Source organism: Apteryx rowi, unplaced genomic scaffold (assembly GCF_003343035.1).
Source record: "Apteryx rowi isolate R43461 unplaced genomic scaffold, aptRow1 scaffold_48, whole genome shotgun sequence".
Lineage (NCBI taxonomy): Eukaryota > Metazoa > Chordata > Aves > Apterygiformes > Apterygidae > Apteryx > Apteryx rowi.
The window spans coordinates 1,634,026-1,778,204 of record NW_020450738.1 but is presented as its reverse complement, the minus strand read 5'-3'; the positions used below and the strand labels follow the sequence as shown (position 1 = coordinate 1,778,204).

Below are 144,179 nucleotides of genomic sequence, written 5' to 3'. Positions count from 1 at the left end.
GCACATTTTTGTAGTCTTTCCAGACAGGCAGCTGAGTCATCTACCAAGCTATCAGGAAGGTCAATTTTCCCACATAAGCTCTTTAACCCTTTTTTCTAGCTTAAGGCAGCTCTAAGTGCTGCAGCTAACAGCTTCAGTTAATTAATTATCTATTATATTGTATTACTGGACAGAAAAGCTGCTGTTACTGCTGTTTACATCTTTGCTCTTCATATAGCATTAGGAATAGGGGTAACCTATGCTGAGAGCTGGATTCCAAGGAACTGAGTTTATTAACTACATTCAATACACAAGACATAGCTATACATAATACTGTCCTTGTGGGGTTGTGATGGCTTCTTCAGTGGAAGATAGAACCCTCTATAAAGCTCATAGCTGTTAAAAGGGATATAATTCAAGTCACTATGAGTTTATACTAAATCCACAACTGAACTCTCCTCCAGGCACTAGGCGTGCTGTGCCTTTAACTCCAGTCAAAATGCTATAGTACCTACCATTTTGTTTAGCTATTTACACACTAATGTCTGAGTAATGTATTTGTCCACAGCAGGCTTGGGTTGATTTATTTTCTTGGTCACTTTTACTATACATCTGATATTTACAGTTCACGCTACGTTTTTTGACTGCAGCTTTTAAAGCAGACATGGTGTGGATTTTAGGTTGGTGATGTATTGAACTTCTACATATTTATGTGATAAACCTGAGGGTTTAAACCATAAATGCAACTTCATTCTTTATGTATAGCTTGGATTAGATTCTGGTATTATTTACAGCACTCTGAGAAAAAGTAATTCCATTGATTTAAATAATTTGGTTTTATACTGAATTGGATAGGATGATAATCTAATCATGATCTAGACCCTTCCCCGCTGGCAAGAAAAACTAATAAAAAAGCATAACCAAGGGCAGCCATAGCCATCCAAGAGCTTCATGTTCAATTGTCTACATCGGAAGAGCGCTCAAATTTTAATAGTCAGCAGTAATGACATAACAGTTTACAAGCAGTAGCACAGTGCTGTTAGGTAGCATGCTATAATATGATTCCAGTCAGAGAGAGAAGTATTGTTATAGCCATCTTACACAGCTGATAAGCGATATGGGTAAGATGGATCACTGACAATCACAGGTAGGGCTAGGATTTCTGATTTTCCCGCTCTAATTCCCAGGACACAGACCTTTCTGATGACTGTAGTTCAGTAACTTTCAAGCCATGATCATATGGAAGAGACAGTATTTAAAATAAGCCCATTTTCAACTTTGCATCAGCAAACTTCAAGGTACCTTAATCTTTGTGTTATTTATAATAGGTACTAAAGTTCTTTTCCTGAAACTGTTTCAAATGTTTTCTGAATATAAAAGATGGCTTACTTTTGTGCACGTTTTCTGTACAGAAAACAAACGTGTATTCAAAAGCCTTTAAATACATGAACCTACATTTTTACGAATATATATAAAGATAATAGAAGTGCTGTAGATTTTATACACTCTAAGATTCACCTGCAGACTTTACCTACAAAGTAACACAAAACTTCTGTTATATCTATTCCATTAACTGAATATTACAGATAAAAGGATTTTATCTGTAATAGAAAGGTAGGATATTCATCTCACTGTTCCCCAAAAACTTATATATGTTCTACAAGAAATAGATAGAAGCTTTCAAAACAAACTATCACTTCAATCTCTTCTCCCTGGAAGCCAGTTCCCTGTAGATACAGTTTTATGTTTGCATGAAAAACATAAGGGAAAACTTTACTTAAAAATCTCAATGCCCAATAAGGACAGAAAAACACACTGTCTTCTGGAATATATGCTCATGTCCTTCTCAGGAGAGTTTAGAATCACATTAAATGAGGTCAATTAGTAACTGAGTTATTTTAATTAAATTGAGTTATTTTAATTTAATTATTCTGTATTCTGATTCATTCATTCATTCTGGTAAGATTTGAATTACTTTCTTTGGACACCTATATTTTTCTGAGTAAATTGCCTTTGAAAAATGCTCAGCACAGTCGTCTATGAATACATTCAGTTAYAACCTCCAGTCCATCATCTGAAACGTTATCATTTAAAATCTCAGCTTTAATCCCTACAATGCATCTGCTATCAAGCTTGATTATTACCATCCCAAAACCTAATTTCTAGCTTTGATAGATTAGTGACTAAAGGCTAAATTATATTAGTGTTCAAAGGCTATTCAAAAAAATTTTTTTTTCCTCAAGCAACTATAAAGCTGTTGCTATCCAAACTCTGCAGCCTGCTACTTAGCTTTACAAGTTAAGGTTCTTTTACATTCCCACTTTGTGTTGCTCAACCTTTCTCAGGCAAACACYGTATTTGAAAAGTCAATTTTCAAACATATGTTCCCAAACGGGGAGCTCTGCTCTATGTACATTGAGTTCTACTCGACAAAATGAAACCACCTTGGCAATAGGGAAGGGAGTAGGAATAGGAAAAGCAGCAATTCAGAAGGGCTTCCAGAAAGAATGCAGCATATTATTATCCACCAAAACCACTGCTCCCTCTACCTAAGCTACCATAAGGGTTTCATAGCTATTAGTAGACCCAGCACCTTTCATTCTCCTCTGCTATGGAAGATGGTTTCAACCCTACTCCCCTCCCAAAGGGAAACACCGTAAGTCCAAAAATCAGAGTTTCCAAAGTTCTCTGAGAACAAATGAYGTAGGGAAGCCTCAAGCTACCAGTGAATGTAAAAAACAGATATGATCTGGACATTTATTTTGTCAGTATTTTCAAAGTCTCCACCCTTCTTTCTACAGTGATTCAAATACTGAAGAAAAGTCTGTGTAGGCCTGGGAAGTAAAACACTTTTCACTTATAGTAACTTTTGATTTGCAATATCATTCTAAAATGCTAAGAGAGTAGAGCAGCAGGAGCCAAGAAAGTAGAATTTTCCTACTGCAATTTATCTTACATTAATAACAAGCTTCCTTTTCTATGTAGTGTTTCTACCTGCAGCAGACATGTTATGCTGTTGTTGCTGCTTTAATTTAAAATTCGCTGCATAATAAAATCACATCAAAAAAATACAACAAAACAGACTGCCTGAAAGGGCATAGCATAAATTGTTAAGAATGAACTCTCTTTACTGCTTTATGTAGCACGTTTCGTTTATGGAAATTCAGTCTAATACTCCAGCTCTTGGCTCCCTGAAGAAACCCTAAGGAGAGCAGCAGTTTGATTTTCCCTCTTGCACAACTATTACATCATTTTAGCATTAACTTCCGCAGAGTTGCTCCTAGCTGCAAGGTATAAAAGTGTTGAGGTGTACCCTTCTGGGAGAGCTTCCTTGGGTTTTGATCTATCTGCAAGATTCCAGAAGTATTTATGTTATCTGTTTGTTTATTCCACTATGCTGAGTACCTGTTTCCAGAGTTTCTAAGGAAAGGGGATTCCTGTGGTCCTCTAATACTGTTTACTGAATAGCAAAACCCATGGAATTTTACACAGCAGTTACTGCAGTGGGTGAACTATCCTTCCCAGTAACACAAGCGATTTTTAAATTTATACTCCATGGCAATTTAAAGATTGTAGTTTTAGTCTTAAAAACTATGCATATTAAATGTCAGGCTGTAGAAAAGGAATTTATGTAGTTAAAAATTCTCTTTTCTTTCCCTTCATTACACTCTCATGCCAAGATCTCTTCAACTCACCTGAAAGAGGAGGCCTGGTAGATGAAAGGAACCCTGCAGGATGGGTCAATTTTCAGTAAATTTGACTCAGTTAGAAAATCATCAGATTGGTTCTCAAAACAAAAATCAGGAACATAATTAGGAAACAGAATTAAGCTATTACATGTAATGAAATATTTGGCAGTAAGTGTCTCTTACTAGCTTATGCACCAATTTGAAACTATTCCTGATATATGCTGATGTAAATTCTCAGAAGTATTCCTTTGGTAGTTTCAACCTGTTTCAACTGATACCATTCCAGTTTTTGCAGTCACACATCTCTGATATAATCATTATCCTGTATGCCCATCGTTAAGATTTATACAATACCTTGATATAAAAGATGACATTCTTATAGAGGCAGTTTTTTTGTTATGTCCTGGCCATCACCAAATAAAATCAAGTCATTCCATCTGCTAAAGATGCTTTCAGTTCACTCTGACAATAAAGGTTTTAATTAATTATTCTCAGAACTATTTCTGCTGAATGTCTGGCTAAAACATATCATCAATAAGTCATAAACAAAAAAGTGTTCTATGCTGACTTTTTTGTGAGAAAGTCACAAAAATTTGTCAGGAGTACTAGGAAACGCCTAAATATTTGTACAGAAAGGACAGCAAATCAAATTTCAAGTTCTCAAGTCATCAATTCACTGTATTTAGGGGAGTTGTTTGTTTTACTAATAAAATGCATTAGGATGTTATTTCACTTAAGGGCTGAATCTTGTGGACAATTGTGTGTGTATGTGTTTGCTTCTCAGGGAGCCAGATTCCCCGTCAAAAGCTATTTTACCCATGTTTTAGGCTTGAGGGACAAACTACAAAAATATTCGTCCTCTTTCATTCCCAGACTGATTTTACACTCTAAAAGCTAAAATAAGTTTTTGGATCCCTCCAACTAATATGAACTAGAACAGAGTTCTATTTACAAAGCCAAAGGAGAACAATCAGAGAGCATTTGTAATTAGTTTTATATCATCAGTTACTAAGTTTGATTCTGACAGGCATTTTCTAACACAATTTGCTGAAACATGGGCAAGACTGGATCTGACCCTTGATCAATCACTATTTACGGATGCAAAACCAATGGGATGAAAGGCTGAAAATAAAAGAACACACCAACAATTTCTTAAGCAAAASTCCCTGCTGATTTTCATGGGAAGAGACTGCTTGGAAATTATGACATTACCAGCACAGAGTAATAAGGCTAAACCACATTCTCTTGTATGCTGGTGAAATAAATTGGAACAAAAATAAAAGGAAGGTGGAGGGATTAAAGCCAGTACCAGATATATGCTACTAAAAGGAAAAGGAAAAAAAAGAAAAAAAGAAAAAAAAAAGGAAAAGCAAGAACCCAGTAAAGAACCTAAAACTGCCTATCAGGTGGCCTCCTAGCACCCATCCAAAGTCCTATTGACAGCACCCTGATCACTGTGACAGGCACTGTAGGATCAAAGTGCTACTTTGTAGTGCTGCAGGTTTTCTTTCTCCTAAGGACATGTTACCTAGTGCATTTGTTAAATGTAGTTATACTCTGATTATCTTTGAGACAGCTAATGTGTGTATGATAATTTATTCTTCAAATTTAAAATGAACTAAACCAGAAATCTTAAACAGGTTAGTTTTGAAGCTTTTCAGGAAAGCACATCACTTGTAGTTGCAAATATTACAAAACTACTGTCTGGACAAAAACGTATAAACGTCTCTTTCTTCAGTCACAATACAGACGTCATGTATAAGTGCTTCCAGAGATCCAAACTTCCACAGGTATTTTGCTCAAGTTTTACCTTAAGTTATGTTCTTCTGCCTTGTACCAAGAAATCTAGTCCAGTCTTAATATCTAGATTATAAAGGCTGATGCTGCCAAGCCACTGTGATGCACCAGCATGTTTTCTTCAATACACAGACATAAAGTAGAAAACAGAACAAAGAAGAGACACAGGGATAAGTTATTGCACTTATTTTTATTTTCTTGGCTTCTGTGTGATAGGAGTATGAGATTTCAGTGTGCATTAGTCTACATTAAGCCTGGTGTTACTGTTAGAGGTAGGCATCTAACTACTTTCCCTGGTCACCAGGACTCCGGGTAATAGTTTCATTGTTGTCCATCCCTCCCTCTCCCCCTCCCTCTCCTCCCTGAATTCACACCTGAGAAAGAACATCTGTACTCTAAGGGCCCATGGAGGCACCAAGCAGCAGCTCAGAAGTGGCTCCATTTGATGTGGAGACTAACACAGCAGGTTTCATTTTTCACCAGCAGGATTCATTTTCTAATGATAAATAGTAAGAAGCAGAGACAGCCTTTTACCAGACAGGGAGGTTGGGTTTGGTGGTTTTTTTTTTTTTTTTTTTTTTTAAGTCTGAAAGGTCATATTTAGAAGGAACTGAGATGAGCCACTTGGGACTTGTAATTCCTTACCTACTTCCCAGTCTTCCTCTTCTTTGTTCTCTGTGTGAAGAATCTTTTCCTTCAGTTATAGCAATCTTTGAAAAGATAATCTTTTTAATCTATGAACTTGAGACTCATTTCTAGATTAACAACTGTCAGAAGACTTGCTATTCATGAGCCGTTAGGCTCCATGTTTGAGCCTTTAGGTTTTGTGTTGTCTTTCAGCATATTGACTGAACTTTAATTTTGAAGCAATTTTTACATTAAGATACTTTTGAATAATGAGCTACACTGAGTTTACATTGAGTAAACTCAGTGACTTTGAAGTGTGAGCATGCTCTGTGGTAATTAAAAGGTGTGTAGACAACATGCCTTACATTTGAATCCACATGCTGGCGTAAACTCCCTTTATAACTAGAGGTTGGAGTTAATCTACTAACCTTTCCCTATATTAATAGAGACAGGTGAATTATCTTCAGAGATTAAATTTATTCTTGGTTTGAAGCATTCCTGCCCATACTACCAAGAACACTCTGCTTGCTCACTTAGACAGCAACAAAAAAAGTCACAGAGCACAACTCCATTCATAATCATTAAGCTTTGTAGAAAGCTCATATGCAAGGTGAAAACTGGTGCTGTTCCTGACTTCAGCTAAACCATTGTAGCTTCCATCAGCCTAAGATCTGCTCTAGTATCACTAGATTAAAATGCTAGAAGAACAAACAATAGTGCATAGTCACCTGTTGTGGGGGTAGGATTTGACATGACTAGATATATTCTATTTTATCAAAATGTTCTCATACATATTTACCAATAAGTAGTCCTTACGACACCAGGCTTTGTTTTCAACAGGTGCTCAAATTTCTTTATTAATCAGGAGGGTTTTTTTAGCTTCTGAGGACTGGAATAACTGGGCTGGAAACCATGGAACAATCATCATCTTTTGTGTTTCAGTGACTGCTATTTGTAGGCCTGGTAACAAACAAAAGGTCTATCCCTTCACAAGTATTTCGAACAAGGGTTAATACAGAGAAGGTGACTTCAGATCTCACCACTTGAGCTAACAAATTAAGATCTACTTACATTTGTGTATCTGTTATGAGCTCTCAAGAACAGAAGCCAAGAACAGTGGAGCATTCCTAAGTCTCTCTCAGTTAACACTTCAGCACCAGCTCTTTTTTCATCACCAGGTGGAAATTGTAGTCCTCACAGCTTCATCCGGAATGCTGCAAGAAAACAATCCTCAGGTATTTTGTAGATCCTCTGTAACATGATCAATCTGCTACTTTCATATAAGTTACCAGCAAAATAAACAGTCATACTGATACTAAAGTTGGACATGTTGATTTATAGCCTTAATGATATCTGCTATCATAAAACTATTATTCATATTATCTACAGATTGCAGGCAGAACATGTTACACCAATGACTCACATTTTGAAGATTTAGTCATAGTCACAAGGATCATAGGCTTGTTTAAGTAAAAACCTCAAATAAAATCATGAAACATCAGCTTATGCACCATAAGATGCAATACTTCATTTAGCATTAGTCATTTTGCATTTTTTTTTAATCTCCCCAAYACAATTTATATTCAAGCACATACTGTTAGGTCTTGGGCTGGAGTAGACAGTTGTTCTTAACGCACAGTGGAAGCATGTTATTTGATATATATGGCCAAGTTTTCATCCCTCCCTCAGCCCCACAAAAGAAAAGCACCTTGACAGTCATGTGAAATTTCTCCTAGGTACACAATCACTTAAGATGCCTCATCTATCGGCAATAGGAGAAAACGTTCAAAAGAGGAACAGAAAAGGAAATAATTTATGCCCACAATGTCAACAAACATGAGAAGGAAGTTTAACCTTTTGTGGGATAACTGGAACATAAAAAAAAGATTTCAGCATTCCCAATTACCTTTAAGTTCATGGCCTTTTAACCACCCCCTAAAAATAGCTGGGGGGCGGGGGGGGAACAGGACACGACACACATTTCCTCTGCTTTTTTTCAAAATAATTTGATGGTAATAATAAACGTACACTTTCAAGTTTTAACGCTGGGAGAACGTATGTGCTAAAGGTGTTTCCTCATGAAGGAAGGAGAAGGAACAAATAGATACAAACACATACAAGCCAGCAGAGAGCAATACAGTTTGGTAGACATTAATGTATCTGCACTTGGTGCCATGCTGGTGCATTTACTTATGKTTTTTTTTTCCCCACTTTAAAGTTGACACTAATAATAGTTCAGAATTAGACCAAGGTTAAGCCTTTATTCAGAACTGAGGCAAAACTGTTATTGTAAGATGTTCAGGCATAAGAAAATTCAGCATTTCTCATTTTATGTTCTTCTAGAATACCCCCCCTTTTTTTTTTTTAATAAATGGCCTACCTCAAACTGTCAGCATTACATTACAACAATAACAAAGTGACTTATTACAGACCTGGTATTACATTTTCTTGGAAATTACAGAATCAGATAGAAGAGCTAAAAAATATATATATTACTGGATGTTCTCATATCCAGTCCCCTTCTGTGAGAGTAGTTCAGACTTCTATGAGCTATCAGTTCTGTTTTTCAACTAACCAGTCATCTCACTTCTATCTATTCATTAACCAATTCATGACTCTTTCATATTATTTCACATATGTGAAGAAAAAGTCTATCAAAAGATAATAAGCAAAATCATTTTAAAGCTATATCACACAAGGCACAAAGCTGTATAGAGAATAAAGATAAGCAGGAACTGGGCAAGAATAAAAGAACAGGGATAAAAAAAATATGCAAAAGTCAGAAAACAGATTTCAACTCCAAATCAAAATGGCAAATCAGTATGTTACCTCTGTGTTGATATCAACTTTGGCTACTGAATCTTAGTATTTAAATGGAAGCGTAAAACGTTAACTTCAACTGTACATTTTTGCTGTTTAGAATAAGCACTTCCATCTAGTCAGCAGTGAAATGAACACTACAAAACTTCATTTTGCAAGTGTTTTGCTAAGTAATTAGCTAAGTTTGTCTTTTGCAAATGTAACTTTTTATAGATTACATGGAGAGTATTTGAAAAAAAGATGACACAGGTTCACAATATTTTAAAAACATAAGTTAATAGTAGGGGCAGGTCTGGACTAAAACCAGTTTATGGCTTTCATACATGCATTCATCTTACAAATTTCTCAAATGCTCATATGTAACTCAAAGAAATTCCTCTTGTGCTCAGCATCATAAAGGGCTTCAGGTCTTCACTTGTAAAAACTGTTAGTTTGCCAATTTTGCATGTGATAGCAAAGTTCCCTGTATGTCCTTAATTGCAAGAACTTTAGTTACCTCATTACCCAGCTGGACCTTTTGGATGGAGGCACTTTTCACTCTGCCCAGAGTTTTAATTACTGTGGTACTGTTAATTGAATTACTGAATAYCCAGACATTCCACAAAACCAAGTTCAATTCTCACCACTGTATTCCATTTAATCTTCAGGTAATTTTTTCTATCTGGAATATTATTTCAGTTTCAGTGTTCCCTGTGTTATCTTATTTTCCCCCTCTCATTCCAGCCATTTTCACCCTATTGTCACTACTAATATTACTACTCMCATTTACAAATATTACAGAAATAAAATATGTTCCTCATCAACCTCCCACTAAGACTGTTGCTTATTTCCCAGTACTAATTACCAATACAGTGGAAAGACATCTTGAGCAGATAGCAGTCAGGTCACTAGGCCTTACTGTGAAAATGAGTTGTCTAGAAGTCTTATCACAACTGAATGTTGAATTGTATGCAGGTATAACCACTTGAAGTGGTAATGAGTAAATCAAACACAAAAGCAGATTTTTAGCAGAGGCTAAGGGAAAAAACAAATCTCAGTTGCCTTCACAAACCATGAAGCCCAGCATTATACAGCAGCACCTTTTGACTTTCCTAGGCAGCTGGGCGCAGCTTCCTTCCTTTCCTACTTATCATCTAATTCCCATATTGGTGAAGTTCTCATCTTTCTTTTTGAATGAGCATTGGCATCCCACAGACTACARTAGTTGTTCAAGACTCAGATTAACCTTTCAGTCCAACATAAAATGAGCTAACTTAATATCTGATAAAGTAAACAATCACCTGGAAAATACTTTTTCTTCAGACTTCAGGAAGCTTGGCTCAAACAGGTAGTTTCTATATTATCTCAGAATTGCTTTTCCATAGTCCCCCTGCAAGTAGAACCAAGGATGCTAGTTTTATCAAGTTTATGTTCATCATATGTATCTCCATGAATACAAGAACACAAGGTGAATCCAGCTGTACAGTACCCACCATCCCAACTGAATTAAAATTCTCCCCTGTGACACAAAAATAAAGAAGAACAGCAGGGCTTAGCAACACAGTCCTAAGTAACTTCTTCCTCTAAAAAGAAAAAAAAATCCTGCCCTTAAGCACGAGTAATGCACAGTTTAAGTCTTCAAAGTAAGGTCTGCACAGAATGCAAGTTGCAGTGGAGTCTTGTATCAACTTTCTGCTCCAAAGCAATGTTCGTGCCGATTTTGCACGTATAAGCTGTGTTCTGTCTTTCCCATTAGAACAAAATGCAACAGATAAAACCTTCCCTACTATAATACCCTCTCTACTACATAATGTGCACTTAGCCCAAACACACTCAATGTCTTCTTCTAAAAGATTATACCAAAATATACCAGATAAATGTAAACCAAGCTTCTAAGACACATCATTGACTGAATCATTACTTCAATCATCAGCTTAGTTCACAGGTCTCATAGCTTCTGGCTAAGACTTCCTCTTCACTACAGCTCCTTGTCCATAATTTAATTTAGTCAATATTTATTGCTGTACTTCCACAAGGGAAATTACTTTAATACACTGCATCAACAAAATTTGTTGCAAGTAACTTTATTAACATGGATTGGAACTGGAGTTAGTAAATTGTCTTGGCAACCTCTCCCACAAAAAAAAAAATTCAGTGAAGAGGAGGAACATTCTTTATCTTTAGTTACTAATTCATGGGGTTTAATTGCTACCTGTTTTCCTGTTGGCCCAGTAAAGCATAAGCTTTAGAGAGAAGAAAGAAAAAAGAGAGAAAGATATCACCTTCACTCAAATGAAGTCACAGGACTAGCCTGTCGGCATCTTTGCATACTTCTATAGATTTAGAGTGCAGCAGCAGCCCACTGTGTTTCAGAGTCATTTCTCACAACAATTTGGGAAGTCTCTAAGGAAAATGAATATGTTGGCACTCCACGAACTGGTGGATTTGATGTATATAGGCTTTATACATATTGTCACTAAGGATCTGTTCCCCTCAAAATGCATGCATATATATTTATATATGCATATAAAAATAAATTTGGGGGCTTAGATACATTAATAGCAAACAGAAGAAATAGTGATTAAAGCTTTAGTGTGGAAAAACTGTAGACAGAAATAAGAATCTGGTTCCTGCCTTCACAATACTAGGTGCTGATCCTACAGTCATAACTTTAAGAAAGTAAGTAGTCACTGACTGAATTATGATTCCTATGAGTGTTTCCACAATCAACCAAAACGATATGATGACAGACAACAAGTGGATATACCAGACAGGGCAAGAAAAATACTGAATCATGTCTTAAAAAAAATCCTCTTTAAAACACTCATGATTATTTTCCAAGAGACTACAAAAGTGTTAATGCACCCAAGATTTGGAGGATTTCAAAGGATTCTGCTAGCACTTTTTCAAATGTATCACTGGATTTTTTTTTTTTTTTAAAAGCACAGTGGAAGCCAATTATCCAAAATACTGCTAATTGTGACTCTTGATTAATTATGCTACTGCTTGTCAAGAGAAGTTCTGCTTAATTCATATTTCACTGAAACTTGCCTGCACACAAGCAAAGACGGAGAAAAGAAGCCCCGTTACATGAACGAGTATGAAGGGAGAACCAGGGCACCCTCAGCTATATCCAAGACAAGCTCTGCTTTTCAGGAGATGATGCTTCAGACAGATGGTATCAACAAAGTGTCAGCAGACAATTGAGTCTTTCCATAGCTGTAACCTTTACACTCCACAACTGATATTCCTATGTCAAAGCCTGCAAAGTCAGTTTCTCTGAACAAAGAGGCTTTTCAGAGGTAAACTTTTTGTATCGCACTTTTTGGTATGTACCCTTTGAGCTACACACACACACACACACACACACACACAGAGCAACTTCTGACACTTATCATGGGGAATTGTATTAGTTGACTAGTTCTGTGCCTGATGATGCTTCAGAGAAAAAGCAAGAAATTCTATCATTGACAATTATCAGGTAACCTCCACTTACGGAAAATTCATGCTTACTCCTGTCCTACGGGTTGGTTTATTACATCAGGCAGAACGGTTTGAATTTGAGCTCATTAATCTGTTCTTCCTCCAACACTTCATCATCAACCCAATACCCCTTGCCTTCTTCATCCTTCCAAAACACAGCCTACACAAGGCCCTAACTCAAGCTATCACTTTCAGGCACTTCTTTGTTCTCCCTCCTCCAAGTCAGGATCCTCAACTGTGCGAGCTGCTTTCCTATATTTTCACCCCAAACCATTAAAAATTCCTTTTTTTGCCCCAGTGAACACACAACAGAACCACCTGGGAAATGAGACTTCCAGACTTCCATCTTCAAATGTGAAATACAGGCYAACTCAGCTTCAGTGGCAAGATGAAGTTGTTTGTGTATGAGAGTTAATTTTTGATTTTGTCTTCATGTACTATGAAGAACTGTTTCAAGATTTTATTCTTTTTTTTTTTAATACTTTTTCTGCTCTAATAGATCATTAATCTGCTACTATTATATTGTGTTCCAAATTGCCTGTTTTCAATTAAAAAGTTATAAAAGAAAGGTAAGGAATCAGGGATGCAGCATTATCATACACCAAGATATCATATCAACTTCTAATTCATCARAAATTTTATGCAGTTTACAAAACTTAACCTTTATAAATTGTTTACCTCTTCAGAGCTGCAAAGTGCCATGATAATATAGGCACACCAGCTCTTCCCCTTGCTATGTTTTATAGCTCCCTGTTTTGAAACTCTACAGACTGCTGCACAACTGCAGCAATGTGCAGCCACTGTAGTGGTGCTTAGGTCAGTAGAGAGGACCCCAGAACCATGAATTCCCTGCAGGACTCCAAGATGCTTCTGAACTCCAGGGAGCTTTGTCTCTCCTTAGGACTTCTCCTGGGTCACAATCTACAACTGGATGAATCCAGCCTATGCATTACATACAGTCGCAAAGCTTGCCTTTAGGCTGCAGTTGCCTTGGAAAGCCAGTATAACACACTGTTATGCTTATCCAAACCTTGCTGGGGACTGACAGGCTTGCTTTCTTAAATGTCTCAGAAACGAGGTAGAGTAAATACACTCTGTTTTGTAATACCGAGGGAATTAGGAAGCAGGCTCTGACTTAGGAGGCATCATGTTGAGGAATCAATTTTGCTTTTACTTCAAGGCCTGATAAGTCTGATAAGAAATTATGCAATTTCCATGTCAAACACAAAGCACAATTAGCTCTGAAAAATCAAAAGCAAAATTTTTGCATATTCTTAACTTTCTGTTCAAGCATAATATAAACTGAAGCTGACAATTCTTACCTGAYYTAACACATGTTGAGAGGAGTAGAGAAAGATAAATCAGTGTATTGCTTTTTCAAAATGTGCTATACACCTGCCGGCTCTAAATGACACCCGATAGGTGGCCGTGGAAAACAGGGCTCTACCCTATCTCTACATACCCCAGGGTACTCCATAGGAGATAACATGCAGTAMAAGATGACTAACTTTTCATAGTCCAGATCAAAGTTTAGAAAGCTTTGAAAATTGAAAGCCCTATACTTACTACCATCATTGGACATCAATTCAGTACCAACAGAGATGAGAAAGCAGCTAGTTAGAATCTAAACACCAAAACTATCTTGCAACACTGCCATGTTTCCAGGTAACCTGACCTCCCTAACACAGCTCAATAACACTTTTTAACTTGTGTGGAGTCCAAAACCACATAGCTATGGGAAAGTAGCAAGCAATGAAATAAATGTTTTTACTTAGCTGTATGTATGAATGAATAGGCATAGCAAAAGTACTAATAAACTACAAAGCTGGTTTCCTGGAAAGCAGAGAATCTAGTCCATGGACAAAAAAGACTTGTTAGGTTTACATGTGTTCTTTTAATAAATTGTATATGTAAATCTGCAGATTTGATCCAACATCGTGACAGTTTTATACAAGGTGATTTGAAAAATACAGACAACCTGAAAGCAGATAGCAGATAAAAGCACATTAGCATTATTTGGCATTTTACTACTCTACTGAGAAAGCTCATCTCGAATCTTCTTTACCTTTCACTAATATCCCACTTTATTCTGTGCCTACAAACTAACAATGACCACTAGGTCTCTCCAGGAAAGATCCTAGAAAACAAAGCATGCCTTTCACAGCATTTTTAAGTCTAAAACCAAATGAAACTGGATGATATGCATGCTTCTAAGCAAGGTTTTACAGGCCTGCCTAAGTTCCAGCCGAGAATAAACTCCAATTTGCCAGTGATAAGGAAATTGTTCAAATTATTCTTTCCCTGCCCACCCCTGCTTGCAATGCTCTGTGGCTAATTTCTCCAATTCTCCAACTAAGTGGTTATTCTCGGCTAGATAAACTGCACACACATTGTATGGATCTCAAGAGCAGTAAGGTAACCTCTCTTTCCTGCCCTATAGAAAAAGGTGAATGTGTAACGGGTAACAAGCACATCTTTTTCCCTAGAGCTTTTCCATCTCAGCATAAAAAACAACAATCAAATACTGAGCAAGATTCCTGATAACATAGGATTAGGGAACTTTATTTGTACAGGTAGACTAACAACCAGGTATTGATCACATATTTACTTCATCTGTCCTTTTGACGAATATCCATTTTCTGCAAAGAAGCTGATTTATTTACAAAGGGGAAGGAAAGACAGAATAAAACCTATGAGTAAAACAAAATAAAGTAAATTCACTGGAGAATGACTCTTAGGTCCAGTGTTATTTATGACCACTCTAATGAAATACTCGAACACTCTCCTCATAGCAGTACCCTATGCCTTCATAGCAGTATGCCACTTCAGTGGTATTATCGTTACGGTTAAATTTAAGCAAGTGAGGGAATGTCTAACTAATCTCTCACAGGCTGACAGAAGCATATTCTGTCTGCTTTCCAGGCAGCTCTGATTACATTCAGCCAATTGTAATATATGCAGCTGCAAGGGTGCAGCTTTTAGCCAAAGGCAGCAGATTCCTGAGCAAGGGTTAATGGTTCGAGCCCAGGGTCACATTCGCTGAAGCACATGGTTTTGCACAGCACAAAGTATGTGCCGAGTRAGACTGCAACTCAAGGCACAAAATGCCACAGACTATTTTATCAGATTAAGACCAGAGCATTTAGCAGCTGGCAGATCTGAACTCGAGCTTTCCTACATCTTGCTCCCTAGCCAAAACTATGCATAAACTATGCAGACCTTATAGATGCAAAGCCTTCCTTAAGAGAAGACAAGTAATCCACCTGTCACGCCCAGAGTTTGTAAATCCAGGTATACTAGGTGCTTAGGTTTCTTGCCTGGCATTCAAAAGCACTAAATCATTCCTTTGCCTTGAAAATACATTTTTACAACTGCTACCTACTGAAAAGTCTTCAGTGCTCTTCTGCACTCTTGGAAATCAAGTTAGATGATTCTGCACTGCCCCATGAGGAGCATTAAAAGTGATTAAAATCTCTTTCATATTCATGGAGAGCAGCTAGAAGGAAGAGAGGGAAGATTATGAACAAAATAAGCTGTTTAACTATAGAGTYGCCATGACCTACCACCACTAGAAGCCTGTTCACATAGTTTGGGGTAAATTTGTGCAGTGGAAATATCTACTACTATGACAGTTTTGCAAAACTAAGAGAACAACAGAATTGACAGAAAGTAAGATTTCAAGATTAGAAAGAAAAAAAAAATCAAGAGGTTTAAATTATCAAAAACCTCCAAATCAACACAACAGGTAAAAGAATGAGGAACCTGAAGTTTGCATTAGCTAATCCTGGGATAATTTAAGATGAATTGGCTTCCTTTCCATCTAAGGCCCACCAGCATTTTAACAAATCCACTGATGAAGGATGTCATGATCCATAATACCAAAAGAGCAGATCTAAGAAAAGAGCTCAGAACTAAAGGACACATTACACAGGATTTAAATTGCAAGGGGTGGGGGGGGAACAGCAGACACTTAATTCTGCTAGTGCCAATTTTTCAGTGTGATTTTCAGATTCCCTGGCCACCATGTATTACTACTCTGTACATGCAGAGAACAGAGCAAAGAGCTCACAATGTACCTTACACCAAGCCTTAATCTGGTTCCAATAACTGGACTTTTTCCTCCAAAGTCCTCCATGAAGACTGAGTAGATACCTTCACAAAATACATTTGAAACATATTGACTGAACTGGGTTCCCTGCAAAACAAAAAGAAAACGTCTGTATGCTAAAACGTGGTATCTTTTTATTCAAGAGCTTGTTATTGGGGGGGGGGGGGCCAAGCTCAGTGTCCCTTTTTGCCTAAAGACACTCCAAACCCACAACTCTCAGCTTCCTAGAACATGCTCTTTTCTGCTTTCACTGGGGGAAGCATCTGAGTTATAACACAAGAACATCTTCCTGTCTTAAGATTTCTCCTTAATATATCCAGAATACTGTCAAAAGAGAGGACTGTGGTAATCACAGAAATACCGCATTTTTATTTTTTTATAAGTATAATGTAAAACAAATATAATGACTATTTAAAAATTTAATTTGAGCCATTGTAGTTTTGGGAATGACCCTCTATATTTGTGAGCTACTAAGTTTGAACACATATTATAATTTCCTAGTACAAGAGTCACCTTACTAAGATTCATTAAACTAGCTAAAGATAYAGAACCAAAATGGTAAAGCATCAGAGTTAATTGCTTGTATACAGCATATGTATCATATGAACTTTTTTTCCTAAACAAATGAAAACCATCATACCTACAGACGATTTTCCAGCATCTCAGAATCTGTGACATTGTAATTATGTAATCCATTGACTACTTGAATTTTTACAGGTAATTTTGAATTTGCTGAGAACTATTTGAGGGCTGCTCTATTACAATGCCCAAGTCAATGCACCAGAGCAGATTAACTATCTTGTTTGTGGGTTCACAATGCTGGGGACAGGATGGGACTGTGGGGGGGGGGGAGATCATGTTTGGTTTTACCTTCCTCCCCCTTGCCCATCATCACTTGTTCAGACCCTGCCATACTAAGAGCAAATTTCATGAGCTCAGACCATTCCTCCAGAGACTATATAAATACACATAATCTTTCTTCTTACGCAACCTGGATTTTTCAGAAATATAAAAGTTGAGGTGTAACTCCAAAAAGAAGAGTTGATTTCTATGGAAATACTGGCTAGAGACATGCTAGTTTTAAACTCTACATGTTAACAAGTTGTTAACCACACCTAGYAGTTCTCATCTTCCCAATGATTTGCCAAAATTATTCATGAGAGAGAAAGAAAACCAGACTGGGTAAAGTGTGAAAGAAAAAAACCAATGTACATAAAATCAGATTTTAAAAAAACTGATAGGAAGAGCGTACATTCTTCTCCTAGACTRGTTGTCAAGTCTTCTTGTATTCTAAACTAATTTAGAATCAGAATCTGTTCTTTGCTATGCCAGAGTTGAGTATAATGGAGTTGCATTAAACTCACTGCACAAATGCATAGCCAAAGATGGGCCTGACATTCTATAAGCAAAATAAAAGTTAAGGCTCTTCAGATACACAGTTCAGAGACCCCTGCACTGTCCCTTCAAATCCCCCATCAAGAACAAAAATAGGAAACCATAGACAAACTCTTCAATATTTGACACAGACAGAAAAAGAAATTCAGGGTATGTCCCTAGCAACACATGCAAACTAACTTTGCAATGGAAACACATCCTGCATTCCAATACTCTCAGGGTAAGGAACTGCCCTCTACTCTATGGAGTACATTGATGCCAAAGAAAGAAAGATAGCTAACATACAACCAGTTCTCTCTCTCTCTTTTTTTTTTTTTTTAAATACACCAGTTTCATACTGATGTCACTCCAGTGACTCAGCTATATTCAGTAGAATTGTTCCAGATTAATGTCAGGATAGTTGAGGGCAGAACTGGACTTTAATACTATAGGATCATCACATGGCTGACAAAGCTACTCCCAACTCTGTTCCTCAGGTATATGAATATTGAGTTCCAAAATTATTTGGGTTCCCTCCCCCCACAAATTTTACATACATGCTGGACTGCATCAACCTATATTTAGCACAATTCAAAAAAAGGACATACAACTTTGAGTCAACCTCTCTGTTCCTTCAGTATAGACTGCAAGCTTCCATTCCCAGTAAAGGCAAGATGAGTTTTATCACTGGCACCAGCACAGCCAGGATTTAATGTCCAGTTTTGTAAGTCTTAGTGAAAGGCACTTTGACCTAAATAAAGGATGAACATTTCAGAATTACTTGGCTGGCTTACTGAATTCATTTAGCAGCTTTACTCTCCTTTCATGGTTTTACCTTACCTTACCTCAACTCACCAGTTTTCTCACGGTATCTTCTAACATAAGGAGAGCAGACAACTTTGCTTTACGGTAACAATGTGAAAAATCTGCCTCACAAATTGACTTTCAACCTCAACAAGATTTCTTTCCTCGCCCCTTCTCTCCTAGCCTCAGCTCCTGTGCAGAATTTCTTATGCTGAAAGACTGTAACCAACTCGTGCAAAAGAAGGGTAAAAAAACCCCAGATCATTCTAACTCAAAATCCAAACCAAATGTAAATGCTACAGGACAGTCATTATCTAACCAAAGAACAGCTGTGTGACTAAGATAGAACCATCAGATAGATTTGTTTCATAATGGTACAAATACTGGCTGTTTTTCTAAAGTGGAAATCCAAAATGACCATCCACACCTCAGGTTTTTATAAAAGGAAAAATTTTTTTTTCCAGATACTCTTCCCAAAAAGGACAGTGCTCATCTCTTGTCTAATGCTGAACACTTTCTTTTATGTACTTGGAAAGGATTCAGTATTTGTACAGATAAACCCCCGGATCCTTAATATTGGATTAAGGGATTATGTGCAGTGGGATTTGCAGCCACTCTCATTTTCTCTTTCCTATCCCTCCAGTACTTACCGAGTTGAAGCATGCTGGAGGAAAGCTCAATTTCCATCTCTACTCAGGGGAGTGATTAAATTTAGCAGATTTTGAGAGCAAGAAATTCACATGAACATAACAAGACTTCACTGCCAGGTCTATGACAAAGGATTAGTACCAGAAGCAAAGCTGGGCCACCAAAAGAAAGCATTAACACCTATAAAGAAATCTTAGAGAAAAAGAAAAAAATAGGAAGGAAATGGAAATTTAATCTCCTTTTCTAAAGAGCAAAACCAAGACACTCAGCACAGAACGTTATTGCATTAAACACAATTATATATTTCAAAACCAAAGAGCTTTCTTATAGCACAATTTTAGATTCATTAGAATAAGCCATAATTTTGAGAGAGGTTGGAACATGATTTGGGATTTGGATTTTATAGGTAGTATGCATCTTCTGCTACAGGACTGAAATGAAATCCTAAATTTAAGTTTCTCTGACATTTGGAGCTGATTCAAATTTTGCAGCATTTGCTTATCTCTAATAATAAAACAGCAAATGGCAACGCTGTTGGAAAGAACTATCAGCCTGTTCTTTTGGCCAAATAGGGTTACCGTTCCTATAAACTGAAACTTTCTTACAAACTGAAACAGTCATCTCTGCTCAAGAACTTCACTAAACGTTTCAAAATTAACTGCTGCATGTAAAGGACGTAAAATCTACTTGTATGGTAGACTGAACACTTTATTTGGAGTTGCACCCAAGTCCAGTTCTTTTTTTCTGTAACATAATGAGGTTTAACTGACAGTACTGCCTTTTCAGGACTGGGAAAGAAAAGCGTTAATTCAGCTCAATCACATTTCAAAGTTTTCTGCTTATTTGTCATTCAGAAAGCACATGGTGTCATCTGAAAGGCAATGGTATCATCCCTTTTCTAAGAACGAGGGATTAATATGTGGGTTCCAGGACTGATAGAGACAGAAGATATACAAAAGAAGCAATTTTTTTAAACCCTACTTTTTCTTCCCAAGGAGGAACTAACTCAGGAAATGTGGAAAACACAAGGATTTTTATTTGATTATAAAATAAATGAAGCAGGTCCTCTAAAAGTGAGGCTTGCTAACTGGAGTAAACCTGGGGAATAGAACAGACCAGGAATTCCAAAATCACCATTTTTTAAAAAGTGGGATAAGTGTTTCCACTTTGGAGTCAGGATTAAAAACAGAAATGAATGATCTAAGTTGAATTACTCMTAACACCTATGTCAGACCCAAGCATATCAATACAAAAAAGCTGCTCATGATATAAATTACACAGGATCGTTTATTTAAAATCATCCCAGTTTGATAAATTACCACCCACAGTATGTGCATAGCTTAATGTATAAAGAATGATTTCATGCACACAATTAATTTGCCATTAGCTCTGAGCACCTGGAAACCCTGGAACTGATACATAGAAGCTTTGGCTTTAGCAAGGCCTGATGGATAAAACTCCGTACTCCCAAGCATGTTATACACACTAGCTCCTTTCAGAAGCTTTGAATAGTGAAGGCTACTACATACACATCACTGACATCCCACATGCCTTTAAAACTTAACAGGTGAGAATCTGCCCATTTCCTGTTAGTTAGTTTAGAATTTTTTTGCCTAAAGATTATGGCCAAAATAATAAGAACGATGACCAGCCATTTACATAATAATCCAAGAGCCACAGCGATGCATGGCTTGTAGCAGAAAACCATTTCTCAATTGATACCAAGGAAACTGGCAAGCTGCCAGCAACAGCTGTTTTTCAGAGGCAGAAGTGCACTGCTAGGGGAAATCAGTGCAGTTCTTGCCTGATATTTACACAAGCTTTTCTACAGAAATGAAATCACTGTCAGCATTAGTTTTTCCTAGTAAAACCTAGTTTCCTAGTTTTCCTAGTTTCCTATTGCTTGGCTTGCCAGACTGAAGGAGTATCTATGAATCATGAAGTGTCTTTTATTTAACCATAATCACATGAGAATAAAAAAAGACAACAAAAGTAATTAGCACGGTCTAGCTGGACTAGAGACCAGTCTAGCTGCCCCTTCCAGATGCTCAGWGCTAACACTGGCATAGGAATACAAAGATCTGAGTCCTCAGAGCATTGTGGCATTTTTTTAAATTAATATCCACACAGAGTTGTTTATAAAGCCTGCATATACTTTTATCTCCTTAAACAGCATTGCTGCGTCTGTGTTTCAACATACCCAAGCAGCTTTGCATTAGCATAACTGCGCAGGTAGTTGTTTAATTGCTTATCCCATTGAGGGAAAGAATCTTCATTAATAGATATTAAAACATCTGGAGGCAGAATCCAGAAGCCTCACAAGAGGGGTGAAGTTGGCTCTGTTCTTATGCTCACTTTCTAGTACCACTGCACATTTCCTTTCCTTTTCCTTATGACTGGCCCTTTAGTGAGTGKTACTAGGGCAGACCAGCCTTTTACAGAACTCCCTCAATAGGATTTACTGTTTTACCATTGTAAATTTAATCAATAAAATGATGTCTCATTCCATCACAGCCACTATCATCACCTTAAGGTGATGAACCCCAAATAAATTTGAAATAATATTAATATGCAGAGGATATTCCCAGAAGCTGAGATAGTCAATGAAGTTTTCTGAAGGTTAAATGATTTAAAGATTCCATGTTTACTTGTGAGTTTTAAAAGGCAAAACAAGTCTTTCAAAGCTGGAAAGCAAAGACTTGACTTTTTCACTTATAAAAAAACAGAGGCGGGGAGATTTTGGTTGGGACATTGCTCRGGATATTGCTATTATATCCTCAGCAGAAAGACTAAAAACACAGAATACAATAATCAAAAGACAATTCCTTTGCTTGGGAAAGTCCAGCATGAAATCTATGCTTTTTTTTTTTTCTTTAAACCATGCAAGTCATACTCTTTCCTCCTAGCTTGAGCCCAAGCTAAAAGTGTAGCCATTGGAGCCAGTGCAACAGCATTCAATGCTATACTAATTTTTGTAATCTTTGATCAGTTCAGTGCGAGTTATCATGCTTTAAAAAAAAAACAAAAAAACAAAAAAACTTAAAACACTTCTAAACTTCAGAAGTTCAGTACAAAGATGGGTAGCAATCTAGTCTTCATGTAAGGCTACAGTAGCTCAACAGCTAGATTTGAAGATAATTGAAGCATGTTGACCATCTAACCTACAAGTTGTTTGCTGCTTTTGTGATAACATTCCACTCCCAAGATTAAAGTCATTTGAAATATCCAGACAAGTGACTGAAAAAAATATATTTCAAATATAAAATCTCTTTTAAAAAAAGAAATAGAGTTTAGCAGAGTATTTATGCTCTTTCTAGGCCACATTAAGACTGTTTCTGCCAAAATTACACCAGTGTGATGCAAGAAGCCTCCACACACTGACACAGATAMCAGTCGCAAGAGCAGCTGTTGCAAGCAAGAATTCCTGCCCTCTAAGTCATGGGCTAGTAATCCCATTTGCTTGCAAACTAGCACCCAAATATAAAACCAATATACCTGTAATTGAAAGCTGCAATTACCTAATGACAGAGGGGAAAGAGCTCCTTGACTGGCACACAGAGCCATTTGAGAAATACTGCTTGTTCTCATAAATTCCCAGAGAGCTACAGGGGTCCTAACTGCTCACTACATGAAGTTCTTAAGTACATCTTTGCACCCCACAATTCAGCTTGCTGCAAAAAAGCAAACAGTGAATTCTTTAATGACAAGCATGTTTTTCCCCCCCACCCACAGTAATCTTTCTCTCCCCTCTTTCTCACCTGTCTCTTATCAAATGCCATATAGATTACATGCCATAGATRTGTAAGTGCCAAGTTATGTGCTTAATTGGTGAGAGAATCTTATCTACTCTTTCCAGGAGGTTGATTGAACAACTGTCTGCTGATGAGGCTTTCACAGCATCAACATTTTATGACACATCCAATCAGCTCATGAGCAACTGCTCCTCGGTGTACATTATTTATAAGTGGATAAAGTACACAGCTTACATTTGTTTAGTTTTAAATTTGTTTTCAAATTAATTCATTCATCCTTAATAGAATCACTGCACACTTTAAAATGTAGGACTAGGATTAACCTTCTAGAGAACCCCACCATTTTTAGGGGATTCAAATCTTCCACATAAATAACATGAGATTTGCTGCCTTAGACAGAACTCCTTCACATAAAGCAAATGGGCATGCCTCATGTTAGATAAACAGAAAGATAAGGAATAAACACCAATGAAGTTATGCGCACAGTATAGGCAAAATTGGCAAAAAAAAAAAAAAAATCAGTTTTAATTAAAACTATACATAAAATTAAGGCTGCTATATATTCCATAACAAGCTGAAAATTCTTATACAACTCAACAATAAATACAATGGAGAATAGTATATTAAAGGAAAACTGCATACTTCAGACAGGCAAATTTGTGGTGTTTCGATTTTGGGGGTAGTATGATTTACTCATTAAACGTGTTAAATTTTTACTCTATACCCCAAAGGAGTTAGCAGAAAAACCTTTCATAGAAGTATTTAAGAGGTCTTCCTTATATATGAGAATGAAGAAGCTCCATCAGCACAAGTATCTGATAAACAGAAACAAATGAGCTAGTATTTAACACCATCACAAGTCTCAGACCTAAAATAATAATGCTCCATTAAGATGTGTGATCTGAGACCTCTCCCAGGAAACTGGTGAACACACCTGTGGTGAAACTGGTCACATACAGCACATTCTCTTCATCACCAACTATATTCAGAATTGTAAGAACAGATCTGTTAAAAATGTATGAATGGCATGAAATCTCCTGCTGTTAATTCAGATTGATTACTTGTTAAACATAATTAAATGAAGCAGGAGGGAAGTTAACTGATGTTTATAGTAGGATATATAAACAAATGGAAAATAAGCAGTTGTGGTGTTTAAAGGGAGGCTGAGTTATTGTTTGAACAGCAAAGTTCATGCATTTCAGCTGAAAAGCATGAAATACATTTAAGAATACTCATGTTCCCCTTTTACTTTTCACTGTTGTGTATCTATTGTTTTATTTCAGTGCCTGAACAATATAGAACRGATGGACCCTTTTACAACAGATAAATTATGTTTTCCCATCAAGCAAAGATTGTTTTTGAACAAGTCCTCTTCACTTCACTGCTTGTTTACAGAAACAAATACATTACTAGAAGAAATTCACACTCCTCAAAGTGTATTGCACCTAGAGAAATAGTTTCTACAAACTGTCTCCTATACATGTTGCCCTTCCTCTGAATCTCAGAGCCAGAAGAAATCTGGCCAGCTCAAAATGAAAAAGTATAAATCTGAAATGATAGAGTCAGACTAGGCCTTTTCTTTCCATTTGTTAAACTCGCTGTGTTATCTGTTAAACAACTGTGCATCCTTCTAGGCAAGACCTCAGAAGCCTACCCAGAAAACCTCAACTTTCTCGCTTGATTCTTTGCTTAACCAGAAAGCTCTGATTCAGGAAATCTGCTTTAGGAACAAAGTTATTCCTACTGCAATTCCAACCCCTTAAGAGTGGTACCTCTAGAAGTGGAATGAAACTTACCTTTAACTGYTGGATTTTAGGCCTGTAATTTCCTTTCTCCTGTCATATTATTAGCTAAATCCATTTGCCTTTTCYTAGACTTAACTTGCTCATTAACAGAACAAACTAATTGTCTAAGACCTTGTTAACAATTCCTAAATCAGTTTTACTCATCTCAAAATACATTCCTTCCCTTTGAAATTAGAACAGGTAGAGAAAGTTGGAAGGGAAAAAGATAGTAAGATAGTAGCTAGACATATCAAGAGACAGACTGACTGCAAAAGATTTTCAGCTAGCAAAAGCTTACACAGTTTCACAGACTGCAATACAACTATTTTGATTAAAACCAGTTGAGAACAGCCTTACAATTAAAGTTGTATCCATTTAGAAATTGCCAGCATATGAATATTGCTCTTCCTCTCACGATCTCTATCCAAACTAAAAAAAAAAAAAAGCCTTTATAGTAACAAAAGGGGTTCAATTAAACACAAGACCTTCAAATACTGACATCTTTAGAAGGTTTTTTTTTGCTAAAAGGTGGTATTTTCTTTATGCCATAGGTAAGGCAGTAATTTCTGTATAATTAAAAGAGAATAAAAACTGGCAAGCTACCAGAAAAATTGTTCTGTTAACACTGGAGAAGTGTTAAAAATCTCAGACTTGATTTTATGTCTCAAACCAGGGCAAAAGCTAATTCATGACCTCAGTTCACTTGTTGCAAGTTTGAGACCACATTCAGGAGAAAGAGGTAAAGAAGGGATGGTAAGCGAATGAAGTTATAAGATATGTTTAAAGGGAACAACCAGAGCAGCAGCTGCATATACAACACATGCCTGTGCCTACAAGCATCCTACGCCTCTCCAAAACTAAAAAAAAAAAAAAAAAAAGATCAGATAAGGCTTAGGAAAGAAATGCAACTTCTGGAAGAGACCAAGAAATTTAGAACCTACACTCTTTTTCAGAAAGAATTCAAACTTCTACATCTCTTGGGTACTTGCAAGCTTTACCGTTGCTATTTTTTGACTCCTAATATAYCTGGATTTTGTGTTTCATAATAGAGACTGAAGCCTTGTAAGTATTTTAAGATTAAGAGATTGAGAACTCATCAAGAATGAAGACTCCTAAGTATTTTTTCCTCATTTTTGTGGTACTTTAGCATTAAGCAAGTGAAAAGAGAGGCAGGTAAAACTTTACTGTTTAAAACTGGACCTGAATAAATATTTTACAACAGCCAGCAGGTTCATTATTGGCTTTAGTTATTCAAGGTTAAYGCTCTGATAACAAACTTATTGACTAAATAGCCAGGATTAAAGGCTGACTAAGAATACATGGCAAGGAATGTTGAGTTCATGATCATACAGAATTCATTGTACAGAAGTCAATACAAGGTCAATATATCACTTGAAGATTAATCTCTGGACTATGGGTTTGCAGAAGTTTTGAATGAAATTTATTGTAAGGGCTGAAGCTCAGGAAATGTCACTTTTTTAGTAGATACAGCATTCACAGACACAGTAGTGACACAAACCAAGYATTATTATAATCTCCATGGAAAGAAGAATGTTAACAAGATGTGTCTTAAGGCTCATGGGAGCAAATCCAAAGTCAAATGATGCATAATTAAATCTGTTAATTAGCTTGGAATTCCACAGCCATGATATTCTTTTGAATACCAATAACATTAACTAAACCTATTCACTAAAGTTTCTGCTGCTTGTTTCAAAGCAGYAGCTAAACCAGTACCTCACAGCAACACTGAGCAGTATTCAATAAATCTCTAGCTAAATTACTGATAAATCTCTAGATAAAATACTGATTACCAATGAGTTGTCAAGGAGAGTCCTTGTTCAACGCATGAACTGTCATGTCTTTTTAACTTAATTCCCAAACAATAAAATGTTTCTACATATTTTAACTCTACACAAAAACCATTCTCAGTCTCAGTCTAGGCAGCTGAAAGCAATAYTACTAGTCCGTAACTTCTAGGTACCTAAGGGCACCTTTTAAAATGCCTGMGAAGTTTCTTAATATAGAGACAGTATTTTGTCACATATTGACCAAAGAATACAAATAAACATAGTATTGACAGCTAAAGAAGAAGTTTTCATCAACACAGCAAAAAAGAGGGAAGCAAATTCAAAGGCAGGTAAGACATTGTTTGCAATGGTTATACAAGTATTTTGCAAGAAAACAYAAACTTTAACAGAACCTATTCTACTACCTGAATTCACAGTATATTTTCCATGGAAAACTCATTTCTATGTAAAATAGGATGGAAATCATTGTACCAGAAATCTACTGATATCTGCGAAGTTGCYAACATAAAATAACACTGGGAAACAAATCTCAAACACTTCTTACATACTCCTGATTTCTTCACCTAAATAGTCTTTTGATTGCTGATGTACATTTTTGCCTTGTTTTTTGCTATATTTGTCATACATAGGAGAAAAAAAAAGGATCTGAAAACAGAAACACTATCCACAAAAATAAAAAAATAAAAAAGAARGAAAAATTTGTTTTCAAGCAAACATGCTTGTTTCTAGAATAAGGTTGTTTATGGAAAGTTCTTCATCTTTGGAAAAAGAAAAAGGGACAAAATTATCCACAACAACACAAACTGAATCTAGGTGTGCAATTTACAATGAAAGGGTCTTTACCTCCACAGAAATCATTTCCAGAGAAAATGACTGATGCAAAGATATTTCATGAAATAACAGTGATAAAACCAGATTTCTCTTCACTGGAAATCATCAGAAAGTGAACTTCATAGATTTGTTTCCTCATTATGCTTTGAGTGATATTCAAATGTAGAGTACAACTGCATTACAATAGATACAAATTAAACATACTCTTTCTGAACATACTGTTATCAAATAAGTCAATTATTACATTTCACAGTCAACATAGCATAATATATGACACCTTGCTTGGACATTGCTGAGAAATATGGCATGAAAAGTTGTATTTTTGAAAAAAATTGTTATCAAAAAATGTTTCAAAACTTTTGTRCTAACACTGGGTTTGATCAAAAGCTTGCAAAGTCAGCACAACTCATTTTTTGATAGGACCACAATATAAACATGGAGTTTTAAATAAAAATTCCTATTTAATTTTTAACCTAACACTGCAAGCTCCTCCTGTAAAGAATTTAGGTATAAGCTTAATTACATCTATGAGTAAGCCTAGCAAACGTAATGAAACCTCTTCTGTTTATCCTTAATACCTCAAACCTCCTAGTCATTTCCAGAGTCCACAGTGAGGACAAAGGCATCTACACTTCTGAAGGAATTCAATTTTGGAGTATTATTTTCTAAGCATTTAGACAAACAGCAAAGAGCRTTCTCAAATAGTCCTTCTCTTAACCATTTGAAAGGACAAGGATGCCAGGCCTGGTTTTCAATTTCCTCATRTTTCATATAGTTATGTAAAACACTGTTGAATCAATGGTTGCAYTATACCGTGTTTTACATTGCTGCTACAGACTAGAGGGTTCACTGCAGCTGGGAAAAAAAATATATTCGAATCCATTCTCCCTACAATGAGAAGTGCTACAACCAAAAACAGCTGGGGGAAAGCAAAACAGGAATTGATTGATAAGCCTCTCAAAAAGCATAGAACAGAAGCTGAGCTGGCCCTACACAGATGCAGCACAGGTCTACTTGAGCTCCACGTCACAGCTGTGATGTRCTAGCAAGGACTGCCACACTGGTTGGGAGATGCTGCTTTTCATCCTGCCCTAGAAAGCATCACACCAGGTACAGCCACAAAATTTGCAGTTGTTGTGATCTAATAGACTTGTAGAAAATGAACAATTCTGCACTGGGAGGAAGTATCTACACTGACACTGAAAATACCCAGCAAATATTTAAAAGACGTAAAACTGCAAAAACTTGTTTGCCAGAAAACTAAGCTTTCTCCTTATAAATAACAGCACAGCTCTTTGGTGGTATTCAAAGGCAAGAAATGATGTAACAATATCAATGAAAATTCTAGTGAATGATAGATGCAGTACATAGAAAGCTCTAATCACGGTGTCTTCTGCCATTTTTACTCAGTCACGCAGTGACCAAAACAGGGCAATACCATTACCTTCAGTAAGAGAATTCAAAGACATTAAATTCCAGTATCTGAAAAATTATCAACTTCAGCATGTCCTGCATTTTTCATAGTAAGTCTTCACCATACCATTGTACAGCATAGTTTGAACTATGCAGTCTAGGTTTAGCACTCAGGTTATCAACTGTTATCCCCTTGAAGATGTGCCAGCCTACACCAGCATTGTCGCCACAGCACAGTTGTAGTTAAATGCATCTATCTTGAACATTTTGCTGTAATTCACAGTGCTTTTCTGAACTCTGAGGATGCAAAATACAGAATTTACAACTCTGGACACAAACTGATGCTCAGCCTTAAACACAGCAAACCTCTGCTGTAAGTCAGTACTAAAATCACTTTGTCACCAGATTCATGTGGAAAAATGCCAATGAAATGACAAAGGACCTAATCTTACTTTGACTGAAGTCAGTACAAAATTCTCACTGACTTCAGTAAGAGCAAAAGGCAGCATCAGACCTCCAAGGATGATGATTATTCCCTTCAAAGTACCAGATGCACTTCCTATCAGTGCCCTGCAGAAAGATGACAGTCTCTCAGCTTCTTCATGACATTGCCTTGTGGAAGCACATCTCTGACTGCCAGCACTAATCTAACTTCCTATGGCCACCTAAGGAATACTGGTTTTACTTGAGCATTCAAGTTACAGCTGTATAACCTGAAGAAGAGAAAAGTATCCGTACGGAATCTGTATGAAAGAAGGAACACAAGCACATCAACAGTAATGATTCAATGATACCCTTGCAACTACACATGATGTACAAAAAAAATTCTATGCTGTATGTTAAGGAGACTTTGTATGAGCACTTTCTTCTCTGCACAATATACATATAAGATTCACAGAATAATATATGCTTATAAATATATGCAAACATTTACTTAGATATTTAACAGGAAATTGCTATTAAAAATGACAGAAGARTTTCGATCAGACAGAAAATTATACTGTTAAAATAATATTAAAATGTTTTGTTTCTCTCCAGGTTATAAAGAGAGTAAAAGATAAAACTGCTAAACAATTAAAACCACCTGTTGTACATTTAGTTGAGCACAAAATTTGCATGCAGGTTTTTGGAACTACATGAGAAACAAGCATTACTGGCTTCTGAACAGAGAAAAGAGGTTAAAAATAGTTATGTAGTTGGTAGCCTTTTCAAGAGAATTAACAATAGTAGCAAGAAAGAACCTGCACTTTAAGTACCTTTCTCTTGACCATGGTATGAAATCTGAAATCTATTTCACACCAAATCCAACTGGAATCCAATAACTAGGCCTTCCTCTTGCGTGACTTGACAGAGAGCACACCTGGCAGCTGCTTGCAGGAACAAGCTGATCCCTACGGTAMAGGCTGGATTTCAGTTAAACTTGCCTTGCCCTCTACACATCAAGTACTCTTCACGTAGCTTCACTACAGCAGTTGCTGGTGCTTAGTGCATTCTTCTAGCACAACATGSATGTGGGACCCGAATCCAAGCTTTACCATTCAATTATTGTTTGCATGGAAATTGAGAGAACACAGGACTCCCTTGAAATGGAAAACTATTCAGATTGCTACAGTCATTCCCTTGCCAGTGGAAGCATGTTCAAAATTCAACAGTGAAACCATATAAAAATGCAACAGATGTCCAGCTCTAAATGTGACATTTTGTACTATCTCCAGATCTGTAACGGGAAATCAGCAACAGTTCAGTAAAAACACATTCTACTGGAAAAAACAGTTTGAACACATAGCACAGAAGAGATCATTACTACCTGATCACAGAAAAGACAATACATTCACCTATCTCCTTTGGAAATAGAAAACATTACAAAATACTTCCGCTACTATTCAGCTAATTAACATGTGCTACTGACAAACAGTGTTCATCAGAGCAAGACAATGAAGCAATATTGCAAATATCCATTTTCTACTTCTCAGTATCAACAAGAAATGATCACGTCTTGCTCAAACTCTGTATGCACTGAGGTTCTTGGCACCCTGAGTCACAGTACATCTCACATGTGCTCTAAGTAACCTATATAACTGCAAAGGCAGAAGGTAACATTATGGCAAAAACATAGGTGCCCCTAGTTTTCTCTCTCTTTGTTGAACAAGATTGAAAAGATAAAGCAATTGTCCTTTCTTGAGCAGCTGCTTCACAGAACATGTATAAAGATGGCTTAATTTCATACAATTTTTATAGAAGTGAATTACTGAACAACAAATCAAGTTTTTCTCCAACTATGAAATATGGATAAYAAATAAAAAATTGAAGTAATTTGCAAGTTGCAAGTACTGTACTGCCCTCTGCAGTKGATGTGCAAGTTCTGCAAATACATCTTCCACAAAATAATGAACTTGTACACATTCACTRCCTAGATCAATAAATCAATAATAGAACTCTGCAAGCTGAAACTCAGTTAAACAAACTAACTCTGAAAATAGTATTTAAGAAAGTGTTGAAATGCTCCAGAAAAAACTTTGCACTAACACAGCAGAATTAACATTTTAATGGTATTATGTTACTTATTGGAATAATGGAAACAAGATACAGTAAYTCTTTAATTCTTCATATAAATGCTTTGCCTATTAAAGAATGTGGAAATATTATCTTTTGTTGCTGTTATTAAGAATGGGTGTTTCCTCAATGATACTTCTGCTCTTTACTCTCTTAGAACTTGAAAAATTTTGTACTGCCTGAGGATTGTTCCTGGTTATTGCTAATAGAAAAACAAAACAAAAACTGCGTTCATTAAAAGTTACATTAACTTATCCATCAATGATAGAGTATATTTTAAAATCTGATATTTTCACTACTTTATTAATTTGACTTGTAACATTAAAACAGCATTTTGCTGAGAAGTGTGCAGCACCAATCTCTTCACATCGATACCCCTAAGACAGTACTATTTTCTACTGCTAGACTGTTAGAGAACACCRAGTTATCCAGTCAGCTCTAGGTATGTGCCAAAACATGGCTCCCTAAAAGGCCTTTTGTTGTACCTCATCTGCTCCATTTTTTTTCCAAAACTTCCTGCTGAAAATTAGGCATGTCYTTAACTTTACTAGCATACTAGAAGTTTTTCACTGAATTAATTATGAGCATTAATGAGACTATTCACATGGGCAGATTTTATGCACGAGGAGGGCTCTGGATTTTAACATAACTTGCCACAAAATTAGAGGCCTCTCTGTTTTAAAGCTCTGTATATTACTGMATGATAGTAACAATAATGTAGAAGACCGATTACCAAAAACTGATTATAGTAAAACTATCATTTAACATACAGTACATGCTTCATATACTRGGTCATGCCCTCTTCAGTAAATCACTTAAGCACAAGATTAGGTCTATTGAATTAWCTGGAAATTAGCATTTTTAAAAACTTTGCTATAAACAAAATGGAGTCCTAAGARTCTGAATTACACCTACTGAATTAAAGTTGACTACATTAAGGCCAGTCTTCCCACTCATACAAAGCACTTTAATTCACTAACACAAGCTCAAACATAGTCATGTTCGCAAGTATCCTTCCAATTTATCTATTTTTCACATTTTATAGTAGCAGAAGTGTAGAATAGCATCACTAAGTGATTCATTATTAAAATATCCTGTGTGTCACTTATTTAAATATGTTTAAAGCATTATCAACTCAATATAGTTTCTTGTTAAATGGGATTTTTAGCTCATTTTTAAAATATTTTTCATATTTGTTATTCTCTAATTATCTGGTCAAGCATATAGCACAGATGATACCTGATAGGGCTACAAAAGCATATGTCACTACATCACCATATTTCTGTGGGGAAAAAAAAATCCTGAGTAACTAGATTAGTAGAACTCAGGAGATTCTTCCAGTGTATTGTGATGTGTCCTTTGCATTTCAGTGTTTGAATCCTGCTGCAAAAAGAAATTACTCACATTAAGGCCAGCTGTCTCCTTAACACTGATAGCTTCAAACGACCAAGCCTTTTTCTACCAGAACACCTTCATTCTGAAGTARTTTAATCTGCTTTTTTTCTGGATCTGTGAATAAAATTTTTTTAAATCATTATCAGATTTAGGATATTTTTCTTCTCCTAAAAGAAAAAACTTTGTACCTAGGAGCACCAACATGACAAATCCCCAGTAAAAGGCAGAATATTAAACTGTATTTTCTACTAATTCAATTAAAGCTTCGAAGGAAAACAAATGTCTCACACTTATTAAATCAAAATTAAGCTACTGATTTATTCCTCTGCTCTCAGCAGAGGTTTGAAAGATTTCTGTACCACAACATTCAAGATTCTGAATATCAATAACACTTCGTGATTTGTGGGTCAATATGAAAGGAAATAAACAGGGTTTGAAAAAAAAAACTAGAAAAAGAAACCAAAAATAACAGCTTGAGCAGCTGGTTGGGGTTTCCCTTCTTGCAAACACACCAAACCTTTTAGGCTGCAGGATGCCAGGCAGGCAGGAGCGTCCCCCAGAGGGAGGGCCTTGGGGCTCCCCCCGGGAGACGCCATGCCGCACGCCCAGCGGTCAGGAAAGCTCGCAGAAATGGCGACACCCTCAGAAATCGCGTCGTTCACCCAGCGAACTGCTCTTTCTCAGCGTGTTGTGACGCCAACGGGACAGTCCGGAGCGTGAGGCCGGGCCACTACCTGTCCTCCGGGTAACGGCAGGCGGCGAGTGCGCACCCGCGCAGGGCTGCCACGGCGCCCTCCAGCGACTCCCCTGGCCCCGCGTCACCCTCTCACCCGGGGCACCACCAACGCCTCCAACGGTTTCAGCGGTCTCCCCCAGCCCCCCGCTCCAGCCCCGCGAGGCGCCTTCAACGGTCTCCCCCAGCCCCCCGCTCCAGCCCCGCGGGGCACCCCTAACGGTTTCAACGGCCTCCCCCGGCCCCACGGGGCGCCCCTAACGGTTTCAACGGCTTCCCCCGGCCCCACAGGGCGCCGCAGACCCCCCCGCCCCCCCGGCACCCGGCGCGGTTAGCGTGCCGAGACAAGCTGCCGCCCCCTCCCCGCGCGCAGGGCGCAAACAGGGCAGCAGCGCCGAGCACCGAGACAAAGCCGGCCCGCCTAGCAACGGCGGCGGGTTTACCGCGGCGACGCTCCTCCCTGCGGGCGGACCTCGCTGCCGGGCGACGAGCGGCGCCGGCGGCTGGGGGCCGGGGCGGCTCGGTGACCCCCGCGCGGCCCGCTGCCGCCGGGCGCGGCCATGGCGGAGCCTCCCGCGGAGCCGCCGCCGCCCGAGGCGCAGGCCGGCCCGGCAGCGGGCCGGGACCGCGGTCCGCAGGAGCAGCCGTGGCCTGAGGAGGGCCCCGAGCAGCCGCCTCATGAGGTCTTTGAACCTGACGAGGTCCATCCTCGGCCTCAGCAGCCGGAGCCGGGACGAGCTGCCCGTGCATACCAGGGGGTAGGGCACGCATCCGCTCAGCCGCGAGAGCTGCGACACAGCGCCTACCAGCCACGTGCGCCTGGCCAGGAGCCCTACCGAGCGCAAGACCAACGAGGAGGTGTCTGTCAGCCTCACGCACCGGGACGAGCACCCTCTCAGTCACGGAGCCCGGAGCAGTACCTCTGTCAGCCCCACGGAAGAGAACAAGCCCCTTATGAGCCACAGATATCAGAAATAGCTGACCGTCAGAGGTACACACTGGGACAAGACTCTTACCGGGCGCAGGAGCCAAGGCAAAGCGCATATGAGTCATATGCACCAGGATTAGACCCTTATCAAACACATGCACCAAGAAGTGCCTATGAGACGTATGCATTACAAGAAGAACCCTATCAAGCCTATGAACCTGGGCATGGCCCCTATCAGCCACATGAACCAGGTTATGGTCTCTATCAGCTGGGATACAGTCTATATGAGGATCAGATACCAGATCCTAACCCCCGATTGCTGGCAATTCAGAATGCAAAAGCCTATTTGCTGAAGAGCAGCACAGCATCTGGCCTGAACCTGTGAGTWTGAAAAGGGGACAAGGTTGAAAGGGGTAGGGAATATGAGTGGAAAGAAAAATAGTGTAGATGAAAGGGCAAAGGGTTACATTAAGAAATGGAGGGATACCAGGGGATGTAGGAAGGGAGAATACCTTATAAATGCAATGGTTCATCATTATGTGGTAACTGTGTGTGCCCAGCATCTTTCAGAATAAAAAAAAACAAGGGAATTTAGAGAGTTCAAAATTTGGTTAACAGCACGTTTAAATTCAGCTTCAGCTCCTGAGTCAAGTGTGGAATAAACCAAAAATGGAAGATGGGACTGCTCTTAAATATGTTACAATCATGCTAGTTTCAAATTTAATTTACCATAATGCTGCATGAGCTCTTTATTTCTAATTATTCCAGTGATTTCTGCAAAGCTACAGCTGATCAGCTTCTACTTTTGATGTTAAAATCATATTCCTCCAAGACTTTTATATAGTAGGTCAATAATATTTATATTTATATGACAGATATGATCATCTTGCTAACATGCTAACAAAGATCCTGGATGAACAGCCCACAAATGCAGTAGACATAATTGAGAATATCAGCAAGGATGTGAAGTGGGCCCAGTTTCACAAAAAAATGGATACTCTCCGTGATGAGCATGAGATTCTTCCAACATTTGAAGCTGCAGAAAAGCGTAAAGCTTTGTTCCTTAAGGCACATGGAGAAGGAGATGAAGAGCTAGAAGACGAGATAGTGAGTTATTATCAAAGAAAAGTAGATATCGAATATACCAGGGAGATGGGTGGGAGGATGGTGGGAAAGGAAGGGAGGAAGGGGCAAAGCTGTGGTCTCCCTAGTAATATTTCCTCTTATGGTCATATGACATAGTTGCAGCTATACTACCATACAAAGCACCCCCTTCATAGTCAACTTGGTCTCGTGTCCAGTTGTGAAGAAGAAAAACTATGTTATTTAGTTAGGATTTTTTCCTATAGTATAATCTAACATTCCGAGCCTTTAAAATCTTAAACATTCTAGAGGTGAGGAATAAAAAGTAAAGATTACAATATATCCTGTATGCCAGTGCAACCTGGAATACTGCATCTAAATTATATTCTTTATCCAAAAGTGACATTTCTCTACCTAAAGTGACCATACGGTATGGACATCGGTTTGAGAATACTGTGCACAGCAACTACTATAAAATAGAGGGTGGAGAATTTTGTGATCCTTCCCATTCCAGTTGTGGTTCCAGCTCTTCCTTGTCCAGCTAGCAAAAAATTGTGGTGATCATGAAGAACTACTAGAACTGAAAAGCCACGTCATAAAACGGAGCATTTTTCATATCCAGCTGCTTATATGTAGAATACAAATACTAAAAATAGAAGAGAGATTCTTTCATTTTGTCCATGGACTGTTACTCATTTTACAGTAACAGTAAAAAATGGTAAAAATGAAGAAAAGTAGGGTATTTCAGAAAGAAATTTTGAATTTTTCATATTCCTGTTCCTTTCTAGCTTGTTTTGATACAAGAAACCTGCAAGGGCCAGGGAAATTCCAACTGAAACTAGCACTTCTTCCTCCAAATTCCCTACCCCCCTGTTTACAACTTCTAGTATTTATTTTTGTCTATGTTATATAATCACCTACCTCCTTGAAATGATAAAATGGTGATAAAGCACATAGAATACTTTCTGAAATCCTCATTATTGACCAAATTCTGCTCCCAGTTAAGCCAGCTGGAGTCTCACTATTGACTTCAATAAGAACAGGGGCCAACATTTTATACTAGCTATAAAAGACTCCATCTTAAATAATGCAGGGAGCTCTATGCCAAGATATCCAAAAGAACAGCATTTATATTGTTGGCCTTGTGTATGAATGTATAAAATATGTATTTTGTTTTCCCCAAATGAATTTGCCACAAACACAAGGAAATGCAGCCACGTTTCTGGGCACCATGGCCTCTTACCTAGCTGACATGCCCTAGCACTGAAGTTCTCTGTAGACAGTGATCACTTATAAGAATTCTGACTTTCCTTATTTTGCAGTAATTAAAAGTGAATTGGAAATTTGAAATCTTATATTCTAAAAGCTGCAATTCATCTGTGTTCTCTTTTTTATTCTTAAAATGGCACTTTTAATTTTTGTAAATGGTTTTGGAAGATGTAGTGAATGAATGCCTATAAAGCCCTTTTAGAAGATGAATGGCACTATAGGAAAGTGAAGTATGACCTTCAGTGGATAACATGTTTAATCTTTCAAAGATATAATTGTATTATTCTTCACGTCTAACTCAGGTTTTTCTTTCCTAGGCAGAGACCCCTCTACCCAATGTGATGGAAACAGCCTTTTATTTTGAACAGGCTGGAATTGGCTTGAGCAAAGATGAAACCTATCACATATTCCTTGCCCTTAAACAGCTAATTAGTGTTCAGCCAATTCAGACCTGTCGCTTTTGGGGCAAGATTTTAGGCCTGGAGATGAACTATATTATAGCTGAAGTACAGTACCATGACAGGGCAGAGGAGGAGGAAGCAGAAGAGGAAGAAGATAATGAGGAAGGAGGGAAAGGGATGGGTGAGGACAAAGAAGATGAAGATGAAGAGAAGGAAGATGATGAACCACCACAGTCCACCTACAAGCCCCCACCTGTCATCCCAAAAGAAGATAATGGGACTGGGACTAATAAGTATATCTACTTTGTCTGTAACGAGCCAGGCAAGCCCTGGGTGAAGTTGCCTCCAGTGACTCCAGCGCAGATTGTCTGTGCCAGGAAAATCAAGAAGTTCTTCACTGGTCGGCTGGATGCTCCTGTTGTGAGCTTTCCCCCTTTCCCTGGAAATGAGGCCAATTACCTGCGTGCACAGATAGCTCGGATCTCAGCAGGAACCCAGATCGGTCCCATTGGATTTTACCAATTTGGAGAGGAGGAAGGAGATGAGGAGGAGGAGGGGGGAGGAGGAAGAGATACATATGAAGAAAACCCTGATTTTCAGCCTCTTTCCGTGGTTGAAATGGTGGATTCTCTCTCCATGTGGGTACACCATACACAGAATATTCTAAAGCAGGTACATTTTTGCGTAGCTCACGTTGATCTCAGATAGCATTTACACCGTAGTACCAGTAGTGTTTCAGAATGTAAATTAAACTCCTCACCTGCACAGATTTGAACTGTTCACCAGAAATAGTATAGGGCTGAAATAATTTTTACAGAAAACTATCACATCTGCTATGTTATATATAAATATATTAAATATATTCATACATCATGTAGAATATATAAAATATACATTTATATATGTAAATATATATGTTGTTAGGAACCTTTTAGGTTTCTGTATGGGGTTAGGCATTGATAGATACCAATTATTTCTGGTTATCTTTTATATTAGGTTTTCTCTTGTGAAGTCCTCACTTGACAAAAATATTTTTAATTCTGTTTTCCTGGATAGAGTGCTAAAATGCAGATAGCTTATGATTGTATGTTAAATGGAAATTGTTTGGTGCTTTCTTGTGGTTTAATTTTGTTGCTTACTTTCTACTGTGAAACATGCAAATGAAAAAGATAAAAACAAAACATAATAAATAAAATAGTAGCATAAAACATTTTTGATGTCAGGCTAGAAAGAGGTATTACTAATTTGATCTTCCTTGTTAGATGACTTGCTGGCTAGTCTACCAACTTGAGAAGAGTTCAAAATAACAGCAAGTAGCAGGAAATAAGAGATGAAATTATCATCAGCAAAGCAATACTTGTAAAAATGAAATCTATATTCATTTAGAATGTTAAAAACATTGCGTAATGTTCCTCTGACTGGTAGCTAAACAACAAAGCAGACTTTAAAAGGAGGCACAGATTCTGTAAGTGTTAGCTTCTCAGTTGGCAATAACCGTACCCTAGCAAGGATATGAACTGAACTGGCAAGGACTGAACTAACTTCCCACTCTTTGGAGGCAGCCCCTTCAGCCCAAATGTAAGGATACTTTGGCATAATAACATGTGATGTAGCTGTCTTTCTTGTGTTTTCTCTGTTCTGTAAGGGTTGAACTGAGATACAGAGTACAAGTCTGCACAGGGAGAATGGATAAATAAGAATTTTGCACGCACCTTTCAAGAACCTGTTTGGATTTGGGCCCAGGTGTGCAGGGACAGGATGTTCTGTGCATCTTCTGTGCATACTCACACTCTGTGCCTGACAGGGAAGAGATGGACAATGCCAGCAGAATTGCCAGCATGTTTGTGACTGATAAAGGCTAGCAACAAATTATTATCTCTTCACCAGATGAGTATTGAAATGAGTGTCTAAAGACATAACCCCAATTAATAAGTATAGGATTTTGGTCTTTTCACTGAAGTCCAGCATCTATCACCAGCATGGATTGTGCTTAAAAGAGCCAAAATCTACAAAATAACAAAAAGTTGATGACAGAGGTATGACCTTATTCTGAAATAGTAAAATAGGAATGAGGGATAAATGAAGCAGATAGGGAACGCTCTGCCAAGAGGATACAACACTGCCAACAATATACCAATTATGGAATATATATTTTTTCTTTTCTGTTTTTTTCCCCCTCAATTATGTCTGCATGTGTCTGAACCAATTGTTTTAACTGGCTTGCATTCCTTCAATGATTGTTACATATATTTATTATGCTTCCATATCGATTATAGGGTCGCTGTGTTTGGCTTAATCCTTTTCAAAAATCAGAGGAAGAAGAAGAAGGTGAAGAGGAGGAGAAAGCAGAGGAGACAGATGAAGTACACCAAGAAATAGGACCTCCTCTTCTCACTCCAGTCTCTGAAGATGAAGGTACTCTTCAGGGAATACTAAGTTTTTGATAGCCACTGGGAATGTTGGCATTTGGGTAGTAAACATTGGAAGTTATAGGCCTCAGATGCTTCATGGAACAATGAGTTTGGTGTTGTAGGGTAAGCACATTCTTTCACAAAATTGATCAAAAGTGAAATGATTAACAGTGTTGATATTAAAACAAATTGTTAGGTCTACTAGTTAACAATTTCTTTGAGAAAAAATGAAAAAAAAAAAAGCCTCAGAGTTATCAGGCTACTGCAAGTTCAGGACAGCTCACTACATGAGTTACATGCAGCTATTTTTCCATCATCTTTTTTAGACAAAAGAAGTGTTTGTGCATGTGTAAATAAATACATAAACATGTACATACACACACCTATAATATATAAATAAGAATTTAGATCCTGTAGTGTATTACCACAGCAAATCATGAGAATATGGGAACCTGAATGTTAGATTACATCAATATTAAATTAATTTCCTACTCTCCGTTCTTAGAGTGAAATATTTATATAATTTATGCATAAGTGATCAACAGTCCTTGACAAAAAAACAGCAGTGAGTACTACTGAATTTCAGGAGCATGAGCTTCTTTTCACATGGCTGTACAACGTTCCTGTGATACCTACCAATACATCCAAATCACCTGTTAGAATACAACGCCTACATTTATTGTTGCTGAATTTTGGCTCTTCTAACATGCATCTTAATATAACCATTGCTTGAATTCTGAGAAAGTCTTGTAGTTAAGTCTTAAATATTTTGTAGCCGCTCATAAGTCAGTTTCTTCATATAGTGTGTTTTTGGCTGACTGCAGGAATTCAAAACGTCCCTGCTTGGACAGCTCAGTATTCTACAAACCTGGTCCCTCAATATGCTGTTGCAATCCTTCAGTCTAACCGATGGCCTGGAGCATATGCCTTTGCATCTGGCAGGTAAGTAGCCAGTTTACATGGTTACACAGACTGTATATGCTAAACAGAAATACCTGTTTAATGAAGTCAAAGTTTGTTTATTGTTAATTCATTGACTGAAATGTAACTACACCTGGGACTGATGGAGAAGTCCACTTACCTGTGCACAGCAATAGTGAGTACATGTTTAAGATGGAAAATGAAGAATCATTGGAAATGCTAGTATAAACTAAGTCGATAGAATGTAAATGTCCAGCCAGTATTTGGCCACAATCCCTGATTTAAAATCCATATTCCTGAGTCTGTGATGCTTTTTACAAAAGTAGCTACTTCTGTGGTTCTAATTTACGTATGGTACAGTCACTATGTGCTTTTAAACGGCCACTGGATTTCATATCAGAAATGGCTCCAGGTTAGTAATGTGAAGTTGCAGCCATAATTCAATATAATATAATGTCAGAGTTTAGCATTCATAAATATGATATTTGGAGATTTTAAGTAGAAGGTGTATTCATCAATACTTACCTTAGTTAAAAAAGATGCCATCTTTTAAACACATCAGTTATAGGTAACCTGAACCATAAAGGTTTTTTGCTCAGCGGATTGAGGAAGTCTGAGAATATTTCCACTGGTGTTTTTCTTGGGGAGATTGTGTGATCTTTTGCTTTTCTTTCTCAGGAGATTTGATAATATCTACTTAGGCTGGGGTCACAAATATAGTCCAGAAAACCATACACCCTCACTGCCTCCACCAGTGCAAACGGAATATCCTAGTGGGCCAGAAATCACTGAGACAAATGACCCTACTGTGGAAGAGGAACAAGCTCTCAAGGCTGCACAGGAAGAAGCCTTAGCTGCAGTTGAGGAAGAAGAAGAGGAGGAAGAAGAAGAGGATGAGGATGAGGAGGAGGATGATTGAAATACAAGAGGAATCTTTAATTTTGAAAGTTTAAACATTAATAGTATTTTAAGAAATTAATCATAAATTAGTTGATTTTAGAAGAAATGTAAGTGGAAGAAGCTTAGATGCTTTGATTTTGTTTCTGTAGGCTGCTCTTTGCAGACTACCTCCCTTTCCTTCCTTTTTCCCCAAGTCCACCTGCACTGGCAGGAAGACTGAATTGCTTTCACTGGAAGACAACATACAAAAGTAGCCTTTTTTAGAACACTTGACAAATACATTCTGCCTCTGTTTCCTAAAATAATATCCCTTTGAATTAAATAACACTACTATCCACTTAATTTTCATGGTGTTTTTCAAACCTGCACTTCCATACCAATATATGTAATATTTTAACAAAAAAATTATAGATGTAAACACCAATAACTCAATTACATAGCAATGTAACTTTTATATAACATCTGCTTGCCTTTAGCATGTACTTTCTCTCATCTGTATTTCCTGTAAATTAGCTGTCAAACAACAGATATTTGATATTTGTGCATGTGTGAAAGCATACACACATATTATTTAAATTCCGTAGTTGGCGTAGCCTTAGAGGGGAAACCACAATATTTACTGGATATGTCAAACTCTTTTTGAGACACTCAGAAACCCACATTTCCCAGATTGTGAAACAGATCCTATGCAGCGATAATTTCGCTGCTGTATCATTTTCTTTCTCATCCCATTTTTATTAAGAACACCTTTTTGGAAAGCGCCTCTCCGTTCGCCGTGCTGTCATGTTGCTAATTCCTCCGTTGAATGGGAACGCTGTGGGTCTGAATATTTACCGCTGGCTAGGCTGCAAGGACACATTTCCCGTGCCTGTGTGAGGCAGGTCTAGCGCAGGCTTTTGCCCGCGGCGCGGCGCCGCCGGTAACCTAGGCCCCTTCCCGGCGCGGCGCACGGGCACCACAGCGCCGCGCCACGGCCCGGTTCCCGCCAGCACCTCCAGCTGGCCGCTACCATCCCAGGGCTACCGCAAAGCCGGGGGTGAGCCGCGGCGCTGCCCCTGTAACGGGGATCTGCTCCGCCGTTTCCCCGGCGCTCTGCTTTCCCTCCTCCCCCGCCAGCTCTTGGCGAGTGGTACGCTCCGCAGCGGCGTCTCCCCCGCGCGGGCCAATAGGAAGCGGCCTCGGGAGAAGTTCAAACTGTGGTGGCGGTTGGGCCGGTGCGTCGTGCTGCTGGCCGGGGTGCGGGCGGCTTCACTGTGGCAGGCGGCGGCGCGTGTCCAGCGGCCGCGGGGATGGCGGACGAGGGAGCCGTAACGGTCTGCGTGCGCGTGCGGCCGCTCATCGCCAGGTGAGGCCTCCGCCCGAGCCCGCGGGGCGGGCGGGGAGGCTGTTGTGGCGGCCGGGGCGGCCGGCCTCGGGGCTCCTCGGCTTCCCCGGATGCTGCCGTGCCCCTCCGCCTTCAGCCGGGCCTCCGGGAGCGCCGCTGCCGCCCTGCGAGGGGGGAGGCTGGGGGTAACGGCGGCCTCCGCCCCCGGGGAGCGAGGGAGGAGAGAGCCGGAACGGGCAGGGCTGCGAGGCCCGCAGGGAGGGGAAGGAAGATGCTGGCGGCAAAGAGGGACCCCGCGTTACAGCGGCGCAGTCCCTGTCCTGGGGCGGGCAGGCAGCCCGGAGCACGCTGCTCTGGGCTCCTTCGAACTACCTTTGGGGCTGGACGCTCTTCCTGGCTAGTAGTTGGGTTTTGGTTTTTTTCTTTCTCTTTTTCTTTTTTTCCTTAGCCTGAGAAATGATGAGTATTAGCTCTGAGTTCTGGTCAGTTATGTGCGTTTTGTTTTTTCGGTCCTTGAATAAGAAGGTTGGTCTCAAACCTGGTGCATCCTCACTTTTGATTTCCCTGTCCTTGGCTGAATGGGCTAAAGAGGCAGACACTGCAGCCTGTATCGGTGCCTTTATTAATAAGCTGAATATCCTTAGTTAATATGAGGCAAAGTTTCTTTTCTAAAAAAGAAAATATAAGTGTATAAAATAAATGGAGTAATGGTAGTAGTTGTCTGATAAGATTAAGAGAACAAATTTCTCTCCTTTTAGAGAAAATGCTCTAGAAGATAAATTGTCACTCTATTGGAAAAGTGAAAATAATACTATTGCAGAAGTGAATGGTACAAAAGTCTTCAGTTATGGTAAGAATGTGAGTTTGTTTGGTTTTTTTCTTTTAGTGCTTGCAGGGACCTTCATCACTGTGCTATGTGAATATATGCTGACAACAATTAATTTAGCATTTACAACATCTTTATGTCTTTTTTTTTTCCAACTTAATAATTTTTAAGGAGTGCCACTCGACAGACAGGATTAAATGTTTTAGTTTGAATCAGGAGTGTGCTTTTGAAGTCTATCTCCTGATTGTCCTTGCTTTCTGTGTTCTGGTCCACAGTGTAGAATGGTCTCGGAGCACCTGAGTTCAGCTCACTTTTACATGAAAGTAAACTTGGGAGATGCTCTTTGAGGTGTGCTAATACATTTTTAGCTACAAATGCGCCAGACCAGGGCTTGCCCAGAGCATTGGGGGTGGGGTTCGATGGCCCTTGTCTCCCAGAACTGATAAGTGCTTAGAGCAGATGTTAGATCATCATAACAATTCCACTCTATGGGTTCCTTCCTACTGATCCACTCTACTTGTTACTATAAATGGAGCTATCATAAAGTTGTCCCCCCCCCCCAAAAAAAAAAAAAAACAAAAAAACCCACAATAGATCCAATAAACACAGGTCTTAAGCTAGGGATTTAACAAGTAGCCTGTATTTTCTGGCTTGCAATCCTAAAAGATAAATTTGCCATAGCAATTTTTAGGACTACATGGAATGACCATTTAACTGCTTAGATCATATTCTTAGGGGTTTAACTAGTCTGTTGTCTGTTTGTCATACTTCTTTTGGTTTGGGTTTTAACTTTTGGGGGGGTGGGGGAGAGTACTGCTTAGTAGTATCACAAAAACATTTTATGTTTGAATAATCCTGCAAAAGATCTGATTTTTATTATATTGGATTTGAAGTCACCAGTACTTAGTAAGATGACAGCTTATTTTTGACTGTCCATAAAACTGACTTGCATGCTTTACTTTTTCTTGAGATCGTGTCTTTCACTCAAGTGACAACACTCAACAGTTGTATGAAGGTGTAGCTGTTCCAATTATACAATCAGCAGTGCAGGGATACAATGGTAAGCTTCAAAACTGTTTTTAAATCCTTTTTGTAGTGTATCTCATAAATCATCAGTAATGTTTAATCATCTTTCCAGGCACAATTTTTGCTTATGGACAGACTGCCTCAGGGAAGACATATACAATGATGGGAAATGATGATTCTGTGGGCATTATCCCTAAGGCAATTCAACATGTTTTCAAAATTATTTGTGAGGTGAGTAATTCCATTAAATTGATTTGAAGTGACTGAAAGTGTTACCAATGTTTACAAATATCAGAGGAAAAACTAGTTTCCTTCATAAATTCCATTCTACAGAAACAAACTATATGTGAGGATATGTGAGGATATGCTGCAGTTGCTTTGCTAGCCTTGCAGAGATGTCAGTAGTAACTATGATAATGGGGCTCTAACAGTCTAAGTCAGATCAATATAAACCTCAGGTTTTTTTGTTTAAAAACCTTTTGCCTATATACTTAACTTTGATTATAAGCGTAAATAGATGCTCACTTAATGTGTGGTAGGTAAAGTAATAGAGCTTTGTGTTCTGTATTGTTATTTAAAACTTACCTTTAAAGAAATTAACTATATTTAAAAGACAGGGTTTTTTTAAAGTGGGAAGAGTATGAAACTAAACTTACTCTAGGCTTTCAAAAGAATCAGTCTGATCGTTCGCTGCTAATGGTTCCTACCGTGCACAGATGTAGGTATAATGTGGGCCCCAGTTGTGCTGGAAAAGAGTCCTTGGAGCTTTACCACCTGAACATAGGACACTGGAGTCCTATTTGCTGGGGAATGGAATAGTAGCCTGTGATTTGAGGATGCTGGGGAGAGTGGGTGAAGAACACAAAGTGCTGCTATGTTTTATTGATATTCAGTCTAGTAGAAATAGCTATGATTAACCCTGGCCCTGAAATGTGCAAACTTGTTGGTTCTTCCTAGAAAAGGAAAAGAAGTACCTTCAGTTTATCCATCTTTTGTGCTGCTTTAGAATAGCTGTCTTCTGTGCAGACATACAAGAGATCCAGCTGTTTTTTATATTACGTAGCATATCATCAGATTACCAGATCTATATAATGTCTTTTTTCTTTTTTTCTTTTTTTTTTTTTAATTGGGAAATACTTCTATACAACTAATGTGGGATTTGGGCCCTCAGCATGATACCATGTTATGGGAAGCAAGGAGAAGGTTAGAATTAAATTAAAAAATTAGAATTAATTAAATTAGAATTAATTAAAATTAGAATTAATTAAAGAATTAAAGCAGTAATTTACAAAATGTGGTCTGCAGAGCACTTGCTCCTGCCTTGAGGATATCAGGCTATTGATAACAGTTGTGTGAAATACCTCACTGCTCCTTTGAGGTGCAGAGAGCCTTGGGGTCTATAAGAAAGAGCAACTGAAGCCAAGAAAACTTTCTGTGGTGCTATTGTCCTTTTGCAGAAGCAGCAGCAAAGTAAATCCAAGCAAGCAAAAGAGAAGACTAGGTACCTAGAGAGAAAAGAACCTAAGGATGAGGAAATTAGATATGGAAAGAACAGTTAAATGGGAAATCCATTGTCACACTTTTGTAGAGAAGTTACCTTACTCTTACAATCCACTAAAAGTGATACACCGCTAGTAGAGCAAGAGGGAGAGGAAAAAATAGAAGAAAAAGGTGTTCTGGTGATGATATCCTAATTCTTGGTAGATGCTAAAGTACAAAGAGGATGGGGGAGAATCTGTGGAACAGTATCCGTGCATGTAGTTTTGAGTTCAGAATACTTGCAATAAATGTTTGGCTTTAGTCTTATTTTTGGACTTTTTTTTTTGATCTTTAGATTCCAGACAGGGAATTCTTGCTGAGAGTTTCTTACATGGAAATCTACAATGAAACCATTACAGATCTGCTTTGTGATATCAGGAAAAAGAAACCTCTAGGAATTCGTGAGGATGTTAATGTAAGTGTCATAAGCTATGCCAAGGTGGGCTTTATTGCATCGGCTTGGGGTAAAAAAATGCCTTGAGGCATCTAGTCTAAAATTCTTCCTGTTGAAATACATAATAATAATCTTCAAAAAGCCAAAGGATACTTAACATAGTAGGACACCAACGGTGAAGTTGGGTTTACTATTACTGATTCATGTTTGTGTGGAGATGCTCTTAAAAGATATCATCTTGGACAATGTAATAACTTTGGCACCAAATGCCTTACGGTTGTTTAGCTTACAGAACTTCTATAAACATGATGTTAATCCCATAGCTCAATGCTTTGGAAGTCTCTTCAACAGATGTACAAAGGAGTTGCTTTAATACCATTTCATCTTTGTATCATCTACAAAATGGATACGCTTTTCTTCCACTATATTCATTGCATAACCATAAAACTAGAATTCCATTCGGTATATAATCAATAGGGAAAAAGAAATTGTATTAATGCTATCTTCAATTTCTTTATATTAAGTTTTGTAGCTAATAATACAAATTGGAACGTTTTTCTTTCAACAACCTATTTCATAAATGCTTCTGGAACTTGAGAAGAAGGGTGACTAGTTCTGTGATTATGATGTTAAAATGTATTTCCCTGTAAATGTTATGGATTCCCTCAGAAAAGGTCCAGAAGGATAGTTCCCTTATCAGTTTTATATTTGGGAAATTTTCCAGATCTCTTGATTCTGTTGCCTTCAGGTTACAGTTCTGATGTAGATGTAGACTTTCCTAAAGGAAAATACTTGCAAAAAGACATTCCAGTAGTGTTGCTTCCTTTTAAGAAGGAAGTAAACTGTAATAAATGTGTGCAATAATACTTTCTAGTAATGTTAACTTCAGGCATTCAAGTGAATTTTAGAGTTCAGTAAAACAAATATTACTGTTGTTCTTTCTTATTTTAAGAGGAATACATATGTAGAAGATCTGATTGAAGAGGTGGTAGTTGCCCCAGAGCAAGTTATGGAATGGATCAGAAAAGGAGAAAGTAAGTTATTTAGCCAATATCAGCTGATACTTTAAAGAGCATTAAATCAGTCATCTCTAAAATCATGGCTGTCACTTTGAGATTATATTCAGAAATCAATGCATTTCCGGTAGTTTTAAAAACTACTTTTGTCTATTATCTCCAGTTTGTCAGAATGTAAACAGAAGTATTCTAATACTGCTTTTTGACAGAGAACCGACATTACGGAGAAACAAAAATGAATGAACACAGCAGCCGTTCTCACACTATCTTCAGAATGGTAAAACTGTGTTTCATTATGAGAGGTTTTTTTTATTTTCTAGCCCATCACAAAAACTTCATGGCACGCTTTTCTTCTAGATCATTGAAAGCAGAGAAAGAAGTGACCCTGCAAATGCAAACTGTGACGGAGCAGTAATGGTATCTCATTTGGTAAGCTGTACTTCAAAAAGTTGCTGGATATGCATTTAAGCAGAGAATTTACTACTTCAGCTTCTTTCAAACAAGAATGCCATTTTATAACTACATTACAAATATGTTTTGTTGCTGACTTCTATCAGATACTACTTGGCCAGAAGTCATATTTCTCATCATCTGTATGAGACATTCCTGAGGTGTTGTTTAGAGGATATTCTCCCACTGAAGGAAATTCAGATGTGGCTGTAGTTCTTATACAATCCATGCTGGACTGGGGAGTGCTATGCCCTGACAGAAAGTAAGGGTCTACTGTCAGGGTGCTCTTGCGTTTTTGTTAAGCACGGTTTCTCTTATGATTGTTCCTGACCCACTGGCAAGTCAAGTGAACTAACCTTCTAAAGCAGATAACTTAATGCTTCTCTGAGCTGTTCCCAGATTAAGCTGTTAATGACTATGTTTACTGTTAGATGGTGTCACTACCAGAAGTGGCCTACAGCTGCAATGGCCAGAAGATTTATTTTCCAAAAGTAATCACAGCTAGCATCTCTTTAGTAGTTTACTAGTATATGAATTATCCTAGGCTGGGGGGAAATATATCACTTATCTCCAGGGGAGTGTATCCTGGGTGCTCAGAAAAGAATCCAAATCAACTGGAGGAGTGAAATCAATATGAAAGCATTGAAACTTGCTGAAGTCTGCATGAACACTCTTATTCTAGTATCAGTAATAGCATTAAGTCAATCACACACTAGTGAAGAGAACTCCTTCTGTTCTGGCTTGATGTGAAGAAGCCTGAGATCTGAATGTAAACTCTGCTCATGTAATAGATGAGCAAAGTATTGCCCACTCTTCACTTTTGTTTTTATTTTTTATGGCTGGTCATGCCTATTCTTCCACCTTTCTCTCCTGCCTGCCTGCGCATAGTAATATCTAGTGATAAGAGAGAGTCTCTTTGGCCCTGGTAGGAGGACCCACTCTGCTGCTCCTTGGTGGAGTTAAGGGAGGATTTTACCCTCCTGAAATAGAAAAGCAAAATCCTTCTGGGATGCTGTAAAGTTCTAGTTGACTTACTGGAATTCGGAGCTAATTTTTCCCCTGATACTTAATTCCTTCCTTCTACTGTCCTCACAAGGACACTGTCCTCCTAATGTCCTCACAATGGCAGGGAAGGAGACATATAGCTGAAATAAATTCAAGCCATAGAAAGCTAAACTTAACATTTCCATATTGAGAAACAATTTTTGCCTTTTTTGTTATTAAGGATAAGAGTGAATTGTGCTGCAAGTTTAAAATACCATTTGGGATAGTATTAATAGAGTTCCACATTCTTATGCACCTTGAAAATATTTCCTGATGTGTTGTGTAGGTATAGATTACTTCCAAAAATGACACAGCTCTTGGGTGACTCTTGTTTGTTTTATAATTCAAGCATTCCGGAACTTTTGAAATTCTTGGCACAGAGAATTTAGCATTAAGAGAATTGAAAACTAAATTGCCTTGAAACTAACCAGTGAAATATTTAATGAATTTGCAGAATTTGGTAGATCTGGCAGGGAGTGAAAGAGCTAGTCAAACAGGATCTGAAGGTGAGTGAATGTCATCTTATGTGAAATGAGGCTTTGCTAGGGAACACTTCTGTAAATTGTCTTATGAAATTCTATGATATGGAGGAAATTACTTGATCTATGTGCTGTTGGGTTACATATTAATTGTGTAATATAGAATCCAGAATAGAAACTTCTGTGGAATAATCGCCTCTAAACTGTTGGAGGGAAGTGTATGTAATTATTTTTTTAAAAAATCTTTTCTCTTTGGTAGAAGAGGATCTGCTTAGGGAAATGCTGAAAATGTTGCAAAGTGCAAACTACTAGGTAGTAATATGGCTTTCTAGAGTAGTAGGTTCAATAACAGTCGTGCAATGGACTAATAAAATGGAATAGTWTCAGCTGTAGTTAAGAAATCATTAGAAGCATGTACAGACCTTTTTTTATATATAAAGGTGAGAAGTACATAGATTCACTCTCCTCTGGCCAGGAGGAAACTTGATAGTCAACAATGACAACTTGAAGCTGCACAAAAATGCCTGTATGATTAAAAAAATAATAATTATCTGAGAAGAACATAAAATATACTCTCTTAAAGGAATAGCAAATCTGTAAGTTGTATCTAAGGCCAATTTGGTACTTTCAGACATATAGATAACATAGGCATTTGCAAAAAGATTTGACAGAATCCAATATGCATATTTAAAAAAAAAAAAAAATGAAGTTCATATGACCCCAACTATCTACTGAGTAAAGTTTATTAGTGCTTATTCATAACAGATGACTTTATGCACTATGATGCATTTGCCTGTTCTTTTGACACTGGTGGCTGGTGATCATGGTGCATCATGGCAGTTAAGACCTGACTCTTTCTTGGACAATGCCTCTGGGAATAATGTAGCACAAAAATATGATTGGCTGAAAATGTCTTTTGTTGTGTTCAAAAAAAAAAAAAAAAATCTCGTATGTAGGTCTCCGATTGAAAGAAGGCTGCAATATAAACCGAAGCTTGTTCATTCTGGGTCAAGTAATCAAAAAACTTTGTGATGACCCTTCTGGGTAAGCACTTGCATTAGCATTCCTGTTTTAATTTCTTACTTCATTAATTACTTGTCTTAAAAATCCTTTACCATATTTTTTTATAAATAACTACTTCGGGTGACCTTTGCTAGGTCAGTTTGTTACCTTTAAGAAAGCTATTTACCATATTTTGCATACAAGAATATGAATCCTTTCTTCATTGTTTCTTCTCCCCACTTTCCCATCAGTTTCATAAATTACAGAGACAGCAAGCTGACTCGAATTCTGCAGAACTCCCTGGGAGGAAATGCCAAGACAGTTATTATTTGTACAATTACTCCTGTTTCTTTTGATGAAACACTCAGTACTCTTCAGGTAAAATTTCTCACTTGTTCTCAAGAATTACTCTGTCCTAAGGCCTTAATGTAGGCAGGTTGGAAAAAGCAATAAAACGGACAGGGGATTTTTGTTCTGCAGCCATTTAAGTGTTCTAAAGGTCCTCTGTGGACTTGGGACTTGAAATATGTTTGTTTTATACCCTATGTCTCTTCCCAGACCTCTTGTTGTACTAGGCTGTATAGCTAAAGCTTTGTGCCCCTCTTTTCTCACCTTGCACACAGTAGATAACTTCCTTTCCTCCTTTTTTTTTTCCTTTTCCCTCTCACTTACCTTTTCCAAACATGGTTAGGACTACAAGTCTTTACAGTTTGTTAGACAGCTCCTACAGGAAAGCAATTCAATGGAACTATTGCTGTTTTCTTTAGGTAGGATTGTCTTCCTTTTGGTGTGCTCTCATGCTTTTATTTATTTAATTAAAATATAACTCAGTATACTTTGCTTAAATGTTAGGCTTCACTTTTTGTGTTGATATGAAGCAATGAAAACTTTCCTCCTCAATTAAGAATATATGAAAAATAGGCAGACATAAATATCTGTCCTTCATTAAATATTGATCTTTATCTAAAACTGTCCTTTTAATTCTACTGGGAAATATGAGAGAGGAGAAATCTTTTGATGTATTTATTCTTTAACTTTTACCTCTGAGAGTGTGTGATCATTCTTCCAGTTTGCCAATACAGCCAAAAGAATGAAAAATACTCCAAAAGTCAATGAAGTACTTGATGATGATGCCCTCTTGAAGAGATATCGCAAAGAAATTCTGGATTTGAAAAAGCAGCTGGAGGAAGTATGTCAAAATATATTAAAGTAAACTTTAGTATGTAGTGATGATAGTTATCTGGAACCATTCTATTTCAAAACCAGTCCAGTCTAGAGGGGCAAGGAAATTGTGTTTAAAGTGATTTGTCATGAGTCTCAAAAGTTGAAAGGTGATGCTAAGTTTAGAACAACTGCTCAGGATGATCAGTGTATCTGTGTGAAAGCTAATGCTGAATGGGAGCCACTGACTGAAGTGATTCCCCCCTCCCCCGGCGGGTGAAGGAATTCAGCTAAGAAATAGAAAGTTGTCATGCGTCTTAGGATACTTAAAATACGCGCCTTTCACTTGTGGCAATATTGAAATGACGTTCAGTAACTTATATTGTATTCAACAATTCCAACTTAATTCATGCTTTTTCCTCTCACTGTCTGTCTTGAGTTGTGATAAGTTGTAACTGTGAAAGATCAGTGCCAAAACTTATGGCAAGTGTAAGTAGAAGATAAGCCTAGAAAATGGACAATAAGAACTCCCCCTCCCCCAGTCCCAGCAGTGTAGTCTCTCATGTTTATCTTTCTCCAAAAATATATGGTGTTAAGGAACAATCTTGGAAGTCTTTTAAAGAATATATTGTAAAAGATGAAGCACAAGAAAATACACAATTCTGGGCATACTGTTTTGAAGGCTTAAATCTTTTTTTTTTTTTTTTTTTTTTGCAAGTACTATGTAGAAGTAATGGGGGTAAGCTTTCTTAAGGAAAAACTAATTAAAAACTAATTCTTTCTTTAAAGTGGATTAAATTACAGTATAAACTTGCATGTGACCCTGTGCCTGCCATCTTCTGATACAGTAGATGGTCAGGAAAGTATTTGTTATGTTGATTATAGAAAAGTGTGTTGGAATATCCCATGCAAACTCTGAGTTTATTTCCAGATTTTAAATTATTGCAAGCTTGTGATTAAGTTGCCAAATAACAATTAGCTACTGAAATGCAGTTGGTCTACAACAGATTAAATTTTCAGTACTTCAAACTTCAAGAGAGCATATGCATTACAGCAGCTTGAGTTATTTGACAATTGAATCATAGCTCTCTAACAGCTTCAGGCTTTCAGCACTGTGAGGCATTCATCTTGAGCTATGTTACGCTTAGAAAGCTATTTCTGAAATCCTTAGACAAGTCTTGAGCTTGCAGTATTTTTAAAAAGGGTTCAATATCCATAAATACTTATACTCTTAACCCCTTGTATAGTAAGTCTACAGGTAACTTGTAGACTAAATGTCAGTTTCTTTGCTAGGATAAAGTTCAGAGAAGGTTCTTCCAGACTTAAGAATATATATTCTTATTTGTGTGTGTGTGGTGGTTGTGTTTTAAAAATTAATGTTTATGTATCTTCTTCAGTGGTAGTTTGTACTCCTAAAAATGCCAGTATGCCTTGTCTTTTTATGGTAGGTTTCTTCAAAGACTCAAATTCATGCAATGGAAAAAGATCAACTGGCACAGCTGTTGGAAGAAAAAAATTCTCTTCAAAAAGTACAGGAGGATAGGATACGAAACTTAACTGAAATGCTGGTGACTTCTGCCTCATTTTCGTCAAAGCAGAATGTTAAAGTAAGAGCACCTGTTCTAGATCTTGTGTGTTAACTCTGAAATACTTAGCAAAAGCTGATCTCAATGTGTATGGTTATATTGATAATGGAGAATGAGTTTGACATAAGGAATCTTTATTATGGTCTGGCAATTCTCATACACTTTTCCTTATTTTTAAGGGGTTATTTTAAATACTCTCTGAGTAGGAATCAATTCATTGATGCCTTGCAGTGAATAGACTGTAAAGACTTTTGCTTTCAAAATGTTGTGTTTTAGTTCCATTCTGAACAAATAGCAAAGCATCAGCTAGTTGATGCTATACCAGTACCAGCAGTGAGTCTGCTGCAACATCTATTCCCTATTTAGTGTTTTGATTATATCATATCTTTCATCATGTCTTTTTGTAAACATTAACTTCTTTTATAAGGCCAAAAGAAGAAGAAGAGTTACCTGGGCTCCTGGTAAAATAAACCAGGAGAATGTGAGCTATTTTGAAGACTTTGAAAAACTAAAGCCAACTGAAACAAAAAAAATGAAAATGTCTCTGTCGGCATTACCGGACATGGAGGATTGTAAGTACCTGCAGGGTAAAAAAAAATAAGGAAACTCTGCGAAATATCTTTTGAAATTAAGACTTCAAAATGAGAATTAATCCATTTCTTGTAAGAGTCTAAATTAAAAAGTGAATGAATTTGCCCCAATATGAAAACTACATACTATTGGCAACATGTAGTAAACTACATACAATATAGTATGGAGTTGGCACTTCAGTACTCAAACTATACTGCGTGTAGTCAGTCTTGAAAGCATTACCACTAGCCAACACAGAAATTGCATTTGTCTGCCAACAAATAATGCTCCTGTAAGGCAGGTTAGTGAAGTGGTTTTAGCACAATAATACTGGTAGTTCTTGTCCTAAAAATAAGGTTCACTTTATTTAAGAAGTGGAAGCATGAGTCTTGCCATCCCAGGTGAAATAATCTGTAGCATGTTCCTATTGGATAACTTTGCAAGCTTTACTTAATTTCCGAAAGGGAATAAAAAGACAGTTCTCCAACAGCATAAGTAAAAGCAAATTCAATCAAATGTTCCTGTACTTGCTTCTTGAGGAAACTTTTGTTTTTTAGATAATGAGCTATTAATTAGTTAAAACCAAAGACGAGAAACATGAGGTAAAAGGGCAAGGTCTATAAGCTTTCATCCTGGTGCTCCCTTCCTACCCTCCATTTTTCATAAAACTAGCAAAAGTTATTCTTTGACAGGATATTCATCCAGTGTCTGTGTGGTGTGTTCCCTTCCCCCCTGCACCTCTGCAAAAAAAAAAGGGGGGGAAGGAAGGTAATTGAAACTCAAATTCTAGGCAAGAATAGAGGAGTCAAAACTGAAAGATCAGATTAAGATATAAAAATTCAAGGACTTATCAGAAGGCCAAAGGACAAAAGAAGTCTAACTGAAGATGAGAATAATTGGGCTGTAGTGTTGCTGAGTTCTATTTTTGTACAGTATATTACCTCTGTGAAGTGTGTGGGGTTGTGGGTTTTTGGGGGGGGGGGGGGGGAGGGCAGGGAGGAGGTAACAAATGTTTTATTCAGTGTGCATTTTTCCTTGACACTTAAACATATCCTCTTCCTAGTTTGTAATTAAACATATATTATGGATTTATATTGATTTATATTAATTTATATAGTGACTTGAGATAGGGTGATCAGCCTAAAGATAGGGACTGGACTTCAGTGTTGTTGCTTTTCATAAGGGAAGATCATATGAGATTCAAGTCCTACTTGTGCTCAATCTGTGTTGTTGAATGATTATTTCCAATGTAATGAAATTGTCTTTAAAAAAAGAGTCCATTTTAAACTTTTCCATTACAGTGTACTTATTTTTAAACTCACCTTTTTTAGCTATGTTTTCAGAGAATTTTGAACATGACAACCAGTGTCTAACTGTTCCTGATCAAACTTCTGAAGTAGAATGGACTGCTGGACCCAACATGAATTGGGTAATTTCATAATTGCATTAGATTGTCCAATACAGTACCTGTACATTAGACTTCTCAGTAAGGCCAACCTTACTGTTTTGTAAGACACCAATATTCTTGTGCATCTCCTAAGAATTACTCTAACTAGTTAGAAAGTGAGCTTCTTAGTCATCTCTGAAGTTGTGGGATGTTTTGTGGGAAATGCTCTGCTGACCTTTGGTATTTAAGCAAGACTAACTGTTAAAAAACAAGCAACAAGAAATGTAAACCTGTTAAATTTGCCTGATCTTGTAGATCAGCTAACTAAAAGCATTTCTTTTTCTAGACTCATAGAGACTTTGAAGAATCTGTACAACTCTGTGAAGCATTAGCACTAGAAAAGGTAAGTCTGCTCAGTATTGTCTAGAGAAAAGATTGAAATTCAAATAACCGCTTCTAAAGTTTGTCATTCTTCCTTTTCAGGATATTGCTATAAATGAGGTGAATGTCCTCCAAGCTAACTTTAATAACCTAGTGTTGGAAAATGAACAGCTGAAATCAGAAGTAAATGAATTGAAGGAAAAACTGAAGGAAAAGATAGAAATGGATGAATTTGAAGCACTGGAAAAACAAACACAAAAAGATCATGAGGTAAGGTGTATTGAAATAAATACGAATAGGTGAGAATTATCTATGCTCAAAAGTGGGTTTTTTCTTTTGTTTGGTTTTTTTCTGGAGTTTACTCAGTGTATACATATAATTGGATGTTGATTCACAAGCAGAAGGCATTACAAGCTGCATTCAACTATGAATGAATCCAGGATTTTGAGTCCAGACTTTTTCAGTGGAAAAACTCAGACTTAAATTTTGGAGAGTCCCATAATGAAGTCTGCTTAAACATTATAAACATGCACATGTGTATATGTGTTTATACATGTATGTGCAAAGTGTGCATGTGTGTGTATTTATATACGATCAGGGTTTCTCTCTAAATAGATTTCTGCAAGTGACTCAGTTTTGATACATAAATGTAATCTGGAATTGTTTTGAAGTTAGAGTGAACTTACTAAAAACATATTTCATATGCTTCTTGGATAGTAAACCAAGGTGTTTTGTACAAGATGCTTCAGTGAATTACTAAAAGCCAGAGCTGTGTGAGCATTAACTTTTAACATTATTTAACATTACTGCTTTTAAATACTTTACTACTGAGTGAAACAATACAACCAGTAATGTCTGTGGAACATTGAAACATGGTGTTTGGTGACAAGAAGTAGGAAAAGGTAACTTAAGTTTATAAATATGCGTGACTTGTACTGGGTTTTAGCTGCCTGAGGGCCAGACTGTGAAATAAATCCAGGCAAAAATATAACTTTAGGTGTTGAGACTCTGATGGATTTTATTCCATTTCTCTCCTAATACCATTTTATAGAAAGAAATGGTGCTGCTACACCATTGTTGTTGTATTGGCTACAAACTATTTGTATGTTCTAGGCTCTTTAATATCTTCCCACCATGAAACTAAGATTGTAAAGCCAAAGCCTTTCACTTTGTTGTTTCGGGATACAATTTAACAAGGTCACCTCTTCTTTATTCCATGTTCTGTACAAAGATTTATGCATCTTGCACAAAAAAGATACAGGCTAAATCATAATAGATTATGTATTAGAGAGTCTACGTAGAGGTTCCTTCTTATGTTAGACTACTTGTTTTAGTTTCCTATTCAGTTAACAAACGTATTTTGAAGCCAATAATTAACAAATCCTTACAGTTGTCCCTGAATAACTTCTGTGTACCTAATGACAGGTATAGAAATGTTCTAAAGTAGTTTCTATTACAAGAATTGTCTTTTGAGCTCTTCATGCTTTCAGATATATATCTGAAGATGTTTGATAAAACAAGCATTCTGTTGATACCCATGTAGCAGATTAATCACAGCATAACTAGCAGGTTACATACTTCACTAAATTGGTTGAAATCCATCATCTTCAACCACTACAAATATATATAAGGGTAAGCTCTGTTAACCTGACTCATGAGACTAAATGACTTCGGACAGTAGTCTTAAAATTACAGTTTTTTTTTTTTCCTCCTCACCTATAGCTGTTATCATACAGATACATATGTGTAACCACACATATTCACAGAAGAGTATTTATTGTAAAGCTTTTACGACAAAGACGAAAAGAAAAGGGTTCTTCTATTTTAGAAGTGCTTTTCTATGTAGTGTTCCACTTGTGCATCCTTTCAGAGGGTGCCACTGAATGTGTTCACAGCTTGCATACTTCACCTCGACACATTCTCACTCTTGTTAGCAACTAGATTATATCAAAAATGTCAGCACAGTCATTGAAAGAGCTGCTTAACGTGACTAGAGTTTTACATTTCATATCTTTGATTTCTGCCTGAATTACTTCGACCACATTGATCCTGCCTCTTGAGCTGTTGCCAGTTAAAGTGTACTTGAATCTTTTCTAATTACTGGGAAGCTGAAACAGAGGTTTGTATCTCATCTCTCCATTCCAAAGAATGTGTAGCAGCTTGCTTTGTAGCTGTTTAAATTTATACGTATGTATAGTCTGCCAACTAATATATAGGTAGATCTTGCCTATTTTCATGGTGATGGCAACTAAAATTGTTGGTGTGGGTGCTTTCTAACATCTTCTGCAATTTTGCTTCAATTGCTCCACAGATACAACTAATGCATGAAATTACCAACTTAAAGAATATAGTTTCAAATGCTGAAGTGTACAATGAGGAACTTGAGGTGAGCTTGTCTTGTGGACTTACATGCAATAAGATTGGATACTTATATGAAATGTAATGCTTGGTATGTCTGTCTTGGAGTATTCCATCTGCTATGGAAAATCTAGATTTCATTTGGCTCTGGTTAGTCTTACCAGCCCTGAAGAGGATAGTGTGTCTGAACTGAGCAATGCTGATCATGTATAAAGCATGTTTTTGTTAGATTCTTAACTGTAAAACCAAAGTGGACACATGAATCTTTCTACTTTTTTTTTTTAAACTTTTAGGCAGAAATAAAATCTAAACTGGAACAGCTGAAAGAGAAAGAGAACAAAATAAAGATGTTACAGAATCGTGTGGAAGAATTGCAGAAAGCAGGAGTGGAAAAAAAGGATGCATCTTTTTCAGCGGTAAACAACTTCTCTGAGGTTAAGAGGTGGTTGTTTTGAGGTTTGGGTAGTGGGAGGTGGGGGGGGGGGACTACTTTAAACTTTAGCCTTGCTATACAATCAAAATTTAACCCCTCCCCGGCAGATATGAGGAAAACTATTGTGCAAAGCTTTTACACAAACTACTTTTTTTATCACTTCTGTCCTGCAAAATTTTAATCTATACAGCAGTACTTTGTCAAGGTAAAGCTATGGGAAACACTGTTCTTTTGTATCCCAGTTCTCAAAGTTTCCTGATACTGTTCCTTTTGGATGGAGTAAACATACAAGTTTTCTTGAGTGTTTTTTACATTTAGCCTTTTTATAATGAACATATTTGCTTTATTTTGGCTATATTTTTTTTTCTGGGAGGAGTTAATACTTGTTCGTCTCTTTCAGAGAGATTCTGATAAACTAACTGAGGAAATTCAACAGCTGAATAAATCCCTCCTTGATAGCGAAGCTATAGCCTTAGATGCAAAGAAAGAATCTGCCTTTCTCAGAACTGAAAATCTGGAGCTGAAAGAGAAGATGGTAAATACTTATTAAATAGTGCTTTTACAGCTGTAAAAGCACTAAGTGACTGCTTGCTCCCAGACTAGTGAAGGAGGCAATCAGTAAAGACAAAATTTGACAGGAGTTGGGGCAAGCTAGTGACTTAAGCTCTGAGTAATATTTTTTATTATGGGACTCGTTGAAAAAAGGTCTTTAGGAGAAAAATGAACACAAAATAGAGGCTTGTCCCAAAGGAGTGGGTGATTGGTTTTATGTCTACCTGCAGAGAAAAAATAAATGAACAGTCTTTGGGGTTTTTAGGACAGAAGGTTCTAAGTCTGGTTTTATCAGGGAACAAAAGAACAGGAAAGATAGTGGGATGGAGTTTATTTACTCAGATGTGAAGGAATAAAGATAAAACAGGAAAACCAGTTATAGTCCTAACCTGAAAGGTACATTTTGTTATAATATGTGAATAATATGTGAATTTCATGGAAATATGTGAATTTCATGTTTTGTTTTCCTGAAGAATGAACTCCTAGATACTTATAAGCAAATGCAAAGGGATGTTCAACTCTATCAAAGCCAAATAGAAGCAGGAAAAGCCAGTTACAGAAAAATGCAAGCTGACTTGCAGAAAGAATTGCAGTCTGTCTTTCAAGAAAACACAAGGCTGACTTCACTGATGGAGGGTAAAGTTCCAAAAGGTACTGTTCACTTTGAGCTGATGCTGCTTCTTTTCTGTTGGGGTGGGGGGAGAGGGAAGACTTCAACTCTTGTTTCCTCAAATACTTGGAGGACTTTTAAAAGTAAAATCTTGGAATCTCTGGTACTGCTGGCATATAACTTCTGTAACACTTTCTTAAAGTACTTGGAAAACTGCGATTTATGTAATATTTCTTATTTCATACCAAGATGGTAAAGTTGTCAGAGAGAAACTAAAATCAGCTGGATTTCAACCAAACAAGTGATGACCAAATTCAAACTGGCAGTTTCAGCTTTTAATTGTTGGCCACTATAAAATATACTATTCTGGACTTATAATACACTCTGAATGTCGTATTAATATACATAATCTACTTAATTTAAAATCTGCTTTCCTTCTCTCTCACAGTTTCTTATTAATCTAAACTTGCTGATTCTCTAGATTTGTTCTCTCTTGTGGAGCTGGAAAAAAATGCAGGTGACTTAAAAACAGAACTAGAAAAAGTACTGGAAGAGAACACACGTCTACAAAAACAAGTAAATGAGTTGTCAGAATTGCAATCTTTGCCAAATACAGTTGAGTTGCAGCAAAAAGAGGTAAACAAAAAAAAAAACTTATTGTGGTATTTTCCTGTGCGCTTTCTGATGCGTGAACCTTAATTATCCAGGGCAAGTAGTCTTTATAGAAAATTGATTGTAAATGCTTAGCAAAAGAAGTTCCAGTCTTTCAGTGGCTGCTTTTTTCCCCCAATAAATAACTAAACCTTATTGTTAACAAGTTAGATGTTAACAATTTAATGCTTTGATTATGATACAGATTTTATAGATGTGTCTAAATATTTAATCAGGTTAAGAGTTTTATCTAGTGGTGTCAGTTCAGTCTTGGCTCAAACATATGAAAAAGAGATATCTAAAGAGTTCTGAACATCTAAGAGATTTGAAGGTTTTGGATCCTTTGGGGTTTGTCTCCTACCCTTTTTTTTGAAGGGTTGTTCTGGTGTTTGTGGTGTTGGAGGGTCTACAATGTATTGAGCAATGTACTCTTCTGACGGACTTGTTATTTCCCTGTACTTTGTCTCCTATGTCTGCACATGAACACATTATCATACAGCTATGATTAATTGTAATAGACTTAGAAAATGCTGTTAATATTGCTCTTCTATTGGCAGATTCTTGAAAAATCAGAGGAGCTATGCTTATTAAAATTGGAAAGAGAAAAGCTGCTTTCTGAAGTAGCTGATAAGGAAGTTAAATTCAAACATATGACTGAAGAAATTGAAAAATCAAAAGAAGATCTAGCAGGTGCACAACTCAAGTATGTTAAATCTGATCAGGAATATGTAGCACTTAAACAGCTCCATGAAGAACTAGAGCAAAAACATGTAGCTGCATCAGAAGACAATGAACAAATGAAGCTCCAAATAGAAATTCTATGTAAGGAAGCACGGAAGTCTAAAACAGCTTTGGATGATGTGAAATTAGAGGTGAGTTCCGTCATCTTTCTCCTTCATATGTATAAGACACAGGTCAATTTATTCATAGTGAAAGATCATTTGGAGACATGAGCTTAAAGATATAAATAGCTTGGTCACCAGAATTCCTCTATTGGTGGCTATTACTTAACCTGTGCCAGAAGTATAAAGTCACAGGATTGTGCAGTTTAACAGTCTGTCTTCAAAGACAAACCAATTTATACGTTACTCTAGGTTATGTGTTCTTTTCTATACCCAGTCTTAATTCTTTAATTCTTAACTTCTCTTTAGTACGCAAATAAATACGCTGCTGTTCTGCTCTCACTGAAGTCATAGAGACAAAGCTTTCTCATGGGAGAACTAGCGTCTAACTGTTGAGAATTTTTTCCTCTGGGCTTTAAAAGAAACAAGATAGAACAGATGATCTTTCAAACTAAGGAGAATCACTGCATAAACTGGCAATTAAAAAGGAGAGGGTAAAAAAAGGACTTGAAGAAAAGAGAACTAAAATGCATAAACTTGACAAGCCTTTTGGCAGTGACAAGGCTATCATATTTCAGCTATAGATTTGATAGATTCCTAAACTGAACTGCTGTTTCATGTGCACTGTTGGATGTTTTAGTAAGGCTTTTGCTGCTAAAGAAAAACCACTAAAAGATTCCACAAATAAATGCTTAATTGATGTAGGCAAGAATATAAATGGAGACTTAAAGGCGGGGGGAGGAGGGAGATAAAATTTCTGTTGTGTTGTTGAAAGCTAACATCCTTTCACTCTCTCTAAGCAAATACAACATTCTGCAAGAACAGTATGTAATTATGTGTCTTCCACTATTATAATGAAAGTGTTTTGGGGTTTTCCCTTTTCAAACTAAAGCTTTCCAGCAAAATGAAAGAATTGGAAGAAAAGACAGCAGAACACAAGCAACTTCTTGGAGTAAGAGAAGATCTTATTTGGACTCAGCAGAGGTTAAACGAAATGGAGCAATTGAAAGAGCAAGGGAAGATTACAGAGTCTAGATTGGAAGCTAACAATTTGGAAATTCAGGCAGTTCTTCAGCAGCTCAGTGGATGTCAGGAAGAAATAAAGAGCCTCACCCAGGAGAGGGATTACCTGAAGCAAAAAGAGGAGATTCTCCAAGCTGAGACAGACCAACTCAGAGAAGATATAAAGGAGACTGTTTCAATGGTAGGGTTTCTACCTTAATCAAAATGGACCATACACTTTAAGGGGAAATATTATAAGAACACTTGTAAATCATACTGAAAGATATAGGGAGGGGAGGTTTTTTAAATTCAAGGATTATTTACTAATGTGGTGAAACTTGTGCTTTTTCGTGTCTGTGTTGTATTCTTTCTTACTCTAAAGAACATTCTGGCACATGAAGAACTGAGAAATACACAGAGCGCTCTCAAGCAATCTCAGGACATTATTAAGAAGTTAGAGAAAAGTATTTCTGAGAAAGAATCTCAGATTCTGAATATTGAAGAGGCACTAGGGAAAACTATTAATGAACTTGAAATACAGGTAAGATGTTATAACTTTTTAAAAGTTGAAACAGTCCTGTTTTTCAATGCCTTGAAATTCTTTGAAGGAGTCAGCAAACATGTAGATAGGAGTGATTTAGTATTAACGTGTTTCACACCTAGCTGATCACCTTGCCATCTCTTCAGCTTGTCCTTAGGAAATTTCTAGATATTTGGTAGAAAGTGGACAAGGCAGAAGTACTGTCTGACCCAAGTCTTTACCAGTTGGTGATTTGGCCCTCTCTGTAGAGCTGTAAGCTGTCACATATGCTCTAATGAACCTCTGCTTAACTAGTGTGTTCCATGGCTGACTATTTGAGTGGTGGTATTGAACAGCAAATAGAAGAAGAGGTGAGGTTTGCTAATGACTTTTAACTCTCAGTCCTGGTGAGAAGCCTAGCACACACAGCTGTGAATAGCAGCGGAATTCCCATCATACAGCAGAAAGCTGATTCAGTGTCTTTGTGCCTGTGTCCAACAGTTGGCAGGGATTGCTGAGAATGTTGTGTGTCACACAATTGCTTCAGTGGCTGGAGCTCCTCTTAAAGGAGAAACCATAGCATGTGAGATGGTATTTTTGCTTAAAGTATATCAGCTGCCAGAGCCAGTAAGTCAGTGTGGTACGTTCAGCATTTGTGTTTTGAAGTGGATATATAAAAATAACCAGAGATATGTTTCTTAATTTGAGAAGAACAAGTTGGAATGTTTTTCTAGATATAAATCTAGACAGCATTGCAGAAGAGACTGCTAAAAGATTAAAGGAAAATGGATGGTAAACCAAAGACTGTTTAGGAGTCTCTTAATTTGGGAGTGAGGGGGGTGATATTAAAAAAAAAAAAAAAAAAGTGAGTCAAATGAAACTTTTGCATTTTAATTTTGGATTTGAATTGATGAAAATRCTATTTTTGCATATTTTGTCTTTGTAGTTATCACAGAAGACTGAAGAAATAAAAAACATCACATTAGAGAGAGACCAGCTTGCTGAAGGAAAATCAGAAAATGCTAAAAACCATGAGGAATGTGATCAGCTTCAGGTGCTAAAGGAACAAATCTTTCTCCTTACACAAGAAAACAATTCATTGCAGAATAAACTGGACAGCTTGCATATGAGAAAGGAGGAGTACGAGGAGGGCACTTTGGTAATTATTATACTAAGGCTGTAATGGAAAAGATACTTACTTAATCTTTCACTTGAAGAATGAAAACAATTTGCAAAACTAACTGGCAAAAAGGGTCCTACTACCTGATTAAAGACAGTTAAATAACTAAATTATTCACCTGAAAGGTATTCCACCATTATGTTAGTTGTATATGGACAACTAATAGTAGGATATGGTGCACGCTTTTACTGTAGATGGAATTTTACCTTCATACAGGGTAACAGTGTTCTGAGTTGATCTGCATAGAGACAGTTCTCTTAACACAATAGTTAATGGAAGTTTGGGGTGGGGGGAACTGCTTTTCAAGGCATATAACTGATTTTATTTTTTTAACTGAAAGCATATGTTAGGGGACTCCACAGCCAAGACTTCCCATAACTGAAGATGCTGATTAGGGGTGTGTGTATGTATATGTACTGTATATCAAGGCCTCACCCCCACGCCTTAAACTGTGGCCATAGAGTTCTATTTCTGGTCACTTGTTTGAGAAAGGATCACTTTGAATTTTGTTTTTATGTCTTGTAGTTCAAGAAGCTCTAGTTATATATTGGATTCAGGTGGATCTTGTTACTCTGAATAAAAATGCAAATCTCTTTAAAACATGGCATCTGTCTGTCTTACACAGTCAATCTATTTAAAAGGTCTCCCTAAATGTGTTGGTTACTATTCTTGTCTAAAATTCCCCAGCTTCAAGAAAAAACTGTTGATCAAGAATTACTCGGCTTGAGAGAAGAGCTGAGCCAGGCGCAACGGAAGTTGCGTGCAATGGAGGAAATGAAGACTAGTGAATCCCCAAGGGAATCTAAAAAGATGGGAGGAATAGATTTTATTCCAAAACCGCATGACTGTCAGGACATGAGCACTGCAACAGAAGGAGATGATAATCTCAAAATGCAACTGGAGAATCTCCAAAATGAGAGAGAGCAGCTCAGGGAAACCATACAGGAGACAATTGGCATGGTAAGAAAAATAGCATGATTCCTTTAGGACAACATCCTTTAGAAAACTTCTCTCCTAATATTTAAGTGTTATGTAAACTTAATGTACTTTAACTGTTTTGTGTCCAAAGAATTCAGAGCTGCAGGAGGAGTTGAGATGTGCTCATAACTCTCTCAAGCAACATCAAGAGACTATTGTGGAGCTAAAAGGAAGTATTTCAGAGAAAGAAAGTCAACTCCTAATAGTGCAAGAGGCATTGAGGAAAACAACTGATGAACTGAAGCAGCAGGTTGGATGTGGTTTTTGTTTGTTTTTTGTTTATTTTCTTTTTTCAAGCAAAACAGAAGTTCCATCAAGACTGGCAATGCATGTCCTGGGCAGATTTCAACTTAAAGGGTTCAGTAAAAATGTAATAATTAAAAGCTTTTCCCTTCTTTTTTTCCTGGACTGCTTCCCAGAAGAATGCCATAAAAATATAAAGGCAGTGGAAAGATGGTCAAACTGCAATTTGAATCACAATCACAAGCTATAAGCCTTATTCATAACTAAATATGCCTTAGTGCTGGAAGTTGAAATATTATTTGACATCACTGCCTCAACATATTTTCCAAGTCTTAAACTCTTAAAATCTTACATGATTCTAATAGTGTGTTGTCTTTCAGCTATGTAACTCTGAAAATATTCTAGCAACTAAAAGACAACTTGGCTCATTCTTTAATTTATTGCACTATTGTAAGTTATAAATTTGTCTGTGACTACTTTTTATTATTTAGATGTGTGAAACTATTGTGACGTTTAGAACATTAATACTTGTTAGAATGAAGCCTGTCTGCCCATTTCTATGGGTTTATGATGAGCTGTAGGTTTTTACGTAAATGAATGGGTATATCAACAAGATAGAAGCATTGGAATTTGATTAAGCTTTAGCAGATTTGTCACATCCTTCTTGGCTTATGACAGTAAATGAACGGAGATGTTTTCTGTTAATATAATGATGAAACTATAACAGTCTATAGGTATAGATAGTGCTTGTGAAATATCCAATAACTCTTTCTCAAATCAAAACTTAATTTGCAGAAAACAGTAAAAATCTAATTTATTATGTTTCATTGTCCCCATAATTATGAAATTACTTCTACCTATGCTATAGATGATTCATGAGATTAATGCCAATCCTTATTTGTTCTTTCAGCTCACAGAAATAACTGAAAACCTGACTCGTGTCTCTTCTGAATATGACAAGCTACTGGCAGAAAAAGAGCAAATTGAACAAACAATGAATGAGCATATTTGTCAGCAGCTTGGGGAAATCACTTTACTTAATCAAGAGAGAGATGAGCTTCAGCAAATGGTAGAGAGCTTTAAAGTAGAAAAAGATCAGTTAGAGGCCAACTTTCGTGAAAGCAAAGAGAGAGTATGTATCAAACCTCTTAACCTGCTTTTAAAGCACGAACATTTATATTATTCTGAAATACTCATGTTTCAGCCATGAAGCCTTCTGTTGTTCAGTATCTTCCTGTCCCCTGTTCTTAGCTGGTTTAGGATCTTGGAATCTTTGGTTCTCTCTCTGCTGCTCTGGGTTTAGACAGTTGTCTGCCACCTACTGGACAAACACTCTCCAAGTTCGTTTTTCCATCTACAGTGACTTTGCTTTTAGCACTGAATGGTAGAGATAACTTAAGGTTATTGATATCTAGAGGCTCAAGTCTCCTACCACTTCAATCCACAATGAGCTGATGAGGAGAAAGCTAACCCAGAAAGGAGACAGATACACTATCACATTTCTGCTATGTGATGTTTTATTTTCAGGGCAAAGTTACAACTTCATTATTCCAAATATTTGCGTGAAAAGTGTGCTCATGTTGACCCAGTATTTCAGACAAACTTGACCTGATATGCAGTTAACAGAAATCAAGCTGTTTCCAGAGTTAAAAAGAAGCTCTGCAAATTCTTGTAAGAAATAAAAGCTGTCATGCAAAATTAGTTAATCTTGGATGGAACCACTAGTCTCTTATGAGTGTGTGTATAGAACAATTATATAAAAAGTAGGATTGGCAAACCCAAGATTATCAAATCTTTATCATCAAGCTAATCTTTCATTTTAGATGTGGACCTCCCTTATAAACAATTAATTTAAATTATTCTTGTACTTCATGACAGTTGCCACAAGAGTAAGGATATCTTGTAGGGTTTTTTGCAAATATAGCCATCCACATTATCTGTTCCTCTCATGTCTCTCCTCCTGCAATTTTTGCCTTCAGTGTGAGTATGCATGGCTAGTTTTATTTCCCCCCCTCCGTGGTTTTGCTTGCTGTTGTGTGGGTTTCTTTTTTAACAGGTAAAGACTAAAACCTCTGAAGACTAATCTCCTTTGGAGTTCTTAAACTTGGTACAGGGAAATGACAAGTGAGAATTTTTTTCAAGTAAAAGACTGATTATCCTGATAATTCTCTCCTAGAAGCTTAAATGTCTTTGCTTAACGTAATACTGAACTCCTGATAAGCAAAACTTAGTCATACTGATTAATCATCCATGTATCACCTTGTTTCGCAGTCCATGCGAACTCTGACAGAAATGGAAAACCTGCAGGAAGAACTAAAGCATCAGAAAGAGCAAACTGATCTCCAGAAGAACATGCTAGCAGAAAGAGAAGAAAAACTGCAAAACACTGAAGAAAAACTAACTAAAGAAATAGATGAGCTGAAAGAAAAGGCAAGTACAGTAAAACAACTACTCTTAGAACTAACTTAGGTAGCCCGTGATAATTTGCACTGTTTCTACTGTTCAAATAGATGATGTCATGGTGATACAAGTTAGCAACTGATTTCTTCTGAATGAAGAGGAATTCTTGCTAATAGTTGTGTTCATTTTTGTCCTATAGATGGACAAGCTGAATCAAGAACTAAACTTGGTAACTAAGGAAAGACACCAGCTGCTGGATGAAATGAAAGAAAAGACTGAGAGTGAAAGTAGTAAATTTCAAGAGCTGGAGAAACAGAGTTATGTGTTAGCACAGGAGAGAGACCAGCTCCAGAAAATGCTGGAAGATATTCGGGCAGAGAAGGATGAACTGGAGGTCAACCTACATGAGAGTGTTGAGAAGGTGCTTTAATCTGTAATAAAAGTATAATAGCTGTGAATGAGAGGTAGAGGAAGGTGCTTAATTCTTGAAGCTGTTTTTAATAGTATCTTTCTGGGTGTAAAACACTAATTGTTTGAAGAATATCAATATATTTTATTTATTGTCTTGTGGAACTGTATATAAAGCTGTACGTAAATTGTCTTTCATAAATCTTATCCGAGGATGCTTTATTTAGGTTTTTTGGGGGGTTTTTTGTTTTTTAAATGAGGAACAGGAGAGCACACAGGTTTAATTACCAAAAAACTTAACAGGTATTTTCTTATGAACTTGATGAAATGGCATGTTTTGCAGTTGAGCTCCAAGGCTGAAACTGAAACAGGCAAGCTCTCTAGGCATTTTTAATTTTCCTTCTGGACAAGGCATCTCTTAACAGGTAGCTCAGTTTAATGACTGCTTACTGAAATGGTCTGGTAGCGTCTATTGAACAGCAGCTCCTATTCAGGCATTTGGTAATCGTTTCAACAATCTGTAGTTGATTTTAAAATCTATGACAGGAGGAGAATCTTACTCTTGCTACCAGCATCTTCTGAATGGTCCAATCCACCTATTCTTGAGTGTTGGTTTTCTTGCTGTGAAACTTCAGCTTCACCTAAAACTCAGTGTTTAATTTAAATTATTATAGGGCTGGTATTCCTTTGTCAAAGACATTTTTTCAAAGTACTCTGACAACAATTCAAATGATAAATTGTTTCAGATTGACAAGCATCTAGAAATTACTTACTGTGAAACCACACTCAAATCACTTCTCTGCCCTGTTACTCATCCATGTAATAGGGACTGCAGAAAACAAGTCCAAGTGTGTTTGTAGAACACTGTGTAATTATTTACATTGACAAATACTAAGGATTTATGAATATTCTAGTTGACAGGTTTTGCTTTCACTAAGCAAAACCTTCTCAAAGACAAAATGTTAATACAGTTTCTGGAACTAAAGCAGCTTGTTAGTGCTAAGTATTTTGACTCCTACATATATTGAGTGGCCTAGTTTGTGCAAAATAAATTCACATGCTAGCTCAGAACTTAATTTTATTTCCTTTGCACTGTGTTTTACTCCAGATCCTTGAAACTGAAAAGGAATTGAAGCGACAACAAGAACTCTTCAACAATGAGAAGAGCAAATCTGAAGACAGGGAAGAACAATTGTTAAAGATTCAGAGGCGGTCAGAAATCCTAGAGGACAGCCTAACAAACAAGGTAATATATTTATTTTTTGGCTTCCTAATCTGCATTTCTGTTTTCTGATGTTTTATCACTAATGTGCTAAACTTTTGCTTAAGATGAGTCCTACTAAAATCTCAGAGCATCATTTTTATAGGTGCTATAACAAGCAGAAACATGGACAAAGGCTTTTGTACAAGTTTCTCTGGTGTTACTATTTCTAAGCATCACTAATTTGTCTTGGCCTGATAACTAACTGGGTTATCCGGTCTATTAGAGTGGACATATGGATGCAAGCTCAATAAACAGTAACTTTATATGTGCTTTAAAAGGTACGCTATAGACAGTATGAACCTAAATGGGTTTGGAATTTTTCATGTTTTGGACACTTTCAAACTGTTGTTCAGAACATACTGTGTTTAGCTATTCCCAACTCAGTTTACTTGCAGTTTTCACCTCTTTGCTTTTGACCTGCCAAGCTTTTTATTTGTGTCCAGAACAAGCAATATAATTACAGATTGCTTCAGGTTAGCAGATGCATTATTGTTCTATTCATTAGAGCAGATGGAAAGAAAATTACATTGTCCATCTCTTATGCGAACCTTCAATTTTTTTTTTGCTTTTGATGTGGACATGGGATGACTACTCTTTTGTTCCTTTTTTCTTGCTTTAGTGAAGACCAAAACTGACTGAAGCAGAGCTCTACAGGTGTAATGCTGTTCCTTTCTTTTAATTTCTTTTCACAGGTGATTAGAACTTTTTTAAAACTCTTCTTGAATTTTTTTTCTTTAACTGTAGATCCACCAGTTAACTGAGACACTAAATAGTGTATCATCTGAAAAAGACCAGTTATTGGCTGAAAGAACTAGTCATGCTTTCCAACTTCAAGAACAGATCTCATCAATTAATCAAGAAAAAGATGAGCTACAGAAACTTCTCCAGGATGTCAGGTCTGAGCGGGACCAGCTCAAGATAGAATTGCAAAAAAATTCTGAGATGGTTGGTGTTGCAAGTTGCATACCTAACTTATGAATGACTTCTTATCTTTTTGAGTGGTACCTAAATATTTATGCGTTTATTTTAGTGCATTGAAACAAATGCAAAACTGGAATGTGCTCTGGACCAACTGAAATGGAAAAACCTGAATGACCTGTCAGTTCAAGTGAACACACTTGATAATGCAGAACAGAGGTATGATGACAGCCTGAAGGAAAAAACCTTGAAAATTAAGGTAAACTACTTCTCTGCTTATGTAAGTGTAGATGTTAAACCTCTTATGTGGAGCATAAACCTTGCTTCTGTGTATAATGTGTAAAATTGCTAGTACATCTTGCATACATCTTGCTATGATGCTACAAGCCATGGGGCAGATTGGTGTGTTACTGTTCAGTGACGGTGCATCCCGTTCTGAGAACTTGAATTGCGATTCTGCATTTAGACATCTCACTTGATTTCGTTATTGTCCAGCTGAAAATAACTGGTAATGTAAAAGTGCCTCACCATTTTTTTTTTTTGCAAAATTACAAAAATACTTTCCCTTCCTCCCTCCCCCGCCCCCTTCCACCCCCAATAAATTTGGCTTCACTAAGTAGCACCTTCTCTTCTCAAAATAGAGAAGTCCTGTAATTCCTCAGTGTTAATTAGCTGTCCTGAGTACATCCCACTACGGATGTGAGTACCACTAACTTATCAAGAATATAAACCAAGATTTTGGGATATGTATGAAATAACATGAAGCTCACCATTGTACTGCAGTCTGCACAAATGTGCAGCAGAATCAGGGACCATTTAATACCTGCTAGAAAAGCCTAATGGCTTCTTCAGTTGACACCAAAAGTTATAAAGAAAGAGCTGAAACTGTTCTGCAGTTTTGTCTTCTCCATTCACACCAGTTATGCTACGTCAGCAGCAGGGAGCTAATAATGAGGTGCAGACAACATCATTTAGGACCCTCAGTTGCAGCGTTCCCTTCTGAGTCATAGCTGGGAGCTTTCCAAGTGATTGCTGGTGTATGCACACAATAAAAAGGATCCTATATTTATGGGAATAAATAATAAGTATTACTAATATGTGGAAGTTTCTTCTGCAAAATATTACTGATGTCATCATCACATTAGTATTCAAAAGACTATCTGCTCATATGGATGTTGAAAATAGACCAGATTGCCATATGAATGTTACCTTTTCTTTTAATGTTCAAAAAGGATATTTATCACTCCAGGGCACAAGCTAATCTAGAAAAAAACTATCATAATAAGCAAGCTGATCTTATCTGCTGCAATGTTTCTTGTGTCATTTCTTAGATATCTTGTGTTAGTGCCTGTTGGATGACAGGCAGTTACTATGTCAGCCCCAATGTTTTCATGGGTGTGGGAGAATTAGTAAATCCTGTTTTTTGTTTTTGACTGACAACCAAAGATGGAGGCGGTACTGGCTAATAAACTTCGACTGACTTTCTTGCTCCAGAACGTCTAATGTAGCTTCAAATAAGCAATACTTGAAGTGCAGTTTACTGAGTGCCTTGGCATCTGTTCCATTTCTCAGCCTTCTCACTGCCTGGTCACATCTGCCTTTATGGAAGGTGAGGAGAGCTTTCCTAGAAAAGATTTTGACAAATGTTAGTTAAAGGAAGAGAAGGGGCGGAGTGCTAGGAACAATCTGCCTGGCAGATGAATACACTATGAAGCCCAAAACCAAGAGACATGATCTTTTTCCTTCACCGAAGGACTGACAGAGCAGGTCACCTGGGAGCCTGTCATGACAGCAGTCCAGCAGGCAAACTCTGGATGGGCAGCAAATTTGGTGTCTCTCTTCATATAGGTCTTGATGTGGCCAGAAAATCTAGATCATGAAAATAATTTGAGCTTGTAAAATGTGCTTTTCTGGAGAACTAAGAAATCCTCTGCTTTTGGTCTGGCTCAATGTTTTTGTCATATTTCTACAGTGTGTCAAAACTGAAATCTTAGTCTTGCATCTTTTCTGTTGTAAAACCAATACATGCTCTAGGGGGTTGTCCTGGAATCTGATGATTTGTTTTAAGTTTCTGTTTAAAGCTAATCACTTTATTTCTCTTTTCTTTATTATGACTGACTGAATTTGTTTACCTTGCACTTAGGAGCTTCTTGAGAAATTTCCAAACATGGGGAAGAGATATGAATGTCTCTCTACAATGTCTCTTAATCTAAAGAATGAACTGAATAGTCAGAAAGCACTGATAGCTGTGATAYTGGCTCAGCTTTCATCGGAGCAGACTAAACAAGTCAAAAGGCTTCAAACTGAAAACGAGAAAATAAATGGTCATCTACAGAGTTTACTAAACAAACTGAAGGTACCAACTTAATGCCAAATGTGTAGATAGCTTTATATTACTTTGTTTTATACTTTTGCTTAATAAGCTCTTTAATATTAAGGCTAGGATTCTTTATGCTCTAGCATAGATTTTACTGAATGCATGCCTCATGGAAACTTGAGCTGATAGTAAACCCTTTACAATCCTGGAAAAGTGAATTTCTTAATCAACCTTAATTTCTGACCGTAGCTGAGCTTCTTTGCAGAGTATTATTTCATTGACATTAGTTAGTGAGAAGGTAAGTTCTGTTTCTGTGCTCCCCAAATAAAACTATGGACCCCTGAGTGCACATATCACTGCAGGGAACAAAAGGGAGGCATAAGACCTTAGAGATGTTTGTTTATTCTGTGAACCCATTTAGTAGTCCAATACATGTGTGGCCTTGCAGACCTTTCCTAAGGTGCAGTACAGTGGAGAAACTGATTCAAATAATAATTAAAAAAAACCCTAAGAGAAATTAAGAAAAAATTCCTGTGAACTTGTGCAGAAGCAATGTTTGTTTTTTGTTTTTTTTTCCCCTGTTCCTTTATCTACCATGAAAGGTGGGGTTTAGCTTGTTAGCTTGTTTTCTTGGTAATAAAAATACTGGGCATAGTCTTGAGAGGATAAGTCAGTCATCTTCATAAATATCCATTGGCTTAAAAAGTTTAACAAGCTTTCCGAAAAACCTGATCTCATCATTTCAGATAGGCTGTAGTTTGTTATCTTTTATCTGTAGATGCCTTTCAACTTTTATGGCAGAAATGTTTGGGATTGAAGTAGTGAGCTCAGTCAGAATAAAGCTTTAAATCAGCATGGTGGTGATATTCTTGCAAATAATCTATACCTTTCACAACTGCAGAATAGAATAAGAATAGCAAAGAATACTTCATTTTGCCTTTTGAAGTCTAGGTGCATGGAAGGCTCTCCATGCATAGAGCCTTTTAGGCTTTTTGGCTTTTTTAGAAGTCAACAGAAAAAAACTGCATACTCTGGAAATGCTGACCCAGCTGAATATCTTATGTGCTGTATATCAATGTCACATATGAACTTAATTTTCTTAGTCACACCTCAGTCATCTTGGGAATCTGTGGACTGGGAGAGTGAGTAAACTGCTGAACTACAGAATCTGGAGTTTTAGCTGAGTACAAGGTACTATTTTGAAGCATGCTCACTGATACATCCCTGTGCTCTTGTAACAGTTTCTTTTCAGTCGTGTTTGCTGGAAGAAGGGAGATTATCATACTACTGTTAACAAGTATGAAATGGAATTGCTTCAGGAGAAGAGAAAACAAGATCAGCTACAAACTCAAATTCAGTGTCTCAAGAAGGCTTGTTTGAACCAGAGAGAAATATCTTCTCAAGATTTGAACATCAATGAATTGCCACAGAATTTGCGCTTGGATGCAGAGGTAACATTTGTAACAAATTCCAGACAAAAGCAGATCTATAGACCCGCATATTGTGGGGCGTGGGGTAGTGTGAATGTGCTAGTCCAGTGGGCATTGCTTTTATCTGTGCAAACCTCACCTGGGGGGGGGGGGAAAGCACCAAATTCATATCTTTTTGTGCTACTAACTCAATAGAAGTGAAGGCTATGTTTTTATAAAGTGACCCAAAGTGAAATTATTATAAAATAATGGGAGTGATATTTACTTGCTGTGTAAAAGTCATTTTAAAATGAGGTAGTATTTTAAAACATGAGGTAATCTTTTACTAACATGCTTTCTCCCTGTCTGCGCCCCCAGCACAAACCCACACCCACCCATCTCTGCTGCCAGTATAGATTGTCTTTTCATTTTCCCAACAGGATGTAATTCAAATACAGTGAACTTTCTTGTAACCTAGCAAACATGGAGTAACTAGAAGCTAAAAGTCTTCCTGTAAATCTTAATAGTTAAGAGGCCAAAATGTATGTTTCAGTGGGTCTTTTATTTACCAAAGCAATGTTTAAACCTGGCCCTTTCTTGCTTCATTTTCAAACTGCTTTTTTATTTTTTTATAAAGAATATTCTCAAAGATGTATCAGAAATGGAAAGCGAACTTCTCAGCATAGAGGCAGAGTTACAGCATGAAGAAAGCACTAGAAAAGAAACGATGCAATTTTGGGAGGCTTGTTCAGGAACTCACTGTGATGCAGAAGAACTTAAAGATGGGTTAAAGAAAGACAATGAAAGGCTTTTACAAGTTATTAATTTCTGGACTCCTAAAGTAAAGGTAAAAAGTTCATCATTTCCTTCATCAGAAATGTAGTTTGTGTAAGCCATCTAAAAATCTCCACTATCTGGTTAAAAAACAAACATTAAAAAACCTCAAAGGATCTTTAAGTTTACTCTTCAAGTATTATCAGCACTTAATATCTTTGTACTTAATTGTAAAAGGTAGAGATATTTAGAAAGTTTTAAAGGCTTTTTTTCCCCTTTCTCCTCCATGCATCCCAACTTGGAAATTTGCTTTTAAAAACCTTTCTGGGAAACAACTGATGGCTTTGTCTTTTTCTTAATAGAATGAATCCTGGAAACTGTGTTGGAAATTGTTACATAGCTTTGCTTATAGAACTTTGCAGCCTGATGCAATCACTTCTTTTTCTTAAGATTTTTTGCCCACAAGGCTGTCTATTCTCCCAGTCAACTTCAGAAATGGCTAAAATAGTTTCTATAAAACTTAATTGTAGTCAATATTCTTGCCCCTCTTCTACTTTCAAAAGATAAGTTATTCTAGAGGTGGTTCTGCCTTCATTACCCTCTTTTTTTTCCCTCCTCTTACCCTGCTGCCCCTCACTTTATTTTCTCTGGGGAAAAAAGACTAGGAAGTTGTTCTATTTGGTTAGAAAGTACATTATGATAACTTTGTATAATTTCATATGCCTTTAAACTTAAACCCTGCTTAAGAACATATTATGGGAGGGAATCCAGTACCTACTGGTTAGTTGTTGGGAACAGTCTTCCTAATTCCCAGCATAAACTTGGTCCTGGTCTGTTCAGTGTTAGTTCTTGTACTTGCATTGGCCTGAAGTATGAAGAGCTCATCTCCTTCCTTCCATGTTCTGATTCGGTGCTATCCCACTAAGTTCAGCCCATTTCAAAAAAAGCTGTGCTGCTTGTATAAGAGTAATAGCCAGCTTTGACTTTGGGGGTTCCCCAAAGTTGGCAGGCTTTTCAAAAGAATTCCTTGATGCATGTATTTTATAGTTCAAAGCCTTTAAATAAAGGAAAAAAAAAAATCCAGTATAATTCTGCCATTTGCTGACAAGTGTGGAGTTTTGTGGAGTTTTTTCTTTATCTGACATGCAAGGCATAGGGGTCACTAGAATAGTCCAATGTTGTTTCTCAAATACTTTCGCTTATTGTAGTCAATTAATATACTCTAGTAAAAACTTCGTCAAGCTATTGTTCTTTCTATGCTACTTGCATTCAAAAGTCTCTCCGCTATAGTTCCTTTATTTCTGTAATGTTAGAATTTGAGTTAATGCAGAAAGATTGGCAAGTTTGTATTTCCTGCCCCACCCCCACCCCCCCTTTAGAAATAAAACCTAGCTTTCATTTCATTCCAGTGATTCTATTTCTGGTAATAAGCACTTTCAGTTGTGATGCTGAAACAAGAACGTGACACTAACGCAAGCCAAGTTGCTTCATTTCTTTACTTATCTTATTTCTAGCTGGTTCAAAAATGATTTCAAAGTTAGTTATGTGATGTTACTTAATTTCAGGTACTCCTTCAGCTTTCTTCAGAACTGGATGCCAAAACTGCTGATTATTGTAAAAGAGCTGATGTTGAATGGAAACTAAGAAAAGAGAAAACTGAAGAGTTGCTTCAGGAGCTGAACAATATTAAAGAACAACTGGCACCTGGTGCCTCTGCCAGTCTTGTTTTAGAAGAAGAAAACTATAGACTTCATAACAAACTGAAGGCTGCAGAACAAGATATAAAGGTACAAAACTTGTTTCTAAAGAAAACTGTTCTGATGCTTGACTTCCAAGTAAGGGTACTTCAAACTGAGAAGAAAATAAATTGGGATTTGATGGTAACTGTAAATCTGTGCCTCAACACTGGCCCAGAGCACACTTGAGTTCTTGTAGCTGCTTCTTATACTCAAAGTAGAATTTCAAGCTCTATTGCCTATAACATGAGTTACTTAAATTGACTGTGTTCTATATACAGATAGATGTCAGTCTAGAAACCCCCATGAAATGCTCCCAGTTGTTTCTGAAGTATTAATTCTAATATAATATTGTGATAGTGGTGATGTTTCCTTTAGGTATATGGTACTTACTATGTCGGACTGGGAACTGGAGTAGGGTTTTTTCTCCCCCTTTTCTGCTCCCCAATTCTAGGAATCGGACATCCCTTTTAAGAGGGGGTGGGGGGATTAGAAATAACTAGATTAGAACTCAAGCTGGCAACTAGATACCAGAAACTTTTCCCTGTACCACTTTCTTAAATATCACAGTTACCCTTGCTCAAAGCAGTTTGTTTAAAAATAAATGACATTCAGTGTTCCAGAGTACTAGATGTCAAAGTCAGGTGGACAGCACTAGACTGTGTATGGCAAGTGTTGGTTTTTAAAATTAAAAGATAACCATATGCTGTTACACTGATATAACTCTTGACATAACTTCTCATAACTGGCTGATATTCCTCAAAAGGCTATGGAATTAAAAATCCAAAAGCTGGAAAATGTAATAAATGAAGTAGGAAAAAATGTCCAAGAGAAGGATGACAGGATAAACAAGTTACAAGAACAGATAAGAATGAAAACAGCTGCAAGTGAGCTCACTCAACTTCAGGCCAAACTAAACGAGACTGAGAAGTGCCTCAGAAGAACCTTAACAGAGAACCAGAGTCTCCAGGTATGAGCAAAATACTTTACTCCTCATATTCTCCACTGATGTGTCTGGGAGGGAGCATGCCTGAAGAAAAAGGCTGTAGAAGAAATGTAGCACTTGAGAGTTAATTTACTGTGCTGTAGAGTGCTTTTAGAGGTGAGTGCATTACTCTAGTACAGATTTTCACAGCTGACCAATGCAGCTCTCAGACAAAATTTGGAGCCTGTGTTACCACATTAGAAGTTAAAGCTATCGCTTGTACAAAATGATGCATTTCTAAAACACTAAGCAGCAAATATTTTAAATTTTGAAACTAAAGCATGGATTGTTTTTCTACATAATCTATTTGCATATTAGTTCAAAATTCCCAGACTTATATGTGCAAGCAAGTCAACAAAAACTGCAAAAATATGGTTGCACTCAAAACACCAGAGTCTGGATGTCAGTGTCATTGCATTGCCAACTAATATTATGGTGCTACCTGGTAATGCAGGTGGGCTCTTACTCAAAATAACTTTCTGCTTCTAATCTTGTACAGCAAAATCTGGTAGGCCATAATAATGGTACAAACCAAGCAGCCCCCAAATTCATTACTAATAAGTAACAATCCTTTCTTCATACTAGATCTCTTCTTTTCTATTTAGGCAAAATTAGATAAAGGTGCTGAGTTGTACAAAGAAGAAATTGATCATCTCAAAATGCAGCTGGTAAAATATGATATGGAAAGAATGAAACAATCCAACTCTTTTGACAAGAAGTAAGTTAAACTTTAACAAGGTAAAACTTGAACTGCTTAGTTCTCTTATGTTGTGGAAAAAATCAGAAGCTATGTTCATTTTTAGATATCCTTGGTTTTAATTCTAGCTGAATTCCAAAGAAAGATTAAAAACTGTATACATCTGAGTCAGGTTGATTGCCCAACTCCTTCCCAACACATCCACAAATAAATTTCAACCAACACATGTTCAGCCATAAACCAAATAACTGTTCTGACTAGAAGTGAGGAGAAAGCAGTTAATAAGCATTCTGCATCCTTCCCCTCTGGTGAACTACACAGAGAATAATTCTAGTCCAGTTTTGTTTTTCTGCGCTTCACCTAAAATCTAACTGACAACCAGATGAGGTGTTTATCTCCTTTTACCTGTATAACTTGGATTTGTTCCTATTTAACAGCTCATTTGGAAATCGAACTAGCTCTCTGGCAACTTTAATAACTATTAAGCTGTACAAAATAGTGGTTTCTTTTCTCCCCTTTCCCCAATATAGACTTGCTAATTATAAAGCTCTTGCGGAACACCAAGAAGAACAGTTGAGAAAACTAAAAGAAGAACTTAGAAGAGCACAGCAAGAGCAAGATGTTACAGGTAAATTCAAGATAAATATAAGGGACTCTTTCATGTTACACATTCGATTTTAAGGTTACATAATTGAAATCCAGATCAAGATGTAGGCTTTTTATCCCAAACTGGTATGAGGAGGATTGAATGCTTTGGAAGAAGAGACGTAAGATAAAATGGGATAGCTGCTTTTACACTGTATTAGAATCACTGCAGTTTGAGGGTGTTTTGTTGGGGGTTTTTTGGTTCTGTATGTTGTTTGTTGGTTTTTAATTTCTCTAGCTGAGTTTGCAGGTGCAGCGTGATAAGAAATTACAAGATCCTTCTTTTTTTTGCAACTTCAGATTTTGCTTATGCAGTTTTGTCTAAGAGCCCTGATGAGTTCTGTGGCTTGTGTTGCCATTTCTTCCTTGATTGATTTCACAAATAAATAGCTAGTTCTACCCCTAATCATGACATAATTGAAGCTGCAACTATTTTGACTCTAAATGACCCGATGGAGAGTCTTTTAAGCTGCTTAATATCTCCCTGGCAGTGCAAATACTAGTGTGCAGGTGTATAATAGTGTATAATATATATTAGTGGTATAGTATATAATATATTGTATATAATAGTATATAATAGCTGTTGTAATGGCACTTGTAATCTAGTCAAGTTTTACAAGACGATAGGAAGGAATCTTTTATAGTCATGGCTTAAAATATATTGATTTGATTTTTAAGTACTGTCCACATAACACATTTGTATAAACTATTCTCTAGTGGTGTCAGAAAAAGAAGCTCCTCAGCAATCACAAATACCCCTTACTTGTGGTGGTGGCAGTGGGATTGTGCAGAGCACACAAATGCTTGTTTTAAAATCTGAACAAGCTAAACTACAGAAAGAAAACTTGCAGTTGAAGAAACAAAATGATCTTCTGCTAAGGTAAGTATAAAGCTGATCAGCAACATGTCAAATATTTTGTTGCTATTTAACTATGCATGCTGTAACTGTTTCTTTTGGGGAAATCTATAGAAGAGTAACTAAATTAAATCTAAATGTAAGACCTAAAAGAATCTAGCAAATCTAAATCTTTAAAGTTAGTGAATTATTGCTTATATTTATCAATCTAGCCTTGAGCTTTAAACTGCTTTCTTTTGTAACAGCTTTTTTAAAAATGGGTTTATCAAAAGCCAGAAAAAGTACTTTGTTTAAAAGTTATATGAAAAAATTGTGGCATGGATACTTAACCATTAAAAAGAAAAAAAAAAACAAAAAAACACCCTTATGCCTTCTAGATAACACTGATATTGCTATACTAGGAGGCTTGCATTGCTATGCATGCAGTAGGTCATCTGAAGGTACAGGATCTGTCCTGTCTGGATTTTTTTCTTTACCTAAAGAAATTAGTTTAGATTTTTCTCTTCGTTATGTGTTCTTCCTTTTTTCCTGTTCAGTAATGAGCTTCAACTGAAAGAGGAACTTAGAAAATGGAAAGAAAGAGCACTAAAACTGAAAGAACGATCTTCAAGAGAAACTACTCGGGAGACAATACCAAGGTCTCCAAGGAAAACAGTTCCATACTCTCTTAAAGAGCAAATGCCTTCTCCCTCTGAGAAACCTATTTCTCAGGAAACTGTGACTCAGGACACATCAAAGCCTCTGCCACTGACTTGTCCAACGAATTTCTTTGATAATTCCAACTTAGGTACACTAACAGGTACATAACGCAGTATTGTCCTCTTATTAAGATTAGTAGAGACAAAACATAAAGGGTGGTCTGTGAACAAGAGCAAGTGACCTGTACTTTCTCTATTCAAACCTGAAATTTGCACAGTAACACAATTTTTTTGAATGCCTAGTCATTTGATTGTTGAAGGGTTGACCAGCTGAAGCCGTGAAGGTTATGCATGCACTACAGATCCTGAATACCTGCATTGATCTTCAGGGTCTGAATGTCCAAGACATTTTTTTCCCCTTTTGCTGCAGTGGAAGTGTTGATAATTGCTGTAACAGGTGAATAAGTAGGATATCCTATTACTGGATAGATAATCTGGAATGTTTTGTTGCTTAGCTTTATGTTAAGCACAGACTCCTGGCAAAATTGAGTCTCATGGACCACTCTGTCATTTATGCAGTGTTAACTGCTAGTTAACTGATTTCTAAACTTCTTTATCAAGATGGTAGATTTTGGTCTTTGACATTGAATCTGCCAGTCTGCCTTCCTCCAGCTGCAATAACAGTAGTTTTGGTATTTTCCTCTCCCTCAGCCTTACTCATGATTTATTTCTGCCCTAGTGACTTCTGGGGAAGTCTTCTAGTGGTCTGTACTAGCATATTAAAACTACTGCCTTCATTGTTACGCTTTGTTTTAAAGACTTAGACTCCAGCAGCTATGCTGAAGACTTTATCAGTTTGAGGTATTAATGACAGACTGCCAGAAAGAATATGATTCAACTTGTTGCTATCTCTTGTGGTGGCCAACCAGCTAATAGTACAGGCTTCTTCAGAATGTCATGTTCCCATCTTTGAGATCAGAGGCAAGCTTTGATAGGTGACATCTAAAACACTAGTCAGGATTAAATTGCTGTATTCTTACTGCTTGTACAACTGGGAAAGTTTGTGTTACTTTAATGTTCTTGTTTTCTACATAGATACACGACCTGCAGGAATAGAGCCTACAGAGGAACACCTTAAGCATTGGTTTGGAACTTCAGAAAGAGATAAAGCCCCCGATTGTACCACCCAATAAAGGTGTTGTCTGTAAGCTGTCTCTACAGCCAGAGTCTGCATACACAGAAGATAATTGCTTCAGGTGAAAAGCCATCATCCTCTTCTACAAATTGTAGAAAGAGCTCTGGTAGCATATAAATCCCTTGCTTATTGGAGCTGCTGCTTCCTGTGGTTGGAAAAGCTGAAATAGCACATACATGGAAAAGCAGGAATGCTGCCTGCAACCTGCCAATGCTGCAGTTTTACCTTGGTCTTTTTTCTTTTTTTTTTTTTGAATGGCAAAGATAGCAAAGCCTATGTACTGAAAAGAAGATGGAACAGGGATGGATCAAAAATAATCTACTGTGAAACTTCTCAATCTTAAACTTTTCATTCTGTCATTCGTAAAACAGCCCTTCTCCAGGCTGATTTTTGTATCTGGATGATATTGAAGTGGAAAGAACTGTTCTCATTAGTTTTTGTTCCTCGGGATCTGTTTTTGTATCATGTTTTCATAAGCCCATGGGAGTGGTGTTTTCACCACAATTTTAACCCTTGTATCTGGACACTGTAACTGAAATTATTAGTTTTCTGTTTATAGGGCACACAATCAAGGTTTCACGTTTAAAATCCTTTACAATACTTCAGCAGCTCTGTCACTTATGATGCCAAAAATAACTGCATCTTTAAATATACTTCCAGTTCCTGTGCAGAGTTGGACATCTGAATTTTTTTAACAACTCATGGAGCTAACTGTTGGCAGGTTTTTCTGTTCACTAGAGGAGCAGAAACACTGTGGACAACTTGAGCTGCAAGAAAGACTCTTTATATTTTACCGTCCTATTTATCTGCATTGTGAGGCCTATTTCTCTTTGTATTTTCTGTGTAAGAAGGTTTGTTTGATAATAAACTTGAACATGTTAAGTATTTAAAAATATTTTTGTGTTACTTCAATTTTGTGGAGACAGGATGATTAAGAATCTTAATTTCATCACTTCCATCATAATTATGTTTCTTGTCCATCTCCTCTATAGCTTCTCTACAATAATCACTTTCTGCAGCAGTATGTATTGTTTGATTAATGTGTGTGTGCGTATATATATATATATTTTTTTTTTCCCTGACACAATCTTTCCTCTGTCAGGAAATGTTTCAAGTTTGAAAGACTAAATTCCCACCTCCCAGCTAAATAGGAATTTTGTGCTCAAAACCTGAGCTTCACTCCTTGAAGAATGGAATCATTGTGAGATGACATAGTCACGGCTAACAAAAACGCTTGCATCAAAAGCATGCATACTTAAATAAAAATATGGAAATAAATAATAATGGAAATAAAGATCTAAGTGGTGCTAGATCTCTCCTTAAGTATTCCATTATGGGCTAGCCATAATTGTGAGCAAATAATAATACTGATGTGTTCCTGAGCATGCAGCAATTAAATATTTACTGAAATAGCTCAGGGTTTTTTAAGCTGCTGCTTTCTTGGAACAGTTGCACAAGAATTACTTAGCTGACAGATCTTTACCAAAGACCCAGCTGTCTATTTACCTTGAACTGCTGGTAACTGCTGATTGCCAGGACTGCAAAGAAGTTGCAGGTGTTTGTAGCTCTAAACCTTTGGAGGGTGTTTTGGAAAGCTTTTAAAGAAATTGCTAGCCAAAAATACACAAGTTCTGGATCCCATTATGGAGTCTGGCATTACGGTATGTTGTTTCACACCACAGCCGTAGATATGCTGGAGAAATTATTTCCCTGGCAGAGTGATAAACACAAAGCATTGCTTAGAATTTCCTTTGGCTACTAGCTTCTCTTTTCATTCCCTTCACTCTAATATTATAATAAATGACTAAAATTAAAACTGACTTTTTCCCTCCAGAAGGAAAATGAGGTATAGAGCTGCCTTGTTCTTAACACAGTTCAAAATTATTTTCTTAACTCTTGCTTGCTGGAACACTTCTAGAATTAGAGATTTTCTGGTGACCTGAGCTGAAGAACAGAAACCTATTACAATAGGTCCATGCCTGGATTCGGTAGGTAAAAGGTTAGGGACAGGAAGAGAAATGCTTTTAGAAACCTAGTCATTAACTGCTTCTCAGTTACTGGGGAGATGACTTAGAAGCTAACAGTTCAGCAGCAATACAAAATAAGTTCAATGCTACTGAGCTGTATTTTGTGTATGTGGGGGGGGCTTTTGTTTCTTTTTTCTTCTAAGCTTACCTACAGCAATGACTCTTCTGAGGGAAATGTGCTTAACTGAAATTCAGCAGGATTCCAAATTTAAGAATACTATTGGAGTGCTTTGGGTCTGGCGTGAACTCATAATTCAATTACTTTGTCCTAGAATTTTCCATTATGTTAATTCTTCTTTAACAGATACAAACTAAAGAGTCAGATACAAATTTGAAAAAATAAGTTGGTAAATAACCAAGTAAGAAAATTAAACAAAACTTCTCATGCAAGGATTGTCCTAGTTTGAATTTTGGTGACTGGCATAGTTGAAAACTGCTTTGGAAAAAACACATTCTTTTTTTGTGGGACTTCTGCTGACTTGTTGAATTCCTTAGAGGGAGCTGACATAATGCTGGTAATCTTTCCTTTTTTTCTCCCCCCACCTGCCATGCAGGAGAAAAATCCCCCTTTTAAAATCTTGAGTGTCGCTAGATGGCAGCATCTTCAATGTTTCTAAAGGAAATTACGCGGGTATAGAGAAATGTATCAGCTGAACTACAAATCCCAACAAGCACAGCAAAAAAGAATAAAACTTCCTTTGGTACAAAGGTCGGTAAGCATAGCAAGTTGTTTGAGGTCTGCTGGTGAGTGATTATATTGTTGTTTTTTAAATGCTTAATTCTGTTAGAAACACCATGATGTGTGTTCAGAAAACCTGCTAGTTTGAGAAATGTATTGCTAGCATATTTCGCTTCCCAAGTGCGTGAAGATGGCTTGAGGAAGTGCTTTGGCTGATCAGGATTTTTCCACTGAAAAGACATATGTGAGAGCAAAGGGTAATGAAGAACTTCCTGCATCTTGAGTGAGCACTTTGAGGTGATTTTTCTGATACTTGGAACTTTTGCTAAAAGTCAGTAGAACTTCTCCCAAAATTTGGTTTTAGAGCAGATGCATTCTGCAAAACTTAGTATGTTAAACAGTGCCATCCAGTCATGTGTGCAGTCTGATTTTGCTTGGTTAGCTGACTAGGTACTTTTCACTTCTAGTGACCCAAAGGATATATTAAGACAGGCCTAACCTCATATAGCCTACCCTCAGAGACATCCTAAGAGATGTCTTTTTACTAGCCAACCTAAAAAAAGGATTTTAACGTATTGTGGTCTTTCCCCTAATTATAAAGGTGTGTAGTGATCTGTTTCCCCATGCACATGCTCAGCTATGGCAAAAAGCCTGCAATGAGGTGTTTCACAGTATATACACAGTAAACACAGTATATAGCTTAGTCTGACTTTAAATCAAATGGGATAATGGTTTTCTTATATTGGAGTAGAAAGAATTTTAAATTTAAAAATAAAAAGCCTGATAGGTTGAATCTCAAACCTTTAGGGGAACATACCAGTTTTTCTGCAACTTTTGTCTGGAAAGGCTTCTGAGAAAGCAGACAGAATTTCTGTTCAAGATCAAACTGAATAATTTGCTTTCAGATGTGGGACCCTAAATTCAAGTCATTAATCTAAGTCACAGCATAGATTTGAGCATCTCTAGAAGACAGGGTTAACTGCTAACCCAGAGGATATTCTGGCATCTGTGTCTAACTTCTCAATGAAATACTCAATGTGTTGGATTCATGCATTTATTTAAAAACTGCATATTCATGAGAAACCTTTCTGCACTCATAGCTATGTAAAGAAACTTTGCTTTGCAGATTTTGAAAGTGTGGAAAAGGTTGCTTATCATGTACTCAGTTAACAAACACCAGAGATTGCACTCTGACTGGAATACAGTAATCTTACTTTTTAGGTAATGGTTTGAAACATCTTGCTCAGTAATTTACTCCTTAAACAAGCAATAAGCCTACTGAAACCTTCTTTGAATCTGTGGGAGTGAAATGATGGCATTTGCTTATACTTTCCATGCAGTATTTCTTTAAACATAACAAAGCCCTTGAAAGGGTGTGCCTCAGCAACAGAGATGACTGCGCTTTGCCTTCTGACTACTACTGGTTCAGTAAGGTGGAACTTCCTAGAGGAGGAAAATTAAGTTCTCCTTTCCCCTCTACCCCTTGCTCCAAGCGCGCTCAGTAGTTCCCAGAAAACAAAGTGGGAGAGACAAGACAGAGCTTCATTCCCCCTCACGCCCCTTGCCCTATGGAGCAGGGAATCTGCAGTGCTGGGAGATTCCCAAGACGAGTCAGAGCAGACACAAAGGCCAGGCCACAGAAGCAACAGAAAGAAAAATGTTTTATGGAGCCCAGGAGGGTATTTTCCAGAGTTTGTTGCAATCTAGGAAGTCAGTGTTTAGTCTGAGAGGAGAAAAAGAAAGGCCTGCTTTGTAAGAACACAATGTGCAATGAAGAGTAGTTTACAAGCTATTTTATATTTCTCTTCTGCTTCATCTCAAATTTTCCTCTGTTCATGAAAAAATAAATTCTAGTTTCTGTTATAATATAGCTTGGCTTTTGAGTTCAAACACCTTTTTGTCCTTTTTGGGTCCTTACTGATACATGCAAGGTTGAGGCAGTCCCACCTTAGAACACCGACTGACTCAGAGGCACATCATAACAGAACAGGGCTCCGATTTGAGAGTAGAAATGCTTGGATCATCTGGTTTTCAGGATCCACTTGCATGTGTTTCCCCGGGAGTGATGATGTTCATTCTTTTAAAGTTTCTGTGACATCTTCTGCCTGCACAGGTCGGCAATATGGGTCGACTTGATGGGAAGATAATACTACTGTCTGCAGCAGCACAGGGGATTGGACGAGCAGCTGCTATTGTAAGTTGAGAAAACTTTGTTCTTTAGTTAGGTTCCTGTACCCTATCTAGCTCTCTTATGCTGGCTTGTCTAATGATACCTGCACCAAGCAAGCTCTTAAATTAATAAACTAGGGGTGAAGCCAAAGACAACCTCAGAAATACTCATTGAAAAATTTAAGGAAGAACATAGTCACTATACAGTATTATTTGTTCTTTGTGCTGTCTGAACTTCTGGGAGTCTTCAAAGCTGGATAGTGGTATTAAGTAACACGGGCAGCACTGGAAAACAGCTGCAACCACTTTTCTAGGAGTATGTGGTCATGCTATCTGTACCTCTAATCAAAAATCTCTGCTTCTTTGTTCTGGGAGAAGATGATTAGGATAGTAGGTGAGTTCCCTGTTATAAGGGTCCTTGATTTCCTGTTATAAGGCTGGATACTGCAAAGATCCCCTGTAGCAGAACCAGATGTTTTATGTACACTGATAGTTGATGTAACTAAGCCTAGGTGATAAAGAACACAGCTACAAGGTTGTTCACATGAGCAGCTGTGAGAAACACTTTAAACATTATAGTTATTTATTGTTAAACAGAAACTTCTGGTTAGTTTATAATTCCTTTTGGCCAGTTCTGTGCCTGCCATTTGTTTCCTCCGTAGCAGATAGATAGAGAAACTAGCAGAATTATTTCAGTAACTCCACAATGTAATAAACAAACCATGAAAAACTTCTATAAACAGGAATTTTGCCAAACTAGTTTCTTGTGCAACCTTTTCTGCACTTAGATTAAAACACTTGGTTCAGGAAGTAGGTCATTTTCCTGATGATTTCACTTTGTAAATACCCAGCAAGCTATGGAGAGGGGTAGCACGTTTAATGCCACTATCCTCTTAAGCAGTCCTAAAGACAATTATTTTGAGGATAAGGGGCTACAGTATTTTTCTGCTGGTCTGAGACTTCAGAACACTTTTTGAAATATAGGTTACTCTGTTTTGCGTAGTTGTCATTTCATCAGTAAGTACAATGCAGAGGAAGCAGGTTTTGAGGGGTATATCAGCAATGAAGGAATATCTCAGGTTGAGTATTAAAGAAAAGTCATGCTTTTGAATTTTGCTCTATTCAGTGATTTGGATGTGAAGGACTCGATTCAAGTTTATATACCATTGTTTCTTTTCTTAGATGGCATGTAAAAATATAACTTCATTTACAAATGGTGTAACTTCATTTAAATCCAGTAGTACAAACTTAGTTCTAGCCCTACGCATTTGGAACATCCTTGCTAGCACACATGCAGCTAGTAAGGGCAATAATAATAATGGCTGTATTAGTCTGGTTACTGTTTCTGATGCTTTATTTATGGGTTTGTTATTCTGAGGAAAAGATTGTAAATCTCTCTAATATCTCTTAGAGTTACTCAGTTGTCCCCAGGACATTTGTCCATTGATACTCATCGCTTCCTCACATGCCCAGAATGAAAAGGGGAAGAATAGTTGCCTTCAGCCAACTTTTATTTCAATCCAAAAAAGATATGAGAAGAAAACAGTCTTTATTCCTGTTAAAATCTGTAATATCCAAGTGTAAATTGTTTATTTTGCTTATGTTTTTCAGGCTTTTGCTAAAGAAGGAGCCAAAGTCATTGCTACAGACATCAATGAGTCCAAGCTGCAAGAACTGGAGAAATATCCAGGTAAATAATCTACAGTAGATATTAGTTCAATTCTTGCAAGTTTTTTTGTAGGCAGGCTGAAATATAATTAGAGGTTATGGCTAACTTTAAAAGGCAGGGGAAAAAAGAAAATATTCAGAGTAATTCTTTAAATATTGGCATTGCTTTATTCTGTGCTGTAGAGTGGCAGGGACTTCGTATGTAAAATGCTGGCATTCAACTGCAACATCAGCATTTCAGACAGAATATTCCAGGTATGTGGAATACCTTTGTGGCTTTTGTGTGTCACAGAAGCAGTTGATTTCTGCTTTCCAGAATGGCACCTATTTTGATTAGCTGTTTAGACTGCTGGGCTGATTGTCAAACATTCCGCTAAAGGCATGGAATGCTTTTCCTTGAACATAAGAGCTAATCATCAGCTATACAAAAAGTGGATTTAGTGTCTTGCATTTCCATCAGCCATACTTGGTAAGGAACTCATTAAAAACATAGCTGCCTAATAGGAATTGATATGTCTTTAGAAACTAATTCCACCATTACCAGATAAGCCTATTTTGTTAGCAGAAGTGCTTGGGACTGAAGATTGTTTTCTTGCTGATATCACAAGAAGAAACTTCAAAGAGCAGGTTTTGCATAGCTGTTTTCTTTCCACTTAAAGTGACACAAGTGAGAGGACATCATTTAAAATAAAAAATTTATCAGTCTTAAAATAAAAAATAAGACAGGTATATATCATAACAGAAAATACTTCTAAATTTGATGCAAGGAAGTGAATGCTGGACTTCATGATTTCCTATTATCTCAAAAAAGTTTAACATCAGTCTTGGACTGTAGGCAGATACTTTCAGCCAATGCAACTGAATCTGAAATAGTATCACCTTTACACAGCTAAGTGCTAAGCTAACCTGAGCTACCCTTACAATTCTGCTAGTATAGCAGCTCTGCTAAAGGTATCAGTAGTTCAGGTAACTCAAACATCTGTTTAAACTGTGGAGGCTGACCTGGCAGATGTTGCCTGAAGCGGGTTGGGGAGTGTTTGCCCCAACTGCTCTGCAGAAAGTTGCCTGTTTCTGCAACAGGCATGGGTTGGACAGTAAGCATATGCAAAAATACTTTTCCGTGGCACCACTCAGAGTGAACATCTGTCTCCTCTCTCATTGGAGTTCCCTACAAGCAATCTCATTGTAATTCTTTAGGAACTTTGGGACTTTCCAGCTTCGTTCTCAGGGTGTTTAGGAAAGCATTACGTTTTTAACTGCACATTGCTTCCCCTCAGCTAGTATGTTCAGAAGGAAACAGAATTTTCCATGTACTCTCAGCCATTTCTGTTCTTTTGACCTATTAGTTAAAGCCTAATTCATCAAGGCTTGGTGCATCATGGTCTTTGAATTTAATCCAGGTGAGGTGACTCCACTGCTGATGTTAGTCACCAGCCTGTAGTCTTACCAATTGCATCATCATATGCAAATCTCTTCAGAAGCATATGTATCGTTTAACAAAGGCATATAAAGCATGTTCATGGACTTATCAGTTTGGCTTCAAAAGATGCAGATTTTTCTCCATTTGAAACCAAATTCTCCCATCACTTGGACATCACTCAGATGCTTTACAGCTAGCTTTACGGCATTTCATAGAATCATGTAGGTTGGGTGTGATCTCCAGAGACTGTCTAGTCCTATCTCCTGCTCAAAGCAGGTTGTTGGACCAGGCTGCTCAGGACCATGTTCAGTCAAGTTCTGAATATCTCCAAAGATGAGAATTCCATGACCTCTCTGGGCCCCTGTTCCAGTGTGACCACTGTCATGGCAAAAACGAACAAAAAATCCTTGCATTGAGTCGAACTTTTCCGTGTTCCAACTTCTTTCTGTTGCCTTTCATGCTTTTATGCTATGGGCCTCTGAGAAGAATCTAGATCCATAGTCTGTACGCCTTCCCAATAGGTAGACATGTATTGACTGCGTGTCACTACTTACACATGATGAAACTGTGGTTTGGGGCACGGGTATTCTGCACTGGATGTCCCTTAGTCCTAGATGCAGCCTATGCCATGTCCAGGCTGTGGCAAAGGGGTAATTGCAGCAAGCCTTAGTGCCATGAAAACCTGATTGCACCCACTGAGGGAACTGTTGGAGTACTTCCACACATCGAGGTTTCCTTTCAGGATAAAAGCTGGTGCATTTGAGAAGGGTGCGCAGCCCGATGTTTACTGTCAGCATGGAGTTAGGGTGCAGGCAGGGTGTATCATGAGGTACACTTATTCCATAGTGAGGTCTCAGTCTTGACATCAGTGAGAGAAGTTAGTTGTGTTAGATTACTGGAAGCTTCTTATTTAAAATGATATGTAGATTTTATCATATATTGCAGCTCATCTGGAAGTGTAGTTTGCTTTGCTCTTTTCATTTCTGGATAGCACTGCTCTGGCTGGCCCCTTAAAACATTTCTGTTGAAGAGGGGTTGGTTCTATGGAAAAGTGTTTGGAAGAGAGCTGCACCTCTCCCTGTTTTGAGGTCATTACATTTCTCAATCTCTCAGTGAACTTCTCTGAACAAAATAGAAGGATGATGATGATTATGTTTTTAGTATCAATGGTTTTCTTGAAGGTATAGCTACAGACACAACCAGTGCTATAAGCACTGACAGTGACAGCTATCAGGGGCTCAAATAAGTAGAGCCTTATAGCAAAGAGTAACAAATTTCCAAGTGTTCTTTGGTTGGTTGGGTTTTTTGTCAAACAATAAATAATTGCAAAAACATGAACATCATGGTTTTTAAACTACATTTATTATAGAGGCAATCAAACTGTTACAATTCCTCTTCATTTCTATTATAGCTATGATGTAATACCAGGTTATGTAAAGTTAATAATGGCTTATGCAAAAACACTTTTCCTGATTAAATGTTATAAAGCTGGTACATATGGATAGATGTCATGTAATGTGATCGTGACAGTACGTCACACCTGTAATTAGTTCCAAGGAATTATTATTCTATAATGGTGGGTATGAAAGCTTGTTAGGATTATACAGACTCTGTAATTCTTTAGTCTGGAAGTACAGCAGAACTCAAATGCATTGGAAATGGCTTTTATGGTAAAGGACACTAACTCATCTGCTTGTGTGATGCTATGTGACAGTCTTTTAAAGACCCTTCTGAAGGTTTAAATAGCATGCCATGCTGTCTATTGCTGTCCTGATTTAACCGTTACATTACATTAATGATCAAGCGTAGCTGTCAGCCAGTCTCCATGTCTTGGTGCACTACTGAGAGGGGACCATTCCTGGCAAATCACTGAGTTGAACAGGAGCTGTAGTCCTCAGCACTTCTGAAAATCAAACTGCTGCTCTTTAACCAAAAAAGTGAAATAAATACCATGTTTTTATAGGAATTCAAATACAGGTTCTGGATGTCACCAAGAGGGAACAGATAGAAAATCTGGCCAAGGAGATTGAAAGGATTGATGTCCTTTGTAACATTGCAGGGTAATCAGCTTCTATTTCATCCTCCTCCTTTTTCCTTTTTTCCCTGTCCTCCAAAAGTACTTCCTTTTACGTGAATGCATGTTATTCCTTTAATTTTAATGAGTTTTATACCTTAATGTAAATTTTCATGTATTTTCATCAAAACTGATCTCTTTGTGTGCAGCCATGTTACCCAGGCCAAGATAAAAATGGTTCTGGAAATTGAGCTATAAGTTCCCCCCGGCTCTGTGGGTACCTTGTACTGATTGCTTTGGTCCCCCTGGCACCACAGCAAGTGAAGCTGGTGGTCTGCCTGTGTTGTATCTATTTTTTGGAATTTCCCTATTACCAAACACYTCTCTGCACATATGGGGTCTGTCTCATGTCTCTGATGCTCATCATAAGAAATATACTGTTGCATTGCTTTCTTGAGAAGAGCTATTGTGCCTACTTTATAAGGTTGGAAGGGTTGGCTATTACAAAAAAGCAATAGAAAAATGTGCATACAAAGCCATAGATTTGTAAACCACAGACAGTAATCCATTTTATGTGCTTATTCCAGGTTTGTTCATCATGGAACCATTCTGGAGTGTGAGGAACAAGACTGGAATTTTGCTATGAACCTCAATGTTTGCAGCATGTATCTAATGATCAAGACATTTCTTCCTAAGGTAAGTCTCTGTTGCATTGTGTTTAAAGTGGGGCAGGTCTAAGTCATTGCCACTGTGACAGCATGGGATTTGGAATAAAAATGTGAGTATGAAGCTTTGGATAGGGAAGGCCCTTAAATTATAATGATCCCACTCTAAAGCATTCTCGGCATTGTCTAAACCTTCAAGTAGACAATATATCTAAAGGAAATTATAGAGATGATTAATTTAGGGGTTTTGCCCTGTGTAATTTGTAAGTAAAATCCTCCAAATACAGAGCAGCAAGGGAGCTAGTGTAATACAATAAAGCACAGCACACAGCTACACATTATGTAGCAAAACCACTGCTACAAAGTATTTAAAAATATACATTAATATGAATTTTTTTCTGCAACTGGGGAAACTACCCTATGAAGCAGTTCTGTAGCACTGATGGCAACATGCTGGTTATATGGAAACAATAATCCAATTAAATAAACAATCTAGCAGCTTGAGGACTCTTGCTTTTGTGAATAACTAGCTTCTGGACTACAAAAGCTTGTGAACTGAATAGTGTTTGTTTCCTGTGAATGCAAAGGCCACAGTTGGTAGCTGTCACCAGGGTGACTGGATGATTTCTCCCCTCCTTCCCCCCCTCCCACTCCCAAAATTTTGCTCTGGTCCTGGCTTTTTTCATCTGATCTTCACTTTCAAAGGCTCTCATAACTGTTTTAGGCACCTCAGGTTTTGGGATGCCTAAAAAGTTTATAAGTTTCACAAACTTAGCTACAATTCAAAGACATCAGAGAGCTGCGACTTATCCTTCTCCAAAGCAAGAAGGATTTGAACAGAATCACTAGAAGAATTACACTGGTAAATGGCACGAGACTGATGTCCGTGTAGTGTACCGGACAAGATGGCAATGATTCAGAGGTCACTAAAAACGTTATGAACAACTATCTACAGAACAGCTCACAGCAGTGGGTATTTGTCAGTAAAAACATTCAGCTTCGAATCACGGAAGCCTCATTGTCAGAACGTGATTGAGTGGGAAGTTTCATGTGAAGAGCACATGCCCTGTTGCACGTGTGGATTCACGTCATGCTTTACCGATCAATAACATTTTACAAAGATAAGACACCATCTTAGATTTCCCTGGAAAGGTAACTTCACCCTAATTAACTAAATAGCTACATTGGGATCATACAGAAGAACCTGTAGTCTTTTTGTTTGTTTTTTAATTTCCTGTGTCATTCTTTCTTATCGTGCAGCTTGGAACACGAAAGACTGCAGTAATTTTGTTTTAATACTCATTCCTGTCAGTAGGGAAGGAGATAAACCTTGGGGCAGGCAAGCAGCAGGAACTTTATACCTTGTTCTCAGCCTGGTTCCTCTTCATTTTATTTTAAATGCACAAATTTCTTGGTGGTCCAGAGTGAAGCTGATGTCAGTGCTCCATATTTTCGTGGTTCTGTCTAGATATATGGAGAAGGAACAAAACACTTTTCTTGTCTTCTACATCACTTTTGAAATGATTTAGGAGAACTTAGTGAGATTCTCACTATCTGCTTTACTTCAGATCACTTCAAATCACTTCTGCTTTACTTCAATAGATCAAAAAGCGATAAGCACTTATCCATGCTGACAAAGCTGTTATCCTGGATATCAGCTGCATTTAGGGTTGTTCTAGTGGTTGTTATGGGCCTGCTGGTGACAGAATAGTTCACATTTGAATGATACAAGTATTCTTTTGCAGATGATTAAGCAGAAATCTGGAAATATTATAAATATGTCTTCTGTGGCATCCAGCATTAAAGGTCAGTAGCTTTCTAGAGAGTTGCTTTTATAAATTTTTCATAGTCCTAAAATATCCTGTTGACACTCTGGGTCTGTAGAAATTTGCATATCCAATTTGGAGAAAATTTTGATCCTTGGTGCGTGTGCTTGATGAAGCATGTTGCAGTTACGTTGTTACGTAGCAACTGCTCATTCAGCGCACGGAATGAGCTGCTCTCAAGGACCAAATTGAAGCTTTGCAGTGAAAAGAGGCAGCCTGTAGACATCTTGTTCATTTGTTGTAGGTAAGGTTTTGTGACAGAGGATTACAGAAACAGAGTGCATCCCAGGAAAGGAAACCGCTACAGAGTTGGGCCTGCTGCTTGGTGCTGACTTCTTTTTAGGTTGCCCAGGTGGTCACTGTGGTCCTCTTTTTCTGATTACCCAGTGGAGAGCCCCTATGGCCTGCTTTTTATAACTATGCAGGTCTCATATGTCAAGGGGAGAGACGTGATAATGCCACTGCACAGTGATATTATGAGAAGAAATTCTTCAGTTGTCTTTAAAAAAAAATAATAATAAAATTAATTTTAGACGACAAGTGTAAGACCTTAGAAAAGCCAAAAAGTTAGAGCAATCTGCAGGGTGTGAAACAAAATTATATGAATAAAAAAATAAATATTCCTCAGCTTTGCATTTAGAAGGCACTGTCCATCCTATGGAGGGATGCAGCATTTAAAAAAGAAAGGGGGGGGGAGGGGGATACATAGACTACATACAAATGCACAGATGTAAAGTTGCATAAGCACTGAAGTCCTGGTCTTTGAGTTTTTGAATCGGTGCTCTGAATGTTTTATATTATCCTTTTATCAGTTTGCATTAAATAAAAGGGAACTACTCTTTTAGTGATAACTTGCTATATATGTACTTCAGAGAAACCATAAATAACTAACAATTACGTAAGCCCTATAGCTGTGTTTCCCAAAGAAAACTGAGGTTAATAAACAGATGGGCCTCTWCACTTGCCAAATTTTTGTTTGCTCATTCTGTTGTTTTTTCTAGATTACTTGCCAGATTTATAGTTTTGAAAAATGCTGTGTTTTATTCTCGTCTATGCCTGAGGAGAATTTTAGCTAGCCTACCCTTGTGGAAAGACTGTGTGCTACAGGAAATGCTTGAGTCAGAAGCAAATGCATATAGAACAAACTTGTCTGTCTTTTTTTCTTAATACGTTTCCATGCTGTCTTCACACCAACCTCCTGTTAGGAGTTGTGAACAGATGTGTTTATAGTACTTCTAAGGCAGCAGTTATTGGTCTAACAAAGTCTGTGGCTGCTGACTTCATTGAGCAAGGCATCAGATGCAACTGCGTATGCCCTGGTAAGTATTCTTACAGTATTTCGGAAACTTGGAGCAGATGCTAAAAAACATATGGCTCAATTTAGTTTGACTTTATTAACGAACAGTAGACTTGCAAATGGCAATTAAAGTTACCAGGAGTCAAAAAGAATAAGACACATTTCAAACCTCTCTGAGATGTAAAATAGAAAATCGTTACTTTTATAATTAGACTGAGCTGTACCCAGCCCAGCACTTTTAACCCAGCACTGAGACATCTAAGCATATGCACATTATGTAAGCGTTACATAGTATTTACATGTTTATTTGCCTGGAAGTTAAAAGCAGTCTAGGGCTAGCTAGCAGGCTAGCTATTGTTTAACAATCTGCAAAGTATTGAATCTCATTCTCAAAGCATTCTGTCTTTTATTGAAATTTAGGTTCCTATGCTAAGTTGATAGTTTTGCAGTCTTTCTCCTGCATCATATTACGACATTACCTGTAGGTGTTATACCATACAACTAAAATCAGTGAAAATGCATTCTTTATCATAATTGTTGATACACTTGAGTTTTAATTATTGAATTTCAAACTTTTGCTTAGGAACTGTTGACACACCATCTCTACAGGAAAGAATTAAAGCCAGGCCTAACCCAGAACAGGTTAGAAAGCAATTTGTTTGATCATGTATATACATGCTAAACACCTTTAAAAACAAACAAAACACACCCACTTCTGTCCAGACTCCAGAATATCCCATATTTCAGAGTATGAATGGTAACATAACAATAGTGTGTCCTTCGATAATCTGGTCAGTTTGTGCTCAAACTGGGGTCTTAAAATGCATCATAAGGCATTTGCTTAGTGAATGCAGAGGGTCTGTCATCTGTGGAAGAATTTGCAGCCATTGCTTACAATATCTAGTGCGAAAAGAGAGTATGTTCACTTCTTTGGCATGTATCAGTCACAAACTAGTGCACAACCATTATAGAAAGGGCATTCTGGCATATGCTTTTAAAAATGACTTAGGATCTTCCATCATACTAAGTGGATAACTGTGAATCCTCGTTTGAAGGGCCTGGGAATAYCTACCAACAAAGGAAGAAGGGCTTCTGTCGGCTTTACTCTGGAACCAGAGGTTTAAGTCTGCTCTCTTAATATTTTTCCAAACTGAAATTCATACCATTAAGTTACCCTTCTAGTTTCTTTTTCTAGCATAGATTCCCTACCCAGTGTATTAAAGTTTTGACCTCATGGCTTGTTTCCAGTATTGCTTTGCATGTGTCACACAATAATCAGATTAAAATATTTGTTTTGTTTTTTTGATACACCCAATGCTGTTATATCTAGGCATTGAAAGACTTTCTAGCCAGACAGAAGATTGGTAGGATTGCTACTGCTGAAGAAGTGGCCCATCTGTTTGTGTACTTGGCTTCTGATGAAGTAAGTACCAGACAATAAAATTCTGTCACAGAATCCCATGCTACCTTGCAGCTTCACAATAGAGAGAATCTGTTTTAGGAGGATTGATATTGTCTTTGAGCTGAATTATTACAAAAAAAGAAAACTGGCCATCCTTTACTGAGTTCAACCTGTAATACACAAAATGCCCTGAATGCTGACAATGATTGTTAAGGTGTTACATACTTGGAACCGTAGCTTGGATGTTTCATGCCCGAATCATTCTGAACAATAGCAGAAATGATCATCTCTGCTGTTCCAGGTGGCTTTATTTCCACCACAGCTGGAGCATGTTTTAAGGAGGTAGAATTAGTGCAGTGGTCACCTACCTGTGCTGTGCAAGGGCAAATGTTTGTGTAGAACCGCTAGAGATCTTAGCAGAAATTCCAGCACTCAGAATGAACGTTCCCTTCTGGCATAACCAATAAACCCATTGAGGTTGTTATGGACCAAACTCATGATGACTACTGCAAATAACAATGAAAACGCATCAAGCTTGTTTCGTATACTGTGCTACAAATTTACTGTGGATCTAAAATTGAACTGGATTCCACTGGACTTGTCCAGCAGTCCTAGTGAGCATAACGAAATACTTTAATGGAATTAGTTTGGTCTTAGTTTTTCCCTCTATCACTAATCTGTTTCTCACTTTCATCTTGGATTACTGTTTCTGTAAAGCTACTAATTTAATGCTTCAGTACTGACCTAGAGAGAAGAATGTCACCCTCTCAGTTGCTTACCTCACTTTCTGCATCATCTAAATTTTAAGTCCCCTTATAATTATTGGCTGACCTGGTCAGATTCTGCTCAGCTGAACAGAGCTAATAACATCACAGTGTAAGGTATTATTGCCGCAGGTGAGCTCTCTGAAATCCACCTTATGTGAATTCTTATATTCAGGATGTATTATCGTCTTAATGCCTTTAATAATAATTTTGCTACACTCCACTAAGTTAGGTGAAAGGCTTCCATTTTTAAGTTTTTTATAGTCTGTGCATTCGGATCTACTGTTGGTTTTGTTTAAAAAAAAAAAAAAAGTTTTTATGAAAAGAAATCAGTTTCTGATAAAGTTAAATTAGTGTTTTCCTGTAGTTAATAGCCATGAACTATTAGTAAAATTCATTGCTACTTTTTATATAATTTCAGTCTGCCTACATGACTGGCAATGAACTAATCATCGATGGAGGGTGGAGCTTGTGATTGAGCCTATCTGCAAATGGAAATTCATACTATGAAAGGCAAAAAATGGAGAGGATCATGTTTCTCAGTTAAGATAGTTTGCAAAAATTTAAGTCACTAACATGATGTCTTTCAAAACAAATTTAGTGTATTTTTACCACTCTGTAATCTTTCTAAATTGTTCTTACTGATATGCTTTTCCCTAAATAGTGAAACATTGGAGTAAAATGTACTTAATGTGACTTCTTTCATAAGAATAAGAGTTTAACCTTTAAGATATCAGTGTTGCAAGAATATTATTTAATGTACAAAATCTGAGTCTTGTTTTAAGCAAATCTAAATGAAAGGAATTGAATACTACCTTTATTCCCAGCCTCCGAAGTATATGCAAGTTAAACATTCACAATTAGATTTCCTAGTAGTGTTGACAGACTATCCAGGGGAAGCAGAAAGAGACTACTTTTAAATCAGCTGAACTGATCTTGAACTAAGTGCAGTTTAAACAACAGAAGAAAGAAATAATAGCAAATTTGAAAACTTCAAAGTTTGAATCATTTTGTTGGAGGTAATAGCTGTCCTGTGTTAGAAAACATACTAGTTCTTGCAAATTGCACTTGAAAGCATGTCATGATTTCCAAATTATGAGGTATGTTCTTTCTCCTCTCTATTATTATTAGCAAAATGTTCTAGAATTGTAATAACTGTAGAAAAAGTCTGTGTTTTGAATTGTGGGAAAGAATATCTGTCCCAAATCTGAAAACGCTCACATCCTAAGTGGAAGGTGCTGGACAGTCAGACGTGCTGTGGCCATAGTGTATGGGCACGTCAGACTTCCTGCACATACAGTATAAAGTCAGTCTGTACATGCTCAGCTGTGCTGTCCATCTGCAGTATCTGTTTTCCAGATACCCAGTGAGTTACATTGCTGGAATCTGGAAAGACAGTAGATCGTAACCCAAAAGGTAGGGCAACAGGTTACCATTAGGAGCCGTAGGATTGGCTGTTTTTTGTCTAAGCACCCAAAAGCTTATAGACACTGTCTTCATGAACCAGAAATAATGGAGGTGAGCCTGCTCTAGTGGTTGTTAAGACTAAAGTTTACAGCATGTGTCAAGCATAGAGAAGCTCATGTAGTTTTGCAGTCAGCTTGAAAAAATGAGTACTTTTACTAGTACCAAAGAGATTCTCCTGGGAAAGATGGAGGCCAGAACTGTTTCATTAATGGTATAGACCACTCCTAAAATGGTCTTGAAAGTATCACTACTATGTCTTTTTCCATGTACAGAAGAGTACTATGCAAGGACATCGCTGAAGTAGGCATGTGGGGTGGAGTATATGTGGGAGAAAGTATTACATTTACAGGGTGGATCTTCAGGAATGCATTCCAGTTCCAGCATACAAGCAAAAAGAGTAGATTTTAAAGCTCTAGATAGAGCAAAGATATTCCTCATCGGAAGGATGTACTGATAATTGTGCTAATACTGAACAAATATTGTCAAATCTGTAGGCTAGGTGCCAGGATTAGGCCTTCTGTTGCTTTGTTCTTAAATACCAATACAGGTCATGCTAAAACACAAGGCTAAGTTTCTCAGAAGATGACTGTTTCTGCAATAGTTTATGGGAAAGGAGTGGATTGATATCATTTTTGTGGTAGCACATTGGAGTGTCAATTTTGAATCAGAAACCTGTTGTGGTAAAGGCTCATTCTCTGAACAAAACATGGTTCCTGACCCAAAGGTCTTAAGGCAATGAACAAGCTGAATTCCAACACCCTTTATTATGCTGATAGACTGTTAAAATTGACATGAATGGTATGGGCTGACTGCCTATAAATATGGTTCCATTAAAAAATTGCACCTAGCTCTATTCATCTATTTTGTGAATGAAGTTGTAGACAATTGCATATATATGAAATTGTGGGAGGTGGAGGGGAGGAATTATAGGATAAATGCTGCTGAATATACTTGATCAGTAATCAGAAAACCCACAGTGTATACACAAATACATGCTAGTTTTGTGCATGTTTCTGTAACAACACCAACTGCTATGTTTTTAAATGATTGCTTAAACTCTTTGATATTTATAGAGGCATTAATATAAATTATTTGATTTCCAAAGATATGAAACATGTCTGGTCAAAATCCGACTTATTGTTTGTAAATGTCAGATTTACTTATTCATAATTTTTAAATGAAAAAATATTGCGGAGGTTGGATTCCTCAAACTCATCATGGCTTTAACTTTTACCTTTAATCATGGCTGGAGCATTCTGATCTTGTGTAGTTTGTTTATGGGGGCTTGAGTATTTTCTCTATTTCAAAAGAGTGACCCCAGCAGCAAAGCAGGATAAAGCTGAAGCAGAAATCCAAAGTTAACCAAAAAGCCCCCCACAAGTTCACTGAGGTAAATTAAAATGTTAAAAGTTCAGGCTGGCGGGATACTGTTTCAATGTTTTCAGAGTTTAATATGAGGGCCGAAGTGCTCCTTCTGTGGAAGGCTTACCTTGAAAAGAGTCTCCCCGCTGCAGCGACACTGGGAACTTGCATTGTCTATTTTGAAAATATAATGCAGAATTTCAGAGAAATTTCAGTAGATTTGTTACGTGCTGAACTCTAATAAACACTTCAAAGCTCACTGATGATTGTAATATACAAACTACTTAAGGGTTTTTTGGGTTTTTTTGTTAAAGCACTTTTGCCAGAAAAGATGATACCATCTGCATTTTACACGCAGAGCACTAAAGCACAGAAGTGAATTTATCAGAAATAGTCTGAGAAGTTGGTGGTCAAAAGAACTCCAAGGATTTCAACAGAGATTCTTGTCCCTTGCCTTATTAGCAGTGCTTTTCACAGATGTGTTAAGAGCTAAAAATGTGAAGTGTGTTCTAAGGTCTAGGGTTTTCCAGCAGATTTACTAGAATTATTAAATGAGATCACTCTGTAATGCTCTTGTGACCTCTTAAATCCCTGGTCTGTTTTTATGGAACTGTCTGATTCCCTTTCTTCTCCCTCCACCCCAGTGATAATACAAAAGGGAGTTTTTTGACTTTTCAGATTTTAAGTCAATCTTCTCTTTTTTGGGGAGGGGAGGGTGAGGAACTTCCCTGATTCATGGTCCTTCTGGAAAATTTTGCCTGATCAAAAAGCAGCTTTAATTTTTTTAATAGATTTCTAGTCAGCCCTAATTCTGTGTAGTGCTACTAGGAACAAAGGAGCAACATGTTGCATTTGAATCTACTTCCACATACACCCTGTATGGCTTGCTGCATGAGGCTGAGACACAAGCTCTGTCCCATTCCCTCACACGTACTTACGGATGAGGAGAATGCCCTTAGTTCGTTTTTGAGAAGTAGAAAYGTCTTGATGGAAGCACCACAAACATGCAAATATTTTTATTCAGATCATAGTGCCTCCCCCACCCCACTGCCTGTACTGCTGTCTGCCAGGGAGGGACTCTTCTTCACAGTGCAAAGGGAGAAGATGGCATCCGGGAAGCCTTTCAAATCCTCCCAAGCTCCAGCCTGAGGCTTCTGATGCCTGGTCCAGTGAAGCGGTGCCTTTGGAGGAGGGACTGTGGCKGCAGCGGCAGCAACAGCAGGGGAGGAGGAGCCGGAGCTGGCACAGAGCTGTTCCTGCTTATGGCCAGCGGATTATCATCTCTTCACCTCCGCGCCAAGGCACTAGCCGTGTTGGAGAGGCTGCACAGGGACCTGCTCTCTCTGCGTGACCCCTGCCATTCGCCAGGTAGGTTTTTTGCATCTCCCCCTCCGTCTTGTTGCATCTCCATCCCCTGTGGCTGCAGGCAGCAGGAGGGGTAACAAGGGGGACTATTTGTTGGCCTGGCAGGCAGGAAGCTAGCAGGGCGGGGGAAGGAGGTTGCATCAGGGCTAACGTCTTTTTGTGGATGATGCCTGTTTTCGTTTTTTTTTTTCCCTTTTACCTAGTCACCTGCAACATCTACTGTCATGTTTTTGTTCTATTCTGAATGCTTGTTGTTCTGGTGGTGGTTGTGGTATTTTATTTATATTCCTTTCTGTGCTATCTGTGTGGGCAGAGCAGAAGTGTTGGCAGTCACCAGGGCAATAGAGCTAATAATACAGGCACGCACATGCTGCACCTGTCCGTCGTCCTGGAGTTCTACGCTGCCTCGCTTTTCTCCTCCCCAATTAAAGCCAAGTAAAATGAGAGGATCTAGCTAAAAAAAACTGTAATAAAAACCTTTCTAGTTTCAAAATAAGGAAAGTGTATTTTACAGGGTTCTGTTAAAATAAGTCTGTTATTGGTTGGTTTCTAAGACACAGGTCTTAACCCTGTGGTATGRATTTTGCTTCATGATTTCTCAATCTCTTTTGTTTGCAGATGGGACTGAAGTAAAAAACAAAACAAAACAAAACATCCTTGCCTGAGTTTGTGCTTGTGAACTAAGTACTCGCTTTGGTCTCGTTAATMCAACTAGCTGTTACTGAGAAGTAACAGCATGGAGAACCTGGCAGGGTCGAGGCCTCTGTACAGAACAGAGAAGGGCAGCACACACAGTAGCAGACTCCTTCCCTCCCACCTTGAAACCATTCCCACTGAGCTGAAGCAGGAAATCAAATCTCCTTGCTCAATCAATCTTTTCTTCCTTTTATACCACTACTAGCAGTACATGCAGGAGCTGGAGTTGTTGTGTGATGGACTCTGGTTCCTCAGAAGTATTAACCTATTCATGTCAACGAAGACATGGCCCCAAGAGTTGGGACATCCATCATGCAAAGCTGGATGGAGAGTGTTGTCATGTTTTTGGTCTTCTCCACGTCTAGAATTACAAAATTAAGTGCTAATACCCTGGTGTAAAAGTGAACAGTAAAAGGATCAGTGAACAGGAGGAGGGAGAAACTGGTAGGTAACTCTCTAACCCAGAATGCTGATACCTACAATTCTGGTTGGTAGACTGGCATTCATGGATTCCTGGCCTCCATGAAAACTGTCCTGGCAAAATCTTGAACAATCCTATAAGAAAAACAAAGGTATCAATTATTTCACTGAAGAACTTTGAGACCACAACTATTTGGTTCTACAAATAGTAATTAAAAGATGTAGAGAAGTAATGGAATTTGAATAAATTAACATTTTAAACTTAAAAGAGAGCAAAACTATTGTATTAGAACATGTTGAAACTATTTGCCTGTAGCTCTGTATTCTTTTTCTATGCCTTAACCTTGTCTCAAACCAGTTTCATATCAGAACAACTCAAAAACACCCAGATGCTACAATAAACCCTGTCTTTGTTCATGGGATCAATCCATCCTAGGTATCAAGTATATTTTTATAAACTGAAAGGCTGGTATTTGTGAGAACTGGCTCTCTGACTTGCTTCCAGCAATTTAAGAAGGAATGAGCTTTTTGGTTCAGAACTTCTGGCTCAGATTGAGTGGTGTTTTTTATGGCCAGAGTAATATAGTAGACTTCAAAAAAAAAAAAAAAACCCAAAAAACTCAAAACAACAAAAAAACTGTTCGTTTCCAAATTGCTGAGGTGCAGAGAGCACAGAAGCGTTGTTGATAGAAAATGTATGCACACCTTTGATGTGATAAAGATGAACACTAGCAAGCCTTGTCTTCAGATATGTGTATGCAACTCTTATTGACTCAACCTTGTGAAAATACAGTAAATATTCTCTCACTCAGACACTCTTCATTTAGTGCACTGATATATCTCGTTAGCCTYGTGTGACCAGAAAAGAACCTATCTGATTGAGGAATAAGTACAATGACAATTACCCACATGAACTTGGAGCTTTCTTTCCCACTCCTCAAGAGGTTTCTCCACAGGACAGAAGCAGCAAAGAAGAGCCATCAGCCTCAGCCTTACCTGAATACAGAGTGCAAATTGTACAAATTAAATGGAATGCAATGTTTGACTTATCCGGCGGGGATCAAAGGCATCCCAGCCAAGGAAATTCAGCATCTGAAAAAAAGACARCATATTGCTTCTGTGATATGTGACTCAAATGATAAAACACTGGACTGCAAGGAAATAGCCCAGTAAACACTGGACTCTTATCAGTGGTACCTCTCCCTGATGAACTTCAGCTGAGAAGTTTAAAAAAAAAAAAAGTTTTGGACCAAAAGCACCAGGGTTCGTCTCAATGGTCAGTGTGCTTTAAAAGCATGGAGAGAATTTTCTTGGGCTCGTGAAAGCTCCTAGAATTATGATCTCTGTAATTCTTGTCTGAAAAAGAATATTCTAGGGGCAAGTTCTACTTGAGCAAAYGTGAGCAACACGGCTGATGGTTGCCTATTCTGTGTGCTGGCAGGGACGTGCTGGAGAGTGAAATCTGAACCAAAGAAATCCTGCAGGCTGATTTGAAGGCAATTTAGTAATTAAGTAAAGCGTGCAGATCTGATTGGCGCAGTAAACCAGCTGACACTGCAAATCTTGATTCAAACAAACATCTTTTATTTCTTAGGTATTCAGTCGATGTGTCTGTGAATAGTGACGTCTAACAGAACTGCGTTCTTGAAAAAAATTCCTTGAAAATCAAGGTGGATCTGGTCAGGTTTGAGACTAGGAAAAATGTCTCCCTTTGTGTGTATGCTTTAGAAATGGTACTTGTTGTTCTTGGATATTTGTACTGCCCTGTTCACAGGCCCTGTGATACTTCTAGGACTAATGGTCCTGGCAAGAGGTGTTGACAACAAATGACCTTTCTTCTGTCCTGGTAGAAGGCATAAAGTGTGTGTGTGTGTGTAGTACAGCTATACTCTCTCTTGCACAGACCACTATGATTCTAAAGCCTTTAGGGTTTATTGTACTCTACAAGCTTAATAAAGTTTTTCTAACACTTTTTGTCCTTTGTTCTTATGTGCAGCATACACAGACATGCAAAAAACATTACATTAAATTTCAAATTGGGCTGTGAGAGTTTTTTCATCTGATCTATGGGGAAGGAAGTAATATCACTGGAAAGTCTTGCATCTGGAAAATTGTATTATTTGCTTCTCTTTAACCTTTTTATTGTTTATTGCTTTCCATAGGATTGCCACACTGGTAAAAGAGGATGTTGGAAATGAGAATGAAGATTCTGAGCTGTCAGCACATCTGAAAAATGGCATGATTCCCATGCACGAGAAAAGTAAGGTAATTAGGATCTCAAAGTACAGGTTTAGTCAGAGGAGAACTCTCCTTTTACTTTTCTTCCTACATCTGTTAAAATGCTGAAGGTAAGGTAAAGGGGAAGGTAAAAAGAATTCTGAAGGGTAAAAAGAGGGTAAAAAGAATTCTTCTCAATTAACAGATGTTCAGTCAAAAGAAGTCTGTAGTGTGTTAGGCAGTTGGAAATCAGTGGTTGCAATTTCAGCTTGAACTAGAAAATTAATCAGTGTAAGTTTTACAACCAACTATGAAAAAAAAATAAATGAACTTAAGTTTCCTTCTCTGCTTTAAATTGTGCTTCTCAGTGTATTTAAAAGTTGTTCATGCATCTCTCCCTTTCTTTTTTTTCCGTCTATTAAAATTCACAAAACAGTTTTAAACTTCCATTATGGATATTTCTGGAGTTGACTTCCATGGCTTTGAAAAAGATTAGTGGTAAATGCAAGTAAGAATAAAATTCTTAATATAAAACATACTTCAGAGCAAATATATGATATTGACTATAGAGATAAGTGCTGTGTTGCATATCTTTATAAGCGTGGGTAGCTGGTGGCTGCTAATCACAGGGTAGATAACCAAGTAACTCCGCACTGAAAGCTCACAAGATTTGGTGTTCTGTCTGTGACGATGAGTAAGGGGTACACATGCACAAGACAGAGAAATATTGGGAAATGTGGAACTGCTACTGGATGAAGGCCAAACCACAGTATAAGCAAGAATTCCATAGCCATGCTATGACAACCAGCTGACATGAAGGTGAATAATTATAAGGGAAGGTAGATGATTAACTTGTCAAAAATAAAGACCCTAAAATGAAGCAAGATACATGCCCAAAAATGGTCAAAAAAAAAAAAAAAAAAAAAGCTTTGGCTATGAATATGGAGAAGTAGATGAATCAGTATAAGAGAGCAGTTTCAAGAGACCATTCTTTGAGGAAAAAACTCCAGACGGGTATTTCTCCATCTCTTGACTAAACCAGTTTGAGCCTTCCAGCAATGGATCATGTGAGTAATGCTTTGGCTGGCCATCTGTGCTGTTTCTTTCTTCTTTGCCTAATCAATAGTAGGTTATGTTATTTTGGTTCAAAGTGTTGTAACAGAAGCTAATTAGGAGTTATACTAAAGATTATTTTCTCACTGGAATGATGCTAGTACTAATTGTTAACTTTATTGTGGAATCCAACACAATATTCTGGACCAAACCCCTATCAAACTGTAGAAAATATTGACAATTACTTAGTTCATACAAAAGACAAGCTGAACCCAGCCTGTTAATACTGTTTTTTTCATCAAATATATTGATATCGTTGCTGAACGGGTGCTTATGTGTATTGAGAAAGATAGGAGGTCTCTTGGTCACAGATAAAAAGGCAAAGGCAAGTGTCCTGCAGTCTTTCATATGCAGATACTGTTTACACACACACACACACACACACACACACACACAAAAAAAATAAAAAAGAATGGACTTGGCCTGCAGTATAGCAATTATTTAATTAATGTAGTCATCAGTAGACAGTATTGACCTAGTGCGTCACATCTGATTGCAGGTGTCTTGTACACCACTACAAATGTATACAGTGCCACTTCTGAGAGAATCTCTCTGTTTTAATTCAGAAAGGGCCAACAGTGGATGCCAAAGCTACTGATCAGAATATACAAACAGAAGAAACTGCTCTCTTGAATCATTGTGCTCAGCAACCTCAGGAACCGATAGCAGAGTCTTCAACACCTACAGGAACACTGAGGCAAATATTTGCCTGTCCTCCTCAAGGTTTACTGGCCCAAATAGTGACAAATGGTATGTAAGAAAGACGCAGCACAAAATGTTTAGCTGAACTGAGAAATGGCAAATGAAGTACTTGATTTTCTGGGTATGATGGCTGACTATTCTTCTGGAAAATAATGAAGGGAAATGGCTGTTTTACATAGCCCGCTGTCTTTCAACTTATTAGTAGAAGAAATATTGAGGTAGAACAAAGATTTGAACGTATAGTTTTTGTTCCTCCATCCTGTCTTCCATGTTAAATGTGGTAGGTTTGTCYTTACATTGTGAATTGTTTTGATCAGAAGTAAGAGCTCCTAATTCTTGATTGCTCATTTTGGGGGTGAGAGCATTATGATTATAAACACAGTGCATTTTTGGCACACTGGATAGTTTGTTATGGAATTGAGGCTACAAATAGGAGGCTTTGCAATGATACCTTACCTTCTTTTGTTTCTTAATGCTATACACCTCAAGCTTGCAAAGCCAAGGATCCCATCTCCAAGGCACACTGACCCTTCTGCTTAAATCCGCCCTGTGCTGAAGGTTCACACAAAAGAATGCCTGACTAACCTGTTATTTCTGACTTTTCCAAACAACAGATATTTCCTATGGGTTTGACTGCTTCCACAGCCTCTGCTCTCTCTCACTTGGGGTTCTTAGGCTTCTAAATTTGAGAATCAGCTAATCTTTCCTTTACCATCCATTACCGTCAAATAAGATTAAGAAAAACCCAGCCTGAAAGTGCAATACACTTTCATGTGGTTATGAAAAACGGAATTTATTCGGCAGGTTTTTTATTCTCTTTCACTCTTATGCTTGTATATCTATGCATGCCTGTTTCCTTGTATAACTGCAGGAACATGTTTGGAAATCTAGAAAGAGCATAATATTTTCACATTAAGAACTTTTTTTCTCTGTATTGTACCTGTTTGACTGCTGCATCAAGAGAAATGTGTGTACTACCTTAGGCTGCCTAGAGACAGGACCTGCTTCAGAATTTTTTTTCCCCCATAGATAGCAGTGTGTTGCATGAACCCACGAGTGATACTTAAATACTTTTAACAATGAGACTGGAGCCACAGTCAGTAGTTTGAAGTTACACCAGGTTGTACAGCAGCAGGTTCTTGCTGCAGTTCTTTAGAAGAAGAAAGCAGTTACCTGAATGCAAGGTAAGCGTTAGTGAAAGTCTTGGCTGTAAGTTCGGGGCCTGATAACTGCTTTCCACAGTGGGCCAAGGCTCACTCAGTCCTTTTTGTTCCCTAATGATGCTCCTGTTTTCATTTTCTGAAGCATTTTAGTACATATAAATTCAGAAGATCAGTTTAGGGAGCATCAAAGCCTAAATACATTGTTATGATTAAACTCATTTTTAAGATAAGTGGTTTTATTTCTGAGATTAATGGTAGCTTTTTCCTTAGTAGAAAAACAGGTGTGACCTAATAGTGAACAGTCATCCCTGAGAGATTATTAAATATGGATATTTCTTGTCTTGTTCCAGTTGTGATCGTGGTCCTGGTTTGGGCTGTGGCTTGGTCCATCACCGGGACTGAATGTCTCCCAGGTGGAAACCTGTTTGGAATTCTGTTTCTTTATTTTTTTGCTGTCATTGGAGGTAAAATTTTTGGACTCATTAAAATACGAACACTGCCTCCTCTCCCTGCTCTTCTTGGTAAGATATTCTTCCTTCTTTTTTTCCTGTGTAGTTTTGTTGTTCAAACAGTCAGGTAATATCTGCGTATTAGGTATATTAAGATTGGGAACATGCAAACTGCATCAGGCTCAAAATCTGTAGCTTTTCCAAGTGATTTGTGTCTAGTCCTCTTGGAGAAGATGCAAAATCTCCCAAATTGGCCCAGGTGAAATAGTGTGTATGTTACTGAGGCTCTTTGAATTCTTTGAGGACCAGAGAATTGTATACCCAGGCATTCAAAATTTACTGTCCTTTCAATCCCCTTTACTTAAAATCTCTTTATAATATCACTAAACAGCAGTTTTAATCTGGACCTTCTGTTAGAATGGAATAATCAATTCATAAAGAAATTATTGCTGAGCTGTTTTGCATGCATCTCATGCAGACTATGAAAGTGTTTTCCAAAGAAAACACTGACAGAATTCCTTTCTACTAGTAATCCRAAGCAATTTTTCTTCTCCTATCTTTATGTCAAGTAACTGAAACCTGAAAAATTAAATTCACAAGGAATACTTCTTTTTGAAATTGATCTGAATCGATCATAAGTGTTTCATATCAACATCTTATTTTATTTTACATAAAAATGTAAAAAGGTTCTGAGGATGTCAAAAAATAATGCCTTTTTTATCTCCCATTTTATTTTACATAAAATTATAARATAAAATAGGAGATAAAAAAGGCATTATTTGTTGACATCCTCAGAACCTTTTCAGACTTATTTCCCAGGGGAGATTTTGGTTAGATCAGTACAGTACTGTGAAGTACTGTAATGCCAGTGGAGCTGAAAAAGGCTGTGATGACTTCTCACCAGCTATACACTGCCCCCTTATTATGTTTAATGTATAAATGAGTAGAGCAGTAAAACAATATGGCAGAGCAGGCTACAAATATCCACCTGTGGTGCACAGATGTGACTTGTAACCTGCATGTCTGAGGTGTAGTGCCTCACACAGTTACACTGGTTACCGAAGAAGGGCTAGATAGCTTTTATGCACTACTATTCTGGCAGCATGTGTGTTCTAGCACTGCTTAGTTTCACAAATAAGAACAAATTCAAAGGGGAGGGAGGATTTGCATATAGTCCGTGTGCCTGCAATAACATGAACACAGACTTCAGCAAGCAGGAAGCTTGTCTTTTCTAAGTAAAAACTCTCCCTTAACAAAGAAAAATTATGGTTTCTGACCATTTGGATTCTGCTTTTGTTAACTACATCTGTATCTGAAAGTTATGAGTTGAGCATGAAGCTGCTTGTCAGACAGATAATATTGAACAACAGAAACTTGATCATGACGGCACATGTCAGTCGAATTGCTCAGGACAGAGTTAATTGTTCAGATTCCCAGTCTTTGAGGCAAATTGGAGAAATCTATGAGTCAGAAGAAAAAAAGAAAATGTGTTTGAATATTCTTTTTAACATTAAGAATACAAATCTTGTACTCTCACATAGGAATTCTTGCCTTTGATCAGTCTGTACCATGTGCAGGAGTTTAATGTGGCTCTCAGCACTATGTACCTAATGGTGAGCCTCTGTCTTTGAGGAAAAAGGGAATGAAATTCCTACTGAAAGAATCGGATAGGCATAGTACACTTCAGGTATATATTGCAGACAGATTTCTGCAGCAGACAACAGGGAGCAGAACAGTAAAGATATCCTTTTAAGGTGGGCTTTGGGCTTTGTTAAGTAGACTTCTAGATYTGGGCAGCTCTAGCGGCCTGGACCTCACGCAAACATTGAATAGGGCACGTGATCGTTATGTTAGCCCACAGGCTGACATAATTATCATGAGGCACTGCAGACTAATTATACCACTGTTTTTCCAGGAGGGTGTAGGAAGATCAATGTCCAAAAGTTTAGAGTGCTCCAGGACAAATCAAGTTCACAGCCAAAGCTTACAGGCTCGTACCAGGCTGTGAGCAACCTAAGCACAGTGTGTGTTTACGTTTGGTCTTTCTCATTTCTTAATGTGGCTAATAATAAGTTATGCCACAAAAATGCATCTTTGAATCATCAGGCCTTATAGTGGTGAATCTTTGCGGATTATATTTAAAGTTATCCTTTTCCATACTTTTCTGCATCTTTCCAGGACTACGGTTCAGATAGCAAAACTGTCTAACCAGAGACCTCCTGCAAAGCTAATATTTGCAAAAGGCTGGATCTTGGAAGGAGATCAAATAGAAAATAAAAGCAGGTTCCTGACTGTGTGTTTTTCCCTTTTTTCCCCCGTTACATAAGTGTTGTACTGCCAAAGCATTTTAAAATCTGTTAGTTCATGCTTAGCCTTTTCAGATTAGATTTCCCAAGGAACTCAGCATTATGGTTCCTGTGATACCTGCATTTCTTACACCTGGGAGGGTTCTTAACAATTTCCAGCTTCTGAAATAAATGTCCAATTTTAGATCAATTTTTTTTCTTTTTGCGTTAAAACAAGCTAACAGGAAAAATACCTTTTAAGGATGCATAGGTGTGTCTGTTCATGGTACGTATGACCTGCACTTGATGGACAAAGCTGAATTCTGTTAACTCTCACTAGAGCTATGTTTTAGCATCCTGCAGATTTCTTCATTGATAATCTGGTGTGTCCTAAGCCTCTTTCATTGCTTTAAACACATCTCTCCTTGCCTCAGTCCCCATCCTTAAAATGATGCTAATGATACAGAGCACAAATTGTTTCTTTTCTATCATAAATACATACATAATACAGTAAATCTGTTTTTTTTAAGAATTGTAGGTAAGCCTGTAATGCAGTAAAAAAAMCTCATTTGACAGCAGCTTGTTTGTTTTTCTTTAAGGGATGCTACTTGCTGGTTTTTTCATCCGAAATACTCCAGTCATCAGTGACATCATCCAGATAAACCTTCGCTGGTCTGTAGCACTGAGGAATATTGCTCTTTCCATTATCTTGACCCGAGCTGGACTTGGCCTGGATCCAAAGGTATGGGACCAGCTATTTGTGAAGCAAATCCTATAATAGTCCTCAAAAATATTGAATAATTGGTTCTGCGAAAAGTGTTGAAATGTTCAGTCTTAAAGAATTTACAAATTAGAGCATTACAGAAAGCATAGTTTCTATTGTATAGTCATATGTTAATCACAATTAGCAGTTAGATTTGTAGAGTAGATGAGCAATCAAAAAAAAAAAGAACACCTGAAGAAGTCTGATATGTCTGCTTTCCTCCTTGTCTTTAAAAAAAAAAAAAAAAAAAAAAGGTAAAAAAGGTCCTGAGCTTTGTGAACAGGATGTCTTGAGGACATGCAGTCCTTCATGACCAGTCAGGAAGAGTTCACACTCCCTGACAAACTCCTTGTCAGTTTACACGCTGATAAATCAAAACAAGTAATGAAGGGAGCCCCAGTGAGTGAGTCAGTTGTGTTAGAGGTGCTCTTTTCAAATGGATCCCAGCTAGTTCAGCCTCTGACATTTAGTTTGCTCTGGACAAGAAACCAAAAAGAGTTCTCTGCCCCTGCTTACTGAGACATGCGGGAACCTTATCAAACACAGATCCAGTGGGTTTCACTGCCACACTTGCGATTTTAAATCCAAATCCAGTTGTGCTTGAGCATATTTCTGGCTTAGGTCTCGTAAAAACTATCATAACCTGTACTGCCACTCAAAGGGGGTTCTTTAACAAACCATATCAGATCTTAAATATTTTTTCCTCTCCATGATGCTGAGGGTACAGATACTAATGTCTGAATGTGCTTATATTACAGGCTCTTAAGAAGCTGAAAGCAGTGTGTTTACGGCTTTCTTTTGGACCATGCATCTCAGAGACATGCACAGCTGCTGTTCTTGCCTACTTGTTCATGCATTTGCCATGGCAATGGGGATTTATATTAGGGTAACATACACTCTTTTCTCCTATATAACAAAGGTGACTGTTTTCCTGCTACAGCTAAGTGATCCAAACACAGTTTTAGTTCTCTGCCAAACAGAGACCTCAGTTTAATGCCAGTTAATAGTGGCCTGCCCTGTGGTGAAATATGATGGAAGATGTGCTTAGCCCCTGTGGTTTTTTGCTTACCATCCCTGTCTGGCTCTGTGGCTAATTTAAAGGTCATGTTTCCAGGCTGTGGAGGAGTACTTGCATCATTGCTCTTCTTTGTTTGTGATCTGGGCACTTAAAGAAGGAAGAAGGATGGTGCAATCCCTGGGTCTTTAGCCACAACACAGAGGGCCTTTAGGGACTGAAAATAATACCACAGTTGGGAGAATCTTTGTGCTGGAATTCAAAATTTCCACTTGGAGATGCACACAGGACAGTCTYCCTGTCACAGTCAAGAGTAAGGATATGGCATCTTACATTCTGGAATAATGTCCTCARAGAGGAAACCTTTTCCATCTAGGTTCTGTCTAAACTGGTAGACTCAGTCCAGACCTGTATATTGAAGGAAGATGGGTGACATTCTCCTTCTCTGCCACACACTGATTTTCGTGAAAAGGAACTGGGCTCCTGCATCATAAGCATGCCTAGACTGGGTCCCTAAATTGGACAATCAGGGGATATATCAGGGAACACACCTGGCTTGCAGTGTAGACCCAAGTGTAGATTTAGTCCATGGAGCTCTTTATTTTCAATACTATTGAGCTGGCAGGAAGTAAAAGCTGATTATGAATCTGCATAGAAATATCCTTGTAATTAAAAGGGAAAGATAAAGAAAATATCTCAAAGGTCTGTGTATTTATGCTTTAAAAGAAGCAGGGTCAATGTTTTGAGGGCGGGTTGTTTTTTTTTTTCCAGTTCTTTCTTTTTAAGAGAGAATGAAACCATGTGTTTTCAGTTTTGTTCTAGGTGCTGTTTCCCCTGCTGTCGTGGTGCCCTCCATGCTGATATTACAAGCAGGGGGATATGGCGTGGGGAAAGGTGTCCCAACTCTGCTAATGGCTGCTGGCAGCATTGATGACATCCTGGCCATTACAGGTTTCAACACCTGCCTTGGGATGGCTTTCTCTTCCGGTATGCTTGTTACTCTGTAGCTGGTGAAAGCCAGAACAAGCAGTCATATTTTGAGGAGTGTGTGTTCTGTTATGATTGAATGGTTTATATCTTAACAATATTCCCATATAAAGTCCATGTATGATCAAAAGTCTTGGTGTAACTTTGTCCGCTCTCGGAAGTTGTGGGYCACAAAAACTCTGGGAGATCTTTTTTCCTGCTCCCTGGGCTGCCAGGTCTGGTCCCTGCAGGCCCAACATAAGTGCTTTCAGACTCCCCTGGGCCTGGCTGCGCTCTAGCAGCGGCTCTTTCTCYGGCTTCTCTGGCACACTTTCTTGGCATGAGCTTGCAGAGAGAGAAAAACGCACCATCCGGTTCTTTCAGACCCATAAATTCTCTCCTGAACCCCTTCACTCCCAAATAATTTAAACACCCTCGTAGGTCTAACAGCATTTGTGACTGAAGGGTCTGCATAAGAGTTACTGAACCTGTTCTGCTCTTGCCAATAGGTTCTACTCTGTACAACGTGCTCCGCGGAGTGCTGGAGGTTGCTGTTGGCATAGCAKCTGGGGGGATTCTGGGAATGTTTCTTCGGTATTTCCCAAGCCATGATCAGGTAAAAACTAAGAATAAATTTTTTTTTTTTTTAAGGTTCTCTATAAAGGGATGCTATTCTTAAATTAGTAATTTCCAAGCTTTGAATAAAGCTGTTTTGGGGGAAAGCTGTGTACAGTGCTAACAGCTTCCAGATTGTAAATCCCATGAAGCTCTGATGTGTTTTATAGTAGATTACTTGCTTACTACAATAATAACAATACGTGATCTCAGAGTCCTTCACAGTGCAGAGAGTTTGGAACCCCAGCTCACCATCCTGGTCCCGTTGAAGCAGGTGGAAACGTTCACATGTGAAGGGAGGAGTCTGATTCCGATTTCACACAGTAAAATAATCAATAGGATTGATATGCTTCACATTTGCTTCTATAAGACATTTCCAGTAGGTACAAGAGCAAAAAGGAGCAGAACAGAACATGGATTTTAAGTAATTTGACATATCATTAACACTGATTAAATGTGTTGCCTTCAATAAAAAATTAAGTTTATTGATAGATGAATTTGATATCAAGTGGCAATTAACTGAACAGAAATTTGTATAAGAAAGTAGATGCATTCTGGGCTACTGAGGTCAATTTGCAAAGCATCTAATGCCCTCAGTGGAACCAGATTTTCTTCTTACTAAAWAATATGAAAAATGTGGTACAGGAGCCCACCTGATAAATAGAAATGGTGGAGCAGAACTGCAGTTCATATGATATAACTGTCTGCTGTGAGACTAGATCAAATAAACCCAGGCTATTCCTGACAGATGTTTGTTCAACTTGTCCTTAAAAACATCTAGTGGCAAGGATTCCACCCCTCCTTGGATAAACTGTTCTAGTATTTGACTGTACAGTTATCACAGAGTTGAAGTAGGGATGTTAGAACAGAACATTATGTTCCTTGTGATACAAAAAGCTGTTTGTGCACTAAGCTTTCAGATGGGCAGAGGAAAAGAAATATTAAACTTCCAGAATGTTAGTTTCCCAGGAATTAGAAACCCTCAACCCAAATGAGTAGTTCAAGTCTTACTTGAAAGCTTTGATTCCTTCATTATGGTATCCTTTGTTATTGTCAAAATGAAAAGGAGTAACATTTTTTTTCCTCCATTTCTAAAATGGGTTTTTTATTCATTTCTTTCCTTTGCTGCAGACATCTCTGGCATGGAAGAGATCATATTTTGTTCTGGGTCTGTCCATGTTTGCTGTTTTTGGAAGCATTCACTTTGGTTTCCCTGGATCAGGAGGGCTCTGCACGTTAGTCTTAGCTTTCGTTGCTGGTGTGGGATGGTCTGATGACAAGGTGAATATTTCCATAAATAAGCATGCCACAGCAAAACTCACTGAATGCGCAGCCTAACAGGAGTTTGGACTTCTGGCAGGAGCAGTAATGGTGCACTTAGAAAGCTTTAAGGGATGTACAGATTTAAGCACTATTCTGTCCCAATTTTGGAAGTCTAACTTTTAGCATAACAAAGTTACTGTCTGTGTCTGTATGCGTCAATACAGAGTGTAATATATACTGACAGAGAAAAGCTCACTTTTGAGCTTATTTTAGACACCAGCACGTTACCTCTTAAGCCCTGTTAAGGTTTAATTTTCAAGTCACTTGACTAGGAGTCCAAAGCCTTATGTCCCAGCCCTGTGACAGGCTCCCTAACATTACACAGCTGCTTAAGGTCAGACTTGCAAATAGGTGCCCAGATACCATAGTGTACCTGGTCTGATTCCCTGAGCTTTTTTTTCCCCTGTGTTTTTGGGGGATGAAGAGGGAAAACAATTAAACCATCATTTCATGTTTCCCAAATCCTGGCCAGAGCCCACATTAAATGGTGATGTAAAGCCATACAAACTTTCATACAAACATATACACAAAAAACATACCAAAGACTGCTTTTTAGCTGCTTGWTCTTAGCAACCAAACCTGCTTTCTCTTACTGTTACTGCCCCACTGCAATTTTGTATCTTGGTGCATCTCACTGCCTCTTTTGCATGATGCCATCTACACTTAATGTTTTGAGGGGATCTTCTTCTCCACAGCTGCAGCCTTGGGATGTGTAGTGGGAGAAGGGAAAGGAAGGGGGGATCAGACATAGCAAAGTCCACATTTGCATGAATGACTGCTCCCATTTTACCATATCACGTGGTCCCCATCCAGACCTTGTCTTCAKTAAGATCTCAAGATTTGAAAAATAACAAACAAGAAATCATAGTTTCTATATAAAATACTACATTACTGTCCGATCCTAAAAGAAGGGAAACTCAGCTTGGGACTTAACTACTTAAGTACATTGCAGCTTATAAAGCTCACTGTTGAARGAGGTCTGCTTGTAAACCRCTTCAGAAGGAAGGTCCCTAAAAGACTGTGTGCAGTCTATAAATGCTCGGTTTAAATTCTTTCGATCAGTAGATTGGGCTTCTTGGTCTTAAGAAYGTTGATTTCAGATGCCTTAGCTCTCTTATCAGATACAGCCGGAGAGGTCTGCTTACCGTACCCTCAGTATATTACTGAGATTTTCCTGCTGAGCTTCTCTAAGGCTATGACACTGTCTTGTACCATCCCTGGTGGAAGTGACTTAGCAAGTACTGTCCACTGAAAACAAGGAACATTGTTCCCATTGTTACATGGGCAGGAAGCAGAGTGAAATGTTGCTAACATCTGTAAGGAAGATAATTTTTCCTCTAAAAAAAAGAAAAGGGTAAGATAATAGGGAAAAATGAGAAAAATAAGCAAAGTGTTTAGAGGTCCATATTTTCACACTCTCAGGCCTGGACACCATTTGCTATTGTAGAATCCACTTAATTAAAAAAATGGTATTAAATACACAAATGCACCTCTTCACATAAGCGAGTGTGAAGTTCAAACAAAAAGAGAAAGCATGGTTTTGTACTTGCATAGCACATCACATTGAAAATTCAATACTCTTCACTAATATGGGATTTCAGACTTCCTTAGCCTAACTTTGCTCTTGTTCACTCAGAGCGAGGCCTCCAACTGAGTGCAATAGGAGCAGAGTTAGGTCATTACTGAAACTTTTGAAGATTTGACCCTGTTAAGATATAAATGGAGGGACAAGTTTAATCACACAGTTCCTGATGGCTCAGCAGCTTCGTGGCAAAACTGCTCAAAACACATCATCCTAAATACTGAAAATCAGCTATGCTTTAATTATTTTCTCCTCTAGTTTGAAAACTGCTTTGTTACTATTCACACATCACAGTGATTTTTTTTCTCTTCCTGAGAGAACAAATATTCATTTACTAACAGAACTAGATACTCTCTGATCTCTGAAAGGTCTACATCTCACCTTGAATCTTTTAGTATTAGGTCAAAGAAAAAGTTCATCATAAACAGAGTCTGAGGAACAATTCTGACCAGTCTTTATGATACGTTTTCACCTTGTCCTTTGATTAATTGAATGTTGTGTGCACTTGGCCATTTTTTTGTGAATTTACAGGTTATTTCTGTTTTTGTTGCAGAGGGCAGTAGAAAAATTTGTTGCAGTTGCATGGAATGTCTTTCAGCCTTTTCTTTTTGGTTTAATTGGAGCAGAAGTATCTGTTATGTCTCTTAGGCCTGAAACTGTTGGTAAGATCATTCACTAGTTATTCAGCTTTCATTACTAGCTTCCAAAGAATCTCCATAAAGAAATCTAAAGCAAAGCAGTCTAGGGCTGATGGAAAAAAAAAAAAAAATCACTGTAAAGCTACAGTTTTAGAAAGCTTGTTCCACTCAGGCACCTATGTGCAATAATGCTGAGAAGTCTGTCTTTTTTGTAGGGCTCTGTATTGCTACATTAGGCATTGCCCTCGTTGTACGAATCCTAGCAACGTTCCTGATGGTGTGTTTCGCTGGGTTTAATTTCAAGGAGAAGGTATTTGTCTCGTTGGCATGGATCCCCAAAGCCACTGTCCAGGTAAAACAATCCATCACTTTCATTACAAGCTGTATTTATTGCCTTTACTAGAACTCTTTCTGGCTAGCATGGAAGTAAATTGGGGGAAGAACAGGCCTATTAACAGCCGAGTATAGTATCTGTACTATTCATATTCTGAGCAGCTCAGCTCTAAGTCTGCKAGGGAAGTGCAGGGGCCTTCCTCTCTATAGCATAAGGGTGTTTTGCTTGTATCCGAGGTCATACTCTTGTCAATGACAGTGAATTGTACATACAAATACTTTATTGTAGAATAATTATCCTTCAGATATTGCGGATTATTTTGCCTTTACATACAGATTTTTGAGGGTTTCCATCTTGCAGCACGTGAATTGTCTGCTGGGACAGTCACTGCAGAGGCTCAGAAGGGGTTTTAAGTTGTGGTAATTTTAAGAAGGGGTGGTTCTGACAGTCTTATTGCTAGAGAAGCCTCAGGCAGGTTGCGTTCTTTTTCCTTTATTTCAGTGATMTGAGGTCATTTAGGACTTTGTCTCGGTAGCATGATTATTTGTAAACAGAAGTTAATAATCAAAGCAGGCAAGGAATATTGCAAGCTGCATAAGCTAAACTTTCAGAAATTGCTACTAGCTGACTGCTATCAGGACACATTCTCAAGGTATGGCATTTTGACAGCTGCAATATGAGAAATACAGGTAATTTTCATTAATTATACCTCCTCCAGAAATGGGATAACATGGCAGCTCAGAAGTGTTTTTCAGAGGGGGCAACCAACTCATTAGCTTAGGAAATTCAAAGTGTAGTCAAGTGAAAATCATTACCACAGATGTAATATAACCCTTACTTTTCTACATAACTGCCTAGAAGCTAAGTGGATGAATGAATTAAAGAAATGTAGGACACATACTAAACATGAACTGAATGATTAGCCTTTTTTTTCCCTCTCTCAATACTAACAGTTACTTACTTCATCTCAGCAATGCTTTCTTTCCTGCAGGCTGCAATAGGCTCCCTTGCCCTGGATACTGCAAGAAGTCATCAGGATGAGCAACTAGAAAAGTATGGARTGGATGTACTGACAGTAGCTTTCCTGGCGATCTTGATCACTGCTCCAATTGGAGCCCTGGTTATTGGCTTGGCAGGGCCCAGACTTTTGCAGAAGGCTCAAACAAATAAGAAAGAAGATGAGGAAGGTGCTGAGGCTGGAGAAGAGCCAGAGACCTGTGAGCGTTCGTAAGAAAGATGCGTATGGGAATACAGTCCTTCAGCCTCTGCTACGTTTGTTGAGTAAACACCATGTGTCTTTAATCTTTCTGGAGGAAACCAAAACAAGTATCAGTTGTATCTGCTATTTTAAAAGCAGCTGTGGTGGAGTTTTTCTAAAATATTTTTAACTGTTGATGATGCCTTAAGAGATGAATGAGCTAACCATACAGTGAATAGGCTGGCCAGGCAATGAGTCACTGGAGAAGTTAGCAGTCAACAGTTATTTGAAATGTGTGGGTGTGAGGCCAGGAAGAGGATCTGAATTGTTCAGGCATGGAGTGGAGTCATGAGATGGAATATAAACAGAAGAAAATGCAGACTAACATGATTAACTTTTGGTGGTTGGAGCTGGGCTGTGAGATGACAAGTTCAAAGGCTCARGAAATGTGACTTCTGAATTGGACAGGACTGTTCACACGCAGTGAACAAGTCCTGCCACTGGGATTGGTGATTCCCTCTCCCTCCTCATTTGGGTTCCAAAACTTGCCTTTTCCTGTCGCTGTTCCKCCCCAGAACTCATGCGCTCCTTTGCGCCTTCAAGGGACTGCCAGCTCTATCATAGCAAGAAACAGCAAGCAGTATCTAGGTGCTGAAGGAGACAGCTGGCTCTGCCAGGGACTATGGTAATAGAGGGGTTGCTAGTGCTGGCAAAAGGGCTGAGCTTGAAAATGAAGTGGGGGTTGCAGAGAGGKTATAAGGACTGGGGAGGGGGTTGTATAGGACTGGGATGGCTGCTTCTTCACCTGTGTAACCCAGCCTTAGCACAACATTATGTAAAGGGAGGGAAAGCCGGCTCATCAGCCCCTGAAGTGCCCTTTCCCATGTTCTGGTGCTGATCACTGTAGAACAGAGGGACAAACTGCCTTAGGATGGGGTTTGTGGGCAGAGCAAGGCCGAGGTAGCAGTGAGTCGCCCCTTTCTTCCTCAGCTCCTTTTGGGGAACTCAGCAATGGGTTGAGAAGAGGTCTGCTGCTCAGATGTACGGGCCAACAGGCATCTCCTGTTGCTCTATCYGAACCTGACTTAAGACAGAGCAGCATGTGATCTGGCCCTTCTCACATCTGTATTTGGATAACTGCAGCAAGGTAAAACAGGTATTTGCTTAAAAATAGAGCCAGTTAGTGCTCATTTTCCCGAGAGGTAGCTGGCTGGCTTGCCTGTGGAGAATGGAGGCCTCTCAGATGCTGCAGAGCATTTTTACCTCTTATTGATGCAGAAAAATGACAGAATTTGAAATGAACAGCCTTGAAAATGCAGTGCTGAGAGGAACAGTACAAACCAAACAGGGGCTCACCCCACCTTACTTCARAAAGGCTACTGGGTGAAGGCAGGCATCCCGAGGAATCAGTATTAGGGATACAGTATGAGCGCTCTCGGGATCTCCCCACAGGTGATGTGGCTCTTTCTAGACATGCAAGTTCCATGCTGCTGTGGATCACAATAATGACTGGCAACACTCATCTTGAATCTCTTGCCAAAATGTTTCACCAGGGGGAGCAAAAAGCTCAAATGTGATTTTTTTTTCTTCATTTTACTTAATATAGATGCTTCCTGCACAGTCAGTGCAATATTGTTCACATTTGATTTTCCTGTATAACCTGTTACAGCTTTCTTCCTTCTTTTCTTGACTGTCCTAAGCCCAGAAGTAAACTCTTTCATTGATCAAAATCCTGCTCTTGCCTTTAGCTTTGGTACCAGTCAGGGTTTAGTACTGTCTGTTACAGGTAACAGCAAATCTTTCTTATTCTGCTGCATTTTGTACCACTGAATATCAAACTAACTAGCTCTGAGTGGGTCATTCCCTGCTCCACTCTGAGGCATGGAGTCAATATAGCATCCTTCAGAAACAGGGATTTTTATTTACTTTTTTTTTTTTAAATGAGGAGATGTTAAATTATGCCTGAAATCTAGGTGGACAATAGCTGCCTGCTGAGTTCCATACTACAATATATTGAACTGGTTTTACAAGATACTGTATAGAATGATGTATCCAGAGATTTTTTCAGTACCTGTAAATAATCACTTTTATTTTAGCTCTTATTTTTAACAAGTAATGTAAAAAAGTAAGAAAATGCTCTTAAAAGAGAACAACCACACATTTCTGAAACTGTATTGTTTGCAGAGCATATGTGTATACTTGTGTATACAGAATAATTGTAGCGCAGTATGCATGCCTTTGTATATGCCTTTCTTTCCAAGCCAAAAAGAAAGCTTCCTGAAAAATAGTTAAGGTTCATAGCCTGTACCTCTGGCACAGTGATTAAAAATACCAGGAAGTTCTATGGTAAGTTTTTTTCCTAACATTTGTAAAGAACATGTATTATTTTCACCAAGTTTCCTTACCGTACGTATTGCTGTTCTCTCTGCTCCCATAGGGAACACACAATCTTTAGTTAGTTCAGTTTGTCCTCATCCCCTGACCAGAAAGGAGGACGCTTTCAAACTGTGCAGACTGGTGAACAGTCGCCCTGCTGCACTTGATGGTTACCGTATCAACCACTGACTTCTGTGCACGTTCCATGTCCTTTGAATAGCTAATGGACGCACTCAGTTACTTAAATAGGGGTTGTTTTAATAGGARCTTCATGTATCTGGAAATTGTAACAGCTGTGGAGTTGTTACCTAATTGATGAAATGAGGGAATGTGGTGCTCAGTTCATCTGTGGCTGTTTATAAAACAATACATTTTACATGGAGATAAATGGTAGTAGAAGCTGTATGCGATTTATATTTTAAAGTTTTATAGAGAGTAGAATCTTCCTGCAGGGAAGGATCACTATGCCAGATCTGGAGTCTGCTCAACAACAGAAGTGTGGAGCGTAAGGATTATAGCCCTTTAACTTTGAACACAATCTCAAGTATGCAAGGAAAACTCTAAGAACCAGCCCTTGTTCATGGGGGCCTCTAACGCTTGCTCACCATCATAGAAACATCTCATAAATTGTATTTACTGTGTTCCCTTAACCTGTTTCAATGCACTCTCCCAGTTTATTCATTAGAATCACTCCCACCATTCTGAATGCTTGAATAGCTATACTGAAAGCATCTTGTTTTCTCATCTAAACTCCATCAAATCCATTTTCCTTTCCTCTCTGCCATATGTGGATGTTTCTTCCCAGACCCCCACCCCCAACCTGTATTAAATCTTGAACAAGAATTAGCTTGAAGCTATTGCATAGTCCTGCAGCTCTAAAATGAAAAGCATTAATGCTTTATAATGCTTCTCTCCTTTGCTTTCCAGTAGGGAACAAAACACTTGTTTCTTGCCCTGAAAAGAGAAATGGTATTGGTGCCAAGAGAACCCATGAACCTTTTTTTTTTTTAATAAGTATCACGACTATTTCAGCTGATCTTAAACAGCAGTTAATTTTGAGATACGATTTCACTTTTCATCTGAGTTTGAGCCGATGGAGTCATGACAATTAAGGGCACCTCCCTTTTAACAAAATGCCATGAAATCATTCATGAATAATGCATAAATTTAAGCCAATAAAATCTTTATGCCATACCAAAGAGTCTCTCATTTGCAGCAAATGCGCTCTAATTTCAATGTGCAGTAAACTACAACAGGAGTCCTGCTGTGGTGCAGACATAATCACACGCGTACAGTGGCGGAGCACGGAGCGCTTCATGCACGAGGAGTTCCAGAAGGTTCACAGCAGCCTCTGCAGCAGGAGGCTCTGACAGCACCACGCGCTCCTGCTGGCATGCGGCGGGCAGTTACAGCAGGCAGCATATGGAAAAAGATGGAAATTGGCCATCTGGAAGCAGGAATTTGCACAGGCCAGGGGATGCAGTGATAATGTAAACATGCATAATCACAGTTTTCTCTTTTTCAGCCGTGCTGAGCACTGAAGTCTAAAATTAATTGCAAAACACATGGGATAATATGGCCATGACACAGTGAATGATATAGTTATATTTTGCTCTTGTGCCAGTCGCACTTTAAATACATTTAATATTTGACACAAATTGGACACCTTTCTCTATTTGTTTTACAAGTTTATTTGTAGGTTCATTACAACCATTGTTCAGATTCATAATCAAAAGTAAGCAGTACTGTTCTAGTAGAGTAAAAAGGCGTGTTATGTCAAGCAAAGTCTTACTTTCCTTGACTTTGCATCAGGACTGTGAAGATCTGATCCACTGCTTTTGTCCTGGTCTTTTTTAGAATTACGGGCAAATTTATCCCTTTGTGTAGCGCTTCCAAATTAGGGTGGAAAAGTCATTCAGTGCCAAGACATATCCTGGTGAATAACTGGTTAAACCCATTCTTAAATAACAGTGAGATACAGGGCTCCATTGACACTTTAGTTCTTATCTATCCCCACCAAGTTTAGAAATATAATATGAACAGCTTTGTAATTCTTTGAGATGGATTTTTAAAACAGGATAGAAAATTTGCTGATTACTTGTACTTGCTATGCAATTAAAATAGGAGCATTTCAGTGTAACATTTTGAGCATAAAGTGTCTGTTAAAGGAGTCAGCAATGTGTTTGTTTTCTTCCTTCAGCCCCATGTTCTAACTTGATAGTGAAACGTCCTGTGTGTGGCTTGCAGGTGAAGAATCCAAACTGCCTGCAGCRCAGGACCAGACAAACCAATCCTATGCACTGCTGCAAAGTCAGTGGTCCAAGCAAGTTTTGTTTACTTGGCAAAAGCTGTTGGTACAGATGCCTAACTTCCAAAGACAARGGAAGCACAGTGGACCGGAGTGACTCCTGTAGCTGTTGGTGGCGTATTCTCCTCCATCCTGGGGTACATTTTGCTGCCCTCCTCAGCACTGCTGTGATACTAGCGTACTGCATGCCCCTTTTCAGCTGGCAGGTAGGCTGAAAGAGAAATCTGACTTTGGTAACCAAAAACAGCAGCATTCTTGGTTTGAGTTTTCTGCAGGGAAAATATTACAACCAGCCTTGTTAAACTTTTGTTTACTTTGGTTTTATAACTGCACAGTTGCAAGTGGCATTTACAGAAGATTTAATGATTTGTTCTGCCAAGGGTATTAAAATAAACCTATGAGCGTGTATAAACCAGATACATAGGGATCTTTTCTGCACCTAACATAGGCCTGTTCCAGCACCCTCTGAGGTAAGAAAGATGGGAGTCTCTGACTCTAACTAGAGTCATGAGAGGCCATATTACCTTCATAGATTTTGAAATGCAAGGAAATGGTCATTTATCTTGCCTGTGATCTTTATTTTATTATTATCTTGTGGAAATGACTAAAATGTCCTTTCCAAAAAGGAACTGTGACTGAGTACTGCTACTGCAGGCACATACTGTATACATGTTCCATTCACCTATAGACAAAAACCAACCAAAAAATACTCATGTTTGTTTGTTTCATAGCCAGAGTTGTAGATGGTTTAGCAGCCATCTCATCTAACAGTAGCAGGGAGAAAAAAATTAGTTGCATAATCAAGCCATGTCAGAGATGGAGTCAAGAAGTAAATCTGTCATTCCCCTTTTAGAGGAGCTTTGTGGGGAAAAACAAAATCAATTTTACTGTGCTGCTTTAGCAGAGTTGTCTGAGTACGGCAAAGGAATTGAATATAGAAGATGGATTCAATTTACTTCTCAAAGTTAGGAGGAAATCAAATTATTTGAATGCAAACATAGTCTGATAAAAGCTGGAAATGCATACAGACTTGTATATATTAACAGCCTATTGCAGTAGGCTGTGGATTGCAAAGCTGGAAAACACTATCTAAACAGGCTTTTATATTTCATCTAGCAATCCCTTCACCAAACCCAAGAATTTGGGCTTGGACTCAACACTGTTAGAGATTATGATTAGAAAACTTGCTTTGGAGCCTTAACAGGGGTTCACTCAGTATTGCTTATATGTAGTGTTCAATATAATGCACCTATAAGTAGTAGTTGAGTACAAAACATTTAGTAACATTATGGATTTTTCTCTAAGTGTTCTAATATGACAGTGTTTATGGTGTGCTCTCATCCATTAGGATAAGGCCAACACAAAGCATTAAAAGATTGAAGATTGTACCATGGTACAATTAAATCACATCCTAATCTGCCATCTTTTGCTGCAAGGGAAGACCTTTAGGTAGCTACAAACACAACCGTTACAAATGCAGGCATGATCTCTGTTAGTTCTACTGCTGTAAAAGAAAGCAAGTCAGTAAGCAGTTCTCACATTATGGCTGTTTCAGCGCTGTGTTAATAAGCTTTGGAGAATGGCAATGGCAGACTGCTCTGGGGCTTCCCACCTACCTAACACCAGTTCAAATGAACTGGTGTTAAAGAACAGCTGAGACCTCCCTTAGTACAATTGTCTAAAATCATTGTACACATCAAACTACTTTTTATTTTTAAACTGACTGGTACAGTCTTTCATTGAAGAATAAAGCACTTTAGAAGAACTAATTAAAAGTCTAGCTGTTAGATAGGTAACAATTATTGACCCACATTTTAAGTTCAGCTGTAATACAGCAAAGCTCTGCCTTGCCTAAAGTCATTCTGAACCAGTAACAAGCCAAGAATACAGCTCACCTCCACTCTTTTGGTTCTGTCATTTAACCAGTTCCTCCCATAAAAGTCTGCTACAAAAAGCCATGTCTACAGTGTAAGTGAATTGCAAGGAGCAAATCTCTGTCCATTCACAAGAGCTGATTAACAATCTATGTAGGGGCTTGAAATAAAGGGACAGTGTTGGTGGTTGACCTGTGTAGTAATTTAGCTTATACAGTCTGGAGCTGTAACATTATCCTACACTTAAAATTGTTCCCGAAAACCAGAATATAAAGTGGCTTACCAGCAGAACAAAATCAACAAAAAGGTACACTTATCACTTCGAAATAGTGACATTTTTATAACTGCATGTTCATACAAAAAAAGCTTAATTGTGGGAAGTCACTTTATTGTTGAAATAAACTTATTTACAGAGATAGTTACTTTACAGTTTTACACAGCAGACATAATTCTTCTCAGAATAAAGTAACAAAACAGTGAGATTTAGCACTGTCTAAATGAAGTTTATCCCAAAAAGAAATCTACAGCAATCATTAGACTAAATCAATCTAATCACATAATAAAATGTCATCGCCTGCAACTACAACTGTATAAAAGACTTAGCCATAATCTAATGGATTAGGTATCTGCTATACTTCCTTCTTCTTGAGTATTAGTGGACCTACATTATCTCCCGTTAATTCATTGTGCTTGTTGTGAGAGCCATCACAGACAGGGAACTGGAAGAAAAAAATACATGAGAAATTAGTACATCTCTGTACAGCAATTGCATAGTGCTTTTTTTATAGTTCTTCCTATGCCAAGAATATTTTGATAAAGTTTCTTGTTCCTCCTCCTTAGTCCCTTTCCATCATCTAAATCCCTGTCTCCTATCAAGCACCTGGCACGTGTTGCTAAGAAAAAACACATTGCTACCAGGTAACTAAGTTTGTGAGATCTTAAAACAGCTGTTCTTGGACTCAAAGTTAAGGACAAAGCCTTCTGCATGAAAGAACAGTCAGCAAAGCAGCAGCCAAGGCTGTGGCCACAAATGGCTTAAGGTTTATTGTGGAACTAGTGAAAGTGTTCCAAATTGGTTTAATCATTTTTCACCAGAAAGTACAGTTTCAAGCAAAACTGAAATATTTTGCTAAAGTGATTATTCTGAAGGGAGAATACTTGTGAGAGTTTCTTAGGTCCAAGGCAGAATTTTTTGTTAAAACAAGAAAACATTCAGTCCACAGAGGCCAAAAACAGAGCGCAGTGAGGCACTCGCAAGAAATTGGGGGTAGAGGAAAAATACCTGTGTATAACTTACACAGCTAGTTGAGCTGGTGGATATGTGATATCCAAAGTCAGCTGTGACTCGACTATCTGTTGATTGCTCTGGACCAGACAAGGATATTCTCTCCATCCTCAATGCAAGTCCAGGCTTACTTTCATTCTAATATGTATTTCTAAACATTGGTTTTGCAAAGTAGAGTGCTTACTTTCTAGCCAGTTAGAAAGTATTTTCAAGTATTAAACAAGGCTTGCTTGGTTTTAATCTACTCAAAGTGTGGTCTCTCTGCAAGTGTTTCCAGAAAACACTTCTGTGTCTCTTACAAGYTTCTACGGTCTCTCTGCATGTAGATATGTTTAGAGTGGAGAAAGGGAAGAGCTGTACAATTCTCAGAAACCAGGAACATGTTCCACCTCCAGAGAAAAGTAAGGTGTTCCAATTCACAGTGACAGAACTGATAAAAATATGCAAGTTCAGCCTAATCCTAGTATAGTACAAAGTATCTTACCGTCTTAGAACGCCAACACCTGCAGTAAGCTTTAGTGAGGCACAGATCTTCAATGTTTATTTCATTCACTACTTTTGGATTTTCCTTCTGGATCTTGAGATTAATCAAGCTATCCTTTTGCTGCTTCTTCTTGGGGAGGAATGGACGAACAGCGAGATAACCAAGCAAAGCCAGCACACCCAGGAAAGGCAATAACCGCAGCCATTCTGAAACTAAGGACACATGGAATTTAGATTGGCTATTGGCACCACTTTAGCATGGTTCAGCGTCAGCTGTTCTTAAATGATGTAGGTTTAGGACAGGGAATGAGGCTGCTCAGTTGGCAAGGCTCTGAGGGCAGGCAAGGGTCTAAGGCTAAGTCAGTAAGAAGTAAAACTGGGACACAGACAGCAGTTGTGCAGAAACCCCAGATTAAAACGTGGGTTTTACTGTAGTTAAGGTACAAATTGGACTCCAGAATTTCATCTCAAATTTAATTTTAATGCTCTAGAAGATGACTCAATAGAAGAAAATACATCCCAAACAAATACAAGATGTACCGTAATGAGGAACCCTAAAATTACAGGCCATTTGCTCCCCCGCAGTAAATCAACACTATATGCTAGCAAACTGCGCATGATTACATTTGGGAAGTTAGTAAAAGGTCACTACAGAATATTAAGTGTCCGTGTTTTACATTCTGTATAAGAGGAACTATTCAGTATGCTTTATAATTCTATTTTTAATTGCTTATTTCAGATTTTTAACTTCTTGAGTTTTCCTCATTTCATTAGTTCTGTTTTGTTTTTTGCTTTTTTTTAGGAAATTGTTGGCAGAAATGATGCAGATATTAGATAAGCATTAGCAAAGTGACAAGCTTTCACCATTTTTTTCCTGATTTTATTCTTCAGAACTCTGTTTGCTTGAGGATCTGCAACTAGTTTCTACAATAAGTTTATAGAAAGAAAGAGACTTGAGATCAGGTAGGTCCTGCCAGGTAGGTCAAGCCACAGAAAACTGCTCTTTTATCTTGCTGAAGAACTTCTTTTAGGTACAGGTAAAAGATTCAAGTATCCTCTCCAGACATACCTGCCTTGCTGCATCATTATAAAGCTTATAGACATACTAATAACAGAAGGACTTACTGAACTTTTTAAGAAGTTGATCAGCACCTGGTATAAAATGTAACAGAGCAGTAAGTATATTCATGGTGGATCTGCTCTCCCAACAAAAGAAGCTATGGCAATGCTCCAGTGTAATTTAAGTACAATGTAGCAATAGAGGAGAAAGCATTTTTCTAACATGGTGGAGAATATATTAAATCTTAAGCCATACAGAAGTGGAAGGGATTTTAAAGATATTTCTAAACTAGAAACAAAGAACTGTAATGAGCTGAAGCATAAATAGCTACACAAGCACTATGTAAGAGAAGACACTTTAAACAAGTTCCTCTTTAAATGGTTTAGGGTCAGAAGCAAGAGTTTGTTCCACAGTTTGTTTTTCAATATTAAGACACACAAGAAAGGAAATGCAATATAGCAGGCAAAGGATGCTAGGTAGTTTGTGAGGTCCAAAAAAATCATATTACTTTGTGTAGATTATTATTATTTTTTTGTAATAATAAAGCACATGTTCATGGTAATATTTTCCCAGTTAGAATGCAATGGCCTTTTCTCAACAATTTGAATGTTCTGAAAGTATACCATATAATGAAAATATTTCATGGGAATAGTTTTATGCTCTTTAAGCCTTCTATAGCCTTTGAAGTGAAACCCTACTTATTGCATTTATCTGGGAATGCTCCACAACTGCATGCATGAAAAAGGCACCACAAGAATTTTCAGTAGTCTTTCCATCCCTCCACTTGCAGTGGTCCCTATGCACAACATATTTTTTACAGAATTTGCTAAGTGTTGCTGCAATATAGTAGTCTCTATTGCTCTTTTCTCAGTTCCCCCAATAAGATATAAATTCTTAAAAATAACTGAAAATAAGTATCTCAGTGTTGCACAAAATGTTAGGTTTCCTGGACAACAGTGCTTGTTTGTCTTTTCTAACATTACTGTAAGTAACAGTAAGGCAAAATCTTATACAATTTTGTTTTACCAGACAAGGTTGGTGAAAATGCYCATTAAAAACTAAAATTGCCTAATAATCCAATAAGGAAACACATTCAGTCTTAGGCCACAACAGAAGGACTAATCCTACCAGATGCTCAGCATTCAGTTCTCACATATACGGTCTGGAAGGACAGAATACTCCAAGCGGAGCTTTTAAAGCAAACCTCACAAGACTATCTCAAGAAAAGAGACCAGGAGAACCAACTRATCAGGCACCTCTTTGACCTCACACCATACATGACCAAACCAATGCAACTACCTTTTAAGAATCGCCTAGCATAGCTTCACTTCCTCATTTAATAATCAGTATCAGAAAGGGTTCATAAACATTTCAGAAACTTCACAAGACACTGATGATTCTGTGATAAGGCCTTGAAGCTAAAAATTAAATTGCATCAGCTATGGACATACAGTACAAACTATGCCATGTTCCAGCCTCATTGCTCATACAGCAGGAATGGTATCATATAAGAAACGTTGATTGAGATGAGTTGTTCCAGAACACCCCACCAACAGGAATCTGAATGCACTTTCTGACCTTCTGTGAAGGGCTGACTTGGAACATGTTTTAGAACATAAAAAACTTTGGTAATTGTGAAAACTTCCAAATCAAGTATTTGACCTGACTGCTGGCACAAAGGTGGACCTCTACAAAACCACTCTGAACTCCAAAACAGAACAGACATCCCAATAGTGCACCACAAACAGAAGTGTGTTATTTTTTTTTCAGATTGATGAATGCAACTGGACTGAGATTAACACACAAAAAGGAAGAGTCTGGCATCAGAATTATACATCATTAAAAGAGACCAGCAACTAAACAGTAAGTGGTATCTCAATACATCATGAAACTCCTTGATATGACATCTAAGTCAGAACACTCACTAGGCCAGTAGTTGTGACTAAGGGAGAATCTTAACCAGTTAGGTTCACCCATGTGAAAGAGGAACATGATAGCTGTAACCTCAAAGAAAGGAAACCAGAAAAAAATGGGAGTATGAAGTACAGCAATATTATTTATCATGTTGTTATTTAGTATTTGTACCATGATAACCGCTGCTAAAGAGTTCTGTCCTCACTAGCTACAGGTTTTATTAACATGTATCTATGCTGGGAGTTTCTGCAAAGCCTCCAATTACACCAGCTGTACACTAATTGCAAACTGACCTGGTATTGTCACAAGGCTGCCACAGGCTGATGCTTTCAGACTGAAAAATCAGCATGACCATGCCTCTAGGGTGCAACAGACAAGATACTGTCATAAAAAGTTTATAGCCCTTTGGATTAGGAGGGAAGAAAACCTTCACCCAAACTAATGCAATGATCTCTTCCTGCATCTGCAAGCTGCTCTGTGTTTTTGAAGCCATGCATACCTTTCTGAAGCAGATGTAAGTCAGTTCACAAGATTCTGTTCACTTTCACAGCTGATACTCAGAATTCAGCAATTACATTGATTCTGAAGATTCTTTAGTTTATCAGTTCTGTTGCATGGGAATAGGCAGTCTTTGGAGCCAGAAATGGAGAGTAGAGTATCGAAGAGGTTAGTCTTCAAACTTGACTCGTGTTAGACAGAGACCAATCCAGAAGATAGCTCCTGGAAAGCATCAGGAACATCACTGAAACAAGAGTGTTCAAGAATTCCATGGAGCTGAGGCCATGGACCTCAGTCCACTGTGGTAGGTCTACGAGAAGACGATGCCTTAACTTTTATTCTAACAGTAACAAATATTCAGTGTGAAAAGAAAGGGACTAGCCAGTCATTTAGAGTCAAATCAAAGTGAGTGGCCAGTGCTTATAAGCCTCTCACCAACTAATCCTTTGTTCTCTTTCAGTTTGATTTTATGTCTTAGCTAATTTAGATAGAAATGACACTATACAGACCCAAAAGCAGTTCTTTAAACTAACAGCTCACCTGCAAGCAGAAACTTTAACAAATATTAACTACAAGTAAAAATGAAGAATGGAACTGTGGTCACATATTCTCTAAACTGATGAATTTCTTCAGGCAAATTCAAATTATTCACTCAGTTAGTTTCTCTTCAGAACTAACAAGCAGTTCTGTCACTGTTCTCTGTTGCTTATTTGGATCTGTAAGGATGTTCTCCTTGATACACATACTAAACACAAAGGACTCCACACAACACTTTAATATTCCTATTAGCTTATTCAGCAGATATGAAAGTGGAGAGGCGACAGTCCTTTTAGGGATGTAGCACACAGATAATAAATTAAAAAGTCCAAAGACATGGACAGGTTAGCAAGCTGCTCTTCAAATGACAAATCCATTTTTCAAATGGGCTCTGAAGACTTATCATAGTCTCCCCTTCCTCCTTTCCCTCAATACTGTAAAGGATGATCCACAAAACTGTCCTCTTAACATGTAGGCCAGGTGTGAGACAGCCCACACAGTACTATGTCATGTTYACAGAAAGGGGACTGTAATTAGCACCTAGATTCTTAGACTTTTGACGACGTTATTTTGAGGTTAAGGCCTATGCTGGTTTAATGAAACGTACCTGCATAAAAAGCAAAGTCAGCATGAGACAACTCCATTCATTTCAGCAAACTTGAGAAGGGTAAAGTAGCCATGACAACAAACTGAAACAGGCTTCTGAGCAGCAGCAGTGCGATGATTTAGATATCTGGTATCAAACCCAAGGTCAAACATATCATTTCCTTCCTCCCTGACTGCTTTTACCTTCAGGCATTTAGCACTGAATATTAAGTGTCCATCTTTCTCCAAGCAAGCAGTTTTCCATTATGGTTCGGTGATATCACAACAGACAATAGGCATCTCAAGATTTTTATTTTTTTTTAGCACAATACAATATCACATACAAAAGGTTCTTCCCTGTAGTTTCTTTAGTCTGTCATTTCTACAACTGATGGATTAAGGGAACTGAGGTTGCCTCTACCTGGAAGCTAATGAAGGTTTATAGAAGCAATAGTAGTGCTAACAACCAAAGCACTATACTGTTCTAGATTTGGGTCCTGGCCTGCCTTTGCATACAAGGTCAACGCCAGCAAGTGTTTTATAGAGCTGGTCCTTGTCTGAAGTTCAATAGCTGCCACGAAAGGACAAATAACACTGTGGCATTTTAAGATCAATATTACTTCTCATCTTCCCAAAAGAAGCAAAGGAAAATGCATTACATGTTTGATATGTTGTTTGCCAAAGAATATGATGTTCTGTAATTCGTAGTAGTAGTAAACACAAAAGGGAATATTAATCTTCTCTTATCCTCGTTTGTCTAATAGCATTTCATTAACTGTAACTCAGTTGATACAATCTCCATAATTACCTTTTTCCTCCCGTTTTAAAATACAAACTTTTGCACTGTATCCATTTATAAGACAGTGAGTTACTATTCAACAATGTATAGTACAACTACTCATAGTATGGTCATTAACCTGTTATCTAAAGTACCTATAAGTTGCAACTGTGACATAATTCCCAGAACTGGGAATTCCCTGCTCTTAGAGGCTCACGACCTTAGGAAAAGGCAGGCTAAGACCACAGCAACAATATGAAAGAGGTAGAACAGACAGGGATACCAAAATGATGATAAACTGTGAACATTTGTTCTTTTTTTAATAAAGAAAATCATACCGAGAAATATCTACCATGTCCTGCAATCTGTGATAAATTCTTAGTTCTTAATCAGTGTCTTATTTAGTTACACGTGTCAGAGTATCAGGTACTTAGTGAAGCAATCCAGTTTTCTTAGACAAAACCTTAGACTGATGCAGGTCTTTGTATAGACGAGTACAAAAATATTTAAATGGGTATGAGGTTTCAATGACTTTTAAACATTAAGAGAGGATCATGTTTAATTTAGATGCCTAGGCTGTGGTAGTGTAAAACATTTTTATTCCCTTTATATCACACTGTGAATGTGGAGGTCTATATGATTGCGCATACTGGACTTTTGCATGTCTTACCACCAAAGCTGTTTTACCGTCCTCTAACTTTCCAAAACTCATTCCAACATGTTAAAAGGCCCTCCTTCCAAATCAGACAGGTCCAGGCATACTACCTGCCATAATCAGAAACCCACTATGCTAGTCTGTGAAGTGCCCGATCTTTATTGTAAAGCACAAAGCAACTGCATCTTTTGAATATCTACAGTAGCTGGAGTCCAGCTGTGATTGGGGTGACAAAAAATGTCATTCTCATTACCATGTAATTCTCTTTACTACCCCAGGCTGCAAGGCTTAAAAGGAAACAGCTACAAGCCAAGAGTATTCCTTTAGCAAGGGAGAATCCTTTTGAAAAGTCTCACTGTGATGCATTTACAGTATTCCATAATATTCAGCAACCTTGCAGGATTTTGCTTTTTTTTTTTTTCCTCCATTTTCCATTTTTTCCCCCCTTTTAGAGAAAGATATCTAAGTATAACATTGGATATCAGTCTAACTGATTGCTGAAAAAATGGAAAAAAGTGTCAAAGCTCAGAATGTTGTCTCTGTAGCTATATATTTTTAATTACACTTTATTCCTTTTTTTCAGAGTGGTTTAACACATGAGCAGTCAAAGAAAACACTAAGAATTAAAGACAGTGGATTTTTTCACATACATTCAGTAAATTCCTACCAGGTATCAAAGCAATTTCTGCTTTAGTTCCTTCTTTTACCTATGCTTATTATTTTTGGAACTGAAACTTCACATGTTTGGTCTTGGTTGAAGGTTTTGTTGGTTTGCTTCTGCTCCTCCCTCCCTTCAAATTCAAGCTAGTATCCGTCAGTGGGGTGAACAACATGAAGGCAAAGCAGTTCTCCCCTACAGATCATTCTATTAAAAAAAAAAAAAAAAAAAGTTCTGACCAGAGGTTTTCAGAATAAGTTCTATTACTAAAGCTGAAGTTTTCACAAGACCAGTTAGCATAAACCTTCAGTCAGACTATACCTTTAAGCTTTGAAAAGCTTTTGTTTATTATATGTAAGAGGCAGGCTTAAGCTTTAACAATAAAACACCCTATGATGCTATCACCTGTACCCTAAAGATGGATGCAATGTGCACAAATACACAGATGGACTGGACAATAATCCTGTTACAGAAGTGTATGTGTCCAGGTAAGTGAAGTAAGAAGAGACTGAAGTCAAGCAGTATTAAGAAATTTTAAGTACAGTTGTGTTTAAAAGGGCAATAATGTAAGTAGGAAACTGCCAAATGCCTGGGATATGAGAAGCTCATTTGTTTGCTGTAGCTTATTGTATCCCTTCCCAACTTTCTGGCAGCTGAATCTCTATTGGATAAATATGATTAACAGCATTTGTTCAGATGATAGAGTAGTTAGGGGGAGAGAAGAACAGTTCATTAAAATGTGTTTCCTTGTCTTGGGAAACATAACAAGATATCTCATGGAACTCTTAAGTATACAAGCAACATAAACATGCTGGAAAAAGAGTACTCAGACCTGGTTCTAAGTAAGTTGTGCCTGGTTCTAGATGAAACTCTTTTCCAGCACTACTAAAGCTGTATAGCTTAGTGGTGTCATGTAGACATATGGGATTGATTCTACGCTCTGAAGAACTTCCAAAGAGTTTCTGTCACAGTYTCTCTCTCTCATTTTTTTATTGCCAAACTAATTGTGTCATTTGATACTGTATAACCACAGCTGAACCTGGGCTCAGATGGTTCCAGTACGCAAAGTATCCTGGGAACTCCACTGAAGTGCACTGAACACCTAAAGAGCCTGCTAGTATTTAGCATTTTCTTTTCTTTTTTTCGCTGGTTTACTTTGTGCATAGGGCTATGTCTGACAGACAGGTAATTTCCCTCCCTCGCCCAGAAAATCCTTATAAAAACGACTGAATAGGAAAAAAAATTAAAAACCCCCTAACTTTATGTATGCAGCGACCTCCCAGAAACAGCTCTTTCTAGTTTTGTTTGTTAATTCAATATAGACTGTCTTTAACTTCTTGTTTAAACGAAGAGGCAGGGTTTAAGCCCTACAGTTAAAATGTCATTTTCTTTACGTGCGTGGCCTCTGACTTGCTGGTACCTGTACAGAGAGAAATTTTTAGCAGAGGGCAAAATGAGCTGGGGCCAAGAAGTCTGCTACGTTTTACGCTGCCGCTCTACGACTATTACTCATCTACCTAACAAAGCACCTTAAGACGTTTCCTCAGGTAACCTGACTTCTAAAACAGCTCAACAGCGATTTAAAATTTGCTTATTTGTTTTCCTCCCCCTCCCCCCCCGGTCACCGCTAACTTCTTCAGCTCGGCCGCGGGGAAAAGGAGCGAGCGCCGGAGCGAGAAGCGGACGCCGCAGCCCGGCGCCGCCCCGGGGGGGCAAAAGCGGCTGCGCCGGAGCTCAGCGGGGCGGGCGCCCCCCGCCGCCCCCGCCTACCTGTGAGGCGGACGAAGCCGCTGACGCTCTCGGGCACAGGCAGGCGCTTGAGGTACGCGGGCAGCTGCACCTTGACGATGCGGGCCAGGCTCTCCAGCACCATGGCGGCGGCGGCGGCGGCCGTTGGAGGAGGAGAGGGAGAGGGGGAGGGTGAACGGCCGCCAACGGCCCCCACYGTCTCGCGCCGCGCCGCTGCGCGCGCTTCCTCGCGCTGCTCCCGCCGCGCCTGCGCCGGCGGCCTCCGGAGCCGCGGCGACGCCGCCTGCGCTTGCGCGGACCCGGCCCCCGCCCCTGCGCTCCGCTCCGCTCTGCTCCGCTGGGGCCGCGCTGCCGGCGGGCGCCGCGGGGGGGCGCTACCGCGGAGGCGGCGGCGTAGCGGTAAGACACGGGCAGCGGCGGTTGGGCCGTTGGAGGCCGTTGGCGGCGGCTCAGGCAACGCAGCGCGCGCGTCCTGGGGCAGCCGCTCCCCTCAGCTGCCGTTACGGGAGCAACGGCCGGGGCCGCCGCCGCGCCGCGCCGCTGGTGAGCGCTGCGCGGTCGCCCGCACCTCGCCGCTGAAACAGGTCGCGCTTGGAGATCGAGCAAGGTGCGTGAGGAGGGGCGCGGGGGAGGAGAGGCAACTTTAAACACCTGTCTTATGGTTTATAGGATCTGTATTGCTTATCGTCGTCCCGCTCCATTAAAACTGCACTTCGTGTCAACAGTCTTAAAATTATTGAAGTGAAAGACCAAAAATTTTTCCTCCTGTGAATGGTGTTTTTCATATAATACTGTAACTCTTCCAAGGTGGGACAGTGTGAGTGGTGAGAGGTTTAATATTACAGAGAGGGGCCCATCCACCTCATGTTTGGCAGTGGTTTGCGTAGAGCAAGCTGTATCTCTAAACATATTCCATTTTATGTCAAGCAGATCATTTTGGCATTAAAGAATTGCCCCTGGATAACCCATGAAAAAATGCGAAGTATATAGCCATTCAGGGTTAGTTCAGACAATCCTGTTAGAGCTGGAAACTCTGCGTTACTCCCTTGGTTGAGAGTCCAACACCATTTGCGTCAAGATGCTTTGCTACTGCGAGTGAATAATCCTCAAGTGCTAATACTATATAGCACAGAGCACAAGCATCTTCAGGAAAGCTGGAATAGTGTGGTTCCTGCAGAAGACACATATCACCTCCCTTACGTGATCTTGACTGGAGCACGGTTCTCTCTCCTCCTACCTCAGTGTACACAACCACACCAGTTCTGCGTGTATCAGCTGTGCCCTTTTCCTCCCACGGGAGGAATATAGAAGTTTTGGGGTAAGTGAAGAGGGTTGAGGAAAGCAATGAAAGATTAATTATGCTTTTCTCTTGAATCGGTGGGTTCATATGTGGCTAAAATAGTAATTATGCTTCTGTCTTGAATCACTGGGTCTGTATTTGGCCAAATCTACTCAGCAGTCATGTTTACCTTGTTTTGTCTAGGATATACAAGCCCGGTGCTACATCAATTTCACTAATTTGATTTAATGATCCATTCAGGACAATTTTAACCAATAGTTGAAAGAACCATAGAGAATTAAGGCAAAAAACAAACACTGGAAGCCAGATTTAAGACAAACAAATCCAGCTTGTTTGTGCTTCTGGCCTGAATATTACTTTCCTATCTGTGACCCTGTATTAACATTTCCTGATGAATCATCTTTAGCTAGTGAGAATACTCCTGTGATCTCTGAGTATCTTAGACTTTCCTGCCTTGCTTAAGTTTATCCTTGTAATGACTATGTCTGATGTCCTAAGATGATTCCTTCTTGTGTAGGCAAATGCCTGCTATTAGACAAGATAATGAAAGAACAAAATGCTTGATTATTCTGCAAAGATTACGCGTCAGATCTGTCATGATGTAACCTTGTTTGTGAATTTACTGAGGGAAGAATACATAAGGCTGAAGATACATAAGGTAAAACCTTCAGCTCTGAATCAAACAAGTTCACATTGAAATTGAGAGTCTCTGTCCTTCCCTCCTCCCTTTCTTCCACTCATTCAGGCCCCTCTGGATGCTGTGATACTGAGAGCACAGCTGACATTTCACTGAAGCTCCCGAGCCTTGCTGTGCTGCCTTTGATCTGCACTCCACTCAGCACACTGCTAGACAATCTGCACATGTTGCATAGAGGAACCGTTCTCATTGTGTCTTAGGTATCAGTTGACATGAGTCATGACTGTTTTTCATATGTGAAAGGGCAAAGTCATAGATTATGGAAAAATGATAAAGAAAATAAAGTCTGAATGAGATTTGCAACTGAAGGGGAGGCAAAAAACAGTTTTCAGAAGACCTGTTTGAACTGGAGCTCAGGAGATTAATGTTTGCTCTCCAGCTCTGCTGCAGACTTTGTGTTTGACTTAAGGGGAAAAATAGAAGCTGCAGGCTTGCTCGATCCTGCAAAAGTGAGTAGGGTTTTATTTGGTAGTCCATCTTCAAGTACCACATTACAGGATAAGAGTGTTAAGATCAGTCAACATCAGGACATTTACCAGCCAGATGCAACATCTTTCTTCTGGTACACGTTTAATACCCTGTGTGAACATTCCTATTCCAAAGGCAGATTGCTTCTTTTGGATTTTACCGATATCCGCTTCAATCTATCTGTGTTGACAAGTCTTTGAGTCTCAGTCCTCTTAGGAATCTTGAAAATCTTCTGGCTTTTTTTTTTTTTTTGGGGGGGGGGAAGCACTCGTTGTTGCATATTTAACTTGGATTTGTGACCTTTTAAAAGTAGAGTTTAGTCTGCCTATGTGTTTCATATAAATCTCAGACACTGATACTCTGGTGTTGGCTAGGATATACAGGTGCCACTATAATAAAAATAACATTGCAAAGAGCCCAAGCATGGATACTTGAACAGAACCTAGGTCACCAAAACTGAAATATGAATATTGCTTTCAGCGRTAGGTATCCTCTATTGCTGGTATTTTTCAGCTAGTGAGGACATTAAAAATAAGATGCGGCATGGAACCCATATGAAGAGATCTACATAACTATTGCTGACTCGGTTATTTTACATGGAATTCCTAAAATACAGCCCAAAAGAGAACCAGCCCAGTTAGGTTACTACTGAATACATTTTGATGAGAATGGTAGAAAAGTTAATGGTGCAAATGCAGATCTTGTTTGGCACAGTTTATTCTGCCAAGTGCAATGTCGCTAAAATGTAGCTGTATTGGTCCAGCTCAGAGACCCTGACTAGAAATAAGAGCTGTTGTCAGCATCCAAAAACTGGTCAGTCCTGATCTGACGCACTGAGCATAGGTAAAGAGAAGCTGATTGTATTCCTCCTGTGTTACCCTTCATAAATTGCATTTACTTCAGTTGTAAAATGAGATAACACTTACTGGTCTGTCTAGAGCACATTAAGATTTGCAAAGGAAAAAAAAACCTTTTATAAATGATATTTCTCATTTATTTAATTTTACCGAGTACATACCAGCAAAGATAAAAGATGAAAGAATCTGAGTTAGCAGACATAAAATCCTCCTGTCTATCTAACATAGGCCTAAGTAGCATAATAATTTGCTCAGCGCTCTTTCATGGTTATGAGTTTTTCTAGCAACAGGATGTCTCATGTTTTAAAACCACTTTCTTGGGATTGGCATTGCCATTTTCAAAATGAGCAGCTAGAATAGTCTTTACAGCAGGCAAAATGACTGTTGTCATCTAAAAGCTATCCTGTCACCAATGGGCTGGATTCAGTGATCAGCAAACACAAGCCTCTATCTAGGAGGAAGCRAGATCTCTCCCTTTGTATTCGAATCATTTCACGGTGTAGTTTGATTAGGCTGCTGTTCCTGCTGCATGCAAAGATCCCTCACTCTTCCACTTCCCCAAAACAAGCAAAATCATTACACCCCAAAAGTGCCATAGGAACTGTGATTCATTTTAGGCTATGTCTCCATCAGTTAGTTATGCAGCGTGCTCAACATTCAGAGTCTCAAAAAATAGTGAGGAGACTGGCTTAAAAAGCATAAACCTTATTATAAGACTATATATATGAGGTTATTTTCCTCTACTTTATGCTTATGACATACTGATTGCATGCAAGTTAGGTTTTGATTTTTTTATTTTTACATCCAGAAGCTCAACTGCCTTTAAAAGAAAGCTGATATTCTCATGCTTTCACTTGACTCTGAGAACTGGCTCTTTAAGTAGGTTCTGCTGATGTTTATTGAAAATATTTACTATTCTGTGGTGAGCACTGTGTTTGTATTGTTGCTATACTGTTGGGGGGGGTGTAGTGGTTTAATTTATTAAAAGAGTGACAACATGAACATAAAAAAATGGCAAGATTTCTAAGATTTAGATCAAATTTCAACATGGCAACTTTGCTCAGGAGAGAACAGAGCAGTAGACCCTATTTTTATTTGTTCATGGAAAGTACCACACCTTTATCTCTCTTTCAGCTGCAGTTTTAACATTTTAATTTCCTCTTCCCACAATTAATGCTGGGGAGTATCTTGGGGAAATGTTGCCCATAAGTTATGGATTGGGGATATGAAATAAAGTTGAAAAGAAACCCAACCCAAGAAAGAATATGTGTATTCAGTGTTGATTTCCTAGATATTCCCAAATAATGTGCATTTATATTGTACTTACATTGTAAGTTTTTTCCAAGCTGGGACTGTCTTTTTATGCAGTGGTTAGCATTGATCCACAATAATGGTTTCTATTGCTACTATAGTATTTGCAAAAATAACACAAGGTGAAACTATGACTGTCTAAGCAGTTATGCTGTTACTAATTCCAATCTCCTTTATTTAAAGCATTTAAAGTAACTGAAGTTGCATGATATGAAACTATTGCAAGTAACATTAATCATGTAGCACTAATGATGTACAAGAAAGTACATGGTAAATATACTGTTGCAATAAGTTTTAAACTTTGACCCATTAAATGAATCATCTACTTTTCCCAGTTGCATTAGGTACTTGATCCAAAATGTACTGCTCATGAGGATCTGGACTGATCAGGGATTGCATACAGACTTGTGCAGATTGGGAACTTTATTGGCTTCCAGGGAGTTGCTAATTCACAACAGTTTTACTAAGATTGGAACAAATATGTTTATGATTCACTAATATGTTCATAGAAGGCCAGATACATTACTGATTTGTGACAGGTTCTGCTTGGTTTGTTGCAATAACCAGGTTGCAAAATCTCCAGATTGTCCCCTGGGAGGAAGCTGCAGTGATGGAAAACAGATACATCCTCTCCTACACTAAAGGACCTATAGAGGACAAAGCCAGCATAGTCAGGGAAGTGCACACTGCTAAATGGGCAGATGTGATAGGTGCTGGGATGCAGCAGTTCAGATCAGTCTTTCAGCCTCTACTTCTAGTAAAGCTGCTATCAAAAACTAGGAGCTGCTCTCTTATGATGGGAATTCCAGGGGAAAGAAGCTATATATGTCAATATGTTCTCAGCAGGGGACCATTCCCTTTTAAACTGCATTGATATTTGCTATTAGGGAAGAATATATATCCTTGACTAGACAACTAAGGTTATATTTGTTTCCTTAGTACTTTACTCCCTCAATATAATAGCTATCAGTGAAAGATATTTCCTTCATTTTGAAAGGCAAAGGTGAGAATGCCACAAGACTAATTCCTGTGACGCAATGTGCATTGGTTGGCAGTGACTAATTATAGCACAGAAAAACTACCAGCTTCCCCTGCTGAGGACAGAGTATGTGATCTCTGCGGAATGACTGCACTGTGTTCAAAGTTCTTCCTGTGTCAGGATGCCCACTGACATTGCAGTAAAGCAGTAGTTTATCATTCCTTCTCAGACTGCTGTGTAACGGCCGTGCTGTGGAGATTTCTGAGCCCATCTCCCCTCTTCAAGATTAGCCAGCTCTGGCATTGAGAGTAACCCATATTCCTTCTCTGTGATCTCAAAAGAATAAAAAGGAGGAAAAATAATAAGTTCCATGGAAGATACTGTGTATCTTGGGTGGAAATGCATGGCTTCAACATCAGGCATCAAATATATATTTGTCTATAATATATGTATTATAGATGGAGGTGGAAGCAGGGAAAAAGTGACTATCTCGATTCCATCAGAGGTTACCAGAGAAYGATATGGAATAGTACCATGGCAGGTAAATAAGATGAATGTAAGTTCTTTTCAGCCCATCCTGTTAATGTTTTTTTTTTTTCTTTTCTATTCTATCCACGCACTCTCCGGCCTCTGAACTGCAAGTCAGCTGTAGCATAGTGCATTTCCAACTCTATGTAATTGGCTATTCCCTAGAAGATTTGTAAGTTACTTCCTTGCTTACCCTTTAAGATATTGCCATAATTCTATATAAATTGTGCCGTAATTCTATATAAATTGTGCATTTCACTGGTACAGGAAGCTGTAAGCTCTAAAGTAAATACATTAAAAAAAATCAGCTTCTTTTTCCTTTCTAATCAGCAGCGAAAACAACCAACACAAAAAGTAGGAAATGAACCTACCACCTCAAAGTTTACTTACTTTATAAGAATTTTAAGCATAATGACTGTGAAAGGTAAAAATATAAAAGATAAATACATGATAATTAAGAAGCATTCATCTTGAACAACGTGCTAGGAGAGTGCTTTTAGCAACTAGGAAAAGATTCAGTGCCCTTGTTTCTAGAGCAGAGAAAGTCTTTTATTGAAAATTAGTCCTGTCATAGGTGTCTGTAGTCAATTTATTAAGATGCTTGAAAACGTTTTAAACTGCTTCCCCAGGAGGAATTAAATGATTCTTCTTCAGGTTTTTTTACACTTTTATGTAAGTTTGCCGCTTGAACGAGATTTTTTTTGTCAGCTTCAGAGACAGAAATGTTCTAATCATTCAGAAAACAGGTACAGTGGAAATGGATGCCACATGTACTCCCTCAAATTGCCTGTCAATATGATTTGATCCTGTCAAATATCCTGAGCTATCCTAAGTGAGAATATCACTTAGTCTCCATAACCCTGTCCTTTTTGCCTAACTGCAGCAGTGTTTGTTTTTCTAGTATGGATGCTAAACTTAGATCATAAAATAATTTAATGTAGACCACCAAATAGTCATGAAGGGTTAGCAAAATTATCCTTTTTCCTGTTGACTTGAACTTAAATCAGTATGACCTGGAATAATATCTCTAGATCCCACTACTAAATCCTTAAGCCAGTATTCTCCTTTTTTTTCCCCCCATTATCCAAAGCAAAAAAAAAAAAAAAAAAAAATTGCAGCACTTATTGTCTTTATAAAAATGAATGAGCATTTGTTGGTGTAAAAGTGAGAAATCTGTGTGATTTAATTTAAGAGGCTGAAAAGCATGCTTGACCTTGAAGAGTAAAAGTTGTGAGGAGGGCAGAACCTCAGTTGCTTTGTATTTTACAAAATTTTCAACAACTTGCCAACACCTGACTGTTTGATGACTACTGTGTGTGTCACAACCCACCCACTCAGAAATACTGCCCTGATCCATTCCCATAACCACGATGATGAATAGTTTAATAACTGGTTAATGTCAGTACTGCTGATTTAGAGTCATCAGCAATATTTCCCAAATTACAGTATGACAGCAAACAAGAATAATATTCATTCCTTCTAAAAGATATATTTGGCTGTAATTACCCAGATATTCAAGGACCAAGCAAGCCCTTGGACATCTTACTGTTAATTGGAACACACCAAAAACTGCAAAGATCAGCCAAATGAGGGTGCTCAAATGGAAAAAAAAATGTAAGGACCCCCACTAACACACAATACTTGAATAGCTAAATCCCTTGTCAAAATACAGGGCAGATACTCCTGTCAGTTCAAAGACAAACAAACAAACAAACAAAAAACCCTAAAGCAGTTGTGTGGACTTTCTTATTTACCTAAATCAATACTTTAAATTAAGCCAATATRGTATCAAACAATTAAAATAGTGCAATCTACAACACTATGGAAGAATTTCCCCAGGGAAACAGAACATTATTTGTATAGAATCAAACAAACAAACAAACAAAAGCAAATGAGAATGTTCTACAAGGAAAAAAAGCTTCCAAATGAAGAGTGATGGAAAGTTAACCTGCTACCTCTACTGAAGTATAGCATTTATTTAGCTACAAATATGTGAACTATTCACCTAGCAGGACTGCCTCAGAAGAAGTGAGAATGGGTAAAAAAGGTAGTTTGCTCCAAGCCATTTGTGAAGTTAATGATAATTCGGCTCTAATACTATAATCTAATACTAATACTAATAATCCCTGTCGTCACCCCCTCCTCCCCCTCCCCATCTTCTGGAACTTCTGGTTGATCCCTGTGGCTAAGCCTTTTGTCTTGACTAAGATAAAAGGCTTTTTATGCTTTTATTTTTTTTAAGTGTGCTGCTCAGGGCATGCTAACTAATACCTTGTAACTCTAATCAAACAATGAAAATGATACTTAGCATGCAGTAAGCTAGTTGAATTGGAGCCTGCACTTCAAATCAACCAACCCAGTGTGTGTGCTGTGAAGTCTGAATAGCCTT

The 144,179-nt window shown here is 38.1% G+C and overlaps 5 protein-coding genes across 7 annotated transcripts; 4 read left to right on the top strand and 1 right to left on the bottom strand.

The window, feature by feature from the left end:
• The first annotated feature begins 34,137 nt into the window (after positions 1 to 34,137).
• On the top strand, positions 34,138 to 41,511 carry LOC112972204 (radial spoke head protein 6 homolog A-like). Its single transcript, XM_026078395.1, has 6 exons — positions 34,138 to 34,886; positions 35,381 to 35,612; positions 37,175 to 37,930; positions 39,535 to 39,673; positions 40,494 to 40,611; positions 41,269 to 41,511. The coding sequence occupies exons 1-6, from the start codon at positions 34,138 to 34,140 to the stop codon at positions 41,507 to 41,509; spliced, it is 2,235 nt and encodes a 744-aa protein (XP_025934180.1). The 3' UTR covers positions 41,510 to 41,511.
• A 1,268-nt stretch (positions 41,512 to 42,779) lies between these two features.
• CENPE (centromere protein E) lies at positions 42,780 to 82,121 on the top strand. The gene is made up of 44 exons (XM_026078407.1): positions 42,780 to 42,835; positions 43,573 to 43,664; positions 44,611 to 44,700; positions 44,779 to 44,897; positions 46,501 to 46,620; positions 47,552 to 47,633; positions 47,825 to 47,892; positions 47,973 to 48,044; positions 49,564 to 49,615; positions 50,545 to 50,632; positions 50,842 to 50,968; positions 51,660 to 51,779; positions 53,200 to 53,358; positions 53,765 to 53,909; positions 55,239 to 55,336; positions 55,641 to 55,697; positions 55,778 to 55,945; positions 57,987 to 58,061; positions 58,327 to 58,449; positions 58,867 to 59,001; positions 59,492 to 59,669; positions 60,110 to 60,264; positions 60,837 to 61,151; positions 62,014 to 62,325; positions 62,506 to 62,664; positions 63,590 to 63,802; positions 64,511 to 64,783; positions 64,893 to 65,051; positions 65,955 to 66,176; positions 67,316 to 67,474; positions 67,644 to 67,865; positions 68,961 to 69,098; positions 69,861 to 70,061; positions 70,147 to 70,293; positions 72,178 to 72,390; positions 73,593 to 73,802; positions 74,398 to 74,607; positions 76,100 to 76,321; positions 77,037 to 77,240; positions 77,861 to 77,973; positions 78,483 to 78,580; positions 79,315 to 79,477; positions 79,990 to 80,252; positions 81,187 to 82,121. The coding sequence occupies exons 1-44, from the start codon at positions 42,780 to 42,782 to the stop codon at positions 81,282 to 81,284; spliced, it is 6,693 nt and encodes a 2,230-aa protein (XP_025934192.1). The 3' UTR covers positions 81,285 to 82,121.
• Positions 82,122 to 84,025: 1,904 nt separating this feature from the next.
• On the top strand, positions 84,026 to 98,518 carry BDH2 (3-hydroxybutyrate dehydrogenase 2). 2 transcript variants are annotated; one of them, XM_026078373.1, is made up of 10 exons: positions 84,026 to 84,057; positions 86,106 to 86,186; positions 87,773 to 87,851; positions 91,213 to 91,309; positions 91,851 to 91,959; positions 93,674 to 93,734; positions 94,960 to 95,073; positions 95,635 to 95,693; positions 96,382 to 96,474; positions 97,639 to 98,518. In XM_026078373.1, the coding sequence occupies exons 2-10, from the start codon at positions 86,115 to 86,117 to the stop codon at positions 97,690 to 97,692; spliced, it is 738 nt and encodes a 245-aa protein (XP_025934158.1). In that variant the 5' UTR covers positions 84,026 to 84,057; positions 86,106 to 86,114; the 3' UTR covers positions 97,693 to 98,518. The 2 variants fall into 2 exon arrangements, with proteins under 2 accessions (XP_025934158.1, XP_025934157.1); XM_026078372.1 differs by lacking the exon at positions 84,026 to 84,057 and adding an exon at positions 84,241 to 84,289.
• Positions 98,519 to 102,446: 3,928 nt separating this feature from the next.
• Positions 102,447 to 119,043, top strand: SLC9B2 (solute carrier family 9 member B2). The gene is made up of 12 exons (XM_026078371.1): positions 102,447 to 102,551; positions 104,690 to 104,792; positions 106,424 to 106,607; positions 108,073 to 108,243; positions 111,056 to 111,198; positions 111,978 to 112,105; positions 113,046 to 113,221; positions 113,710 to 113,816; positions 114,947 to 115,096; positions 117,274 to 117,382; positions 117,574 to 117,710; positions 118,684 to 119,043. The coding sequence occupies exons 2-12, from the start codon at positions 104,766 to 104,768 to the stop codon at positions 118,921 to 118,923; spliced, it is 1,572 nt and encodes a 523-aa protein (XP_025934156.1). The 5' UTR covers positions 102,447 to 102,551; positions 104,690 to 104,765; the 3' UTR covers positions 118,924 to 119,043.
• A 3,898-nt stretch (positions 119,044 to 122,941) lies between these two features.
• Positions 122,942 to 135,900, bottom strand: CISD2 (CDGSH iron sulfur domain 2). 2 transcript variants are annotated; one of them, XM_026078375.1, is made up of 4 exons: positions 135,672 to 135,900; positions 127,218 to 127,429; positions 126,114 to 126,167; positions 122,942 to 123,785 (listed from the first exon to the last, which is right to left on the bottom strand). In XM_026078375.1, exons 1-4 carry the CDS (start codon positions 135,772 to 135,774, stop codon positions 123,438 to 123,440), a joined length of 717 nt encoding a protein of 238 aa, XP_025934160.1. In that variant the 5' UTR covers positions 135,775 to 135,900; the 3' UTR covers positions 122,942 to 123,437. The 2 variants fall into 2 exon arrangements, with proteins under 2 accessions (XP_025934160.1, XP_025934161.1); XM_026078376.1 differs by lacking the exon at positions 122,942 to 123,785 and having other exon boundaries at positions 125,816 to 126,167.
• Positions 135,901 to 144,179: the final 8,279 nt, after the last annotated feature.

Coding starts and splice junctions, on each gene's coding strand:
- LOC112972204 (XM_026078395.1), top strand. CDS start 34,138: ATGGCGGAGCCTCCCGCGGAGCCGCCGCCGCCCGAGGCGCAGGCCGGC. Junction 35,613..37,174: donor AAGAGCTAGAAGACGAGATA/GTGAGTTATTAT, acceptor TTTCTTTCCTAG/GCAGAGACCCCTCTACCCAA. Junction 39,674..40,493: donor TCCAGTCTCTGAAGATGAAG/GTACTCTTCAGG, acceptor GGCTGACTGCAG/GAATTCAAAACGTCCCTGCT.
- BDH2 (XM_026078373.1), top strand. CDS start 86,115: ATGGGTCGACTTGATGGGAAGATAATACTACTGTCTGCAGCAGCACAG. Junction 87,852..91,212: donor AGAACTGGAGAAATATCCAG/GTAAATAATCTA, acceptor ATGTTTTTATAG/GAATTCAAATACAGGTTCTG. Junction 91,960..93,673: donor TCAAGACATTTCTTCCTAAG/GTAAGTCTCTGT, acceptor ATTCTTTTGCAG/ATGATTAAGCAGAAATCTGG.